Source organism: Hemitrygon akajei, unplaced genomic scaffold (assembly GCF_048418815.1).
Source record: "Hemitrygon akajei unplaced genomic scaffold, sHemAka1.3 Scf000147, whole genome shotgun sequence".
Taxonomy (NCBI): Eukaryota; Metazoa; Chordata; class Chondrichthyes; order Myliobatiformes; family Dasyatidae; genus Hemitrygon; species Hemitrygon akajei.
Genome location: NW_027332033.1, coordinates 1,072,948 through 1,217,126, shown reverse-complemented (window position 1 = coordinate 1,217,126; position 144,179 = coordinate 1,072,948). Strand labels below are relative to the sequence as shown.

The 144,179-nt window shown below is 45.0% G+C and overlaps 3 protein-coding genes across 4 annotated transcripts; 1 reads left to right on the top strand and 2 right to left on the bottom strand.

Annotated features, from left to right (window-relative positions):
• Positions 1–2,749: 2,749 nt before the first annotated feature.
• On the bottom strand, positions 2,750–33,850 carry LOC140723913 (uncharacterized). 2 transcript variants are annotated; one of them, XM_073038452.1, is made up of 3 exons: positions 29,376–33,850; positions 22,572–22,739; positions 2,750–3,093 (listed from the first exon to the last, which is right to left on the bottom strand). In XM_073038452.1, exon 1 carries the CDS (start codon positions 33,727–33,729, stop codon positions 32,170–32,172), a length of 1,560 nt encoding a protein of 519 aa, XP_072894553.1. In that variant the 5' UTR covers positions 33,730–33,850; the 3' UTR covers positions 2,750–3,093; positions 22,572–22,739; positions 29,376–32,169. The 2 variants fall into 2 exon arrangements, with proteins under 2 accessions (XP_072894553.1, XP_072894554.1); XM_073038453.1 differs by lacking the exon at positions 22,572–22,739.
• Positions 13,380–22,462, bottom strand: LOC140723917 (uncharacterized). Its single transcript, XM_073038460.1, has 2 exons — positions 22,420–22,462; positions 13,380–14,593 (listed from the first exon to the last, which is right to left on the bottom strand). The coding sequence occupies exon 2, from the start codon at positions 14,213–14,215 to the stop codon at positions 13,514–13,516; it is 702 nt and encodes a 233-aa protein (XP_072894561.1). The 5' UTR covers positions 14,216–14,593; positions 22,420–22,462; the 3' UTR covers positions 13,380–13,513.
• A 13,631-nt stretch (positions 33,851–47,481) lies between the features above and the next one.
• Positions 47,482–121,314, top strand: LOC140723912 (NACHT, LRR and PYD domains-containing protein 3-like). The gene is made up of 14 exons (XM_073038451.1): positions 47,482–47,614; positions 51,852–52,028; positions 66,333–66,483; positions 100,852–100,953; positions 106,256–106,422; positions 107,308–107,479; positions 107,579–107,629; positions 114,549–116,286; positions 117,307–117,393; positions 117,548–117,718; positions 117,873–118,043; positions 118,199–118,369; positions 118,525–118,692; positions 120,553–121,314. Exons 2-14 carry the CDS (start codon positions 51,915–51,917, stop codon positions 120,638–120,640), a joined length of 3,351 nt encoding a protein of 1,116 aa, XP_072894552.1. The 5' UTR covers positions 47,482–47,614; positions 51,852–51,914; the 3' UTR covers positions 120,641–121,314.
• The last annotated feature ends 22,865 nt before the right edge of the window (positions 121,315–144,179 follow it).

Sequence of the window (144,179 nt, the reverse complement as noted above, 5' to 3'; positions counted from 1 at the left end):
TCTGCATAGCACCATCCAGAGACAGAGAAGCAGTTTCAGCGACAGGTTGCTATCGATGCAATGCTCCTCAGACAGGATGAAGAGATCACTACTCCCCAATGCCATTCGGCTTTACAATTCAACCGCCAGGAGTAAGATATGTTAAAGTGCCGGGGTTAGGAATGAGCTTAAGTTATCATTCAATGTATTTAAATAGTTAAGTGTTGTATTTAATTAGCTTTGCTACAATAAGTGTATGGGACATTGGAAAAAATGTTGATTTTCCCTATGGGGATGAATAAAGTATCTATCTATCTATCTATCTAGTATCTCAATGGAATGAAAGTGAATTTCAGAGGCATGAGAGAGGTGATTCCCCAGGTGGATTGGAGGATGCTGGTGGAGATGACGCCAGAGCAGAAATGGCTGACGTTTCTGGGAATAGTTCATAATGTACAGGATAGATATGTCCCACAGACGTAGTTCTCAAACAGCGGGTCTAGGCTATCGTGGCTGACAAGGGAAGTTAAGGACTGTATAAAAGCATATAAGGTAGCAAAAGTGAGTAGTAGGTTGGATAATTGGTTAGCTTTTAACATCCAACCACAGGCAAATTTAAAATAAAAGCTATAAGGGGAAAGGTGAAATATGACAGCAAACTATACAATAATATAAACCAGTTATAAAATATACGAAAGGGAGGTGAGAGTTGATATTGGACCACTGGAAAACGATGCTCATGGGGTACAAATGGGGAAGAGCTGGTAGATGAATTTGATAGGTACTTTGCATCCATCTTGTCTGTGGAAGACACCACCAGTGTGCCAGAGATCAGTGAGTGTCAGGGAACAGGAGTGAGTGCCATTGCTATTACAAAGGAAAACGTGCTAGGCAAACTCAGGTTCTTACAGTGGATAAGTCACCTGGACCAGATGGACTACATCCCAGAGTCTTGAGAGAGGTTGCTGGAGAGATAACAGATGCATCGGTCATGACCTGTCAAGAATCACTTGATCCTGGCATAGTCCTGGGGGACAGGAAGATTGCAAATGTCAATCAACTCTTTGAGAAGGGAGGAAGGCAAAGTAAAGCAAATTCTAGTCCAGTAGGCCTAACCTCAGTGGCTGGGAAAGTGTGGAGTCATGATAACAGATGAGGTTTTGGGGTGCTAGGAGACTAATGATATAATAAGACAAAGCCAGCATAGGTTCTGTACAGGGAAATCTTGCCTGACAAGTCTGTTACAGATCTTCGAGGAAGTCATAAGCAGGATGGACAAACGAGAGGCGGTGGATATCATTTAATTGGATTTTCAGAAGGCATCTGATAAGGTGTCACACATGAAACTGCTTAACAGGATAAAAGTCAGAAGTAATACTGGCATGGATAGAGGAATGGCTGACAGCCAAGAGGCAGTGAGTGGGAATAAAAGGGGCCTTTTCTGGTTGGCCAGCAGTGACTTGTGGTCTTCAGGGGTCAGTATACGGTCCGCTACTTCTCACATGGTTTGTCAGTGATCTGGATAATGGAACTGATGGGGTTGTGTGGCTCAGACTGTGGGAAGGGATTCACCACATCATCTCACCTACTGACTCACCAGTCAGGTAACACTGCAGAGAAAGATTTCACCTGCTCAGTCTGTGGGAAGAGATTTGCTCAGTCATCTAACCTACAGAGACACCAGCGAGTTCACACTGGGGAGAGGCTGTTCACCTGCTCAGACTGTGGGAAAGGATTCATTCGATCATTCAACCTACAGAGTCACCAGTGAGTTCACACTGGGGAGGGGCCGTTCACCTACTCAGACTGTGGAAAAGGATTCACCAAATCATCTCACCTAGTGACTCACCAGTCAGTTCACACAGCAGAGAGGGATTTCACCCGCTCAGATTTGTGAGAAGGGATTCACTCAGTCATCTGATCTGCTGGCACACCAGTCAGTTCCACTGGGGTGAGGCCGTCGACCTGTGAATGTGGGAAGGCATTCACACGATCATCTCATCTACTAAAACACCAGCGAGTTCACACCTGTTAGAGGCTGATCGTCTGTTCAGACTTTGGGAAGAGATTCTCTCAACCGTCTCCACCAAGGCTGCATCATTGTGTTCCACTGGGGAGAGGCCATTCACCTGCTGTGAATATGGGAAGGGATTCACTCAGTAATTTAACCTTGTAACACACGACTGGGTTCACACTGGGGAGAAAGTTTCAATAAGCTGTAGGCTGGATATTTGTCCATCCCCGTTGCTGAATGCAATTTCGAGAGTGACTGGGGGAGTCTAGTACAAGAGGGCATGACTTAAGGTTTGCAGGGCGCCCATTCAGAACAGAGATGCGGAGAATTTTTTTTAGTCAGAGGGTGGTGAATCTGTGGCATTTGTTGCCATGGGTAGCAGTGGAGGCCAAGTCATTGGGTTTGTTTAAGGCAGAGATTGATAGGTATCTGAGTAGTCAGGGCATCAAAGGTTATGGTGAGAAGGCGGGGGAATGGGACTAAAGGGCAGATTGGATCAGCTCATGATGAAATGGTGGAGCAGACTCGATGGGCCAAATGGCCGATTCTGCTCCTGTGTCTTATGGTCTTATGTGATTTTTTTTTTCTCATTTGTGTTATTCCTCTTCCTCCTTCTGTCCAAAGTCGTGTTAATCTCAGTGGGTTTGAGTGTAAATATTCTTTTCTAAACTTGTCATTTGAGTTCTTACTTATCTTTGTAAATTTTACTGATTGAAATGGGACTAAGATATTTTCATTATAAAAAGTCAATGTCGGTATTGATGGAAGTGTTTATTGCCTTTGTTGTATTTGTTAACTATTGAGCTCTGTTCGGCAGTTTTTTAAAGCCTTGAAATAAATTTTGTCAAAGGTTTTCCCAATATTGCACTACTTTCTGTTGTCTTTGCTTGTTGATTTTTCAGATACGTGGTTATCACGAGTCCCGGTGAAGGGTCATGGCCGGAAATGTTGTTTCCCATCCATAGATGCTGCCTGACCTGCTGAGCTTCTCCAGCACTTTGTGTGAATTTCTCTTGATTTCTTGCATCTGCAGGTCCTCCTGTTTCCCAGATATTTATATGTTTAGTGAAATAACAAGCTGGTCGTGGGGTTGTGTGGCTCTGTTGGTGAAATATTAAATAAACTCATTAAATAAGAGGTGGCATAGGGTTGGGCAGTGTAGAATCTGTGGGTAGTATTAAGGAATAGGAAATGTACAAAAAGACCCTGATGGGAATTGTATAGTGACTTTCAATGAGAGATAGAAAATGAGTGCCAAAAGGGCAATGTTACAATAGTCATGGGGGATTGCCATGCAGGTGATTAGGAAAATCAGGATGGTGTTGGTCTCAAGAGGAGGACTTCCTAGAATGCCTACAAGATGCATTTTTAGAGCAGCTCGTGGCTGAGCCCACTTGGGGATCAGCTATTCTGGATTCGGTGTTGTAATGAACCGGAATTAATTAGGTCACTTGAGTTCAAGGAACCCTTCGGGCCAAGTGATCTTAATCTGATCAAATTCACCCCGACATTAGAGAAGGAGAAACTAAAGTCAGATGTGGAATAAAGAGAATTAGAGAGGCATGAGAGAAAACATTGTCAAAATTGATTTGAAAAGAACACGGGCAGGGATTAAAACAGAGCAACAATGGCTGGAATTTCTGGAAGCAATTCGGAAGTCACAGAGAGGAAGTGGTATTCTAAAGGTAAGGTGACAAAACCGTGGCTGATAAGAGAAACCAAAGACAACATATAAAACAAAGAGAGTGCACAGAACAAAAAATACTGGGAAGTTAGAGGATTGGGAAGCTTTTAAAAATGATCAGAATGCAACTAAAATCATTAAAAAGGAAAAGATGGAATACTTAGGTGAGCTAGCCGGTAATATTAAAGAGGATATCATTTTTTTTCTTCAGATACATACAGTGCAAAAGAGAGGCAGGATTGGATATCAAACCACTGGGGAATGATGCTGGAGAGGTAGTAATTGGGTGGGGGGTGAAAGGTGATGGCTGATGTACTGAATCAGTATCGTACTCTTTGGAAGACGCTGGCAGGAGTATCGAAGTCCCAGATGTCAGTGGTCAGAATGTGTAAAGTTACGTTACTCGGGGGAAAGTAGAAGGAAAGGCGATGAGCTGTGATTTTTTTACTGGAAGGAGAAATCGATATTCATGCCTTCAGGTTGGAGCTATGCAGTTGGAATATGATGTGTTTCATTTCAACCCTGAGGCTGTCACGTTGAACAACTCCAGCCATTGCTATTCTGCCATCATCCCTGCCAGTGTCCCCTTCCAATCAACTTCGGTAAACTCTTCTCCCGTGCCTCCGTAGTTCCCCTCACCCTACTAATAAAGATGCATCTTGTTGTACCTTTCCCCTCTCAAAGTGCAGGGTGAATTGCAACAAGTTATGATCACAGCGTCAATATGGTTCCTTTACCATAAGTTCCCTTATCAAATTTGGTTCTTTGGACAACACCCAATCCAGAATTAACATTTCTCAAGAGGGCACAATTACAAGCTATTCTAAAAGGCATTGCATTAGTATTTTCCAAATGCCCTCTCTTGAGATCAAGCACCAACCTAATTTTCACAATCTACCTTCACCCATCACACTCATGGACTATTTGTCTCACTCCCATCGGGGGTAGATACGCAGCGTCCTCACCAGGACTACCAGCCTTTGGGACAGATACTTTTCCCAAGCAGTAAAGCTAATAAATATCTCTACCCTCTAACCCACCCTTCCACAACACCAAACACCTCTAACATTTCCAGTCTGTCATCTTATATGCAGGCATCCTATGCCGAGCGTCACTTTATGAACATACAATCAATCCGTGCACAGTATATAAGCTGTGGATATATGTTGTTACTATTGTGTTGTGCTGTATTGGAGCCGGAGTAATAATTATTTCGACCTCATTTACACGTGTCTGCTGGAAATGGAATTAAACAACCCTGAATCTTGAAGAAACATTTCAGCAGCTGCAGCGTCACATTTCTGTCTCTCAGCGTTATTGCGGCAGAGCGCCACCTGGTGACAATGGAGTCCACAAATCAGGGGGTCCTGTTATTGTGGTAAATCACCACCAAGTGGCAGTGTTGTCCACAAAAGGGAGAGGTTTACAGCGATAAAGAGTGGTGTAGTGGACTGGAAGCCAACTGCAAGTGGATGAAGTGCCAGAGATGCCCCAAACCACTCTCCTCACCACTAGTCAGGGTCCCAAACAGTCCTTCCATATGAGGCAACTTTTGAACATCGTGCCTGTTGGGGTAATCTACTGTTTACTCTAATCTACATTAGAGAGACCCGATGTTGTCTCTGCATTCTGCACTCTGTCCCGGTGAGATTCTGCAGATGTTGGAGATGCAGAGTAACAGACACAACATGTTGGAGGAAGTCAGGAGGTCAGGTAGCTTCTATAGAGGGGATAAAGCAAAACAGAGATTTCCTGCCGAGACCCTTCATCAGGACTGGAAGTGGGGAGAAGCCGGTATAAGATGGTGTGGGGAGTGGAAAGAGTCCAAGCTGGTAGGTGATAGGTGAAGCCAGATAAGAGTGAAGGTGAGTGGGTGGGGGAGGTGGGAGATGAAGTGAGACGCTGTGAGGTGGTAGGTGGAAAATGCAAAGGGCTGAAAAGGAGGAAACTGATAGGAGAGGAGAGCGGACAATGGGAAAGTAAAGGGGAACCAGACGGAGACGATCCGCAGCGGAGGAGAGAGAAGTGAGGAGACAGAATGGAGGAGACTGGCGTGTGGGTTGATGAAATGAAAAGGTGGAGATAGAAGTTAAAGATATCGATGTTCATGCCATCCGGATGAAATACGAGGTGTTGCTCCTCCAACCTGAGAGTGCACTCACCGTGTTAGTTAAACAATGAACCGGAAGGGAGAGTGGATTAATAATTTTCCCCTGGGATCTCTATTAAGTCAATCCTCTCTCACCTTAAACCAGTCCTCTCTGGTTGTTGATTCCACAAAAATGGGGTAAAAGAAAAAAATAAACTTGGAAAACCTACAGCATAATACAGGCCCTTCGGCCCACAAAGTTGTGCTGAGCATGCCCCTAAATTAGAATTTACGAGGGTCACCCATAGCCCTCTATTTTTCTAAGTTCCATGTACCTATCCAGTAGTCTCTTAAAAGACCCTATCGTAGCCGCCTCCACCATTGTTGCCTGCAGCCCATTCCACACACCCACCACTCTGAGTATAAAACTTACCCCTGACATCTCCTCTGTACCTGCTCCCAAGCCCATTAAACCAGTGCCCTCTGTGGCAGCCATTTTAGCCCTGAGGAAAAGCCGCTGACTATCTACACGATCAATGCCTCTCATCATCTTGTACACCTCTATCAGGTCACCTCTCATCCTCAGTCGCTCCAAGGAGAAAAGGCCGAATTCTCTCAACTGCGCACATTTTCCGTTTCTGTACACTTATAGTTTGGAACACCTGCATAATGTCGGCCTCATTAGTAAGTCTTCAGAATCTGTTAAATTTATAACACTGCTAGTGTACTGTAGAGAGTCAACTCAGGCCTGCTACACCCTACCACTGATTCTGTTCCACGACAGTCCTTGTAAATCCTCCCCTGTTGTTCCCCTCTCGTTCTCCCTGTGGAATGGGTTGCAGTCACCACCCTGTGGGTAAAGAGGTTTCCCTTGATTTATCTGCAGACTGAAGAAGTCGAGCTGACTGCAGTTCTGTCCAACATACTCTTCGGCCCTCTCATCTCTGGACTGAGGAAGAATAGATAGATAGATAGATAGATAGATAGATAGATAGATAGATAGATAGATAGATAGATAGATAGATAGATAGATAGATAGATACTTTATTCATCCCCATGGGGAAATTCAACTTTTTTCCAATGTCCCATACACTTGTTGTAGCAAAACTAATTACATACAATACTTAACAGTAAAAAAAATATGATATGCATCTAAATCACCATCTCAAAAAGCATTAATAATAGCTTTAAAAAGTTCTTAAGTCCTGGCGGTAGAATTTTAAAGCCTAATGGCTTGGGGAGTATTGACCTCTTCATCCTGTCTGAGGAGCATAGCATCGATAGTAACCTGTCGCTGAAACTGCTTCTCTGTCTCTGGATGGTGCTATGTAGAGGATGTTCAGAGTTATCCATAATTGACCGTAGCCTACTCAGCGCCCTTCGCTCAGCTACCGATGTTAAACTCTCCAGTACTTTGCCCACGACAGAGCCCGCCTTCCTTACCAGCTTATTACGACGTGAGGCGTCCCTCTTCTTAATGCTTCCTCCCCAACACGCCACCACAAAGAAGAGGGCGCTCTCAACAACTGACCTATAGAACATCTTCAGCATCTCACTACAGACATTGAATGACGCCAACCTTCTTAGGAAGTACATTCGACTCTGTGCCTTCCTGCACAAGGCATCTGTGTTGGCAGTCCAGTCTAGCTTCTCGTCTAACTGTACTCCCAGATACTTGTAGGTCTTAACCTGCTCCACACATTCTCCATTAATGATCACTGGCTCCATATGAGGCCTAGATCTCCTAAAGTCCACCACCATCTCCTTGGTCTTGGTGATATTGAGACGCAGGTAGTTTGAGTTGCACCATATCACAAAGTCCTGTATCAGTTTCCTATACTCCTCCTCCTGTCCATTCCTGACACACCCCACTATGGCCGTGTCATCAGCGAACTTCTGCACATGGCAGGACTCTGAGTTATATTGGAAGTCTGTTGTAGTTAACCTCCTTATTCACGACTCATTTCCACATTATGGGTCATTTTACCTGCTTCTAAAAGTTGTTGAAAACACCCCTGTCCTTTAAAGACTGAAAGCGGAATGGGGAACCACCTGTCGGATGTTCAACGAAGCAGGGTCAGAAACCGGGGGGGGGGGGGGGGGTCTACACAGGGCAGAGTTTGGGGCTCTGGGCAATGGTCGGGTGATGAAGAGAAGGGAATCAGCAGCGGGGCGTGGCAACGAACGACAGAGTAGCAACATTTGGAAGCTGATTGACAGAGAAAATAATTTGGTTGTCTGACTGATGACACAATGACTGTGGTGAGGTGCTCCACTGCTTGAGGAACACGTGTGTGTTGGGAATGGTTTAATCTGCTGGGCAGTTGTTCTTGTCTGTTTATCCTGTAATATTATATCCGGATGGTTATTATGCATTGTCCTATCTGAAATAATGTATTGATTATCATATAATTTGTAAGATTTTGACACTAAAACTGTTTCGGGCTTGAATTTATGGTGCCTTTACGAAGTGATGGAGGGCATTCATGAGTTTGTATTTTAAAGCAAGATTTTGGTGAATGATATTTGCCATTTGTTTGTACCTTTGTAAGTAATCCGATTGAGTTAAACTGCTGCAGGATCCTGGAACATGTTGGATTGTGTCTGGTTTCTCTGGCATTTTCTGCACTAACTGCCTCGTTTGTTAATATTTCTTGTATTTCTGATGTTTCCCCCCTTTTGTCAAACATCTTGTCCTGTATTTCTGCAGGGAACCCCTTTGTTTTTTGGGGAGAGGTCTCCAACTCTCAGTCAGGTGCTCGAGGCTTCCTTGTCACCATCTAGTCTGCTCAGATCGTTGGGATGTCTCCCGTGGAGGGTCAGACTCATTCCACTGGTTAATGTTTTTTTCCAGAGTGATGATTTATTGTTCTGAGTTGGCCTCTCATTTAAGTTTTCTGGTCTGTATTTCTTATCACGATTGCAAATACACACGTGGAGTGCTGAATCCTGTTCATTTTTGATGAAAATATATACTTAAAAGTTGTATCTGACTGTTTTTTCTTGTTTTTTTATTGAAGTTCATCATCAAACATTTCCAGAAGATGTATTTCAGACATTGTAGATATATATCATATAATCATGTATGCCATAAATCTCCGCATAGAATTTATCTGAGGTATACACTTATAGAAAAGAGTGAAAGAAAAAACAAGCAAAAGGAAAAAAAAACTATGTACAAGTAGGGAGTGATCTTTTTTTACAATATATTCATTGATTTGTGAGAATAAAAGCAGGCCTATGAGGCATTATGTAGTTAAACCATTTTTTTCCAGTATGAATCAATTTGTTCCAGATTATGATTATCTTCCCCATTTTGTAAATGTCCATTGTAATTTCCATCCATGCATTTAAAGTTGGGCTCTCCTGTGATAACCATTTCCTAGTAACAGTCTTTATACCAGCCGCCAACAATATATTCATTAAATATTTATCTTTTTTCAACCATTTTTGAGGTATATATCCAAAATATATGGTCTTACTCCCCAAGGGTATTTCACATTTAAAGATGCCATGTCCGGCATTGTGTATCCCCCTCCAATAGTCTTTGATAACAGGGCAGTCACAAAAAATATAATGATGATTTGCATTTCGATTTCCACAGTTTCTCCAGCAAACAGCGAGGTTACTATCATAATGGGATTTCTAAGAGGGTGTAATAAAATATCTTATCAAGTTTTTCCATCCGAACTTCCTCCATTTCTGAGAACTGGTACACTTCCATTGATAACTCCATATTATTGTCCATTCTTCCTTAGATATAATTATCCCTCCTTCCTTCTCCCATTTTGTTTTAATGTATGAAGTCAAATATGTTTTAAGATTTGACAAACCCTTATGCATGCTTGAAATAATTCTACTACCGTTATCTGAATTATATGTTTTTCTAACTAGCTCTATCATGCATGTGCTTGCCTTGCTTAAAATTTTAAGCATCCTATTTACATACTGTCGCATCTATAAATATTGATAAAAATCTTGTTTTTCTAAATGTTTCTCTTTCAGCATTTCAAAGCTGAACAGTGTTCCTTCTTTCATTATGTTGCAAAGAACTATTATTCCTTTAGCTGTCCAGTCCTTAAATCTAGCATCCAATTTATTTGGTGTAAAATCCGAGTCATATGCACACCATTGAAAAATTGCAGTATCTCCCTCTAGATTATATTCTTTTATAGTAGTTTGCCATATTTTAAGAGTCAATTTCACCCATGGATTATCAATAGTATTTATGTACCTTTGCAAGTTATTATCAGCCAAAATTGCTTGTATGGGGAATGGAAGTACCCACTCCTCAATGTTTTTCCATTGAGCGTCATATGATGGGTTGCTGCAGCATATCACAGCTCTCAACTGTGCTGCAAAGTAATAACCTCGAAGAGAAGTTAGGCCGCATCCACCCTTTTCCTTTGCTAATTGCAAAGTTTTGAGATGAACTCTAGGCCTTTTACCTTGCCAAATATACCTTGATAACATCTTGTTCCATTCATGGAATTGATTTTGATTAATCTCTATTGGTAGGGGCTGAAAGAGCTATAACAGTCTGGGCAGTATATTCATTATAATAGACTCAATCCTTGAACTGAAACTAAAAGAAAGGAATCAGGTTCCATCTTGCTATATATTCCTTAATGTTTTTTTTTTATATAAAGGCTGATAATTACATTCTGATAATGTTGTCTAATCTTTTGGGATAATGATGCCCAAATATTTGAAAGACTCTGTTTGCTATGCCCAGGGGTATCAACTTTCAATTTCTCTTGGTGGGCTATAGTAATATGAAAGTAATTGGGTTTTATCTGTGTTGATCTTGTATCCTGATAATTGACCATATTGTTCAAAGGATTGCATCAATCAGGTAAAGAGTATGTTGGTTGCCCTAGATAGATCAAAATGTCATCCATGTAACAAGCCAATTTATGCTCTGTCCCTTTACTAGTAATTCCCCATTTCGTCTGATGTATTGAGCTAATGGTTCCAGATATAATGCGAAGAGTAGTGCTGACCATGCACAACCCTGTCTTGTGCCCCTTTCCAGGGTAAGACTATTTGATAAATATCCATTGATTTTAATCCTAGCGGTAGGGTTATCATATAGTGCCTGTATAGTTTTAATAATTGTTATGGAAACCAAATTTATGTAAAACTCTGTAAAGAAAATTCCAATTAACCGAATCAAATGCCTTTTCAGCGTACACGCTTATCACTATTGCTTTGAATTTTCTTTGTATATATGATCCATAATGTGAAGTATCCTTCGTATATTGTGCAAACACGAGGAAATCTGCAGATGCTGGAAATTCAAACAACACACACACAATGCTTGTGGAACACAGCAGGCCAGGCAGCATCTATAGGGAGAAGCACTGTCGACGTCTCAGGCCGAGACCCTTCATCAGAACTAATAGAAAGGAAAGATACTAAGAGATTTGAAAGTAGGAGGGGGAGGGGGAAATGCGAAATGATAGGAGAGGCCCGGAGGGGGCGGAGTGAAGCTGAAAGGGGGAAAGGTGATTGGCAAAAGTGATACAGAGCTGGAGAAGGGAAAGGATCATGGGTCAGGAGGCCTAGGGAGGAAGAAAGGGGGAGGGGAGCACCAGAGGGAGATGGAGAACAGGCAGAGTGATGGGCAACTAAGTATGTCAGGGATGGGGTAAGAAGGGGAGGAGGCGCATTAACGGAAGTTAGAGAAGTCAATGTTCGTGCCTTTCTTTCTCCCTTATCACCATTGCTTTGATTTTATATGAATTTGTATACGTTCCCTCTCTTCAGCAAGAGTCATTCCTTTGCCGCCCGGCTGGCAGTTTCCGCAGCCGCAACCCCCACATTTTGGCTCGCATGCTGCGCCGATACTATCCCACTTCCGATTTCCACGCTCGATTTCCATGGCGGTTTTCTAGAACACGAAAGATGTCATCTGCAGTTTTATAAGTATTGAGGCAAAGGTCTCTTCTGACTTTGTTGTCAAGACTGTCCAGCAGTTGAACCTTTTTCACCTCTCTTGAACCGGTCGGCTCTCCCTGCCTCTAGTGTTTCCCAGTCCTTTCTCCACCTGTGAAAATCACGCCTGCTGCCAGGAAACTTGGGAAGGGCCGTCGGTTTCAGTCTGATGGCTGGCGTGGGAAAATTGGAGGAAAAGCCCAATGCTGTCGGTGTTAGTCTTTCAGCATCCTCCTTTCTCCTTGCCTGTATGAAGTGGGCCTTCTTGGAAACCAACTTGGGGACGTTGAGTTCGAGCCCCTTTAGGCGACTCTGAAGGTGCTTCCGATCCCCTGGCGGGATCCATCGTTCCCAACACCTTTGCTGTCATTACCAGTCCTTGCAGGTGGTTAAGCATGAAGCCATACGACCCCTGGTGGCCATCGGGTTGTACAGCAGCGACGTCTTCACATTCATCCTCTGCTGCTTGTAGTACTGTGAGCAACTCAACATTTCCAAAGTTGGTCAAAAGAGTCTCCTGGATCAGCCTTCTGATTTCCTTTAGTTTCAACTCACACTCATTTGCCGTCTTTGCCAGGTCGGCTTTTTGCTGTTCAGTTGACACAGCTACTTTCTCTGTGTTCAGCTCCGCCTCCCGTTCTGCAGTGAGTCCGGCCTCCGCATCGTCATTGGCTTCCATGACTCTCTCGGCTTCTATTGTGAGTTTATTGAAACTCACTCTGAGCTCCTCTTCAGACATGTCTTCATAGGTCCTGGTAATGCTGTTGGCCAGACGAGAAAACAATCTTTTTGCTGTCATTCTCTCCAGCTTGAGTTGCTCAACTGATTTCCCAATAGCTTGATCAGACATGTTTGATTCCGTCTGCAGGCTGTTCACAGGTGAGAGTACAACTTTTTAGTGATGCTTTGATGTTGTTTTATCTGAACTTGATTTCCTTCCTTCTTCAGGACTCCAGGTTATTGCTCTTGCTGTTCCAGCTCAAAGCTCCCAGATTTCTGTTTCCTGGTCAAGCAGTATTTTCACTGTCAACCAGTTTTTCACTGTCAAGTCGGAGTTCTTGCTCCCATGTGCAGCTTCCCCACTTGAAAGGGACTGAATACGCCTACCCGAAGGTTTTAACGATTCCACTCAATGACCAAAAAACTTTCCTTCTTTTTCCTTTTTTATTTTTATTTTCGCAAGTGTGGCAGTTGGTAATTATTAGTCAGTAGTCATAAATAATCAGCGGTAAGTCAGTCATTAGTCTAGTCAAGGATAGTCATAAGTCAGAAGGCAGTGGCAGTAGCATTAGCATTAGCATTAGGATCAGGTGAAAAACTGGCTGCCTGTCAGACTTCGGAGACGATTTCGGACCTGCACCTCCGTTTCTCTACTGGACCGTTATGGTTCCAAACTGGGTGAACCCTCTCGAACGTTTGCGAGCTCTTCTTAAGCCTCGCGCCATTTTCAAGAAGTGCCTGTGTGCGATGATCCCGATGGCGGAGTTAACCCAAACGCAGTGACAGCAGTGCTCCTTTCCCTGAAACAGTCTCAACAATTATTTAAAGTTCGGCATCTTACCGTGGGTTGTGACGCTGCTCCTGGCTGGCGATGTGACGCTGCTCTCGGACTGCTACTGTGACGCTGCGGGTTCTGCCCAAATGTTCTGGGAGAAACCACCCTCAGGCAGCAGGTTCCGTCCTTTCTGCCAGTGAATTCTTGCTCTTTCTTAATACCTTCCTGAAACTCCAGTTTGACTTGACAATGATGCACATTTGGTGGAGGTGGCCGAGAGAATCTCTTCCCAAAGTCTGAGCAGGTGATCAGCCTCTACCCAGTGTGAACTCGCTGGTGTCTCAGTAGATTAGATGACAGCGTGAATCCCTTCCCACAGTCTGAGCAGGTGAACGGCCGCTCCCCAGTGTGAACTGACTGGTGTGCCAATAGTTTGGACGACTGTGTGAATCCCTTCCCACAGACTGAGCAGGTGAACGGCCTCTCCCCAGTATGAACTCGCTGGTGGTTTTGTAGATCAGATGATTGAGTGAATCCCTTCCCACATTCTGAGCAGGTGAATGGCTTCTCCCCAGTGTGAACTCGCTGGTGTCTGTGTAGGGTCGATGAATGACTGAATCCTTTCCCACATTCTGAGCAGGTGAATGGCCTCTCCCCAGTGTGAACTCGTTGGTGACTGTGTAGGGTGGATGAATGACTGAATCCCTTCCCACAGTCTGAGCAGATGAACGGCCTCTCCCCAGTGTGAACTCGCTGGTGTTTTTGTAGATCAGATGACTGACTGAATCCCTTCCCACATTCTGAGCAGGTGAACGGCCACACCCCAGTGTGAACTCGCTGGTGTGCCTTCAGTGTGGATGAGCAAGTGAATCCCTTCCCACAGTCTGAGCAGGTGAATGGCCTCTCCCCAGTGTGAACACGCTGATGTACCTTCAGTTTAGATGAGCAAGTGAATCCCTTCCCACATTCTGAGCAGGCGAACAGCCGCTGCCCGGTGTGAACTCGCTGGTGAGCCATTAGGCCAGATGACCGAGAGAATCCATCCCCACAAATTCAGCAGATGACCAGTGTGAACTGACTGGTGTGTCCACAGGTGGGAAAACCGACTGAACCGCTTCCCACACACAGAATAGATGAATGACCTTGCCCAACGTGAACCTTCAGTTGAGATTACCGAGTGAATCCATTCTCACAGTCTGAGCAGGTGAACGGCCTCTCCCCTGTGTAAAATGACGGACATGTCAGTTGGTCAGATGCCCGAGTGAATCCCTCCCCACAGTCTGAGCAGGAAGGATGGCTGGTTGAATCTCTTGCTCCTTAAATATCTAGACAGAGACAGCACAACTGGTGTGTTGTGTTTGAATTCCCATAGACAAATCCCTTGTCGATTTTAACCTGTAAAAAGATTTAAAAATCCATCAGTGGGTGAAGGACAACATTTGAGATGAGATCACTTGAGTTGCCAAGGTGTGATCTGACATCACACTGTTACAGTAAGGTCCAACACATTGGAGAGCGAATTCTCCTTCAAACTGGGCACAGTGCTGGTATCTGGAACGACCCTCAAACCCTCTGATGTTCTGTAAGAATGGGGCACTTATGCCATCTCCAATCTGTGACTTGGCTCTGTTTGACTCTGTCCATTTGAATTATTCCCTCTTCCCACTGAGCTGAAAGGGTGCCTGGCCCCACAGTAACAGAAACCCTCTCACACAAATAGCCTTTGTTGACGTGTAGCTGGGGTTTTCCTTTATGTAATGTTAATTTAAAGTGCCACAGTTTCAATGCCATGTCAATATCTCCTGACCTGGCTGGTGGCGTAGTGGCATCAAAGCCAGACTTCGGGACGAAAGGTCCTGAGTTCGAATCCAGCCGGTTCCCCTACACGCTTTCCATCCATGCTGGGTTACGAGCTGGTGATCTCTTTGGAAACTCACCTGGCAGAAGTTTCCCCTCATGTTCCCCTTAACATTTCACCTTTCACCCTTAACCCATGGCCTCTGGTTGTAGTCGCACCCCATCTCAGTGGTAAAAGCCAGCTTGCATTTACACTATCTATAAACCTCTAAATAGTCATATAACTCCATCAAATCTCCCCTCAATCTTCTACATTCCAAGGAAAGAAGTCCTGGCCTGTTCAATCTCTCCTTATAACCCAAGTCGTCCAGACCTGGCAACATCCTTGTGAATTTTCTCTGAACTCTTTCAAAGTCTTTACATCTTTCCTGTAGGTTGCTGACCAAAACTGCACTCAATACTCCAAATTAGGCCTCACCAATGTCTTGTACAAAGTCAACATAACATACCATTCAGTACTTTGGTTTATGAAGGACTATGTGACAAAATCTTTCTTTCCGTCCCTATCAAACTGTGACACCACTTTCAGTGAAATATAGACCTGTATTCCCAGATCCCTTTCCTCGACAACACTCCTCCATGTCCGACCAGTCACTGCGTAAGACCCACCCTGGTAGGTCCCACCAACATGCAACACCTCGCACTTGTCTGCATTGAATTCTGTTTTCCATTTCTCAAGCCATATTTCCACCTGGTCCAGTTCGCACTGCAAGCCATGATAGTCTTCTCGCAGTCCGCTGAATTTCCAGTCTCGGTTTCATCCACAAATTTGCTGATACCTAACCATCTTATCATCCAGACTACTGATATAGATGACAAACAACAACAGATCCAGCTCTGATCCCTGTGGCACACCACTAGACACAGGCCTCCAGTCAGAGAGGCAACCATCTGCTATCACACTCTGGCTTCTCCCAAAGACAGTGTCTCATCCAATTTACTATCTCGTCTTGAATGCTGAGTGACTGAACCTTCTTTACCAACCTCCCATACGAGACTTTGTCAAGTGCCTTGCTAACGTCCATGTAGATAACATCCACTGCCTTGCTTTCATCCACTTTCCTGATAACTTCCTCAAGAGACTGGTTAGACATGACCTACCATGCCCAAAGCCATGCTGTCTATCCTTAATCAGTCCACATCGATCCAAATACTTATATATCCGGCTCCTGCACATATGTTTTAATAACTTTCCCACTACTGATGTCAAGCTCACTAACATCACATTTTCTCGTTTCTCCTTAAGAGCCCTTCTCGAACAGTGGAACAACATTGTCTGTCCTCCAATCCTCCAGTACCTCAACTGTCACGAAGGATGATTTCAATATCTCTGCTTGGACCCCGACAATTCCTGCACTTGTCTTCCGCAGGGTCCCAGGGAACAACTTGTCAGGCCCTGGGGATTGATCCATGCTAATTTGCCTTAAGGCAGCAAACACCTCCACCTCTGTAATCTGTACAGGGTCCATGAAGTTGATGCTGCCCTGTCTCACCTCTATCGACTCTGTGTCCATCTCCTCAGCAAATACGGATGCAAAACTACTATTTAAAACCTCCGCCATCTATTTTGAGTCCCGTATAGATTACCATTCTGATCATCCAGAGTGGGCTTGTTTCTGTTCTGACCTTCTTCATGTTTCTGTGACAGAGAAGCTGGACTGGAAGGGGAATCCGGTAGGAGTGACGACGGAGCAGCAATGGCTGGAGTTTCTGGGAGCAACTCGGGAGCTGAGTGATAGACACATCCCAAAGAAGTGGAAGCATTGGAAAGGCAGGAGGACACAACTGTGAAATGAGAAGCCAAAGCCAACATAAAAGCCAAAGGGAGGGCAAATAATAGAGCAAAAAACATTGGGAAGCTTTTCGAAACCAACAGAAGACAACTGAAGAAAGTCAGATGAGCTCAGGGTGTGGAATTATGATATTGTAGCCATTAATGTGTCTTGGTAGCACCCAACAGCCTGAGTAATTTGGAGGAACAAAATATCCGGGGCCTTGCTACCTCTTGAAAACAAAGGTTCCCTGCACCAGTTACCTTTCAACTTTTATTTTGGCAGGCACATACAAACTCTACACCCTCAAAATTTCACTTCTGAAGAACCCCCACTTACCAAGTACTCCTTTGCCAGAAAACAGCCTGTCCCAGTCCACACTTGTCAAATCCTTGCAAATACCATAAAAATTGATCTTGCTCCAATTTAGAATCTCAAGAGAGGTCCAGACCTCTGTTTTTCGGTACTTACTTGGAATCTCATGGCATTATGATCACTGGACACAAAGTGTTCCCATACACTAATTTCTGTCACCAGCCCTGGATCGTTTCCCAACAGCTTATTGCACACTTCTACACCGGATGTTTTACGTACTGATTAAGGAGCATTTGACAAACTCTACCCCATCTAGTCCTTTTACAGTATGGGAGTCCCAGTCAATATATGGAAAGTTAAAATCACTTACTATATCAACTATTGTTTCTTGGTGTAGTCTGTGAACTCTCTACAAATTTGTTCCTCTACATCCCTCAGACTGTTGGGTGCAACCAATTCCCAGTAATGCCTACGATATCACAATTCCATGCCCTGGGCTCATCTGGCTTTCCTACGATGCTTCTTGCATTGTGATTCCATAGCTCAACACATTCATCGCACCATGCTCAAGCATTTGATTGCTGACTCTGTCTGAGGTCTAAACAACATCTTTCTGGTGTCGAGAAAACAACCTCTCCCTCAATGTCAGAAAAACCTCTGACGCTGAATTTTGTGGCGAGGACGCAGGAAAGGTTTTCTTCTGATGACTCTTCCATGAAGGTCATATTTCTGCAGGTGTCGCTGCACAGTAGAACAGTGCACCACCACTCCAGAGGCTGCTAAATCTTCCTGAATGTCTTTTACAGTCAAACAGGGGTTTTGATTTGCCTTTCTAGCAATCCTACGAGTAGTTCTCTCGGAAAGTTTTCTTGGTCTTCCAGACATCAACTTGACCTCCACCGTTTCTGTTAACTGCCATTTCTTAAATACATTACAAACTGAGGAAACGGCTACCTGAAAACACTTTGCTATCTTCTGATAGCCTTCTCCTGCTGCTTGGGCATCATTTATTTTAACTTTCAGAGTGCTAGGCAGCTGCTTAGAGGAGCCCATGGCTGCTGATTGTTCGGACAAGGTTTGTGGAGTCAGGGTATTTATAAAGCTTTGTGATTTGCATAACCTGTCCTGTCCTAACGATCACTGTGAACAAGCCATTGTCCTAACAAGCTAATTCAGGTCTGAGACCTTGGTAAAATTTAACTGAGAGCTCAAATCTCCTGGGCTGCCCAGACTTTTCGATGGTGCTCCTTTCCCTTTTTTTCACTAAAATTGTACAAAACAGAAATAATACACTAAACTCCTCATGAAGGGTTTCGGCCTGAAACCACGTTACGACCTCCTCCCATAGATGCTGTCTGGCCTGCTAAGTTCTGCCAGCATTTTGTGTTTTTAATAATACACTAATCTTGCTTAAAATGTAAAAAGAATGTTTTGTCTTTAATTTTATGACTTTTGGAGACCAGTTCACCTTCTACTCACTTAACTATTCACAGTAACAGGAAGTTTGACCAGTGGTGCCCAGCCGTTTGCATACCACTGTATGGGATGGGGTGGAGAGTGCGGGGTGTGATGGGAGAGAGGGGGAGGAGGAGGAGGAGGACTGACAGGAAGCGAAGAGGGAGAACGCGTGGGGTGAGTGGTAGATTTAGAGGGTGAGAAAGAGGGGAAGACAGTGTGGGATACAGGAGCCAGCAGGGAGAGTGTTTGAGAGAGGGGGGAGGGTGGGATGTAGGGAGAGAGATAGAGAGGGAGAGAGCTGGAAATGGAGGCAGTTACAGACTGGTAGAGGTGACTGAGTGAGAGAGGAGTTTGATTGAGGTGAGAGGGTGCGCGAGAGAGGAGGAGATGGAGATGGGAAGGCAGAGGGTGACTGAGATTGAGAGTGAGGTGGCGGATGATAGGGGTAGGGACAGGGATTGTGGGATGGGAGAGAGAATGGAAAAGGAAGAGAAACAGAGTGGATAGAAGGGGAGAAGGGGAGAGAGTGAGAGAAATGAAGAGAGGCATGAGAGAGTGAAGAGATGAAGAGAGACGAGAGAGGAGTACGATTTGTTAATAGAGGAGTAGAGAGAGTGGTGATAGAGAAGCAGAGCATGAGGAAAGTGGTGAAAGAGAGTGGGAGACTGGTCAAGTAGCAGTGTAACTGAGGCGGATTGAGAAGAGGGAAGGGGGAGGGGAGAGGTGGTGAGGAAGCAAGGATGATTGAGAGGGGCGATGATGAGGAAGGGGTGAGGGAAAATTGAGACAGTGAGGGAGAGAGGGAGCAAGAAGGGAGGGCTGGAGTAGAGGGCCCTATGAGGAAGAGGAACTGTGAGGAGGGTGTGGTGAGGGAAATGGGGTAAGTAGCTTGGGGTGAGGGAGAAAGGCAAGGAGATTGGTGTGTATGATTTGAGTTGTCAGACTATTTATTCAGTCCCCAGTTGCAGGGTCATTAATCACGTATGTTCACAAGTCACCGAACAAATCCACCGTGAGATTACAGTTCCATGCTGGGAATTATGAGTGTGAGGGCAGCTTGCTGTTCTCGGTGTCGGATGTGGGAGGTCCCGGAGTCTCCCAGCCTCCCGGACGTTCACATCTGCGCCAGGTGCGCCGAGCTGCAGCTCCTAAGGGACCGTGTCAGGGAACTGGAGCTGCAGCTCGATGACCTTCGTCTGGTCAGGGAGAGCGAGGAGGTGATAGAGAGGAGTTACAGGCAGGTGGTCACACCAGGGCCACGGGAGGCAGACAGGTGGGTCACGGTTAGGAAGGGGAAGGGGAAGAGTCAGGTACTAGAGAGTACCCCAGTGGCTGTACCCCTTGACAATAAGTACTCCTGTTTGAATACTGTTGGGGGGGGGGCAGCCTACCTGGGGGAAGCAACAGCGGCCGTGCCTCCGGCACAGAGTCCGGCCCTGTAGCTCAGAAGGGTAGGGAAAGGAAGAGGAAGGCAGTAGCAATAGGGGACTCAATAGTTAGGGAGTCAGATAGGCGATTCTGTGGACGGAGTCAGGAGACCTGGATGATAGTTTGCCTCCCAGGTGCCAGGGTCCGGGATGTTTCTGATCACGTCCACGATATCCTGAAGTGGGAGGGTGAGGAGCCAGAGGTCGTGGTACATATAGGTACCAATGACATAGGTAGGGAAAGGGAAGAGGTCCTGAAAGGAGAATATAGGGAGTTAGGAAGGGATTTGAGAAGAAGGTCCGCAAAGATAGTAATCTCGGGATTACTGCCTGTGCTACGCGGCAGTGACAGTAGTAATGGAATGAGGTGGAGGATAAATGCGTGGCTGAGGGATTGGAGCAGGGGGCAGGGATTCAAGTTTCTGGATCATTGGGACCTCTTTTGGGGCAGGTGTGATCTGTACAAAAAGGACGGGTTGCTCCTGAAACCGAGGTGGACCAATACCCTAGTGGGGAGATCTGCGAAGGCTACTGGGGAGACTTCAAACTAGAATGAATGGGGGGGGGGGCAATCAAATTGAAGAGACTAGGAGAGAGGAGGTTAGTTCAGAAATAGAGAAAGTTTGTAGACAGTGTGAGGAAATCTAGGAATAATGGTGCATATTTCCCTGAAGGTGGAATCTCATGTGGTGGTGAAGAAAGCTTTTGGTATGCTGGCCTTTATAAATCAGAGCATTGAGTACAGGAGTTGGGATGTAATGTTAAATTTGTACAAGGCATCGGTGAGGCCAGATTTGGAGTATTGTACACAGTTCTGGTCACCAAATTATACAAAAGATGTCAACAGAGTACAGAGATTTACTAGAATGTTACCTGGGTTTCAGCACCTAAGTTACAGAGAAAGATTGAACAAGTTAGGTCTTTATTCTTTGGAGCGTACAAGGTTGAGGGGGACTTGATAGAGGTCTTTAAAATTATGTGGGGATTGATAGAGTTGACGTGGATAGGCTTTTTCCATTGATTGTAGGGAAGATTCAAAAAAGAGGACATGAGTTGAGAGTTAAGGGGCAAAAGTTTAGGGGTAACACGAGGGGTAACTTCTTTACTCAGAGAGTGGTAACTGTGTGGAACGAGCTTCCAGTGGAAGCGGTAGAGACAGGTTCGATTTTGACATTTTTAAAAAATTGGATAGGTATACGGACAGGAAAGGAATGGAGGATTACGGGCTGACTACAGGTCGGTGTGACCAGGTGAGAGTAAGCGTTCGGCACAGACTAGAAGGGCCGAGATGGCCTGTTTCCGTGCTGTAATTGTTATGTGGTTTTACTGCATACGATTCTGGTCTCCATATCCGACAGCGGGGAGTTTTAACACATACGGGGACCAACTGCAGCTCAACCCCAGGTGATGCGGGTGTTTCTCCTGTTCAGGTGACGGTCAGGAAGGTGTTAATCTCCGGTTTGTGTAAATCGAGGACTGGTTGCATTGGGAAAGGGCCGGGACCGAGCCGGACAGCTGGAGGCTCCGGGCTCTCCAGTCTTGCATCCCTGGATTTAGTATTGCACTGAGTCAAGATTGTGGGATCAGTTTGCTCTGGTTCCCCAAGCTGGGAGGGTGGATGTGGGTGAAGGGGGCCTGTCCATGTGTCGGTGTGGGGTGAATGGTCAGAAGGGTGTGGGGCCACTGGCGGGACGGAGGGTGGTTGGGGTACTGTGGGTGATCGGAAGTAACATGACCTGGGTGGATGGGCAAGGGGTAAATTACGTTGTCAGCGAGGGTGGATCTGGTCCACTGGATCAGACAGTTCAGCTCGCGTGTCCTTTCAGGAGACCACAATTCTCTCTTCATCTTAATCACTGACTAATCTTCCTGTTAACATTGAGTTTGTTACAGAGCCCCAGGGTCTGGGAATGGCTGGGTGGTAGGAGCAGAGGGTGAAGGTGAGAGGCTGTTTCTTGGATTCGAGTCCCGTACTTAGTGACGTTCCCTGAGGTTACGCCCATTGCTACTTGTCATCTATGTCAATAATCTGGTTGAGAAAGTACAGGGTATGAGTAGAGAGTTTGCAGCAAGTTCAAACAAATACTGTTTTTGAAAGACACTCAGCATAAATACTCCCCTCTCTTTCCCTCTCCCCACTCAGAACTGACCAAAAGCAACATCAGAGGATGCAAGATCTTGAACTGAGTAACCACTGTGAGGGAATGGGAGTGGTTTCAAAGGGCTGGGCTGCTGGAAGCACATTACCAGACCTGGAGTGATTGCAACTGGGTCTGACAGAGGCATAACTGGTTCTTCTGGGCACATTTAGTCTCACTCCAACTATTTCCTACCTTCCTTTGTACAGGTATGTAATGTCTAAAAGACCAGTGTTTGAGTAAATGAGACTCACCAAACTTTCTCCTGACTGAATCAATGGAATCTCCGAGTCAGATGGGTCCTCTCCATTCTGGGCACATTTAGTCTCACTCCAACTATTTCCTACCTTCCTTTGTACAGGTATGTAATGTCTAAAGGACCAGTCTTTGAGTAAATGAGACTCACCAAACTTTCTCCTGACTGAATCAATGGAATCTCCGAGTCAGATGGGTCCTCTCCATTCGGTGCTCTCAGTCCTCGGGCTGGTTCACTTGTTGCTGTTCCCTGGTCTTCAGTCGTGGTTTGCCTCCAGTTGGGGTTTTTCTTCCAATAAATCTCTCACCACAGGTCTAACTTTAACCAGAGAGACAATGAAGCACATTAATAATGAAAAGGAGAACTAAACATTTCTGCTTAATGTTACTAAAAACAAAACTCACTGAAATTTAAACACTGAAGGCAGATTTAATGATCTCAGTGAACAATCTTTTATTGTCCCTCACAGGTCACAGAATGATATGGGATAAGAAGGAGCCATCATTCAGTCATGGTAAGACATAAGACACAGGAACAGAATTAGGTGATTCGATCCATCTGGTCTGCCCACCATTCAATCACGGCTGATTTTTATTCCAACACCATATTCCTGTCTTCCTCCCGTAACCCTGAAGCTACTTAGCAATCATGAATATATTAATCTCTGTCATAAATATACCCAAATCGCAGCCTCAACCAACCTCTGTGGCAACAAATTCCACAGATCAGACATATTTTGGCAAAAAAAAAATTCTCATCTGAGTTTTAAGGGGAAGCATCTTTATTCTGAGAACGTGCTGCCAGATCACAGACTCTCCGTCTAATGGAAACATCCTCTCCATGTCCACTGTATCCAGGTTTTTCAGCATTCGGTAGGTTTACTTAACCATACATCCTTCCCACCACCCCCACCATGCCTCTGAACTCCATTGAGCACAGGTCCAGACCCATCAAATGCTCCTCATACGTAACATCGATTATTCCTGAGATTATTCTTTAAAACCTTGTTAGCAGCAACTCTACTGAACACATTTCCAGGAATAACAGACAAATTGGTACCAGGATAATTTAAAGGGAAACGTTGTGCTTTCTTTACTGTTCTACTATCACATGTGTTGGCGCGTGGCAAAGTGGTTAAGGCGTTGGTCTAGTGATCTGAAGGTTGCTAGTTCGAGCCTGGGCTGAGTCTGCGTGTGTGTCCTTGAGTGACGACACCGGTGTCTCACCCCAGCCTGCGCCGCTCTGGAGAAAACAACACAAGTTTTTCCAGTCTCTCGTTATAGCTCATGCCCTCTAATCCAGGCAGTGTCCTGGTAAACCTCTTCTGCGCCCTCTCCAAAGCCCCGACATCCTTCCGAGAATGGGGGCGACCAGAACTGTATGAAACACTCCAGATGTGGTCTAACAAGTTTTACAAAGCTGCAACACAACTTCATGAGTTTTGAACTCAGTGCTTCAACTAATAAAGACAACCATGCCATTTGCCTTCTTAACCACCCGATCAATCTGTGCAGTCTCTTTCAGGGAGTGATGAACTTGGAGTCTAAGATCCCTCTGATCATTGACACTGTTCAGGGTTTTGCATTTAACACTGTACTGTCTCATACATTCAGGGCTGCAGTGCTACCAGAGCTCACCGGAGAGCCCCGCCGACACCTCTGTAAAAAAGTCAAAATAAGCAAGTACGGAATTTAACAACCCCGGATATTAAATAGAGGGAATTTTACGGAAGCGGGGGTGTTGGCTGGTGGGGAAAAATACCACTAATAACATTAGGATATTTGATGGTTTTTGGTGAAATCCTGGAGCTGTGACTGTTTTTAATTTAGGTATTTGTGAAATTCCTTCTCGCTTGACCCATTGTCCAAGGAAGCTGGGAAATACCTGTACACAAATGTGAGCATTCTTCCGCTCTTTCCAATGGGCACCATTGGATACCAGGAAGCAGCTATATTAAGCACGGAATGAGCATCGAAACCCAAGTTTAAAAGTCGAAAACAATGAAAGAAAAATTCACTGCTCGCTCATCTTCGGCCTGATATTGATGAAATATTCAAGGTAATCATCCAAAATCTTCTTCTACACCTGGATAAATTTAGTTTTGTTTTGGAAGCCAAATGGAAAAAAAAATTCTAGGCGACAAGCTAGTTTTACGTCATTTCATATCATTAGTAGCTGATTAACTCCTTGGCCTCGCTCCACCAACTGTAGTTGATTGAAAAGAGGCTCTTTTTCTCTTTGTGTTGATAAGAAAAGAGTAATTTAGTGAGGCAATGAACGAGATGAAATGCATTTCCAAACCTCCCAAATGGTTGCTCTCCTCCCGTTAACATTTGTCACTTCCAAAATACAATATTTTCTATTCGTATAGTTGCGATAATAATTTATGTAAAGATTCAAGCTTCTTTAACTTTTTATATATTTAAACACTAAACAGGATGTATAAAGGTCGAACCATGTAACACCTGACGTGTGAGGATATTTTGAGTATCGATACTCACAGGTACACTTCAATATATTGAGAAAGGGATGGAGCAGTGGACCCAGAGTGAAGTGATAAGCAGGTGAGAGGACGTACAAAGACAGAGAGGATGAGAGGGAGTGGGAGGGAGGGGTGTGAGGTAAATTTGTTCACCGGAAGGGGAAATCGATATTCATGCCTTCAGGTTGGGTGGGGGCACCCAGACGGAATATAAGTTGCTGATCCTGCACACTCAGGGTGGCCTCATCTTGGCAAGGGATGGGATGACACGTCGGAACGGGAATGGGAATCGGAATTGAAATGTTTGGACACCGGGAAGTCCCGCTCGGAGTGGAGAGTTCAAAGGTTAATTTATTATCAAAGCAGGTATTCATAAATAAAGCTGAGTTTTTTTCTTCTCCAGAGAACCACGAAACAATGAAAGCATGAAAGTCGTTCAGAGAGAGAAAAAAATGAAACTCCCTCCCCACCCCACGCATCAAAAAGGACGGCATCCCTATCATCAACCCCCAAAACCCACCCCTCTCGCACAAATGGGAAGAAAAATATCGACACCCGTTAAAAAACATTCCTACCCGGCACAACTGCGGAGCAGCCGGTGTCACCAGTGTCGAGGCGGCCGCATCGGGAGCAGCGGACACAACAGGCGACCCCGGAAGATTCACAGGTGAAGTGTCGCCTCACCTGGAAGGATGTTTGGACAATGGAGAGAGTTCAACAGTCCGGCCCTTTCACTGTGACACCCCGAACTCCACATCAAATCCGTCCAAACGAATCTGGGCGAACTTTAATGACCGATAAATATAATTCCTCTCAGCGATCAGCTGTCTGAGTGATTCCCTGACTCTGAGAGGAAGGGGTAGCTATGGTCCACACTGTCAGGGTGTTGAGTTTACCAGGAGACAAAGACTGCAGGGACGAGAGGTTTTCTGTTGACTAATACACTACCCGCTGGCAATTCTGGTGTTGTGACCCGAATCGAGACAAACACCACGCTGCCCATTCCACTAACACGGCACAGCCGGACACATAACAGGGGACGTTACATCTCACAACACTGGATTCAGTGATGAAACCCGTGATTAATGTTTTTGTCTCACCGAAAAGTCCATTAACCCTAACCCTGCAATATGGTGTAAAATCCGGCTCCCCATATTAACACGGGTTATACAGACCAAAGAACAAACTGCCGGAGGAACTCAGTGGGTCGGACAGCATCTGTGGAGGGAAATGGACCGTCAACATTTCGGGCCGAGACTCTCCCTCTGGACTGAGAGTGGACGGGAAATAATCAGAGAAAAGAGGTGAGGGGTGGGGATGGGGCAAGAGCTGGGGAGTGAGAGGTGGATCCAGGTGAGGGGGGAGGTGGAAGGTGAAAATAGTGACAAGGGGGGGAGGTGAGTGGTTGGGGCAACACGGGGCTGCAGAAGATGGAAATTAATTCCATAGAGGATGAACAAAGAGGTTAGAGAGTATTTGTTATAGAGAGTGCAATGAAGATTCACCTGACTGATCCCTGGAGCGGTGGGGTCATAACCTGAAGAAAGATCAAATGTGATAACTCTAAATGTCATTTAGAGAGTCGAGGACTGAGAGGTGAACACATTGAAATGCACAGCATCTTTAGCGATTGAATCAGGGATCCCAGTATTTGAAAAAGGGAATGGGAATCGAGCCCGTGACTCTGTGACCTGGGGGTGGAGGGAAAGGGATCGGGGTAGATATGGTGTGGAAAAGTAGACATGTATCTGGTGTAAATATGGAATAATGTGGGGAATGCGGCGGATGGGTCGGGCAGTGTGTGAGGTGAGAGGAGCAGAGTCATCGGTTCAGGTCGGAGTCCCTCCACCCGTCACCTGATCCCGTTTCCTGTTCACGTTTTTCTGCAGATCTGCAGCATCTGCGGGTCACTGCTCTACGTGTCCGTGTAGCTTCACCTTTGTCCCCTTCAGACAACGCAGTGAGATCCGGATCAAGTAGTTCCACACAATTAGAATAGTTTATTACATTTTTTTCCTATTTTTGTACTATATATATACTTATTTTAAATCACAATTGTTAAAATCTTTTGTTAAGAATTAGGTTCTACTGCTACCGCAGAGACAACGAATTTCATGGCATATTCCGGTGCTATTAAACTTGGTTCTGATATTAATATGGGAGACCCACCACCGGTCACCTGATCCCATTTACCGCAGATCGTAATGTGAGATTGAAGCATCTTCCATATATTTGCTTTCCACAGAAATGACAACAGGTCAGTTTCCTTCTGTGGTTCCAGAGCAGAAGCTCAGTCTGTCTAATATCTCCACACAATTAAAGTGTGGAATTTGTTTATTATCATCACGTACTGAGCTACAGTGAAAATCTTGCCTGATGTACCATCCACACAGATCGATCCATTACAACAGTACATTGAGCTCATATACAACAGAACAATCACTGTAACAAAGCATTATGGCTGCAGAGAAAGTGCAGTGCAGATAGACATATGGTGCAGGGTCACGTCGAGTTGCATTGTGAGGCCGAGTCCATTTTATCATTCATTTGGCTTATAACCACAGACAGGAAGCCATTCTTCAGCCTGGTGGTACATCAGGTACACCTTTAAGGCTTTTGTATCTCTCTGCCAATGTGGGAGCGGATTTGCAGCAAGAATGTCCAGGTTATGAGGTTCGTTGTGTACATGGCCTGCTTTTCCAAGGGAGGGGAAGTGTAGGGAGAGTCCATGGAGTGGAGGCTTGTTTCTTTGATGTTCTCTGCAGTTCCTTGCAGTCATGGGCAGAGCAGTAGCCATACAAAGGCATGAAGTATCGACAAGGAGCTCAGAGACCTCGGCCTTCACCCTGCCTTGTGCAGCTGGATCCTGGACTTCCTGTCAGATCGCCGGCAGGTGGTAACAGTGGGCTCCATCTCCTCTGTCTCGCTGACCCACAGGACACACAATCCACAGGGTTGTCTGTTTGGCCCTGTCATTTACTTTCTGTGCACCCATGACTCGTGTTGCCACCCACAGCTCCAATCTGCTAATTAAATTTGCTGAGAATACTACATTGATTGGCCTAATCTCAAATAATAACTTTCAATCGATCAAATGCCTCCTGACAAGGTTCAGTCCAAACAAACTTTTCACCCTTCTTCAGGAGATTAGTCAGAGGAAGAGCGACAGCAGCAAATTTCTTACAGAACTTACGGTAATATCCATTCATTCCCAGAAACCTTCTAAGAGCCTTCTTAGCAGTCAGAATAGGAACCTGAGAAATTGCCTGGACTTTTGCCTGAACAGGAGCCAACTTGCATTGACCTACAACATAGCCAAGACATGTCACAGAGGCATGGCCAAATTCACTCTTAGCCAAGTTAACTGTAAGGCTGGCATGGGAAAGCCTGTCAAACAGCTTTTCTGCTGCAGAGATATGCTCTTCCCAAGTGTCACGCCCTGTGACAAAGACATCAATATAGGCATCTGTGTGTTCTAACCCTCGAATTTCAAAATCAATCATTCTCTGGAATGTTCCTGGAGCATTTTTCTTTCCAAAAGTCAAAACATTGTATTCATACAACCCAGATGGTGTCACAAATGCAGAAATTTCTCTACCTCTGTCTGTCAATGGAACACACACAAATACCCCGTCAACAGATCAATCTTTGTAAGAAATTAGCTATTCCAACCTTATCGATGCAATCATCTGTCCTAGCGATCGAATAGGCATCTGTTTTTGTTACTGCATTTACCTTCCCATAATCCGCTCCTCTAAGACCTACTGAATCTGTTTCCACACTTACAACAGTTGCTCAGCCAATTTACATTTTCTACGTTCATGCAATATGGGTATTGTTTAATCGGTTTGGCTTGACCAATATCTGCGTCATGTACTGAGACCGTGGTTTGCTTGTGAACATCGGGAAATAAATCTTTAAACTTCAGAATTAATTCCTTCAGCTGTTGTTGTTGCTTTGGCTGCAGATCAATATTTTCTGGAACAACCGAGTTCATTAGCCTAACTGGGACCATACTTGGCTTGTGAAAAGTCTCAGACGAGTCAATTGTTTCATTCTCAGGGTTGCCAGATTCATATATTTTGACAACAACACTCACAGATGGTGCCTGATTGTCAAAATAAGGCTTTATCATATTCATGTGTACCAGCTGTGTTTGTTTACTTCGGTCGTGTGTTGTAATAACATAATTCACATCATTAAATTGAGAGACTATTTCATACGGTCTATTGAATTTCACCTGAAGTGGATTCGTCAACATAAGGCAAGCACCTTATCCCCCACCCGGTATTTTCTTTAGCAACCCTGCTTATCAAACCAACACTTCATTTTGTTTTGGAGAAATCTTTAAGTTTTGTCTTGCTGGGCTACAGAATTGGTGTAGTTTATTTTTGAACTTTAAAACATAGTCTAACAAGTTAACATGTACATCGCCATCAATCCACCGCTCCTTTTACAAGGTCAAAGCTCACCTCACTCTGCGACCAAATATGAGTTCAAATGGAGTAAAGCCCAATGAATCCTGAACCGACTCTCTTACTGCGAACAAAAGCAAATGTATTCCTTCATCCTAGTCGTTTCCATTTTCAACACAGTATGTCTTGATCATTGTTTTGGGGCTAGAGTGAAATCTTTCTAAAGCCCCTTGTGATTCCGGATGGTATGTAGACGATGTAATTTGTTTTGCTCCCAGTTCATAAACTACCTGCTGGAATAACCCAAATGAAAAATTACTTCCTTGATCAGACTGGATTTCTTGAGGCAAATCGAATAAAGTAAAAAAAAACTCAGTAAGAGCCTTCGACACATTTTTAGCTTTAATATTTCTAAGAGGCATTGCCTCTGGGAATCTGGATGCAGTACACATAATAGTTAGCAGATACTGATGGCCAGCTTTAGTCTTTGGCAATGGGCCAACACAATCCACTATAACTTTGGAAAAGGGTTCACCGAATGCAGGTATAGGCTGGAGTGGGGCCACTGGGATTACCTGATAAGGTTTAGTCAAAACTTGACAAGTGTGACAAATCCCAGCATTAATTTCTGGTTTACCCTGGTTATCCCTGCTACTCTTTTCGAAACTCTTATTCAGGGTAAACATAACCTTATGAGTTAAAGCAAACTGATCTGCTAATCTAGCAGACTCCTGCATAGTGGCAGCATCATTTCCATCTAAATACGTCTTTATGTAATCAGGGACGCACTTTTTGAATTCTTCAATTAAAACCAACACTTTTAAGCTGTTAAAATCATCATTTACATTTTTATATGTGCACCAGTGGGCAATACACACAAATTTCTCATAAGCAAATTCCATATAAGTCTGGTTCACAGATTTCTTCAAATTTCTAAACTTTTGCCTGTATGCTTCTGGGACCAACTCATAAGCTTTGAGCACAGCCTGCTTTTCTAGGTCATAATGTGTGGTGCGTGGCCAGCTGGTTAAAGTTTTGAACTAGCGATCTGAAGGTCATGATTTTGAGCCTCAGCCAAGGCAGCGTTTGTGTCCTTGAGCAAAGCACTGAACCACACACTGCTCCTGCACGTTTATAGCCCAGTGGCGATGATTGGTGCAGCATAGATAAATAAATAATCAGCTGCTGTCAAAGCAGAATAGGCATGCTAAGCCTTCCCCTTTATTACACTTTGAGACAATTTTCTGTCTGTTTTTCTGCCTCTCTAGCCTCAAACTGCCTCTGCCTTTCCGCAGACTCCAGCTTTAATTTTTCTCACTTGTACTGGAGCTCAAGCTCACCAGGTTTCCTTAAACAAGTTAAACAAAGATTAACAGTGTTATGTGTATATATGTGTGTAAATATAATTCCCAAACTATTGAGCTCGGGGAAAATAAGGCTTGGAGTCTTCAGATGGTAAAGAATGAAAGTTCAGTTCATCCACAAAATAGGTGATGAGAGAGATATTTGTAATTCAGGGTAAATGTCGAGAGAAGGCAGTTATGTCGAACAGCAAGGGAGATGAGGCTGAGTACAGAGCTATGGTGGAAATCTTGTCACATGGTACGAGCAGAATCATCTGCAGCTTAATGTGAAAAAGACTAAGGAGCTGGTGGTGGACCTGAGGAGGGCTAAGGCACCAGTGACCCCTGTTTCCATCCAAGGGGTCAGTGTGGACATGGTGGAAGATTACAAATACCTGGAGAGACGAATTGACAATAAACTGGACTGCTCAAAGAACACTCAGGCTGTTTACAAGAAGGGTTAGAGCCGTCTCTATTTCCTGAGGAGACTGAGGTCCTTTGACATCTACCAGACGATGGTGAGGATGTTCTACGAGGCTGTGGTGACCAGTGCTATCATGTTTTCTGTTGTGTGCTGGGGCAGCAGGCTGTGGGTAGCAGACACCAACAGAATCAACAAACTCATTCGTAAGGCCAGTGATGTTGTGGGGGTGGAACTGGACTCTCTGACGGTGGTGTCGGAAAAGATAATGCTGTCCAAGTTGCATGCCATCTTGGACAATGAATCCCATCCAATCCATAATGTACTAGTTAGGCACAGGAGTACATTCAGCCAAAGACTCATTCCACCGAGATCTAACACTGAGCACCACAGGAAGTCATTCCTGCCTGTGGCCATCAAACTTTTCTAATCTTCCCTCGGAGTGTCAGACACCCTGAGCCAATAGGCTGGTCCTGGACTTATTTCCACTTGCAAAGATTAACTTATTATTATTTAATTATTGATGGTTTTATATTGCTATATTTCTACACTATTCTTGGTTGTTACGACTGTAACGAAACTCAATTTCCCTCAGGATCAATAAAGTACATCTGTCTGTCTGTCTGTTCTCCAGGTTCCATAGTGTTAAAATGAGAGAACAATTGCTGTAGATTTTATCTGTGATCTTTACAAATCTACATACGAATTATCACCGAAAGTGACTTGTCATGAGGGGTATCATCTTCAAATGAATGACCACATCACACCCAGGCAAGGGTTAACACATAAGTGGTCTCGACAGGATATCCCAAATCAGACCCACTCCTATGGGTTAAATGAGGTGACAACCATACATTCGATGTACGGTGAATGGATAATTAACTCACCCTTGTGGGCATAGGAAAGTTCTAAACAGTGATCTTTGGCCACTAGTTCCCTGGTTTCAATCCTTCCATTTTTCATCCATCTCCGTCTGACTCTGAGTGTCTGTGTCCTCAGTTAAAACTAAACAAGCTGCGAGCAATGTAAACAAGCTGCAAGTCAGACTGATTCACCTTCTTAATCTCTCTTAAAATGACAGTCCATATCAAATGAAACCTAGGGATTCATAACAATGGCCTCGCTGATGTTTCTGTAGGTTGGATGACTGAGTGAATCCCTTTCCACAGTCTGAGCAGGTGAACAGCCTCTCCCCAGTGTGAACTGACTGGTGTGCCAGTAGGTGGGATGACCGAGTGAATCTCTTCCCACATTCTGAGCAGGTGAACGGCTTCTCCCCAGTGTGAACTCGCTGATGACTATGTAGATTGGATGAATGAGTGAATCTCCTCCCACATTCTGAGCAGGTGAACGGCTTCTCCCCAGTGTGAACTCGCTGGTGTACCAGTAAGGTGGATGACTCAGTGAATCCTTTCCCACATTCTGAGCAGGTGAACGGCTTCTCCCCAGTGTGAAGTGACCGGTGTTCCAGTAGGTGGGATGACTGACTGAATCCCTTCCCACATTCTGAGCCGGTGAACGGCTTCTCCCCAGTGTGAACTCGCTGATGTCTCCGTAGGTGGGATGACTGAGTGAATCTCTTCCCACATTCTGAGCAGGTGAACGGCTTCTCCCCAGTGTGAACTCGCTGATGTCTCCATAGGCTGGATGACTGAGTGAATCTCTTCCCACATTCTGAGCAAGTGAACGGCTTCTCCCCAGTGTGAACTCGCTGATGACTCTGTAAGGTGGAAGAGTCAGTGAATCCATTCCCACATTCTGAGCAGGTGAAAGGCCACTCCCCTGTGTGAACTTGCTGATGTGCCAGTAGTTGGGATGACCGAATGAATCCCTTCCCACACTCTGAGCAGGTGAATGGCCTCTCCCCAGTGTGAACTCGCTGATGAATATGCAGGTGGGATGACTGAATGAATCCTTTCCCACATTCTGAGCAGGTGAACGGCTTCTCCCCAGTGTGAACTCGCTGGTGTACCAGTAAGGTAGATGACTCAGTGAATCCTTTCCCACATTCTGAGCAGGTGAACGGCTTCTCCCCAGTGTGAACTCGCTGATGACTATGTAGATTGGATGAATGAGTGAATCTCTTCCCACATTCTGAGCAGGTGAATGGCTTCTCCCCAGTGTGAACTCGCTGATGAATATGCAGGTGGGATGACTGAGTGAATCCTTTCCCACATTCTGAGCAGGCGAACGGCTTCTCCCCAGTGTGAACTCGCTGATGTCTCCGTAGGCTGGATGACTGAGTGAATCCCTTCCCACATTCTGAGCAGGTGAATGGCTTCTCCCCAGTGTGAACTCGCTGGTGTACCAGTAAGGTAGATGACTCAGTGAATTTCTTCCCACATTCTGAGCCGGTGAACGACTTCTCCCCAGTGTGAACTCGCTGATGTCTCCGTAGGTGGGATGACTGAGTGAATCTCTTCCCACATTCTGAGCAGGTGAACGGCTTCTCCCCAGTGTGAACTCGCTGATGTCTCCATAGGCTGGATGACTGAGTGAATCTCTTCCCACATTCTGAGCAGGTGAACGGCTTCTCCCCAGTGTGAACTCGCTGATGTCTCCATAGGCTGGATGACTGAGTGAATCCTGTCCCCCATTCTGAGCAGGTGAACGGCCTCTCCCCAGTGTGAACCCACTGGTGTGCCATTAGGTCAGATGACTGAGTGAATCCTTTCCCAGATATTCAGCAGATCACCAGCCTTTGCCCAGAGTGAACTGACTGGTGTGTCCACAGGTGGGAAGACCGACAGAATCCTTTCTCACACACAGAACAGGTGAATGGCCTTGCCCAGTGTGAACTTGCTGATGTACCTTCAATTGTGATAACCGAGTGAATCCATTCCCACTGTTTGAGCAGGTGAACAGCCTTTCTCCTGTGTAAAATGACGGGTTGCCAGTTGGTCAAATGACCGAGTGAATCCCTCCCCACAGTCTGAGCAGGAAGGATGGTCGATTGAATCCCTTGCTCCACTTCTTAAATATCTGGACAGAGACAACAAAACTGGTGTGCCGTGTTTGAACTTCCTGGAGACAAATTCCTTCTTGTTTTGAACCTGTAAAAAGATTTACAAAATCCATCAATGGGTTTAGGAAAACATTTCAGATGAGATTACTTGAGTTGCCAAGGTTTGATCTGGTATCACACTGTTACAGTGAGGTTCTATCCAAGTTGCGCAGAGAAATCATCTCCTGACTGGGCAGATTGCTGGTATCTGGAATGACCATCAATTCCCCGATGCTCTTCCTGTCTCTATAAGAATGGGGCATTTCTGCCATCTGCAATTTGTACCTTGGCTGAGTTGGACTCTCTCCATTGTTATTATTCCCTGTTCCTGCTGAGCTGCATGGGTGCCTGGCCCCACAGTAACTGAAACAGTCTCACGCAATTAGCCTTTCTTGACGTGCATCTGGAATTTTCTTTTATGTATTATTAAAGTGCCACAGATTTAATGCCATATAAAAATTCCTGTTGAGGTGAATGGTTGGTCCGCACAGCTGTTAAAAAGACAGAGTGAATTTTTATAGTATAGTATTTCACATTCTTGTAGAAAATTACAACACAGAAACATGCCCTTTGGGCCATCTAGTCTGTGCTGAACTATTTAATCTACCCACTCCCATACCCCTACCATGCAGGTACCTACATGAACCTCTGAAATGTTGAAATCGAGCTTGCATGCACCACTTGTGCTGGCTGCTCATTCCACACCCGGATGACCGTTTGTGTGAAGAAGTTTCCCCTCATGTTCCCCTTAACATTTCACCTTTCACCCTTAACCCATGACCTCTGGTTGTACTCCCACCCCATCTCAGTGGTAAAAGCCAGCTTGCATTTACACTATCTATGCCCCTCTATCACAATCAAATCTCCCCTCAATCTCCTACAGTCCAAGGAATAAAGTCCTGACCTGTTCAATCTTTCCTTATAACCCAAGTACTCCAGACCTGGCAACATCCTTGTGAATTTTCTCTGAACTCTTTCTAAGTCCTTACATCTTTCCTGTAGGTTGGTGACCAAAACTGCACTCAGTACTCCAAATTAGGCCTCACCAATGTCTTCTACAAGTCAACATAACATCCATCTATTGTTGTCAGTACTCTTGTTCATGAAGGCCATTGGGCTAAAATCTTCCCTTCCGTCTCTATCTAACTGTGATACCACTTTCAGTGAATTAAGGACTTTCTTCTACAAGAGGTCCCTTTCTTCTACAACACTCTTGCGTGCCTGACCAGTCACTGTGAACGACCTCCCTTGGTAGGTCAGACCAAAGTGCAACAACTCACACTTGTCTGCATTAAATTCCTTTTTCATTTCTCAAACAATTTTGCCAGCTGGTCCAGATCGCACTGCAAGTTTAAATGCTTTTTTGGCATTGACTAGATGGGACAAATAGCCTGTTTCTTTACTGAACTTCTCCATGTTTCTATGGCAGAGAAGCTGACCAAACTTGTTTGGAAGGGAAAGGGTAGGAGTGACAATTGAGCAGCAGTGGCTGGAGTTTCTGGAGCAATTCGGGGCCTGAGTGATTCCACAGAAGTGGAAGCATTAGAAAGACAGGAGGACACAACTGTGGCTAAAATGAGAAGCCAAAGCCAACATAAATGTCAAAGAGAGGGCAAACAAAAGAACAAAAACTTTGAGAAACCAAAAGAAGACAACAAAAAAATTCAGATGAGCTCAGTGCGTGGAATCATGATTTGTAGCCATTAATGGGTCTCGGTAGCACCCAACAGTCTGAGGCATTTAGAGGAACAAAATATACGAGGCTTCAATTTCTCTTCAAAAGCAAGGTTCCCTGGACCAGTTACCTTTCAACTTTCATTTTGGCAGCCACATACAAACTCTGCATCCTCAAAAATTCACATCTGAAGGCCTCCCACTTACATGTACTCCTTTGCCAGGAGACAACCTGTCCCAAACCACACTTGTCAGATCCTTTCTGATACTATCAAAATTGACCTTTCTCCAATTTAAAATCTCAACCCGTGGTCCAGACCTCTCTTTTTCCATACTTACTTTGAATCTCATGGCATTATGATCACAAATTCTGTCACCACCCTGGATCATTTCCTAACAGCTTATTGCACACTTCTACATCAGGAATTCTACATCCTGATTAAGAAAACATTTGACAAACTTTACCCCATCTAATCCTTTTACAGTATGGGAGTCCCAGTCAATAAATGGAAAGTTAAAATCACTTACTGGAACATCCTTTGTTTCTTGGCATGGTCTGCAATCTCTCTACAAATATCTCTAAATCCCTCAGACTGTTGGGTGTAAACAAGCCCCTATAATGTCTACAATATCATAATTCCCTGTCCTGAGCTCATCGGGCTTTCCTACATTTCTTGCATTGTGATATACACAGCTCAGCACATTCATCGCACCATGCTCAACCATTTGATTGCTTACTCTATCTGAGGTCTGAACAAGATCTGACTTGTGTAAAGAAAACAAACTCCCCCTCATTGTCACAAAAACAAAGGAGCTGATTGTGGACTGCAGGAGGAATGGAGACAAGCTAACCCCTGTTGACATCAAAGGATCTGGGGCTGAGAGGGTGAACAGCTTTAAGATCCTCGGCATAAACATCACCAAGCATCTCACATGGTCTGTACATACGGATGTGTTGTGAAAAGAGCACAGCAGCACCTCTTTCACCTCAGATAATTGAAGAGGTTGGGAATGGGGCCCAAAATCCTGAGGACTTTCTACAGGGACACAATAGAGAGCATCCTGACTGGCTGCATCACTGCCTGGTATGGGAACTATACTTCCCTCAATTGCAGGACTCTGCAGAGAGTGGTGTGGACAGCCCAGCGCATCTGTAGATGTGAACTTCCCACTATTCAGGACATTTACAGAGACAGGTGTGGAAAAAGGGCCCAAAAGATATTGGGGACCCAATTCACCACAACCACAAACTGTTCCTGCTGCTACCATCCAGGAAACGGTACCACAGCAAAAGGACCAACAGGCTCCAGGACATCATCTTCTACCAGGCCCTCAGACTGATTAATTCATGCTAATACAATTGCATATGTATGTTATACTGACTGTTCTATGCACAAACTATTTATTATAAATTACACATTGCACATTTAGATGGAGATGTAACATAAAGACTTCTACTCCTCATGTATATGTATGTAAGAAAGTCAATTCAATTCAAATCACCCTCTCCACTATCTGTCCTGTCATTCTGGCTCCCATTACCCCTACAAATCATTTTAACCACATCAGCACCCCCCTCCACCACACTTGCTCTTGCAGCCTTACCACTAGGATATTAGTCCCCTTCCTGTTCTGTTCCCCTAACTAATGAATCCCCTATCACTCCTTTGACTTTCCTCTGCCAGGTAATCCACCCCAATACTTTCTAAAGTGTTCCACCTGTTGTTGTGTGGGATAGCAACAAGAGTACACTGTGATGGCTATTTAACCTCATTTCCCTTCCTGACTCTCACCCAGTTCCCTGTGTCCTGTACCTTGTGTGTAACTCACCTCTCTTCATATCATATCTATCACCCCCTCCAACTCCTGGATGATCCGGAATTCATCCATTTCAAGTTCCAACTCCTTAAAGTGCAAGGTTACAAGCTGCAGCTGGATGCACATCTTGCAGGTGAGGGCATCAGGGACACCGGAGGTCTCCCCACCTTCCCACCAATGTCCCCTCCAATTTGTAATGACAAGTGTGCACATAAACCATGTACTGTGTATTTTTTTACCCAGTGACAACATATGCACAGTGAATTTTATATAGAGAGGTATTCATTTTCACAGCTAGCAAATCACTGTCGATAAAAACTTTGATCTCCTCTGGCTTGTATCGAGTTCATCTGCACTCTCACACAACCTATGTAGCAGGCCTACAGTGGGTTATGAAGGATTTTCTCGCCAGAGCTTTTGCACACTGTCCATATGTGACTTGCTTGCTAAATGACGCTTTAAAAAGTCAGATTTCCAAATTTCACTCCACTTCTTCCCATTTGCAAATTCTCCAGCAACTTTTGCATCACCACAATACAGACAGGTAACAGCAGTTTCTGTGTTGTACATAAATATTTCCCCTGAACCCTCTCCAGGTGACTGACGGTGGTGAACTCAGTGAATGCAATGCCAATGAATATGAAGGGAAGGGCAGTAGTCTGTCTCACTGGAGTCTGGCACATTTGTGATGTGAAAGTTACTTGTTGCCAAGGGCAAAGGTTTTTGATATTATCATGTACCCAGAAAGAATGGGTCAAAACATGTTCTCACCTGTAGAAAAGTTGAGAACAGGAGGAGGTACAACAAACAACACACACACAAAATGCTGGAGGAACTCAGCAGGCCAGGCAGCATCTATGGAAAAGAGTACTAATGCTGAGTTCCGCCGGCATTGTGTGTGTGTTGCTTGGATTTCCAGCATCTGCAGATTTCCTCTTCTTTGTGATTGGAGGTAGAACAAAGGTAATTTTCTCTACTGCTGATGCAAAAGATTTTGTTCCCTTCCTCTGAGTTCCTAATCCTTGCATTTAGATAGCTGGAGCTCAGCTCTGTCTGAGAGATCCATCGGTTCCCATTCCCTCATCAGCCGGAAGCTCCCCGGGGCCCGTGTACAGATCGTGGGTCTGAGAGAGAGGAAAGAGGGCAGGACTGTTCCGGGATTGCTGGCCACCGTGACCGGATTTCACAGGAATCGTCCTGAAGTCGGTGTTTAATATAAAATCGGAGAGAATCGATCTTACCTGCGCCCGACATTTTCAAGGCCGTCTGTGTACTGCGCGCATGCGTGATCAGCCTGACGCCTGCGCATTTCATCGGTGCTTTAGGGCCGGCGAAATTTTTAACGCACCGCATTATGGGTAATTACAGTGCCATTAAACATTTCTGCAAGCACCGGTTCATTGTCCATACCTCATTTTATTTTCGTGTGTATAGAAAAATCAGCAGCTGTTTTAACGCAGATAGCGGCTTCCATAAACAATATACTCAATACCAACGTGTATCTAATGCCAAAGTAAAATGCAGTTAAAAAACACAGGAGATTCTGCAGTTGTTGGAAATACAGAGACGCACACACACACAAAATGCTGGAGGAACTCTGCAGTTCAGGCAGCAACTAAGCAGAGGAGTACACAGTCTAGGCATGCTGAAGGGGCTCGGCCTAAACGTTGTCTATTTATTCCTCTTCACATTTTCTGCCTCATCTGTTGATTTCCACTAGTATTTTTCAGAAATTAACCACCTTTTTTTCCGGTCAACCAGTTTCCAAATGTTTCTGATCTTTCTTTTGTAGCCACATCCAGCTGGTCTGATTCCTCCTCCTCCTGGTAAACTCTAGACCCCATCTCTCTCTGGAGCCCCAAAGCCCTGACTCAATCTGGCAACTCTTCGGTTTCTGACTCTGCTCCATCGAATATTCACTCGCTAGTCTGCTGTCAGAATTTAGAGGTGCATTATGTTACGAGACCGCAGGTTCGGTCACTGTGAGTGTCGCTTTAAGTGCCTGAGTGAGGCGGGGCAGTGACGTCAGACACAAGCTGCGGCAGCCTGAGGGAGCGGGAGCGGGAGAGGGAGACAAGCTGTTGGAACTTCAGCGTGTGACTGCTATAGGCTGCAACTCTTCCATGCCCAAAAGGTTGGGTTGATCTGATCATCGGCACGCAGTGCACAACGGATGTGTGACTGTTGCTTCGTATCATCCATATGTGTAGATTTGCTGGAGTGTCCTGTGGTATCACTTTGGTAGATAGATAGATACTTTATTCATCCCCATGGGGAAATTCAACATTTTTTCCAATGTCCCATACACTTATTGTAGCAAAACTAATTACATACAATACTTAACTTGTCGGCCCTTACGTGGAATCGGGGTGTTCTGTGGTAACCACTTGAAGACGATATTCCTGTGACTGTCACCTGGTGATATTTCTAAGTGGATTTCGGAACTAATCGACGGATCAGATCTTCGGCGACTGTTATTTCGTTTACCCAGCGTGGAATGTGTGTGGAATTCTTCGTAATTGCCTTCTCTCTACATGTTCGTGTGGATTTACAAATCTCTCCTCTCTCTCACTTATTCCGTGGATTACTGAACTTTTCCACTTTACCATCTGAAGACTTTAAGCATTGTTTCCCAAGCTTGATAGTTTGGGAGCTAAATATACGCATTACACTGTTAACTTATTTTTATTTCCTTTAATCTTTTACATTTGGAGTAGATACTGTTACGTACCCCGTGACGGGTCAAAGAACCAGCAGAAATAGAAAACACCTTGGGGTCTGGTATTGCTATAAACTAATGCTATTTATTAGTAACTACGCGATACATCAATATAAATGCAGATATATCAAACAGGTTAGCAATGATTATATATGTGTGTGTGTGTGTGTGTGTGTGTGTGTGTGTGTGTGTGTGTGTGTGTGTGTGTGTGTGTGTGTGTGTGTGTGTGTGTGTGTAAATAGGAAAGCCAAGCTTCTTCACGCCTCGGGGTGAATGGATACCATCTTACGGTGATGAGTGAAGTTCAGTTCAGTTCGAGGGATTGAGTCGAGTAGTGATGGAGAGATAGAGAGGGAGAGTTTTGAGTCTTCAGGTAAGCTGACGCCGTCGATAGTCCCCGTCGTCCTCCGAAATCCTTTGGAAGTCACCGACTGTGACACTACAAACGGGACCGTTCTTCTGTGGTGGAGTTATTAACCCAGGCGAGGGATGGGCACACGAATAACTCCCCACCAGTCACAGTCTTTTCACACTGCGAGAGCCACTGATCGATGCTCCTGATCGATCTTCCAAAGTCCACCTTTTTCTGTGGACACAACAAAGCTCATTCAGTGTCCAAAACCATGTGTCTGGAGGTCTATCAGCGGACCTCCTACTTATCTCACCGTGCTGAGCCCCAGCTGTCCATCAAACAGTTCCTCCCTTCTCTCTCTGTAAGAACACAGAAGCTGACAGTGTCCTTGTAAAAGTGTAAACAAGCTTGCAGAGAAACCATCTCTCTCTCTCTCTCTCTCTCTCTCTCTCTCTCTCTCTCTCTCTCCTCTCTCTCTCTCTCTCTCTCTCTCTCTCTCTCTCTCTCTCTCTCTCTCTCTCTCTCCCTCTCTCTCTCTCTCCCCCCCCCCACCTCTCCCTCTCTCCAACAAGGTGTTCGGTGTTGAACAACAACTCCCTCTCTCTTTTCAAAAACACAGTTCATAGGGGTAATTCAGGACCCCGTTACAATACTAATAAAGATAGTGGTTTTGACATCGAAACCAGACTCCGTTAGTGATCTATTGCTGCTGGTACGTAACAATTGCAACAACCCAGCTGTCTGAGGCACAATCCTTTAAAATTGGTGAAAATGACCCAAAACATTGAAAAGAGCGGGGAAGAAGGAGTTTAACCAACTTCGTCCGGAGCCCTGAAGAATGTCACAACCACAGTGAGCTCATCGTCTTATTCAGCCTGGAGAAAATCATGCAGGAAATTCATATAGGTGTATAAGATGATGAGAGGCATTGGTCGTGTGGATAGCCAGAGGCTTTTTCCCAGGGCTGAAACGGCTAACACGAGGGGGAATAGGTTTAAGCTGCTTGGAAGTAGGTACAGAAGAGATATCAAAGCTAAGTTTTTTAAGCCAAGCGTGGTGGGTGTGTGGGATGCACTGACAGCAACAGTGATAGAGCCGGATACAACAGGATCTTTTAAGAGACTCTCAGATAGGTACATGGAGCTTAGGAAAATAGAGGGCTAATCGGCAGGGTAATTCTAAGCAGTTTCTAGAGAAAGTTACATGATTGGCACAACATTTTGGCCAAAGCGTCTGTAATGTGTTGTAGATTTCTATGATTCTATGAAATTCAAGGGAAATCTCTTATGAGTGATGAACAGATCTGATGGACAATGGGGTGAAGAGTTAACCATCCTCCCCCCCCCCCGAGAAACACGAACTATTACTGTTGCTATGTTGACCATGAGAAAGAGATGAAAAACAGGCAAGAATATTTGCTACAGATAAGAGAGGGGAGAGAGACTGTTGATTTACTGTATTATGACTTCTGCAAGGGTTATTTATCTTCTACTATTTTGCTGATAAACATTCCTCAGTGGACTGAAGGAGTGGCCTGATTTGATGGACACTGTCACTCAGGATTGATGGATAGCTGAGTCCCCGTGAGTAGGGATAAAAGACAGGTCTGGAGAGACACCCTCCAGACACGCCAGTGGACACTGATTGAGTGTTGGAACCCACAAGAAAGGTGGGGGCTTCGAAGACCGAACCGGGAGGTCGGTCAGTAAGACAATCAGTGTAAAAGCAGGGCCGGTGGAGGCTTGTGTGCGTGTCCACTCATGCCAGAGTGACGAGTCCACCATAGAAGAACGGTCCAGCTGAAGGACAGTGGGGTCATAACTGAATGACCACAACGGTACGACGGATTAAGAAAGCAAAGGGTTTGGCTGCTGTAGCTGTTACATATCTCTCTCTCTCTCTCTCTCTCTCTCTCTCTCTCTCTCTCTCTCTCTCTCTCTCTCTCTCTCTCTCTCTCTCTCTCTCTCTATCTCTCTCCAATGATTACAATACAACAACCATAACTACATCAGCACTCATGAACTGAACTGAACTTTATATTTTTCTATGACAATTCATTTACCCCTAGGCATCGATAGAGCTTGTTTATTATTGCTTATTATTATTCCTACACTTTTAGGTTTATTACTGCTAACTTGTTTTATATGTATATTGGCATTTTTGAAATGGTTTTGCTTATTTTTATTAATAAACACCTTTAGTTTGGTACCACCAGACTCCAATGGATTCTTCTTTCTCTGCTGTTTAAACACCCAGTTACGGGGTACGTAACAAATCTCCTATCCCATAGAGTGGTGACTAGTTGCAACCTGTCATCTCAGGGAGAGCAAGAGGGGAACGGCAGGGATATATTTTCATATACTGATATGGAACAGAAACATGGGCAGAGACAAAATGGGCTGAGTGGCCTCTCCAGTGAGACACGGAATTTGATACAGAATTGATTTATCTTTCACAGATCCACAATATTAAACACCAGTCTAGTTTACGGCTAACATCAGCAGAACAGACTCCTCCAATGCTCAGTGACCAGGGTTCAGTCCTGGGTGCGATGAGCAGCCGCAAGAACTGCAGAATTTGACAGTAACAGTCCCTCATGAACCTGCAGCTGCCTTCAGTCACCGTGATGGTGAAACATTTAACACGGAGCTGATTCGAACTTCCTCCCTGATGTGAAGTTGCTGGTGTTGCCGCAGCTGGGATGATTGAGCAAAACTCTTTGCTCACTCCGGACAGAAATGTGGCCTCTATTTATTGTGAACTCACCGGAGCATCACAAGGTGAGTTAACTGAATGAGTCTCTTCACACACACTTCCCAGTCCGAAGCTGTTGGAGCATCTGCGATGAATGACGTCAAACTGCTATTAACGTCATGGCAATGTATTAAGTCAGATCACGGACATGGACACGTGTTCGTTCCCTCCTTGTAGCGGGTGGGGCGCTGTGTTCTCTAGCATCTACAGCTCAAAACAAGTTGGAGGAACAAGACTTCATCTTCTAACTGGCCACAGTTCCGGCATCAGGCACAATATCAAACTCTCTGCTTCCCTCTCTGTATCAAAATGGATCATTCCTCCCCTTCATCAGTCTGTGACTTGGCTCAGTTTGTCTGTCTCCTTCGCATTCTGAGCATGCGCCACACACCTACTGCGATCACATTTTATTTACACGGCTGTGACTGGAGACTTTCTGATTATTATGTCCCTCCCGGCATTTGACGGTGGTAAACTCAGAGTCAGCAATGGTATTGAACATCGGGAGTAGGTGATTAGGCTTTTTCGTTGGAGATCGATAAACGGCCGGGAGCGTGTGGCTGGATGAGTGGGTCGTTTTCAGACTGGAAGGAGGTAGCGTTTGGAGTACCCCAGAGATCAGTCCCTGACCACAGTTGTTCACAGTTTAATGTCCTGGCGGAGGCAGCGAGATGTGAGATGTCCCAGTCTGCTGGTGACGCAGAAAGAGTGGAGTTGGGGGACGGGAGGCTATTCACATGCAATTTCGTAGCTTTGCAATCAGTACATAGTGCACTGTGGGGCTGCAGTGGCGGGTTCCAATCTGCTAATTACATTTGCTGACGACACTACATTGATCCGCCGGATCCCAAATAATAACGAGGCAGCGTATAGAGAAGAAGTCATCACCCCGACATACGTTGAGTTTTTTTTTCGCCAAGAAACAAAGAAAGAGCATGAAAGTCGTTCAGAGAGAAAAATCAAACTCCTACCCCAACCCCAGCTTAAAAAAAGAACGGTATCCCGATCATCAATCCACAACTCGCCTCCCCCCCGCACAAAAGGGAACAATAACATCGAGACCCCCCCAAAGGAAACAACCCTATCCCGTACAACTGCGGAGGAGCCGGTGTCACCAGTATAGAGGCGACCGCATCGGGAGCAGCGGACACAACGGGCGACCCCGGAAGATTCACAGGTGAAGTGTCGCCTCACCTGGAAGGATGTTTGGACAACGGAGAGAGTTCGACCGTCCGGCCCTTTCACTGTGACACCCTGAACTCCACATCAAATCCGTCCAAACGAATCTGGGTGAACTTTAATGACCAATAAATATAATTCCTCTCAGCGATCAGCTGTCTGAATGATCCCCTGACTCTGAGAGGAAGGGGTATCTATGGTCCACACTGTCAGGGTGTTGAGTTTACCAGGAGACAAAGACTGCAGGGTCGAGAGGTTTTCTGTTGACTAATACACTGTGTGTGTACGCTGGCAATTCTGGTGTTGTGACCCGAATCGAGACAAACACCACGCTGCCCACTCCACCGACAACACGGCACAGCCGGACACATAACAGGGGACTTTACATCCCACAACACTGGATTCAGTGATGAAACCCGTGATTAATGTTGTTGTCCCACTGAAAAGTCCATTAAGGTGCTTTTAAATGCCAGCGCTCTCCCACAGGTGACTTCACACATCTTCTCCCTCCCCACGCGCCTGACGTCACACATGGGCTCCCCACACCGGGATCTGCCCTCACGTGCGCGGTGTCTTAGGTCACCCACGCGCTGCTGTGCTCGAGCTTTATCGGTTTAACGGCTGGGCTAATAATCACGTGACCAACCCTCCCCACCGCTGTCAACAGAGGATTCAGGAGCTGCGCTATTCCCATTGGTGCGAAGCGATGTCAATCACTGGTTACAACCAATCGCGGAGGCGGACAAGCCAAGTGGGCGTTACCCCCGCTGAGTTCGTCTCCCGCTCAAGCGCCGACCGCCTCCTCAGAGCGGAGAAAACCTCAAAGTAAATGTCCGCTTTCTGATTTATTTCCATTTCCCTCCGAGGGAAGTTGGGGCGTTTGTGAAGCGTCTCCTGCGGCCGGAGTCTGATGTATCGCCGAGAAGTAGGATGAGACCGCTCGGCCCGTCGGTTTGATGCCGGCTCCCCGGGGAGGGGCGATTTAACTGAAAGGATGAAGATGGTGAGAGAGGGGGCGGACAGGATGTTTGTCCCGGGGGGGACAGGAGGGGCTTATCTGTGGAAATGTCTGAGCCCACGGTGGTACCGAGCGGAGTGATTCACCACATTGGGGGCAAACACCGGCAGACTGTTGCCCTGCAAGCGGGGCCAATGGTCCGGGCAAAGTGACAATTATTTGTGCTTTGTTGAGATTGTACCTGGAATATAGTGTAAAATCCCGATCCCCACACTAACACGGGTTATACAGACCAAAGAACAAACTGCGGGAGGAACTCAGTGTGTCGGGCAGCATCTGTGGAGGGAAATGGACCGTCAACATTTCGGGCCGAGACCCTCCCTCTGGACTGAGAGTGGATGGGAAATAGTCAGAGAAAAGAGGTGAGGGGTGGGGATGGGGCAAGAGCTGGGGAGAGAGAGGTGGATCCAGGTGAGGGGGGAGGTGGGAAGGTGGAAATAGTGACAAGGGTGGGAGGTGAGTGGGTGGGGCAACACGGGGCTGCAGAAGATGGAAATTAATTCCATAGAGGATTAACAAAGAGGTTAGAGAGTATTTGTTATAGAGAATGCAATGAAGATTCACCAAGCTGATCCCTGGGGTGGTGGGATCATCATATGAAGAAAGATCAAATGTGATAACCCTTTCATTTAGAGAATCGAGGACTGAGAGGTGAACATTGAAATGCACAACATCATTACTGGTTGAACCAGGGATCCCAGTCTCTGAAAAAGGGGGTGGACTGTCCGGGACTGAGATGATAGATAGATAGATAGATAGATAGATAGATAGATACTTTATTCATCCCCATGGGGAAATTCAACATTTTTTTTCCAATGTCCCATACACTTGTTGTAGCAAAACTAATTACATACAATAATTAACACAGTAAAAAAGCATTAATAATAGCTTTTAAAAAGTTCTTAAGTCCTGGCGGTAGAATTGTAAAGCCTAATGGCATTGGGGAGTATTGACCTCTTCATCCTGTCTGAGGAGCATTGCATCGATAGTAACCTGTCGCTGAAACTGCTTCTCTGTCTCTGGATGGTGCTATGTAGAGGATGTTCAGGGTTTTCCATAATTGACCGTAGCCTACTCAGCGCCCTTCGCTCAGCTACCGATGTTAAACTCTCCAGTACTTTGCCCACGACAGAGCCCGCCTTCCTTACCAGCTTATTAAGACGTGAGGCGTCCCTCTTCTTAATTACCGGTTGAACCAGGGATCCCAGTCTCTGAAACAGGGTTGGACTGTCCGGGACTGTGATGAGGGGAAATGTCTTCACTCCGAGGGTGATGAATGTCTGTAAATCCCCACCACAGAGGGCGGTGAAGACTCAGTGATCGTCCTCACATAAAACAGAGGCCGGCAGATGTGTGGAGAGTGAAGGTATCGAGGAAATGAGGATCGACCAGAAACATGTGGCTGAGATGGGAGAGCAGCCGCCAACTTGCTGATGGTTAGAGGGGCTGAATGTCCTCCTCCAGCTGTTTCTCACTTAATGTTTCAGTGTTCCAGTCCAGTGAGGCCAGAGGAATGTGAATAGAAATTAGTGTTTGTAAACATAGATTTCTTTAAATGAAACCAGAACAATTCTGTTTTGGGTCTGAATTGTTTGTCGGACTGGGATGGGAATCGAACCCGTAACCGCGACCCGGGGAGGTGGAGGATCGGACGGGGACATACATAAGGAAAATGCAAAACATATCTGGTGTAAATATGAAATAATGTTTGAAATGCGGCGGTGGGGCGATGAGCGGAGTCACCGGGTCACGTGGGAAACACTCCACCGTCACGTGATACCCTTTCGCCGCGGATCTGCAGATTCAGCAGTTCGTAGCCGAGGCCCCGCCCACTGCTGTGATGACGTCCTGACGACATCGCGCATGCTCAGTGCTGGATGGGCGGTGTTGTTTTTCATTCTTTGTTGAAGCGGGTTGGCGGTCGGATCGGCAGCGGGTCCGGGTCCCTGCCCCGTCGGGCGGGGAGCCGGAGACGGATTATTTTCTGCGGAGCGACAACAATGACTTTCCATTGGTGAGTGTTGATGCCGGTCCCGAGGTTTAACTTTCCCGAACTCAAACAAGAGAAAATCTGCAGATGTTGGAAATGCGAGCAACGCGCTCAAAATGCTGGAGGAACTCAGCAGGCCGGGGAGAATCCAGGAAAAGAGTACAGTCGGCATTACCGGCCGAAACCCTTCGGCAGGACTGGAGAATAAAAGGTGGGGGTGGGGAGGGAGAGAGAAAGACAAGGTGATCGGTGAAACCTGAAGGGCGAGGGGATGAACTTTCCCGAACTGGCGGCCTCGCCTCGCTTCCTTCACAGAATCTGCCGGGGTCGGTCCGGGTTGTGAGACCTTCACACCGAACCGTCTGAGATAGATAGATAGATAGATAGATAGATAGATACTTTATTCATCCTCAAGGGGAAATTCAATGTTCCTCCAGTATGATATCACATAAACACAAGACAGACCAAGACTAACTGACCAAAAAACCACATAATTATAACATACAGTTACAACAGTGCAAAGCAATACCAGAATTTGATAAGAGCAGACTATGGGCACGGTAAAAAAAAAGTCTCAAAGTCCCAGATAGCCCATCATCTCACGCAGATGGCAGAAGGAAGAAACCTCCAACGTGGCAAAACTTCCCGATGCAGCCTCTGGAAGCACCCGAGCACAGCCAACTGTGAGTCCGTCCGAAAACTTCCGACAACTTCGTGCCTCCGACCAGCCCTCCGACACCGAGCACCGAGCACCATCTCTGCCGAGTGCTTCAACCCCGGCTCCGGCCACCAAGCAACAGGCAAAGCCGAGGATTCGGGGCCTTCCTCTCTGGAGATCTCTCCGATCGCTCAGTAGCAGCGTCAGCAGCACAGGCATGTCAGAAGTTTCGCCAGATGTTCCTCCGTGCTTCACACATCCGTCTCAATCAAATCAGGATTGTGCACGGCCCCTACTTACAGATAACGGATATTCCTTACTGGAGTGGCCGCTGCGCCCTGCGTCGTCGCGCCGCCATCTTGATGGTAATCTTGGCCGCCGCTCGGCCCCTGTTGTTCTGGTCTTATTAGCAGGATGAAGTAAAACATGTTTCTATCTTGTTACTGACAGAGAATCGTATAATTTGTGTTCCGTGTGTTATCTGAATGTACTTGCCTGTGATGCTGCCACAAGTCAGTGTTTCTCTGTACCTGTACCTTCCCGTACTTGTCCACTTGGCAATAAATTCAACAGGACCTGAGAAATCTCATTGAGATTTGATTAGTGATGATCATCTTGGCAGCTCGGTAGGTCGAATGTATGAGACAGTACACTGTTAAATGCAAAACCCTGAACAGTGTTGATGATCAGAGGGATCATAGACTCCAAGTTCATCGCTCCCTGAAAGAGACTGCACAGATTGATCGGGTCGATAAGAAGGCAAATGACATGGTTGTCTTTATTAGTTGAAGCATTGAGTTCAAAAGTCGGGAAGTTGTGTTGCAGCTTTGAAAAACTTGTTAGCCCACATCTGGAGTGTTTCATACAGTTCTGGTCGCCCCCATTCTCGGAGGGATGTCGGGGCTTTGGACGGGGCGCAGAAGAGGTTTACCAGAATATTGCAGAGATTAGAGGGCATGAGCTATAACGAGAGGCTGGACAAACTTGTGTTGTTTTCTCTGGAGCGGCATAGGCTGGGGTGAGACTGGATGGACGTTTATAAGATTATGAGAGACGTCGATATAGTGGATAGACAATATCTTTTTCCCGGGGTTGAAATGTTTGAGATAAGAGGCCGTGCATTTAAGGTGCGAGGGGATAGCTTAAAGGGGATGTGAGTGGGGAGTTTGTTTGTTTTTCCCCACGGAGTCTGGTGGGTCACTGGAATTTGCTCCCTAGGGAGACCCGTCACCCTGTTACGGAATGATCACTCTGCACAGCCCCCGGTGTTTATTTTTTTGCCCCGTTCGTTGTTGAAGTGGATCGTCTGCGGGATGGGTAGCCGGGGGAGAGATCGGTGAGGACTGAGACCAGTGTCGAGTCGGGAGGTCTGATGTTGAGTCCCGTTAACTTCCCCGAAATGCCGGCCTCACTGAGTTGTTTCTGAAATCGGTGTTTGTTACCTGGAACTACCGGAGGATTTACTGAATACAGCACCAGGTAGGGTAAAGCTAATCACTACAGTTTTAGTTTCAGTGTTACCAAATGGCCGTTGTGTTAATGTTTGTCAGACGGAGACTCTCAGAGTTTAAAGCTGAGTCTGTTATTTCCTGTTTTGGTCACGTTTGGAGAGTTAATTTCCCTGTTGCCAGGAACAGCCACAGGATCTGCAGGGAGTGGATCAAATTTTTCGCTCTCTGGTCACTTCCCCTCATTGAGAGTCAGTGGCCTCGGGAGCAGATGGAACAGACTGATAGTGGGGTGGGGAGGATGTTGTGAGCATTCACTGTATCGACTGTATTAACCCTGTGTTGGAATGAAGAGAAAACTAATGAATGTGGGACTTACATTTGTGCAACTTTGTTCAGGCCGTCACAAACAACTTGTAATCAGTCAATAGTTGTGCATCAGTGAAAGTAAAAAGAGAAAATGCTGGAACCGTTCAGCAGATCGGGCAGCATCAGTTCTGATACTGAGTCTCCCACAGTTTCTCTTTCCACAGATCCAGTCTGATGTACCGAGTTTCCAGCATTTAATTTCAATTTGAAATGAAAAGCCTGTTATTCCTGTTAGCCCACAGGAAATGTGACGGCCAGTTGTGCTGAGGAAGATCACATCTAACAATGAGATAATGATAAAATGTGTTCAGTTTAGCTGCTGGAGACGAAGCAAAATATATCACCAGTACCAGGTGACCCATGCCCAGGTTTTCCAGCCTGATTATTGGCCCAGTCAGAGGATCATCAGGTTATTGTTCTGCCATAGGTTGATGTAAGAGTGTTAGTTTTTGAACTCTGAATGTCCAAGACACTGCAGTGTGTTACTGGCAACAAAGAGTCCTGGGAATATTGGTGCCTGGGCTATTATCCTGGGATGTTGATTCTGGACATATGGAACTGTCGGTATTTGTGATTTGGCCCAGGTCAATACTTATACTGATGGGACTAGATTTCCTCCTTCCACGGTGAATCAGAAGTCTGGGGCAGCTGGACACTGTTGTGTGGAAATCTCAGATTACACCACTTGCTGTGAGACGTGTAGACGATGTGTGAGGTTTCCAGGGTTGGTAAGTGATAGTTCAGTTGTGTGACCCTGTGAGTTTGGGTACTGGGACATCACAGATTTTGACCCAGATAAAATGAATCTGGGGATCAAGCTGTTCAGGCTTATGAGGTATTGAACCAGTATTTCTGGTCTGGGATCAGAGGTCTGTTTCTGCAGTTCCTTTAGAAGCAATGACTGATATTCTGTGCTGTAATGTCCTATGGTTCTATCAGTGGGACAAGGCAAAAAAAAATGGTTCAGCACAGCCAAGAAGGGCCAAAAGGCCTGTTTCTGTGTTGTAATGTTGCATGGTTCTATGGAGAGAATGAGTTCCCATTCCATGCCTCACAGGGAGAGGTGGTCCTTAAATGTTTGCAGCAGTAGAATTGAAACCAGGGGATTCAGTGTTCAAACCATGTTTAGAATTTCCCCCTCACTATCACCTACGTGTTAGGCAATGGTTCTGGGCCTGTGCTCTAAGGAGTTCAGAGGGGCGATAGTGGTGGAGGGGGGCAGGGCTGGGAATCTATGGTTAAGTAAACTTCCCAGATGCTGAAAAGCCTGGATACAGTGGACATGGAGAGGATGCTTCCATTAGGTGGAGAGTCTGGGATCTGAGAGCACAGTCTGAAAATAAAGATACTTCTGTTTAAAACTTTTCAGACAAAGGGTGGTCAGTCTGTGGAATTTGTTGCCACAGAGGTTGGTTGAGGCTGCCACTTGGGTATATTTATGGCAGAGGTTAATATATTTTTGTTTGCTAAGTAGCTTCAGGGTTACAGGAGAAAGGCAGGAATATGGTGTTGGAATGAAAATCAGCCGTGGTTGAGTGGTGGAGCAGACTCGATGGACCAAATCACCTAATTCTGTTCTTGCAGTTGATATCCCACCATGACTGAATGATGGCTCCTTCTTATCCTATATCAGGTTTTGTGACGTATGAGGTACAATTACAGATGTGTTCATCATATTTGTCTCCAACATTTAAATTTCAGTGAGTTTTGTTTTTTGGTACATTAAGCAGAAATGTTTTGTTCTCCTTTGTATTGTTAACGTGCTTCATTATCTCTCTGGTTAAAGTTAGACCTGCGGACCTGCAGTGAGAAATTTATTGGAAGAAAAACCCACAATTGGAAGCAAACCATGACTGAAGACGAGGGAACAGCAACAAGTGAACCAGCCCGAGGACTGAGAGCACCAACTGGAGAGAACCCGTCTGACTCAGAGTTTCCTTTCATTCAGTCAGGAGAAAGCTTGGTGAGTCTCATTTACTCAAACACTGATCCTTTAGATATTACATCCCTGTACACAAGAAGGTACCATATAGTTGGAGTGAGACTGAATCTGCCCAGATGTACCAGTTGTGCCTCTGTCAGACCCAGATTTGTTATGTGCTGCCAGTTTCCCAGCTCTTTAAAGTCCCTGACAGTGTTTGCTCATTTCAAGCTTTTGCATTTCATGAAGTAGCTTTCGCTCAGTTCCCATGTTTCCGTGCTTGTCCGTGTTACATCATAATCATCTCACAATCGGTTCCCCTTATAAGATGCCCCAAGTGGTCGTGCTGTAGCAATGGCAGAAATACGGAATTACCATGAACCATAGCAACATGCCGTTCATTCCTCTAGCTGTTGCAAGCTGCAGTAATATAGAACAAAGAAAATATGCAGCACATTACAGGCCCTCAGTAATGCGCGGGCCACATAACCTACTCTAGAAGCTGGGTAGAATTTACCTACCACATAGCCCTCTCTTTGTCAAAGCTTCATGTACCTATCTAAGCGTTTCCTAAAAGACCCTATTGTATCTGCCTCTACCTCCTGTGCTGGCAGTGCATTCCATGCACCAAATGAAGACTTGCCTCTGACATCCCCCTTGTGCCCACTTCCAAGAACCTTAAAATTATGCCCCCTCATGTTAGCCATTTCAGTCCTGGGGGGGAAAAAAGCTTCTGACTATCCACACAATCAATGCCTCTCATTATCTTGTACACCTCAATCAGGTTACCTTTCATCCTCCGTTGCTCCAAGGAGAAAAGGCCGAGTTCACTCAACTTATTCACATAAGGCATGCTCTCCAATCCAGGCAACATCCTTGTGAATCACTTCTGCACTCTCTCTATAGCATCCACATCCTTCCTGTAATGACGTGACCAGAGCCGAACACAGTACTCCAAGTGCAGTCTAACAAAGTCTTACATATTTGTAACATTACTCTCTGCTTTTGAATTCAATTCCATAGTTGATGAATGCTACACACTATACACCTTCTTAACAACGCTGTCAATCTGCGCATTGGTTTCAAATATCCTCTGGACATGGGACCCAAGATCTCATTGATCCTCCAGACTACCAAAAAGTCTTACCATTAATCCTGTCTGCAAATTGGACCTACCGAAAAGAATCAGTTCACACTTACCTGGGTGGGACAATCTGCCACTTCTCAGCCCAGTTCTGCCCTTGCCGTTGAGTACATCATTGTGCAAGCCTCTGCTGAAAACAAACCCTCTTGAAGCAACATGTACCAGCACCACATTTCCTACAGTCCACACCAGCAAACGGCAAACAATAATTTATACTTGCATACGCCAGGCCTCATCAAGTTATTTTTTACCAATTAAACTGTCAGAGTACCTATAGACCTCTAATTAAGCAGAACTAGGAAGTTATGTTTCCTTTTTAACCTGGACAAAAGGGACGGGTTATACCCAAAATGTACCAATGTCCTTTTAGGCATATCCGCTGGAGCTGCTGAACAGGGTTGAACTCGGTTGTTTGGAGGGTGTGAGCCAGATTGTTAGGTCAGATGATGGAGCATTTGATATAAAGTGGATGAGCTTAGAGCATGGATCTGTACTTGGAGATATGATGTTGTGGCCATTACAGAGTTTTGGATGGCCCAGGGGCAGGAATAGTTACTTTGTGTGCCAGGCTTTAGATGTTTCAGAAAGGACAGGAAGGGAGTCAAAAGAGGTGCGGGCATGGCACTGCTGTTCAGAGATAGTGTCATGGCTGTGTAACTCTCACTTCGGCTAGCAGCTTAATATGGGGGATGATAGCCCCTGGCCCAGCCAAACTTCAGAGATTTCATTTGGGTGGATGCATATGTCCCCTCATACAAATCAGTACAATGAAATAATGAACAGCAGACAATATGCGATTAAACGACTGAGTTTTATAATTCTTAATTTGACTATATGGTTTGTAAAGAAAACAAAAAAAAAAGAAAAAAAGGCCCATTCTCATTGAACAGACTAATGTGCAAAAGCTGTAGCTCACCAATAAGGCCGTTTGTCCATCATCGATCTCCTCCGATCGTCGCTGATATAAGTGTGAGGTGGTTCATTTGGTAGGTCAAGTATGATGCCAGAATATAGTATTAATGATAAGAGTCTTTGCAGTATGGAGGGTCAGAGGGATCTTGTGGTCCAAATCCATAGGACACTCAAAACTGCTGCGCAGGTTGATGCTGTTGTTAAGAAGTGTCACATACCCCGTGACTGGGTTAAAGAACCAGCAGAAATGGAGAACGCACTGGAGTCTGGTATTGCTATAAACTAATAGTGTTTATTAGTAACTAAGCAATACAGTAATATAAATGCAAACATATCAAACAGGTTAGCAATGATATATATATATATATAAATAGGAATAAAACTAGGCTCTTTCAAACCCAGGGGTAAATGGGTACAGTCTTACGATGATGAAGAGAATTCAGTTCAGTTTGAGGTAATTAGTTGAGTAACGTTGGGGAGAGAGAGAGGTGGGAGGTGAGCTGATGCCGCCGATCTTCCTGTTGTCTTCCGAAATCCTGTTGTAGTCACCGACTATGACCATAACACGTATGACCGTTCTTCAGTGGTGGAATTATCAGCCAGGCAAGGATGGACACACAAATAATTCCCCATCGGTCGCACATTTTCACACTGTGAGCCACTGATTGATTTCCCCGAATCGATCCTCCAAAACCCCACCTTCCTGTGGGTGCAACAAAGCTCATTCAGTGTCTGAAACTCCGTGTCTCGTGGCGTGTCTCGGTGTAACAGCGGACCTGGTTTTTATCTCCACATGTTGGACACCAGCTGTCCATCAACCTGCTCCGCCCTCCCCTCTCTCTGCAGGAACTTTTACAAGCAGACAAGGGTCCTTGTGGAAAGATAAACATTTTGCAGAGAAACCATAACATCAATCTTTCGAGCAGTTTCTGTCTCTCTCATTGCATTGGACACCTCCCTCTCTCTCTTTGTAACAGCTCAAATGGTGTCCAAAAGCCAGTCTCATTCTCCTGACATTTTAAAGTGATTGTTGACAGAAAATATGAACCCTAGGGGTATGTAACACCAACTTCCTTTTAAGGAAATTTTTACGAACGAAAAATTTATAGTTTAACTGTACATTACAGAATATAAAGCAATGTGTGTCAAGTCAAGTCACTTTTATTGTCATTTCGACCATAACTACTGGAACAGTACATAGTAAAAATGAGACAATGTTTTTCAGGACCCTGGTGTTACATGACACAGTACAAACACTCGATGAACTACGTAACAGAAACAACACAAAGAAAGCTACACTAGACTACAGACCTACCCAGGACTGCATAAAGTGCACAAAAACAGTGCAGGCATTACAATAAATAATAAGCAGGACAATGGGGCAAGGTGTCAGTCCAGGCTCTGGGTATTGAGGAGTCTGATAGCTTGGGGAAGAAACTGTTACATAGTCTGGTAGTGAGAGCCCAAATGCTTTGGAGCCTTTTCCCAGACGGTAGGAGGGTGAAGAGTTTGTATGAGGGGTGTGGGGTCCTTCATAATGCTGTTTCCTTTGCAAATGCAGCGTGTAGTGTAAATGTCTGTGATGGCGGGAAGAGAGACCCTGATGAACTTCTCAGCTGACCTCGCTATCCGCTGCAGGGTCTTGCGATCCGAGGTGGTGCAATTCCCAAACCAGGCAGTGATGCAGCTGCTCAGGATGCTCTCAATACAACCCCTGCAGAATGTGATGACGATAGTGGGTGGGAGATGGACTTTCCTCAGCCTTTGCAGAAAGTAGAGACGCTGCTGAGCATTCTTTGCTATGGAGCTGGTGCTGAGGGACCAGGTGAGATTCTCCGCCAGGTGAACACCAAGAAATTTGGTGCTCTTTACGATCTCTACCGAGGAGCTGTCGATGTTCAGTGGGGATTGGTTGCTCCGTGCTTTCTTGAAGTCAAAAACCATCTACTGTTTTGTTCACATTAAGAGACAGGTTGTTGGCTCTACACCAGTCCGTTAGCCGCTGCACCTCCTCTCTGAAAGCTGACTCATCATTCTTGTTGATGAGACCCACCATGGTCATGTCATCGGTGAACTTGATGATGTGGTTCGAGCTGTGTGTTGCAGCGAAGTCGTGGGTCAGCAGAGTGAACAGAAGTGGACTGAGCACACAGCCCTGGGGAGCCCCCGTGATCAGTGTGATGGTGTTGGAGATGCTGCTCCCAATCCGGACTGACTGAGATCTCCCAGTCAGGAAGTCTAGGATCCAGTTGCAGAGGAATGTGTTCAGATGCAGTAGGCTTCAGCTTTCCAATCAGTTTCTGAGGGATGAAGTCTATGTTTCTGAAGTTCTGAACTGAAGTCTATGAACAGCATCCATACTTGTGTGTCTTTTTTGTCCAGGTGGGTTAGGGCCAGGTGAAGGGTGGTGGCAATGGCAGCATCTGTTGAGCGGTTGGGACAGTACGCAAACTGCAGGGGGTCCAGTGAGGGGGGCAGCAGGGTCTTGATATGCCTCATGACGAGCCTCTCGAAACACTTCATGATGATGGATATATGCGCAATGGGACGGTAGTCATTTAGGCAGGACACTGAAGACTTCTTCGGCACGGGGATGATGGTGGCAGCCTTGAAGCACGTTGGAACGGTGGCGTTGCTCAGGGAGATGTTGAAGATGTCAGTGAGAACATCTGCTAGCTGGTCTGCACATCCTCTGAGCACTCTACCAGGGATGTTGTCTGGTCCAGCAGCCTTCCAGGTGTTGACCCTGCACAGGGTTCTTCTCACATCGGCCACGGAGAGACACAGCACCTGGTCATTTGTAGGAGGGGTGGACTTCCTCGCCGCCATGTCATTTTCCACCTTAAACCGGGCGTAGAAGTCATTCAGCACATCTGGGAGGGAGACATCACCTGCACAGTCAGTTGATTTTGTCGTATAGTTGGTGATGTCCTGGATGCCCTTCCACATGCGCCGCGGGTCGCCGCTGTCCTGGAAGTGGCTGTGGATTTGCTGGGCGTGTGCACGCTTTGCCCCTCTGATGGCCCGGGACAGTTTGGCCCTTGCTGTTGTTAGAGCTGCCTTGTCATCTGCTCTGAAGGCGGAATCGCGGGACCTTAGCAGTGCACGCACCTCCGCAGTCATCCATGGATTCTGGTTAGTGTGAAAAGTGATGGTCTTGGACAGAGTAACACCATCAATGCACTTGCTGATGTAGCTGGTCACTGATGCTGTGTACTCCTCTAAGTTGATAGAGTCACCATCGGTTGCAGCCTCCCTGAACATGTGCCAGTTAGTGTGCTCAAAGCAGTCTTGAAGAGCAGAGATGGCTCCTGCTGGCCAGGTTTTCACCTGCTTCTAAACTGGTCCGGAGCGCCTGATGAGCGGTCTGTATGCTGGGATTAGCATAACAGAGATGTGGTCTGAGTATCCGAGGTGGGGGCGGGGCTCTGCCCAGTACGCGTCGGGGATGATTGTGTAAACCAAGTCCAACACGTTCTCCCCTCTCATAGCAAAGTCCACATACTGATGGAATTTGGGGAGCACTGACTTAAGGTTCGCGTGGTTAAAATCACCGGCGACAATTAACAGTCCATCAGGGTGTGCATTCTGCCGTTCGCTAATAGCCCTGTACAGTTGACAGAGCACCTCCTTAGCATTAGCGCTGAGGGGAATGTCGACACCAAATATAAGAACAGAGGTGAATTCCCGTGGCAAATAAAGTGGTCTGCATCTAACAGCCACAAACTCCACTAGCGATGAGCAGTGTCTGGAAACCAGCACAGACTTCTTACACCATTCCGTATTGATGTAGTTATCCATGTGATTATCATGTAGCACATCACAGAAGTGTATACAAATACTAATCACTATTTCACTTTTAAACTTAATATTCAAACAGTTAATCTACCATGATATTGTCTTTATCTTTCACATGCTTTGTTACAAAGAAAAGTCAAATTCCTGCAAAACCAGCTCCTGTTGTATTGAAAATGGAGTTTGATCACCCATTGTCGCTTGTCCACTTCACCACAGAACAAGTAACCATCACGTGATCAACGTGCCTACCGGCTCGGACAAGGCCGTCATGGACTCCCTGCACAGGTGCTAACTTCTCTCTCATCATTCCCAAACTGAGCACATTCATTAAATTTCCAAACAAGTCATTCATTTTATCTCCAAGATCTTTAATTCTGTTAGTTTCCATAATAACACCTGCTGTTGGTCTCTCCAAATCACAAACTTTAACAACATCACCAAGTTGCTTATCTTTAAATTCCAAAATATAGTTTAACAAATCAGCATGTACTGTCTCAGCATCTGAGAGAGTTGTTTCTCTCAGCAAAGTCAAAGGTCTTGAATCCAATACAGACTTCACATGTACTTTATTCAAAAGTCCAGGAGCAATACTTTTCCAAATATCTTCAATAATATTCACATCACCAGTTTTCAACTCATCACTAACACGAGAAGGCACAGTTTCAAGGTGTTTGGAAGCAGATACACTGGAGATTTCAGGGGTAGGTTTTTTATGCAGAGAGGCGTGAGTGTGTGGAATGGGCTGCCGGCGATGGTGGTGGAGACAGATACAATAGCGTCCTTTAAGTGACTCCTGGATAGGTGCATGGAGCTTAACAATAGAGGAGTATGGGTAACCCTAGGTAATTTCTAATCTAAGTACAGGTTCAACACAGCTTTGTGGGTTGAAGGGCAGTATTTTCTATGTTTTTAAAGGGAGATGCAATGTTCAGAGGATCTGTGGAAGGATAGGCTGTGGACAGGGCATTGTGTTGTCAGTTAGTTTGGTTGAACTAAGCTTACTTTCAGTTTTAAAATCAAGAATAACTTTAGAAAATGTTTCTGAACATAGAATTATGATGTTTTGACCATTACAGAGAATTGGCTGTTAGATGCTCCAAGGTTTATTGGTTTCAAAATACATTTGGATAGAACTGAAAGACAGACAAGTGAGATTACTAGTCAAGGATGGTATCACAACTACAGAATATGTGGATGTTGTAAAGGACGCTATAGTGGACATCATAGAGGGCCATTGACAGATTCGGTGTGGGTGATGGCCAGAAATAGGAAGGGGGCCATTACTCTCGGAGAATTCTATGGGCCTTCTCAGTGGCCACCGTGACAATGAGGAGCAGAAAGGTTTGCAGCTTTTGGAGAAGTGCAAATGTAACAGGGTTATTCTCAATTGTAATTTCAACTTTCCTAATACTGTTTCCCATTTACTCATTCCAAAATGCTGTATGTCCATGAGGAATTGCTGACATTGTATATGGGTGGGGAACTGGAGATGTCATACTGTACCTAGTAGTAGACAATGAAGGTGGTCAGTCAGATGGCAGATGTCTTGATGGTGACCACAACACCTCGGCTTTCATCATGTGTTTCCGCGTATCTGGGCTCCTAAAAAAAATTCTACACTTCACTTAATTCTCCCTGCAGAAGATCCAAACCAGCAACCCAGGCTGCCTAATAATTTCCACAGCATTAAAATGGGAAATCTTGTTTATTATTGTCATGTATAGAGGTTCAGTGTAAATTTTGTCTTGTGTACTAACACACCAATTCATTAAACTGTGCATTGAGGTGATACAAAGTAAAACAATAACAGTGTTACCAAGCATTATGGTTGCAGAGAAAGTGCAGTGCCGAAAGTGTCACATTACTTCAAGTAAAGTAGTGAGGTCAGGTGTCCATCTTATCAGTTTGCTCAGGACAGCAGAATGGAAACTATCCCTGAGCCTGGTGGTACATGGTTTCAGGTTTCTGTAGCTCCACCCTGATGGGGAACGGGTGAGAAGTAAGAATGTCCCAGGTTGTGGGGACCTTTGAGTACATGGCCTACTTTACTGAGGGAAGTGTAGACAGGGTCCATGGAGGGGAGGATGGTTTGTATGATGTGCTCAGCTCTGTCCACAGCTCCTTGCAGTCATGGGAAGGTGTGAAGTATCTGGATGGGATACTTTCCATTGTGTGCAGATAACATTTGGTGAAGGGAGAAAGGAAAACGACAAATTTCCTGTTGTATCTTGGTCATTTTAGAATCTTTTATACAGTGGTGCCTACGGTTAATTCGGTATCTGTGGTTTACTGGAGGACCCTCAGTGATTGTCCTTGATCCCTTCTCCCAGCTGGTTCCATCTGCTCATCCCCAGCCACTTCATTCAACCCTTGTCCAGTCTGATCCCCTTCACCCACATCCACCCTCCCCGCTACGGAACCACTACTAACTGATCCCGCAATCCCAGCTCAGGCGCAAAACTAAAACCGGGGCTGCAAGACTGGAGAGCCTGGAGACTCTGGCTGTCCAGCAGAGCTTGGACCCAGACATTCCCCACTGCAGCCGACCGTAGATTTACACAAACCCCAGATCAGTCCCTTTCTCACCGCCGCCCGAACATCTGGTCAGCACTGCGCCTGCGCTCTGCAGAAGGTTCACTGTGGCACCATCCGTGGCCGGAGGTCGCAAGGTCAGAGTGTTTGACTGTCTGGTTCTTTCACTGGGATGGCCCCGACCTCCACATCAACTCCATCCAAACCACCCTGGGGGAACCTTAATGACCAACAACTAGATAGATAGATAGATAGATACTTTATTCATCCCCATGGGGAAATTCAACCTATCAGTGATCAGCTGTCTGATCACAGTAAGAGGAAGGAGTACCTGTGAGGTAAACTGTAAGGTTAGCATCTGGAAAGACAATCGGCAATGATATTGTCCTTGGCTTTTATATGCGTTATCACAATATCATATTCTTGCAAAATCAGACACCAGTTTAACAATCTTCTGTTTTTGTCCTTTACCTGACTCAAACACTTAAGCGGATTATGATCAGTATAAACCACAAGTGGTTTCTGTGCAGGGCAAACACAGACATCAAAATGCTGCAAAGCCAAGATAAGTGACAACAACTCTTTTCTATGGTGGAATAACTACTTTGATGCTCAATGAATTTTCTCAAAAAGTAAGCTACAGGATGTTCAACATCATCATCATCTTTCTGTAATAACACTGCCCCGGCAGCTTCATCACTGGCATCCACAGCTATAGAAAATGGCTTTGTAAAGTCAGGTGCCCTGAGCACAGGTTAATGACATAAAAATGGCTTTCAATCGATCAAATACCTCCTGACAAGGCTCGGTCCAAACAAACTTTTCACCCTTCTTCAGGAGATTAGTCAGAGGGAGAGCGATAGCAGCAACGTTCTTGCTGAACTTACGATAATATCCATCCATTCCCAGAAACTTTCTAAGAGCCTTCTTAGCAGTCAGAATAGGAACTTGAGAAATTGCCTGGAATTTTGCCCGAACAACAGCCAACTTGCTTTGACCTACAACATAGCCAAGACAGGTCACAGTGGCATGGTCAAATTCACTCTTAGATAACTGTAAGGTTGTCCTGGGAAAGCCTGCCAAACAGCTTTTCTCCTGCAGAGATATGCTCTTCCCAAGTTTCATTCCCTGTAACTAAGTCATCAATATTGGCATCTGTGTGTTCTAACCCTGGAATTACAAAATCATTCTCTGGAATGTTCCTGGAGCATTTTTCCTTCCAAAAGGCAAAACATTGTATTCATACAACCCAGATGGTGTCACAAATGCAGAAATTTCTCTCCCTCTGTCCGTCAATGGAACACACCAATACCTTTTTAACAGATCTATCTTTGTAAGAAATTTAGCTTTTCCAACCTTATCGATGCAATCATCCACCCTAGGGATAGGATAGGCATCTGTTTTTGTTACTGCATTTGCCTTCCTATAATCAGTGCAAAATCTAACACTGCCATCAGGTTTGGGCACAATAACGCAGGGTGAGCTCCACTCTGATGCTGAAGGACTAATAATACCATGTTCCAGCATATATTCAATTCCTTGCTCAGCCAATTTACACTTTTCTACGTTCATGCGATATGGGTGTTGTTTAATCAGTTTGGCTTCACCAACATCTACATCATGTACTGCGACCGTGGTTTGCTTGGGAACATCGGGAAATAAATCTTTAAACTTCAGAATTAATTCCTTCAGCTGTTGTTGTTGCTTTGGCTGCTGATGAGCCAACTTGTTATCAATATTTTCTAGAACAACCGAGTTCATTAGCCTAACTGGGACCATGTTTGGCTTGTGACAAGTCTCAGATAAGTCAATTGTTTCATTATCAGGGTTGCCAGATTCATATGTTTTGACAACAACACTCACAGATGGTGCCCGTTTGTCAAAATAAGGCTTTATCATATTTATGTGTACCACCTGTGTTAGTTTACGTCAGTCGGGTGTTTTGATAACATAATTCACATCATTTGAGAGACAATTTCATACAGTCCATTGAATTTCACCTGAAGTGGATTTGTCAATATTGGAGATAAGGCAAGCACCTAATCCCCCACCTGGTATTTTCTTTTCCAAGCTCGCTTATCAAACCAACACTTCATTTTGTTTTGAGAAATCTTGAAGTTTTGTCTCGCTAGACTACGGGCTTGGTGTAGTTTATTTTTGAACTTCAAAACATAGTCTAACAAGTTAACATGTACATCCCCATCAATCCACTGTTCCTTTAACAAGGTCAAAGGTCCTCTCACTCTGCGACCAAATACAAGTTCAAATGGAGTAAAGCACAGGGAGTCCTGTACCAACTTTCTTACTGTGAACAAGTGCAAATATATTCCTTCATCCCATTCTTTCCATTTTCAACACAATATGTCTTATTCATTGTTTTGAGGGCAGAATGAAATCTTTCTAAAGACCCTTGTGATTCTGGATGGTACAAAGATGATGTAACTTGTTTAGCTCCCAGTTCATAAACTACCTGCTGGAATAACTAGATGTAAAGTTACTTCTGTGATCAGACTGGATTTCTTTAGGCAAACCAGATAAAGTAATAAACTTGGTGAAAACCTTCGCCACAGTTTTAGCTTTAATATTTCTGAGAGGTATTGCCTTTGGGAATCTTAATCTCATCATCTGAGAGAGCTCTTTCTTTTAAAGCTTCAATCTCAGGATCTCGGTTCTGTTCTGCTGTAAACTCCTTCCTAGACAGGGATAAGTCTATCTCATCAGACTTACTACCTGAATCCTGTTGAAACAATGAAGGCAGAAAAGTTCCTGACAAGTCATCATAACCTGAATCCCGATTTTGGCTATCATGGGTATCAGAATCATGCTGCACAGAACCGTCTGCGTCGGCAGACATTTTAGCCATACTTCGAGTTACTGCGCAGGAAGGATAAATGTTAACATCCATCTGTGGGTCATCAGTGGTTGGCTTAGTTGTCAACAGCACTGCAGGAACAACTTTACCATCTGCCAGGTCATTTCCTAACAGCAAAGTAACATCTTCCACCGGTAAACTGGAGCATAATCCAATCTTAACAGGTCCCGAAACCAACCCTGACTGTAAAGTTACCTTGTACAAAAGCACAGAAACCACACCGCCTCCCCCAATGCCTTTAATAAGATTTACCTTATCAGTGTTAGTCTCATCACCAAACTTTAGAACACTGTCTAATGTAAGTGACTGAGAAGCCCCAGTAACTCAAAGAATTTTCACTGGTACCAGGGTTGACTCTTCATTAACTGATACAAACCCATCTGACATAAAATGACTGAATCCCTTCTTAACTCGGTCAGACCTCCCAGTCCTTATCTGAACCTCAGCAGAATGTCCAGAACCCAGTGGGTTTACAGGTGCTTCAACAGACTGAACACAGGCATTCGGGACTGCCTCCTTTTCCTTTTTCTTCTTCAGGATGGAACAATTAACCATCACATAACCAGCTTTCTTACAATAGTAACAAGTGAGACAAGAATATTTCTCCTTCAACTGTTTCCCTTCATCCTTACTCTTGTCACTAGTTCCAGCTTTAATTTCTGGTTTACCCTGGTTATCCCAGCTACTCTTTTGGAAGTTCTTATTCTGGGTAAATGTACCCTTATGAGTTAAAACAAACTCATCTGCTAATCTAGCAGACTCCTGCAAAGTGGCAGCATGCTTTTCATCTAAATGCGTCTTTATCTCATCAGGAATACACCTTTTGAATTCTTCAATTAAAACCAACTCTTTCAAGCTGTTAAAAATCATCATTTACATTTTTATATGTGCACCAGCGGCCAAAACACACAAACTTCTCATAATCAAATTCCATATAAATCTGGTTCACAGATTTCCTCAAATTTCTAAACTTTTGCCTGTATGATTCTGGGAAAAAACTCGTAAGCTTTGAGCACAGCCTGTTTCACTATGTCATAATTAGCTGCTTCATCAACTGTCAAAGCAGAATAGGCTTGCTGAGCCTTCCCCTTAATTACACTTTGTAAGAGAATAGGCCAACCCTCTTTTGGCCACTTTAAACTCTGATCAACCTTCTCAAAATGCTGAAAGTATTTATCAACCTCTGCCTTGTCAAATGGAGGGACCAATTTAACTTCCCGACTGGCCTCAAACTTACCACCAGAGTGTAATGTTAGACCCTTTTGTTGCAATCTCTCTATCTTTTCCAGCTCGAACTTTTTCTGCATTTCTGCTTCCTCCCTTTGTTTTTCTGTCTCTTCTCTCTTATTTTCTGCTTCTCTAGCCTCAAACTGCCTCTGCCTTTCCGCAGCCCCGTCTTTAATTTTTCTCACTTCTACTGGAGCTCATGCTCACGAGGTTTACTTTCAGGAAACACCTCCAACTCCTCCACTTTAAACACACCCTCAGATACATCACATTCAGCTATTACACTCTGCATCTGTGCCCTCCTGATTGTGAATTTCACCTTAGCAAGTTTTAACCTTTTGGCAATACTCAACAACTCAATCCTGGCGTCCTCTAATGCCTCAGAGGTTGTTGCTTCCAGACATCTATCAGCATCCATTGCTGCTGATTTTCAACACACAAATAAATCAAAAGGGATTTCCCCAATGAAATCAATAATTAATGACTATGCCCCAAAATCTGTTCATATCCCGGACTCAGGCCCAATGTTGTTATGAATCGTAACACTTTAGAAACAAACCAGCAGCAATAGACTATACCTGGAGTCCGCTTTTGATGTTAAAACTATCTTTATTAGAATCTACTTATAATATAGTAACTTAAGCAAGATAAACAAAAGTTAACAGTGTTATGTATATATATATATATATATATATATATATATATATATATATATATATGTGTGTGTAATTATAACCCCCAAACTATTGAGCTCGGGGGAAACAAGACTTGGAGTCTTGAGATGGTAAAATATGAAATTTCAGTTCAACCACAGAATAGGTGATGAGAGGGAGATGTTTGTAATCCAGGGTAAATGTTGAGAGAAGGCAATTATGTCAAATTCCACAGGTTCCATGGTGGTAACACGAGAGAACAGTCACTGTAGATTTTGTCTGTTGTTCCAAATCCACATACGAATTATCACCCAAAGTGACTTGTCACAAGAGGTATCATCTTTAAGTGAATTACCACATCACAGCCAGGCAAGGGTTAACGCATAAGTGGTCTTCACTGGATCCCCCAAATCAGATCCACTCCTATGGATCAAACGAGGTGACAACCACACATTCAATGTGCGCTGAATCAGTAATTAACCCACCCTTGTGAGCATAGGAAAGTTCCAAACAGTGACCCTTGGCCACTAGTTCCCTGGTTTCGACCCTTCCATTTTTCCGCCTTCGTCTCCGTCTGACTCTGAGTGTCTGTCCTCGGTTAAAACTAAACCAGCAGGGGTCTCCTGGTGGCGCTCATGGAGTGAAGTTTTAACCTGGCTTGGTTCGTTCCCTTTACTTTTATTACCTGTAGCTACCCTCATTTACCCTTTTTTTATACCTATACCAAGGTTTATGTATAGATATATTTTTGGACTTTGACTTTAATTTGTTGGAACTGAATACCAGATCACAAGAAGCAAAGAACCTAAAAGTCTCAGATCCTAATGAAAAAAGAGATGCTGACCCTAAACAATCTCAGCAATTCCGATAACTTTGGAAGTGATGTGGAAACTTACAGGTGAAAAACTTACTGAAGGATTTGCTGTGATTGAAGGAGTTTTAAAGACAGTTGAGGATCACTTAAACGTAAAGTTGAACTGCAGAAAGCAACAATCTCAGAACCCGATGAAGGTGCTCGGTAAAGAGACCGAAAGGTTGCAACTTTGGAACAAAATTGAGCTTCGATGTCTCAACAGCTGGATCATTATAAATTGAAAGTTACCAACCTTGAAAACCATTCTCGAAGACAGAATCTACTGATAATCGGTCTGCCGGAAGATGTTGAGGAAAATTATCCTATCAAGTTCTTTTCTCAATTCCTATTCAAGGTGTTTGGCAAAGAAGTTTTAGACGAACCTCCGTTAATCGACTGCGTTCATCGCTTGTTACATCTGAAATTGTATCATCCACTGCCAGTAATTCTTCATCTCCATTATGTTCATATCAAGGAACGTTTGATTCGCTTCGATCGACAGAAAGGCAAGTTTACATTTAAAGGTTTTCAATTCCACTTCATTTAAGATTATAGCCCTGAGGTTTTACAGGAACGAATGGCATTTAAACCTCTGATGTCAGAATTTTTTCGAATGGGTCACTTTTCCTCGCCAAAGTGAGGCTCGTCCTCTCTGATAACTCCCGTAGTCTTTTTAAGACATTAAAAGAAACTCAAAAATTTCTCGATCAGCAAATTTCCTCTGTTAAGGTCTAATTTGGGTTCCGTTTTTTTTGGTGGGGGGGGGGTTTACTTAAATCGTTAAACAATCGGGTCAGTTAGAATGTAAGGGTTCCTTTTCGGTTGTACTGTAGGTATTTTTAGCATTTCGAGTTTAACCTTTCTGTTCCCTTTTGGGATTTTGCTTTTTTTATCTTTTGAAACATTTTAGTAGAGGATTTGGTGTTTGATTTCTTTTTTTTGAATAGAGATACATTCATTCTTTTTTACATTTCAAGATGTCATTCTGTTTCCTTCTTCCCATAAGACCTTATATTTTTGCTGCATCATTTTCAATTGTTTACGCATGGGTTCTCTTTTTTGGTTTGTAATGTTGGTATCTTTAGTTAATTTTTAAACCACATACCAAAAGTGAATTGTCACAAGGGGTGTCGTCACCACACTCAGGCAAGGGTTAACACATCAGTGGTCTTCACAGGATACACCAAATCAGATCCACTCCTATGGATCAAACAAGGTGACAACCACACTTTCGATGTACGGTGAATCGATAATTAAACCACTCTTGTGGGCATAGGAAAGATCCAAACAGTGACCCTTGGCCACAAGTTCCCTGGTTTTGATCCTTCCATTTTTCCTCCTTTATCTCCGTCTGACTCCAAGTGTCTGTGTCCTTGGTTAAAACTAAACAATCTGCAAGCGATGTAAACAAGCTGCTAGTCAGACTGATTTGCCTTCTTAATCTCTCTCTCTCTCTCTTAAAATGGCAGTCTACAGCAAACGAAACCTGGGGATTTATAACAATGGCCACTCCCCATTGTGAACTGACTGGTGTGCCAGTAGTTGGGATGACTGAGTGAATCCTTTCTCACATTCTGAGCAGGTGAACGGCTTCTCCCCAGTGTGAATTTGCTGGTGTCTCTGTAGGCTGGATGAATCAGTGAATCTCTTCCCACAGATTGAGCAGATAAACGGCTTCTCCCCAGTGTGAACTCGCTGGTGTCTCTGTAGGGTAGATGACTGAGTGAATCTCTTCTCACAGACTGAGCAGGTGAACGGCCGCTTCCTGATGTGAAGTCACTGGTGAGCCATTCGGTCAGATGACTGAGTGAATCCTTTCCCAGAAATTCAGCAGTTGACCAGCCTCTGCCCAGTGTGAACTGACTGGTGTGTCCACAGGTGGGAAGACTGACTGAATCCTTTCTCACACACAGAACAGGTGAATGGCCTTGCCCAGTGTGAACTTGCTGATGTACCTTCAATTGTGATAACCGAGTGAATCCATTCCCACTGCCTGAGCAGGTGAACTGCCTTTCTCCTGTGTAAAATAACGGGCTTGCCAGTTGGTCAGATGACAGAGTGAATCCCTCCCCACAGTCTGAGCAGGAAGGATGGTTGATTTGATCCCTTGCTCCACTTCTTAAATATCTGTACAGAGACAACAAAACTGGTGTGCCTTGTTTGAGCTTCCTGGAGACAAATTCCTTCTATTTTTAACCTGTAAAAAGATTTACAAAATCGATCAGTGGGTTTAGGACAACATTTCAGATGAGATTACATGAGTTGCCAAGGTTTGATCTGGTATCACACTGTTACAGTGAGGTTCAACCCAAGTTGGACAGAGAAATCATCTCCTGACTGGGCAGAGTGCTGGTATCTGGAATGACCATCAATTCCCTGATGCTCTTCCTGTCTCTATAAGACTGGGGCATCTCTGCCGTCTCCAATTTGAGCCTTGGCTCAGTTTGACTCTCTCCATTGGTATTATTCCCTGTTCCTGCTGAGCTGCATGGGTGCCTGGCCCCACAGTAACTGGAACACTCCCACACAAATAGTCTTTCTTGACGTGCAGCTGGGATCTTCTTTTATGTATTATTAACTGAAAGTGCCGCAATTTTAACGCCATATAAAAAATTCCTGCTGAGATGAATGGTTGGTTCGCACAGCTGTTAAAAGGGCTTTGAGTGAATTTTTGTAATATTTCAGGTCCTTGTAGAAAAGTACAACACCAAAACAGGCCCTTTGGGCCATCTAGTTTGTGCTGAACTATTTAAACTGCCCCTACCCATACCCCTACCATCCAGGTACCTATATGAACCTCTTAAATGTTGAAATCGAGCTCGCATGCACCACTTGTGCTGGCTGTTTATTCCAAACCCGGATGACCATCTGTGTGAAGAAGTTTCCCCTCATGTTCCCTTTAACATTTCACCTTTCACGCTTAACCCCTGGCCTCTGGTTGTCCCCCCCCCCCCCCCCCCCCAATCTTAGTGGAAAAAGCCAGCTTGCATTTACACTATCTATGCCTCTCTATCACAATCAAATCTCCCCTCAATCTTCTGCATTCCAAGGAATAAAGTCCTGATTTGTTCAATCTTTCCTTATAACCCAAGTCCTCCAGACATGGCAACATCCTTGTGAATTTTCTCTGAAATCTCTGAACTTCTTTTACATCTTTCCTGTAGGTAGGTGACCAAAACTGCACACAATACTCCAAATTAGGCCTCACCAATGTCTTCTACAAAGTCAACATAACATCCATCTCCTGTACTCAGTACTTTGGTTCATGAAGGCCAATATGCCAAAATCTTTCTTTCCGTCTCTATTGAACTGTGACACCACTTTCAGTGAATTAAGGACTTGCATCCCAGGTCCCTTTCTTCTACAACACTCCTCCGTGCCCGACCAGTCACTGTGAAAGACCTCCCTTGGTAGGTCATACCAAAGTGCAACACCTCACACTTGTCTGCATTAAATTCCATTTTCCATTTCTCAAACCATTTTCCCAGTGGGTCCAGATCGCACTGCAAGCCATGATAGTCCTGCCGATACTTAATAAGTCACATCGATCCAAATACTTATATATCGGGTTCCTGCATATACGTTCCAGTAACTTTCCCACTACTGATGTCAAGCTCACTAATGTACAATTTCTTAGTTTATTTTTAGAGCCATTCTTGAACAGTGGAACAAAATTGGCCGTCCTCCAATCTCACCTGTCACTATGAGTGATTTAAATATCTGTGCTTGTGCCCCCAAAATTTCTGCACTTGTCTTCTGCAGAGTCCCAGGGAACAACTTATCAGGCCTTGGGGATATATCTACACTAATCTGCCTTAAGATAGCAAACACCTCCACCTCTGTAATCTATACAGGGTCTATGAAGTTGATGTTGCTTTGCCTCACTTCTGTTGACTCTGTGTCCATCTCCCGTCTAAATACGGATGCAAAAAAAAAAATCTCCCACATCTATTTTGTCTGCTCATATGGATTATCATTCTGATCCTCCAGAGGATTAATTTTTTCCCATGCAATCTTTTTGCTCTTAACATATCTGCAGATTCCCTGAGGATTCTCCTTCACCTTGTCTGCTGGGGCAACCTCATGCCTTCTTTTATTTCTTTCATAAGTGTTCACTTGAATTTCCTGTATTTCATAAGTACCCCATTTGTTCCTATCTGCCTGTACCTGGTATGCACCTCCTTTTTATTGATCTGGGAGAGGAAAGCCAAAGGGGTGATAGATCTGCATGCTGGGAGGTGGGGGTAAGGAGGGTTAAACTAAAGTTGCAGGGGGAATGGGAGCCTGAATAACAGAACAGATAGTGGAGAGGTTGTGGTGACAGATGTTGTTCAGACCTCAGACAAAGTCAGGAATGAAAAAGTTGAGCATGATGCAGTGAATATGCTGAGCCCTGTATATTTCAATACAAGGAGCAGCGTAGGAAAGGTGGATGTGTTCAGGGCATGGATCAACACCTGGAATCAACACTGGGATCTGGCAACTGTGGACTGGGACAGGCTGCTTTATGGCAAAGGTGTGCTTGGTAAATGGGAGGCCTTCAAAGCAAAGTTTTGAAAGTACAAAGTGGGTATGTGCTTATCAGAATAAAAGGTAGAGATAGAAACTGTGGGGAACCGTGGATTTCAAGAGAAATTGAGACCTTGGTGAAGCACAAAATGGAGTTGCATAACAGGGATAGACAGGCAGTTTCTTATGGAGTATAAGAAATGCAAGAGAACACATAAGAAATAAATCAGGATGTCTAAAAGAATACATGAGGTTGCCGTCACAGAAAAGATGAAGGATAATCCTAAGGGGTTCTAGTGATAGATTAAGAGCAAAAGGATTACAAGGCACAAAGTTGGTCCTCTGGAAGACCGGAATGGCAATCCACACATGGAACGAAAGCAGATGGTGGAAATCTTAAATATTTTTTTATCTCTGTTTACTCAGGAGATGGACAAAGGGTCTGTGGGAATGTGGAAAAGCGGCATTAAAATCGTGTACCCTGTACAGATTAATGAAGAGAAGTTACTTCGCTGTTCAAAATAGAAGATAGAAATCTACAGCATATTCCAGGCCATTCAGCCTAAAATGTTGTGCCAACCATGTGACCTACTCTGTAAACTGCCTAGAATTTCCCTAGCACACAGCCCTCTGTTTTTCTAAGCTCCATGTACCTATCTAAGAGGCTGTTAAAAGACCCCATTGTATCTGCCTCAACAACACCAGCTGGGAGCGCATTCCACGCACGCACCACTCTCTGTGTAAAAATAAAAACTTACCCCTGACATCCCCTCGGTATCTATTTCCAAGCACCTTAAAACTATGCCCCCTCGTGTTAACCATTTCAATCCTGGGAAAAAACCTCTAGCCACCCACATGCTCAATACCCATCATCATTTTATACACCAAAAAATGTATCTAAATATAAACAAGGAAATTATACATTGCACAATCTACTTTCCACAATTCAGTACATTTACACAGACAGGTGTGTACAAAGTGCCCAAAGAATATCGGGGACAAACAGGCCCAATTCACCAGAACCACAAACTGTTTCTGCTGCTACCATCCAGGAAACGGTACCACAGCAAAAGGAGCAACAGGCTCTGGGACATCATCTTCCACCAGGCCATCAGACTGATTAATTCATGCTGATACAATTGCATTTCAATGTTATATTGACTGTCCTATGTGCAAACTATCTATATAAATTACACATTGCACATTTAGATGGAGATGTAATGTAAAGATTTCTACTCCTCATGTTTATGAAGGATGTATGTAATAAAGTCAATTGAATTCACCCTCTCCACTATCTATTCTGGCTCCCATTCCCCCTACAACTTATTTTAACCACATTACCCCTCACTCTCCACCCTACCACTAGCAAGCCTTACCACTAGGATATTCGTCCCCTCTTGTTCTGTTCCTCTAACTAACGAACCCCCTATCAGCCCTTTGACCTTCCTCTGCCAGTGAATCCCCCCCAACAGTTTCTAAAATGGTCCACCTGTTGTTGTGGGGGATGGCCACAAGAGCAGATAGATAGATAGATACTTTATTCATCCCCATGGGGAAATTCAACCTTTTTTCCAATGTCCCATACACTTGTTGTAGCAAAACTAATTACATACAATACTTAACTCAGTAAAAATATGATATGCATCTAAATCACTATCTCAAAAAGCATTAATAATAGCTTTTAAAAAGTTCTTAAGTCCTGGCGGTTGAATTGTAAAGCCTAATGGCCTTGGGGAGTATTGTCCTCTTCATCCTGTCTGAGGAGCATTGCATCGATAGTAACCTGTCGCTGAAACTGCTTCTCTGTCTCTGGATGGTGCTATGTAGAGGATGTTCAGGGTTTTCCATAATTGACCGTAGCCTACTCAGCGCCCTTCGCTCAGCTATCGATGTTAAACTCTCCAGCACTTTGCCCACGACAGAGCCCGCCTTCCTTACCAGCTTATTAAGACGTGAGGCGTCCTTCTTCTTAATGCTTCCTCCCCAACACGCCACCACAAAGAAGAGGGCGCTCTCCACAACTGACCTATAGAACATCTTCAGCATCTCACTACAGACATTGAATGACGCCAACCTTCTAAGGAAGTACAGTCGACTCTGTGCCTTCCTGCACAAGGCATCTGTGTTGGCAGTCCAGTCTAGCTTCTCGTCTAACTGTACTCCCACTCTGCGGTGGCTATTTAACCTCATTCCCCTTCCTGACTCTCACCCAGTTTCCTGTGTCCTGCACCTTGGGTGTAACTCACCTCTATTCATGTCATATCTTTCACCCCCTCCTACTGCTGGATGATCTGGAATTCACCCATTTCAAGTTGCAGCTCATTGAAGTGCAGGGTTACAAGCTGCAGCTGGATGCACATCTTGTTGGTGAGGGCATCAGGGACACTGGAGGTCTCCCCTCCTTTCCTCCAATACCCCCTCTAATTTTTTTAATAACCAATGTGCACACAAATCTTGTACTGTGCCTTTTTTACCCAGTGACAACATGTGCACAGTGAATTTTAAATAGAGAGGTATTCAATTTCACAACTAGCAAATCACTGTCAATAGGAACTTTGATCTCCTCTGGGTTTGATCGAGTTCATCTGCACTCTCTCACAACCTATGTAGCAGGCCTGTAACAGGAAATGAAGGATTTTCTCACCAAAGCTTTTGCACATTGTCCATATGTGGTTTGCTTGCTAAATTACACTTTAAAAAGTCAGATTTCCAAATATCACTCCACTTCTTCCCATTTGCAAATTCTCCAGCAACTTTTGCATCACCACAATACACACAGGTATCACCAGTTTCTGTATTCTACATAAATATTCCCCCTGAACCCTCCCCCAAATGACTGACGGTGGTGAACTCAGTGATGGCAATTCCAATGAATATGAAGGGAAGGGTAGTAGTCTGTCTCATTGGAGTCTGGCACATTTGTGATGTGAAGACTACTTGCTTCCCCGGGCAAAGGTGTTTCATATCATTAAGTACCCAGAGAGAATGGGACAAAACATGTTCTCATGGGTAGAAAGGTCCAGAACAAGAGGAGGTAGAACAAGCAACAGACACAAAATGCTGGAGGAACTCAGCAGGCCAGGCAGCATCTATGGAAAAGAGTACGAATGCTGAGTTCCTCCAGCAATTTGTGTGTGTGTGTTGCTTTGATTTCAAGCATCTGCAGAGTTCCTCTTGTTAGTGATTGGAGGTCGAACAAAGGTGATTTTCTCAACTAGTGATGTGAAAGATTGTGTTCCCTTTCTCCGAGTTCCCAATCCTTGCAATTAGATAACTGGAGTACAGCTCTGTCTGAGAGATCCATCGGTTCCCATTCCCTCATCAGCCGGAAGCTCCCCGGGGCCCATGTACGGATCGTGTGGCTGAGAGAGAGGGAAGAGAGCAGGACTGTCTGGGGTTGCGGGTCATTGTGTTCAGATTTCACAGGAATTTTCCCGAAGTTTTAACTCAGAAAATGGCTCCCATAAACAATGTACTCAATATCAATGTGTATCTCATGCCAAAGTAAAATGCAGATGTAAAACACAGGAGATTCTGCAGATACTGGAAATACAAAGATGCACACACAAAATGCTGGAGGAACTCTGCAGTTCAGGTAGCAACTAAGCAGCGGAGTACACAGGCTAGGCATGCTGAAGGGGCTCGGCCTAAACGCTGTCTATTTACTCCTCTCGACATTTGCTGCCTCATCTGTTGATTTCCTCCAGTATTTTGCAGAAATTAACCAGCCTTTTTTTTGGTCAACCAGTTTCCAAATGATTCAGTTCTTTTTTTTGTAGCCACATCCTGCTGGTCTGATTCCTCCTCCTCCTGGTAAACTCTAGACCCCATCTCTCTCTGGAGCCCCAAAGCCCTGACTCAGGCTGGCAACTCTTTGGTTTCTGACTCTGCACCATCGAAGATTCACTCGCTAGTCTGCTGTCAGACTTTAGAAGTGCATGGTGTTATGAGACCGAGGGTTCGTTTACTTGAGTCAACACGTACACTTGGCAAGTAATTACATGGCATAATTTGCTTATTATTATTTAATTATTTGTGGTTTTATATTGCTATATTTCTGCACTATTCTTGGTTGGTGCGACTGTAATGAAACCCAGTTTCTCTCGGGATCAATAAAGTATGTCTGTCTGTCTGTCTGAACAAAAGCTGGATGAACTCAGCTGGTCGGGCAGCATCCGTTGAAATGTGCAGTCAACGTTTCGGGCCGAGACCCTTCGTAAGGACTAGGGTCTTGGCCCGAAACGTTGACTGCACATTTCAACAGATGCTGCCCGTACTGCTGAGTTCATCCAGCTTTTGTACATGTTGATTTGACCACAGCATCTGCAGTGTACTTTGTGTTTAATATTCGTTTAGTTAAGTGTCGCTTTAAGTGTCTGTGTAAGGTGCCGCTGTTATGTCAGAGAGTGAGAAAGAGAGAGAGAGAGAAGCTGTTGGAACTGCAGCTTCTCACTGCTATGAGTTGGAACTCTTCCATGCCCAAAAGACTGGGTTGATCATCGGCACGCAGTGCACAACGGATGTGTGACTGTCACTTTGTATAATCCATATGTGTGGATTTGCTGGAGTATCCTGTGGTATCACTTTTGTTGGCCTTTACCTAGAATCAGAGTGTTATGTGGTAACCACTTAAAGACGATATTCCTGTCACTGTCACCTCGTGATATTTCAGAGTATATTTTGGAAATAATCGACGGATAAGATCTTCGGTGACTGTTATTTCATTTACCCAGCTTGGAATGTGTGTGGAATTCTTCGTAATTGCCTTTTCTCTACATGTTCGTGTGGATTTACAAATCTCTCCTCTCACTCACTTATTCCGTGGATTACTGAACTTTTATACATTGCCATCTTAAGACTTTAAGCATTGTTTCCCAAGCTTGATAGTTTGGGAGCTATATATACGCATAACACTGTTAACTTCTGTTTATTTCGTTTGCTCTTTTATATTTGGAGTCGATACTAATGAAGATAGTGGTTTTCACATCGAAAACAGACTCCATTAGTGATCTACCGCTGCTGTTATGTAACAATTGCAACAACCCAGCTGTCTGAGGCACAGTCCTTTAAAATTGGTGAAAATGACCCAAAACGTTGAAAAGAGCGGGGATGAAGGAGTTTAACCAACTTCATCCAAAGCCCTGAAGAAAGTCAAAACCACAGTGAGCTCATCGTCTTATTCAGCCTGGAGAAAATCATGTAGGTGTATAAGATGATGAGATGCATTGTTCATGTGGATAGCCAGAGGCTTTTTCCCAGGGCTGAAACGGCTAACACGAGGGGGAATAGGTTTAAGCTGCTTGGAAGTAGGTACAGAGGAGATGTCAGAGCTAAGTTTTTATAAGCAAAGAGTGGTGTGTGTGTGTGGAATGCACCGCCAGTGACGGTGGTGGAGGCGGATACAATAGGGTCTTTTAAGAGACTCTTAGATAGGTACATGGAGCTTAGGCAAATGGGTGGCTATGCGGTAGGGTAATTCTAGGAAGTTTCTAGAGTAAGTTACATGGTCGGCACAACATTCTGGGCCAAAGCATTGGTAATGTGTTGTAGATTTCTATGATTCTATGAAATTCAAGGGAAAACTCCTATCCCACAGAGTGGTGACTAGTTGTAACCTGTCATCTCAGGGAGAGAGAGAGGGGAACGGCAGGGAGAGATTTTGATATACTGATATGGAACAGAAACACGGGCAGAAACCAGATGGGCTGAATGGCCTCTCTAGTGTACATTGTGAGTGCGGTAGAGACAGTAAGTACCTGAGACACGGGACGATACAGAACTGATTTATCTTTCACAGATCCACAATATTAAACAACAGTCTAGTTTAAGGCTAACATCAGCAGAACAGACTCCTCCAATGCTCAGTGACCAGGGTTCAGTCCTGGGTGCGATGAGCAGCCGCAAGAACTGCAGAATCTGACAGTAACAGTCCCTCATGATCCTGCAGCTGCCTTCAGTCACCGTGATGGTTAAACATTTAACACGGAGCTGATTTGAACTTCCTCCCTGATGTGAAGTTGCTGGTGTTGCAGCAGCTGGGATGATTGAGTAAAACTCTTTGCTCACTCCGGACAGAAATGTGGTCTCTATTTATTGTGAACTCACCGGAGCATCACAAGGTGGGTTAACTGAATGAGTCTCTTCGCACACACGGAGCAGGTGAACGGCCGCTTCCCAGTGCGAAACTGTAGATGTATCTGTGATGGCCGACGGAATCCCTTCCAAAATGAGAGCCAGTGAATAATGTCACACTGCTATCAACGCCATGGCGATGTATCCAAACAGATTTCGGACATGGTCACGTGTTCGGGCTCTCCTTGTAGCGAGTGGGGCGCTGTCTTCTCCAACATCTCCGCTTCCACATTCAAGGATGGGTGGCATTCAAGTGCTGGTAATTTGACAGCTACAGCAAAACTAACGTGCTAGTTGTGTTTGAGACTTGCGTGCAGAAATCCTTTGCCTTTTCTACCCTGTTAAATGTTTACAAAGCATGTCAAATGGGTGAAGGACATTTCAGCGGTGATAATTTTAGTCTCCATGGTGATCTCTGATTTAAAAACTCTGTCACAGCTCAAAACAATTTGGAGCAACAGCACCTCATCTTCTAACTCTCCACAGTTCAGGCATTCGGGCATAATGTCAAAGCTCGGCAAATTAAAGAAAAAAAGACTATGAAACACCAAATGTTCACAGAGAAAAATATCCAGCAAATGATTAGAGTGCACGAGCGTTCACAGCCACGAGACAGTCGTCTCTGTTGTCTCAGTTAAGCGCCGTGGGGTTCAGGGGAGCGAGGGAGTGACGAACGCGCAAAGGCGTAGCAGGAGGGGAGGGGATGACAGAGAGTGGGAACTGTACAGGGGAGTGAGCGGTTATCGGAGAGGGTGTGGGCATAGAGCAGGATGGGGATGACGGAGACGGAGGTTGTTGTAGGGATGAGAGGATGCGGCAGATCCGCTAAAGTGTGCAGCGAGTGGAGGGCTGATGGAGGTAAATGGGTGTGAGGAGTTCACAGAGACGGGGTGATGGAGATGGGGACGGTTGTGGAAGTGGTAGAAGATATGAGAAATGGTGTTGGGATGGTAGAAGTGATGTTTGACAAATCTTATTGAATTTTTTGAAGAGGTTACGAGGAAAGTTGAGGGTAAAGCAGGGATGTTGTCTATATGGACTTCAGTAAGGCCTTTGACAAGGTTCTGCACGGAAGGTTAGTTAGTTAGGAATATTAAAGTAGTAAAATGGATTCAACAGTGGCTAGATAGGAGATGCCAGAGAGTAGTGGTGAATAACTGTTTGTCAGGTTGGAGGCCGTTGACTAGTGCTGTGCCTCAGGGATCTGTACTGGGTCCAATGCTGTTTGTCATCTACATTAATGATCTGGATGATGGGGTGGTAAATTGGATTAGAAAATATGCAAATGATATTAAGGTAGGTGGCGTTGTGGATAATGAAGTAGGTTTTCAAAGCTTGCAGAGAGATTTAGTCCAATTAGAAGAGTGGGCTGAACGATGGCAGATGGAGTTTAATGCTGATAAGTGTGAGGTGCTACATTTTGGTAGGAATAATCCAATTAGAACATACTTGGTAAATGGTAGGCATTGAAGAATGCTGTCGAACAGAGTGATCTAGGAATATTGGTGCATAATTCTCTGAAGGTGGAATCTCATGTGGATAGGGTGGTGAAGAAAGCTTTTGGTCTGCTGGCCTTTATAAATCGGAGCATTGAGTACAGGAGTTGAGATGTAATGTTAAAATTGTACAAGGCATTGGTAAGGCAGAATTTGGAGTATTGTGTACAGTTCTGGTCACCGAATTATAGGAAAGATATTAACAAAATAGAGAGAGTACAGAGAATATTTACTAGAATGTTACCTGGATTTCAGCACCTAAGTTATAGGGAAAGGTTGAACAGGTTAGGTCTTTATTCTTTGGAGCATAGAAGGTTGATGGGGGTCTTGATAGAGGTATTTAAAATTATGAGGGGGATAGATAGAGTTGACATGGATAGGCTTTTTCCATTGAGAGTAGGGGAGATTCAAACAAGCGGACATGATTTGAGAGTTAGGGGGCAAAAGTTTAAGGGTAACAAGAAGGGGAATTTCTTTACTCAGATAGTGGTAGCTGTGTGGAATGAACTTCCAGTAGAAGTGGTAGGGGCAGGTTTGGTATTGTCATTTAAAGTAAAATTGGATAGGTATATGGACAGGAAAGGAATGGAGGGTTATGGGCTGAGTGCAGGTCGGTGGGACTAGGTGAGAGTAAGCGTCGGCACGGTCTAGAAAGGCTGAGATGGCCTGTTTCCATGCAGTAATTGTTATATGGTTATATCACTCTCCTCAACTCTCTGCTCCAGAGGTTGATATCGATACACAGACAAGTTCTTCCAACTTGAATTGTTTGTTCTGCTTTGTGGAGACCCGCTGCTGATCGCATTGTCGGGAAATGACATGGGGAACGATTGTCTGGTTCCCACCATCTGGAGAGAGTGAGGAAGTTCTTCCAACTTGAATTGTTTGTTCTGCTTTGTGGAGACCCGCTGCTGATCGCATTGTCGGGAAACGACATGGGGAACGATTGTCTGGTTCCCACCATCTGGAGAGAGAGAGGACTCAATGCACTCCCACCAACACTTCCGCTTCGCTCTGCTTCCACCCACCCACTTCCCAACGAACCTTCGAAACACTTTTGAGCATTTGAACAGGTTTCCCAAATATTTGAAGGGGAATGTCCTTTTGCACTGTAGCGGAGTGCTTGTGTCTGGGAGAATTATTTTCCTCGCTCTGCCGCTTAGTCTGATGCTGTCTTTCGGTTTCTTTGCTTCTGTCTCTACGGGGGAATCTTATATTCTAACAAATCTGTGTCGAGTTGTGGCCACCGCTGACCGTGACAAAGTCTGCCATTTCTCCAACGTCCTGCCAGTGAGCACAGTAACACTATCTGCCTTTCACCCTGCAATCATAAATTCCCTGCTCTGCGGAAATCTGCCCGTGTTTAAAACGCACAAAGCCTTTGGTACTCCTGTATCCCTGCTCGTTAATGCAAATATCGAATCAGCCAGTCAAGCGGTTATGCAGACATGATGAAGAAGTTCAGTTCCTGTTCAAACCAAAGGTAAGACAAGGGAAGAAATGTGATCGAACTGACGCTGAGCGTCAGTTATAATTATTACTGCCAGACGGAATGGTTTGAGAATTTCTCAAGCGATAAATCTTCTGGGATTTTCACGCCCATCAGTGAATGAAATCAACACACGTTGCCACGTCGAACCTTGTAGTGGATGGGCTGCAGCAGCAAAAGGCCACATCGGCTTCCCCTCCTGTACCTGACAACCCGACCACTGAGTGGGTATTCACTGAAGTAGCCTCAACTACAGAGTGGCCAATAGGTTCACTACCTTATGGGAAATGGACTTCCTCCTCATCTCTGTCCTAATTCTAATTCCTGAATCTTGAGGCTATGTCCCCCAAGTGTAGTCTCACCTACCAGCGGTAATGATTTTGCTGCCTCTGATTTAACCATCTCTTTTGTGATACATTTCTGACCGATCCCCTCTCTTTCTTCTGTCTTACAGCCAGTTTACTCCCCGGAGATTCATAGGCTTAACCCTAGTCATCTACTCAACCAATTCTTCCGCACTACTTCCAGAGCCAATCTATTTTCCGTGACGTAATGTTGCAGGTCCACAAAACTCTGGTTAGAACACACTTAGAGTATTGTGCTCGGTCCTGATTGTAGAACATTGAACATAACACTGTACAGCACAGGAACCGGACACTCAACCCACAAAGTTATGCCGAGCAGCCTGAGAGGAGCGACTGGAAAATGGGCTGAAACCTTTGCAGATGTGATTCAATGCAGATGAGTGACAGGTGTTGTGCTTTGGGAGCTCCAACCCGGCTGGGAATTATGCAGCACATGGTAGTGAATTGTGGCGTGCGGGGGAGCAGAGAGATCTGGGGACACAGTTTCACAGTTCCAAGATAGGGTCATAAAGAAAACTTTCGACACCTTGACCTTTATGCATCAAGGTACTGAGTACAAGAATTGAGATGTTGTGTTGTTGTATCGGACTTCAGTGAGGGCAAACTTCTACTGTGTGCCGTTCTGCTCAACAATCAACAGGAAATTGATGGATCAGTTTGAAAGTTTACAGAGACAATTTTAATGATGTTCCCAGACTTGGTGACGTGCATTACAGGGTAATATTCAATAGGTTTGTTCTCACCCAAATGAGACTTTTCCACCTCAGGCTGGATGATTCCAGAGGAGGTCATAGGTAAAGGGTAAAAGATGAAATACTTAAGGGTCAGAGGAGAGGGAAGTACAATCAGAGGTCAGTGTGAGTGTGGAATGAGTTGGTGAATGCAGGTTCAATTGCAACATACAGTAGCCACTTGGATAGCAAAGTAGATGGATGGGGGGTGGATAGTATGAAAGACTCATTTCCACATGCAAGTCGATGCAACTAGAGCGGGAAACAGGTCAGAACAGTTTGGAAGAAACAAGGTGCATGTTTATGTGTGTGTTTTTCAATAACTCTACATCCTATCCCAAAGAATCCTCTCCAGTCATTTACATATCCTGACATGTGGTTGGTCCACATGTATTCCAGTATTATGCATCAAGCTTCCTAAATAATATAATAACATTTATCACTGGCATTCTTGCTCGTGGCTAGAGAGATGACTAATGTATTGCTGAAGTCCCCAGTAATGTCATCTTCTCCATCTCTCAATAAAATGCAGTGTAGCTCCCCAGGCTCTAGAAGATTATTCAACTTAATGCTCTTTAAGTCACCAGACACGATCTCCTTATTGGTGCGGTACTTACAGCAGGAAAACACCCTTCAGTCCATGTGCCAAAGCGAGCGAGATCTACATTCAAACTCATTCCACTTTCAGCGGGGATGGGTCAGACGCAGGCAGATAGAACTAGTTTAGGTGATCACCTGGTCGGCATGGAAGGGCTGGGTTGAAGGACCCAGGCCGATGTTGAGAGGGAGGGATCTCTTCTGAGTATTGACTCCGCATCTTTCAATAGGTGCTGCCTGACCAGCTAAGTTCCTTGAATTTTTGCATTCTGATCTGGTCAGCATTAAGTAGAAAAAGGTGTTTTGTGCTGGGAGAGTACAGAGGAGGTTCACCGGGACTATGGGGTACGTGTCATGGGGTGAGATTGAATTGTGTTGTAGTCTCGAGTTAATGTGCAGTGGGATCCCAGGATCCAGTTCATAGCTCCGGAAAAGGGGCTGCATTTGACAATGGGATGGTAAAGAAGGCTTATGGTCTGTTTGCTTTTAATAAGCGTGGCAGTGAGTTCCAGTGTCAGGTAGTTATGTTGCAGTTTTATAAACCTCTAGCTGAACCGCATCTGGTGTATTGCATTATATGAGAGGGAAAATGTGGATGCTTTGGACAGTGAGTGGAAGTGGCTGAACATAACACTGCCTGGATAAGGAGAGATTGGGAAACCTAAGGATATTTGCCCTGGAACAGTAGGGGCTGAGGAAGGCCACACAGGAGTATGTGAAGATGAGAGTCGCTGACAGAGTGGATAACCGGTTCCTTTTTCCCCTAAGGAAGAAATGTCTAATACCAGAGGACATGTATTTAAGGTGAAAGGGGGAAACAGAACCTCATTACAACCAAGAGAAAATCTCCCGTTGCTGGAAATCCAAGCCACACACACAAAATGCTGCAGAGAGTCAGCAGAGTAGGCAGCATCTATGAAAAATAAAAGTGCCGTCGACATTTCTGGTCAAGACCCTTTAACTCCTTTTTGGCACTATTTATGTCTGTATGCATGTATGTATGTATTTATTAAAAATCAGTGTAATTTTGTATCATTTCCGTCCACTCCTGCTACAGTACAACAACTTATTTAAGCCAGTACACACGAGGAAATCTGCAGATGCTGGAAATTCAAACAACACACACAAAATGCTGGTGGAGCACAGCAGGCCAGGCAGCATCTATAGGGAGAAGCTCTGTCGACTTTTCGGGCCGAGACCATTCGTCAGGACTGCTGTGTTCCACCAGCATTTTGTGTGTGTTATTTAAGCCAGCGATATTAAACATGACTCAGAATGTTTAAAGGTGATGGTCCGAACATCTAGAGTTCATCAGGGAAGCATCTCTAATGCCAATGCTTGGTTATAAAACTCTAAGGGCGGAGACTATGCGGATAAGAAAGTGTAGTCCTGTTTCTGTTTGCGTCCGTGTGTGTGTTTGAGCGAACGTAGGAGGAGATGAGTTATACAGCTCTCTTTACCTGCACCTTCATGTCAACTCTTTGAGTGATTATGCAGAATGTTTGAAGTTAAGTTTGTGGCCTAAGGTAGAAGGAGATGACTTATCAATCACCCCTGCTGTGGATCACTTTCTGGAGGTCCAAGACGCTGACTTCTACAAAGAAGGGATCCGTATGCTCCAGGACCGCAGGACTAAGTGTGTAAATGTGGGTGGTGGGACTATGTTGAAAAATAAATATGCTGGATTTTCTAAAATTGACTCCTTCTACCTTAGGCTACGAACTTATCAATCACCCTCCTATGCTCCACTGCGTGTCAAAAAAGCTTTAGAAGCCATGCCAAATCTTCACAAACTGCTACGAAAACACTAGAGGTGCTGTGCCTTTTTTATACTTCGACAGTAAGACCATAAGAAATTGATGATGCTGATGATGATGATGAGTATGACGGCATCCGTCTGTCTGGAAGGACAATGGAAATATAGTTTACGCTATGGGTCAGTCCATTGTAGAGTTGCCACACCTTCTACATCTGTACAGTCCGGTTCCGGTGGGGGCAGGTCTAACTGCAGTTTCTGCAGGTGAATGTTGTGCCAGGCTGTGGAGGCGACCCACTCTGATCTTAGCAGCTCCCTCCTATGTTGGTTCTGTCGCTGCAAACAGCGGCAGTAGCGTGAGCTCTGCAGGGCAGAGCTTGGGTGGAATGTACGGAGATCTTACGATACCCAGTCGTCAAAATCCACCCCCCACCCCGGTCTCACCAGTGTAGTCCAGAGGGAAGTGAAGCACTGTGTTTCTACGGACTTGGCTTCAGGAGCTGCCGGAAGGATGTCCTGTGACGTCCAGCACGTTAGGGGCTTCAGTCCGGATTTTCTATCTGGGTTTAAACCTGTAGCCTTCTCCTCCTCCGGGGTTTCCACAGTGCAGTGGGGTAGTTACCTATAGCTGGGGATTTTGTTCACGAGCACCAGGGCATGTCCACACGCCGGTGGGCCTGCGTGCTACGAGTGCATGGGCCGAACCCCTCCCCGTCTTCTGTAGTCGAGCCTGGGACTGAAAGGTGTTCGGTTTCCCTGTGTCACCTGTTAGAAGGCACCACATGAGGCTTGGTCTTGGAGAGGGAATGCACTTGCAGGAAAGGAATTACACATTCCGTTCTCCTTTACGTGAGACTGCTGGTCAGTGATGGAACAACTAGTTGACACATAAGACAATAAGCCGGAGGAGCAGAAACACAGAACCGAGTCTGTTACTCCATTTCATCATGGCTGATCCATCCTCCCTCTCAGCCCTACTCCCCGTATCCCATCACGCCTGAATAATCAGGTATCGGTCGACCTCTGCCTTACACATTGCCTTGGACTCCAAAGATTTGCCACTCTGACTAACTAAATTCCTGTTCACTTCCATTCGAAAAGGCTGGTCTGAGATACCCAGCATAGGAACCCGCCTCTCCATATTCACTCTGTCTTCCTTTTCTTCCATGACTTTCTGTCTTTTTCTATCAGATATCCCATTTCCAGCCTTTTATCTCTTTCACTAACCAACTGCCCAGTCATTTACTTTACACCCTGACCCTCTCCCGGATTCATCTATAAACTCCACCTTGTACTTAATCCTCCCCTTTCCCACTTTCTTGTCCTGACGTGCTCCCTTCCTTTCATGTTCAGAAGATTGGTTTCAGCCTAAACGGTCGCCTGTTTACACCTTTCCATTGTTGCTGCCCGGCCTGCTGAGTTCCTGCAGCATTTTGTATGTGTTGCGTTGGATTTCCAACATCTGCAGACTTCATCGTGTTGTTTAACTCATGCGTACTTGAGTTGCAGTCATCTTCCTGTCAGATAGAATCAATCTGGCCATTCTCGTTGATCTCGCTCATTAACGAGGCATTTTTACTCACAGAACGGCAGCTCACTTCAATTCTTTTGACTACTTTATTGTTTTTTTTTACTCATCATTCTCTGCAACCCGAGTCAATTGTGTGTGAAAATCCCGGATAGATGAGCAGTTTCTGAGATACTCAAAATACCCCGTCTGGCACCAACAACCATTCCACGGCGGAAGTCACTGAGAACACATGTTTTCCACGTTATGGCCTTTCAACTGAGCAACAACTGAACTTCTTGGCATACGGCATATTCTTTTATGAATTGTGTTGACGCTACGGGATTAGCTAGTCAGCATAAACAAGCTCGTGTACAGGTGTCCCTAATAGAATGGCCACTGTCTGTATTTCCCATTTAGACAACACCTCACCCATCTCGAATATGAGCACGGATGAGATCTCGGCCTAATTTTTGCAATCCCCCTGTTTTGCAACAACACTTTGTCGCTGACACGGCGATGCATCAAACACTGTCATGGTGGTGTGGTGTGGTGTTGGGCGTCATTGTCCCCTCTGAGCTCCATGGGTCGCGTGGCCACGCTGTGACGTCAGTTCCCACGTGTGTGGCCTCTGTTGCAGCGTGGATGGAATTGTGAACAACTAGAAAACATTTCCGAAACGTGAAAGCTTTCCTTTGCTGTACTGTATTATATAATACCTTCTATTGATAAATAAAATCAAAGGTATATGATATATTTAAATTTCATTCTAAATATTCATAGGTGCATATTGCCAAAAAAAAACAACGCATTGGAAGTGCCGCACAGTCTTCAGGCCGTGTAACGTTTCCTATTGTGAACAATGGTTGGTTCACACCCCTGTGAAAAAAAGATAGAGGGAACGTTGGAGCCTGCACAACGTTACAGCCTATGCACATTAAACACGATTAAAACATAGATTTGAATAAGTTTCAGCACTAGCTGGAGGGAATATGTTACTACAAAAGGAGTTCTAAAATGCTCCTCCTCTCCACTAGAGTGCAGTTCACCCTTGGGCAAGATGTAGAACCTGGTTAGCTGCAGCCTACACCCTCCACCCACTCCTCACGATCAGGTCCCTTGAAGACATGAGCAAAGATGGTGGATTGTCCTATGAGCTGCTGGTGAATATCACAAGCCCTGGTTATACTACCACAGACCCAGGCATACACTCTCTGAAGAGTATTGATAATGGCTGGGGTCACCCGTCTTGTAAACAAACTTCCCTGAAGAAGGTAGTGGCAAGCCAGTTCTTCAGAAAAAAAATGCCAAGAACTATCATGGTCCTGGAAAGACCATTTTCGCAATGTTGTACAACACGGCACCTGACGACGGTGACAACAACAGTACCGAGCTTCCTTTTGCCGATGGGATGCTGAGGCTAAATAAAGTGGTCAAAACTGTTTGACCTGTAGGATCTGTGGCATAAAGAATAACACAGAATAAATTCATTTCCCCCCGTTTGATGGAAAGGTGATCCTCAAGTATTGAAAATCACGGAATTAACGCGGAACAGCGACTAGTCAGAAAATCCAATTATAGTAATGACTGAAGATTTTCCTTTAACTTCGTAAAAAAATCATTGCGAATGCTTTCATAATTTCTTAAGATAGCTTCTGCAGAAACCTGGAATGCAATCCATCTAGTTCAAATGGGTTATATAACTTCGTACCCTTTCTAAGATTTCAGAAAATGCATACAATATACATCCTGAAATGCTTTTTCTTCCCAACCATCCATGAAAACAGAGGTGTGTCTCAAATAATAAATGACAGTTAAATGTTAGAATCCCAAAGCCTCCCCCACCAGCACCCCTCCCTCCCACGTGAAAGCGGCAGCAAGCACGACACCCTCCCCCTACCGGCAAAACAATAGCAGCGACACCCATCACCGAGCACTCAAGCGTGCAGCAAAAGCAAGAATAAAGACACAGACTTGCAGAACGGCAAAGACTATATTGTTCACCTGGCATTTGACACACCATAGGCTCTCTCTCCCTAATAAGGGAGAAAGAGGTGTCTTCATTTCACAGCGATCGGGGAAACACAACAAACAACTCGCTGCTTTACGATCTTTTCCTCTTTATATATGTTAAAGCAAAAGTATCCGCTTTTATATTACAGGGTATTTTAACTGCAAATTTTTTATATTCAACTCCCCTTATTACTCTTCAGTTACTTGTTACAGTTGGCTTTTAAATCTGCCGAATATTCTAGTTTACCACTATTTTTTGTATGGTAAGCTGTTACTTTTGCTTTATTTTTGTCTTTTACTTCCATTACTGGCCACGTTGCCTCATCTTCTTTTACACCGTGGATCCTAGCAACTTTTTGAACTCTGAAGTAAGACTGAGAAATAACAGGATTATTGACCAATGGAAATGTCGAAAATTCACTCTTGAAGGAATTAATGAGTTCCTTCACATTGGATCAACTTTCTGAGCATTTCCAGTGGAAACCCAATCCGGTTGAATATGTTATTGGAAGCGCTGTACTTTCCATGCAGTTTCAGACAAAGGGCAACGCTTCCCGCCGCCCCGAACCCTCCTCAGGACTGCGCTTCTTGGAAGAAACAGCCATCCCTTCCACACTCTGTGCTGCATCGTTCCCGAACCGAGGGATTGAGGATCGCTTTATTAATTGCTTCACTGGTGGGGCTGTCACTATCAGTCCAACTACCCTTCAGTAGGTACGTGCGTGGGTAATTCGGAAATTACCACATTGCCAATGAAAATTAAGGGGTGGAGAAGAGGTGATTATTCCATTATAGAGACTGTTGCTGAGATCTAATGTGGGTCAACGCAAATACGGTGCTGTTTTTCTTATGTCAAACGGATGTCGTAGTTCTAAGGATAATTAGTATATTGATAGCTGGTTTGTTTGTGTTTTCTTTTGAGGAAATGCCTTTGAACTTCAACATGTTTTCGCGAATTTAGTAGAAATAGAGTGCAACCTATTATTGCTTTTTGTGTTGTTACTGAATGAATGTCGGAATTTTTAGTGCATTCGCAGGTATTAGATAAAGGTTAGGAGGCGATGATACTCGCTGCTATTTAGATGAATGAGAGGAGAGTTTATCCGCTTGCTTACATAAATGAGTGAAGCAGTTGCTGGTAATATGTAACATGACGGGACATCTCGTAAGAGGATCTCAAACAGGTGAAGATAGACGAGATTATTTTTACGAGGTGGAACAGTGTGTCTTTTGAATTCTGTTCCTCAAAGGAAAGAAAAAAAGAAGCAGTGTTTTTTCGATGTGTTTACTTCCGCAGAACATAGTTTCTTGACAGACAAGGGAGTGTGGTGTTGCAGACGGTCGCAGGGATGTGTCACTGAGATCACAGTCCAGCTGTGATCATAGAGAATGGTGGGACAGGACTGAGAGGGCGAATGTCCTGTTACTAATTCAACATACCCGCAGCACACTCTGACAAATAAGAGACCAAGTGAATTTAATGTTTGGTGTTTTTCCATCGATCTCAGACAAGGAACAGTAGATGTATCTTTAAAATAAGTGCAATGCCTTATTTGGCCAGCGGGAAATGGTCATAATTTCATACGATTCTACTGAGACATGGTAAGTGAGTAATAAACTGAAGGGGAAGGGCGTTCTTACTCGCTGTTGACTGTGTCCGGTTGCTATCTCTGGGAGATGTTTATCTCGGCACAGTTGCTCTCCAATCGGCCCATTACTGTAATGGGCCAACTGCGGACAACTGTTAAAAATGGCTCTTTCTAAACAGGCTGACCTTCAAGTCATATCCAGGCAGCCGGGGCACACTACAGCAGCACAGGAGCGCCGCAGGGAACCGTACTCTCTCCGGTCCTGTTCACCCTGTACACATCAGACTTCCAATATAACTCGGAGTCCTGCCATGTGCAGAAGTTCGCTGACGACACGGCCATAGTGGGGTGTGTCAGGAATGGACAGGAGGAGGAGTATAGGAAACTGATACAGGACTTTGTGATATGGTAACTATCTGCGTCTCAATATCACCAAGACCAAGGAGATGGTGGTGGACTTTAGGAGATCTAGGCCTCATATGGAGCCAGTGATCATTAATGGAGAATGTGTGGAGCAGGTTAAGACCTACAAGTATCTGGGAGTACAGTTAGATGAGAAGCTAGACTGGACTGCCAACACAGATGCCTTGTGCAGGAAGGCACAGAGTCGACTGTACTTCCTTAGAAGGTTGGCGTCATTCAATGTCTGTAGTGAGATGCTGAAGATGTTCTATAGATCAGTTGTGGAGAGCGCCCTCTTCTTTGTGGTGGCGTGTTGGGGAGGAAGCATTAAGAAGAGGGATGCCTCACGTCTTAATAAGCTGGTAAGGAAGGCGGGCTCTGTCGTGGGCAAAGTACTGGAGAGTTTAACATCGGTAGCTGAGCGAAGGGCGCTGAGTAGGCTACGGTCAATTATGGAAAACCCTGAACATCCTCTACATAGCACCATCCAGAGACAGAGAAGCAGTTTCAGCGACAGGTTACTATCGATGCAATGCTCCTCAGACAGGATGAAGAGGTCAATACTCCCCAATGCCATTAGGCTTTACAATTCAACCGCCAGGACTTAAGAACTTTTTAAAAGCTATTATTAATGCTTTTTGAGATAGTGATTTAGATGCATATCATATTTTTACTGAGTTAAGTATTGTATGTAATTAGTTTTGCTACAACAAGTGTATGGGACATTGGAAAAAAGGTTGAATTTCCCCATGGGGATGAATAAAGTATCTATCTATCTATCTATCTATCTATCTATCTATCTATCTATCTATCTATCTATCTATCTATCGAATGCCCAGTGTTCAAAAGAAAACGAAAAATAAATTACCCCAAATGCATAACATTTTACAAGAGTTGACAACGCCCTTCCGTCTCCTCTCTGTCTGCAATAAACCCACAATGATCTTTGTCCTGAGCTGTCGCTGGAGTTTATAATCTGACAATAAATTGGTCCCAAGGTGAACAATAAATTAAAGTGACGACACCAACAGAATGGAACCAGGATGCAGGCTGTGCTCCCCCCCAAGCAGCAGATCAGATTTTCGAGAGAAAGGTAATATTTGCATCGTGCCCTGAGTCGTACTTTTGGCTCGAACCACATGTTAGAAAGGCTCATTCAAGCATAAAGAGTCTTTGCATTTTTCACTACAAACGTTGTGGAACAAGGTGTGGCATTAAATGTTGAATAGACTGAGGTTCAGGTTTATGAGCGTGTTATCAACTGAACATTGCTCAGGGTGTGTTCACTTACAGTTAGGGACATAAAATTCAGATACTCGGATTCGCTGAAACCAGACTCAGGAGTCCAGCACCAGGTAAGAACAGGGACTATGTTATGGTGTTTTAATGAGCCCACTTGTCTCGGCAGAATTTCTAGTATTGCTACCATATCAGAATTGTCTTTAGAATCGCCTGGCTTTACAGATCTGTGTGCTTTATTATTTTCATTACGCATTTTTTAAAGAAAAGACGAGTTAGATCTGGCAGTGATATTTATATTAACAAATATTATTGTAATTCTCACTGGCCGTAGCTAAAAATATCAAATTCTACCCTCATTGGACACTTTCCTATGTACCTCCTGTACCTAATAATATGGCCAATGAGTGCATGTCCGGGTGCTGTTACATGTCCGCTTCCATGCTGACCACTGTGCTACCGTCCACTGCAATGCTGATCACTGTGCTACCGTCCACTGCAATGCTGACCACTGTGCTACCGTCCACTGCAATGCTGATCACTGTGCTACCGTCCACTGCAATGCTGATCACTGCGCTACCGGCCCGCCACATTCATCAACCTCAGATTGTTGTCTCTGAGTTAGCAGAATTCGAGTTAACATGATTTTGTCCTCGGCTACTGGATGAATGGGGGCATTTGACTGTATTCGCTGGTATCAGATGAAGACGGGGAGAGGATGGTATTCTTGGTTGTTTAGATGAAGGAGAGGAGATTTTATCCGCTAGTGTTTAGAGTAATGAATTGAGCCCTTGCTGGGGACAGTGAACATTACCCAGAGTCTACAGAGGAGGAGCAGGTTAAGACCTACAAGTATCTGGGAGTACAGTTAGACGAGAAGCTAGACTGGACTGCCAACACAGATGCCTTGTGCAGGAAGGCACAGAGTCGACTGTACTTCCTTAGAAGGTTGGCGTCATTCAATGTCTGCGGTGAGATGCTGAAGATGTTCTATAGGTCAGTTGTTGAGAGCGCCCTCTTCTTTGTGGTGGCGTGTTGGGGAGGAAGCATTAAGAAGAAGGACGCCTCATGTCTTAATAAGCTGGTAAGGAAGGCGGGCTCTGTCGTGGGCAAAGTACTGGAGAGTTTAACAATGGTAGCTGAGCGAAGGGTGCTGAGTAGGCTACGGTCAATTATGGAAAACCCTGAACATCCTCTACATAGCACCATCCAGAGACAGAGAAGCAGTTTCAGCGACAGGTTACTATCGATGCAATGCTCTTCAGACAGGATGAAGAGGTCAATACTCCCCAATGCCATTAGGCTTTACAATTCAACTGCCAGGACTTAAGAACTTTTTTTAAAGCTATTATTAATGCTTTTTGAGTTAGTGATTTAGATGCATATCATATTATTACTGAGTTAAGTATGTATGTAATTAGTTTTTGCTACGACAAGTGTATGGGACATTGGAAAAAAAATGTTGAATTTCCCCATGGGGATGAATAAAGTATCTATCTATCTATCTATCTATCTATCTATCTATCTATCTATCTATCTATCTATCTATCTATCTATCTATCTATCTATCTATCTATCTATCTATCTATCTATCTATCTATCTATCTATCTATCTATCTATCTATCTATCTATCTATGTAACACTTACCCAACAGGCTGGTATATGTCTAGGGGAAAAGGAGTTCCAGCCACTCACCAACTCCACCTCCCGTACACGCAGCTGCTGTGAGAATCAAGTTTATGCTGCGCGCACACACACAGTATCAAACTCACACCAGATACCGTTATGAAATACACTTTAAAGATTTTACTAAAACTTTGCAATAAGTACTATGCAATACAATATATGTGAAGGAAAAGAAAATAAAGCAAAAGGCGCCAACTTATCAAAGTTCAGTCAGTTTAGTGCGCATCGTTGGAGCTCAACCATTGAACCATCCGACCCCTCGTCATTTTCCTCCGACCTCCACGTCCTCGCACCTGGGACCACCCCCGGTGGTCGACCGAGCAGTGCAGCGCACGTCCACCTTCCTCGGCGTCTTCTTCCCGACTCCCCTGAGAAGACTGCAAAACCCCCGCACCCAGACCCACAAGACAAAATAATATTCCCCATTGGTCAACAAATGAATACAATCCCGATATCAGCAAGTCTAAAGCTAAACAACTGTGAGAGAAAGCACTTAATACAAAGAAGCATTCCTACTCTTAACAAAACAAAGAAGTCATTTTGATTAACATAGATTGTACACAGGTTTGCTGCTCTAGAACATAGAACATAGAATATAGAATAGTACAGCACATTACAGGCCCTTTGAAAAACCCTGCCTCCCATATACCCCACCCCCTCTTTACATTCCTCCATATACCTGTCTAATAGTCTCTTAAATTTCACTAGTGTATCTGCCTCCACCACTGACTCAGGCAGTGCATTCCACGCACCAACCACTCTCCGAGTGAAAAACCTTCCTCTAATATCCCCTTTGCACTTCCCTCCCCTTACCTTAAAGCCAAGTCCTCTTGTACTGAGCAGTGGTGCCCTGGGGAAGAGGCACTGGCTATCCACTCTATCTATTCCGCTTAATATCTTGTACATGTAACCCCTGGGTCACCTCAGGCATCGCTCAAACTCGTTCTAGTCTAGGGGGAGCAGCCTTCGACCCCGCCAAACTGGGTAATCAGCTGGTGTGGATGCTGTGTGATGTCCCCGCCTCGCCCAAAAAACACACAGTACACCTTATGCGATTAAATGAGTACAATTTATAAAGATTACTATAACTAAGCGATTACTAACGATACAGTATATATGAATAAGAGAAAAAAAAGAAAAGGCGCCAAACTTATCAAAGTCCAAACCACTTCGTGCACAACCGTTGGAGCTCAATCACTGAAGTCCTCTGGTATTCGATCCTCTCCGATCTCCTCGACCCGCCTCCTGGGACCCCCACGGTGGTCGACCAGTCGCTCCACACTCCTCTGTCTCCGTCTCCTCTCCTCACCGAAAACCTTGGGCCGGGGACCCCCGCTTGGGGTCCGTACCGTCGCCCAGCTTCCAGCACCCCGTCCTCTCTCTCTCACTCCATCGCGCCGACTCCCAAAAAGTCCCCCACCAACAATCAGTTTACAGTCCCAAACAAGCTTCCAGCACTTATCATAACAAAGACAATAGCATTCCTACCATTAAGACAGGCGCCAGGATTCCTACTTGTAACAAACAAAGACGCCATTTTGATTACATACACAGTAACAAAGAAAAAGAAAAAAAAAACCCCGTTACACTCTCCCCCCACCAAATAAAAGTCATGTCCTCATGACTATTAGATAACTCGTCACCTTTCCTGCCAACACACCGTAACCCAAGCACAAGCAGTGACATCTCCTCCCCACACAGTAAACCTCACGCCCTGTTCCTTAGGCGCTATATAGGCCAACTATCTGGGCGTTCCCAAACCCTTCTGAGACCTCCGTACCCCCCTCACCTAAACCCTTAGGCTAGGACACAGCTGGGGATACCTTGGGTCCACTACCAACAACTCTTTCAATCTCTCACTCATACCCCACACTGCACACAGCTAACCCTCCCCACTACACCTGACTCAGTGGAAGAAGGGCCAAAGGTCTCTTCCTCAATCCAGGGAAGTCAGCAAAAGGCAGCATGTACCACACATCCAGCCATCAGCCTTTGAATCCGCATTCTTCCTCATTTCTTTGATCGGTAGCTGCTGTTTGATCTTCTCCAAACGGAAACACGTGACCTGCACTGCTCCTGCAGTCTCTTCAGCCTCCTGCAATTTAGATTATCCTCTTCTCTGGCCCCTGGCTCAGCAGTTCTGACTCCTGCATCCCGGCCATCTCAATCTGGAATGCAGTTACTCCAACAGCTTCTTCCACCCTGACCTGAAAAGCAGCAGTTAACGATTGGTCACCCTCCAGTTCAGTATTCACTGCACTTCTCTCCAGCTTCTTTTTTTTCTCCTCATGACTTCTTCCAAATCAACCTTCAGGTGTTGCACTTCATTTGAACTGTCGATGGTCATCTTCAGGTTCCCTTCAAGCTACCGCTTCTCCCTTCCAAGATTTGTCCGCAATTTCTTCACCTCCGCAAACTACCTTCTCCAGGCTCTCAGTTTGCTGTGGCTCTCAGTCAAACAACTTCCTTCGTTTTCTCCAACTTGTAAGTCTTTCAAATGGTTCCAGATCACTCTCTCCGGTCTCTCAGTCTTCATTTCAAACTTGATTCCGTAGAGACAGACACTCACGAGCTGCGACCTTCGCCAGCTCTGGCACGTGTCCAGAAAACACTTTAACTCTGTAGTTCTCAGCCGCTCCTGCAACGACCTCACTTCATATTCTCCTGAGGCAAATCCAAATACCAGGAGATCATCCACATACGTCAAAATTCCAAACGCCTCCACATCCCATGGTCTTCCACATGCCCTGCAGGAAGGTTGCAAGGGCTCCGGAGATACCCTGTGGTATCTTTTCGGACCGGAAAGACTCCTAGGAAACTTTTAACCGCCGTCTTCTCCTTGGCGGCCTCACTCATCGGGATCTGGCAACATCCACTCCTCAGATCCAGCACCTTAAACCTCTTCGCACTACTCAGATAGGCCATCGCCTCTACGGCCCAATATAATCCACACACACGCTGCCTACGTCTGCCACGCTGTAGGGGCCAGTTGCCGCAACCTCTGCCTCACCGAGGTGTCTTCAGCAGTCAACTCCCCTCCCTGGTGGTATTTCGCAGCGTCCACTAAGAGGGTCTCACCCTCAGATACTCCTCCAGGCCATACCACCACCGGCTCTGGTTTGAATTCGGTATCGGCCCACTGCTGCTACACACGTCCGCACAAGCAGCTCGAAACTCTGGGTGCATCGATAATGCCTCCAAACAGCTCTCACCCGCCTCCTCCGGGCAGGCCCCCAAGCGCACCAACAGGATATTGGTTCTCTCCATAACCGAAACGCTGCTCGTCTCAACAGTGTCTGGACACATCAGCATTAACGATTCACGAACCTCAGTCACCTCCACATTTGCCTCCAAGAACTCCATTTTCACTGACCAACAACCGTCGTCTTTATAATCACCGGCACTGGTACCCCAAATCTCCAGTGCCGTCAATGTCATCAAGGGTAAAGGCTTCCAAAAGCGGTTATAAAACAAACTGTACAGCAACTTAACCGGTGCCCCGGTGCCGAGGATGGCTTTAACTTGACTTCCATCCATCCGTAACAACACCTGAGTGCGTGGTCCCTCTAAGCCTTCAGGAATAGGGTCTGTTCCTTGCTGGAGTTCCTTGGTACATTGCTGGGAACGTGCTCCCCCAGAGACCCCAAGCCGTTCCCCCACTGGGCCTCCTCTAAGTTTCCCGACATCTCTCGGATCAACGGAACAACTGATCCCCTTGACAGATCCCCCTGTCTCCGCAAGCAATTTATCTGCCCTCCTAACCAAAAGGGATACCCTAAAAACTTCCCACCAATCTCCTGCCACGGATATGATAAGCCCCCCAGCTGCGGTATTTGACTTCCCGTCGAACAACACGCATTTTCCCACACTTTCCCAGAACTGGCAGCTGTCACTTCGAGATAATTGCGCCCGACAGTTCTAACAACGCTACCTGCCCGCCTACTCAAACTTTCAACCAATCCCTGTCGCTTTCCCTCAGCCAAGCACTGCCACTCACCCAACAACTGAGAGGTCTGCTCCGCCCACGTCTCCGCCCCTTTAGGGCTGGACATTATTCCAACAACCGGGCGGAGCCCACCATAGCTGAAACATCCCAACCTGTCACTCCTCACTCTCCAAACAGTACGGACAACCCATGGTACCACCACCATTTCGTCAGCGCTAGTCGGAACTCGAACAACGACCTCCGGGCTACCAATAGCAGCCACCCCACCCAACACACATGCAGAGATAACCGGCAATAGCACACCCACAAAGGCACACCAGCTCTTCGCCGCAGACACAATTTAAAGAGGGCGATCACACAGCTTCCACAGAAATCAATCCCGGACGATCGCACCCACAATGTAACCCCTGGGTCACCTCAGGCATCGCTCAAACTCGTTCTAGTCTAGGGGGAGCAGCCTTCGACCCCGCCAAACTGGGTAATCAGCTGGTGTGGATGCTGTGTGATGTCCCCGCCTCGCCCAAAAAACACACAGTACACCTTATGCGATTAAATGAGTACAATTTATAAAGATTACTATAACTAAGCGATTACTAACGATACAGTATATATGAATAAGAGAAAAAAAAGAAAAGGCGCCAAACTTATCAAAGTCCAAACCACTTCGTGCACAACCGTTGGAGCTCAATCACTGAAGTCCTCTGGTATTCGATCCTCTCCGATCTCCTCGACCCGCCTCCTGGGACCCCCACGGTGGTCGACCAGTCGCTCCACACTCCTCTGTCTCCGTCTCCTCTCCTCACCGAAAACCTTGGGCCGGGGACCCCCGCTCGGGGTCCGTACCGTCGCCCAGCTTCCAGCACCCCGTCCTCTCTCTCTCACTCCATCGCGCCGACTCCCAAAAAGTCCCCCACCAACAATCAGTTTACAGTCCCAAACAAGCTTCCAGCACTTATCATAACAAAGACAATAGCATTCCTACCATTAAGACAGGCGCCAGGATTCCTACTTGTAACAAACAAAGACGCCATTTTGATTACATACACAGTAACAAAGAAAAAGAAAAAAAACCCCCCGTTACATACACCTTTATCATGTCTCCTCTCATCCTCTTTCTCTCCAAAGAGTAAAGCCCTAGCTCCCTTAATCTCTGATCATAATCCGTACTCTTAACCAGGCAGCATGGTAAATCTCCTTTTAAATCTGCTCTGTACCCTTTCCAATGCTTCCACATCCTTTCTGTAGTGAGGCAACCAGAACTGGACACAATACTCCAACTGTGGCCTAATCAGAGTTTTATAGAGCTGCGTCATTACATCGCGACTCTTAAACTCCATCCCTCGATTAATGAAACCTAACACCCCATATGCTTTCTTATCTACACTATCTACCTGTGAGGCAACTTTCAGGGATCTGTCGACATGTGCCCCCAGATCCCTCTGCTCCTCCACACTACCAAGTATCCTGCCATTTACTTTTTACTCTGCCTTGGAGTTTGTCCTTCCAAAGTGTACCACCTCACACTTCTCCGGGTTGAACTCCATCTGCCACTTCTCTGCCCATTCTGCATCCTATCAATGTCTCTCTGCAAACTTCGACAATCCTCTACACTATCTACAACACCACCAACCTTTGTGTCGTCTGCAAACTTGACAACCCACCCTTCTACCCCTACATCCAGGTCGTTAATAAAAATCATGAAAATTAGAGGTCTCAGTACAGATCTTTGTGGGACACCATTAGCCCCAACCATCCAATCCGAATGTACTCCCTCACCACGACCCTCTGCCTTCTGCTGGCAAGCCAATTCTGAATCCACCTGGCCAAACTTCCCTGGATGCCATTCAATCTGACTTTCTGAATAGGCCTACCATGTGTAACCTTGTCAAATGCCTTACTAAAATCCATGTAGATTACATCCATTGCACTACCCTCATCTATATGCCTGGTCACCTCCTCAAAGAAGTCTATCAGGCTTATTAGACACGATCTGCCCTTCACAATGCCGTGCTGTCTGTCCCTGATCAGACCATGATTCTCTAAATGCCCATAGATTTTATCTCTCAGAATCTTTTCCAACAGCTTTCCCACCACAGACATAAGGCTCACAGGTCTATAATTACCCGGACTAGCCCTACTAACTTTTCTTTTTAACAAGGGAACAACATTCGCCACCTTCCAATCCTCCTGTACCATTCCTGTGGACAACGATGACATAAAGATCCTAGCCAGAGGTTCAGCAATCTCTTCCCTCGCCTCATGGAGCAGCCTGGGGAATATTCCGTCAGGCCCCGGGGACTTATCCTTCCTAATGTATTTTAACAGCTCCAACACCTCCTCTCCCTTAATATCAACATGCTCCAGAACATAAACCTCACTCATATTGTCCTCACTGTCATCAAGTTCCCTCTCATTGGTGAATACTGAAGAGAAGTATTCATTGAGGACCTCGCTCACTTCCACAGCCTCCAGGCACATCTTCTCATCTTTATCTCTAATCGGTCCTACCTTCACTCCTGTCACCCTTTTGTTCTTCACATAATTTGAAGAATACCTTGGAGTTTTCCTTTACCCTACTCGCCAGGACCTTCTTATGTCCCCCTTCTTGCTCTTCTCAGCCCCTTCTTAAGCTCCTTTCTTGCTACCCTATATTCCGCAATAGACCCATCTGATCCTTGCTTCCTAAACCTCATGTATGCTGCCGTCTTCCACCTGACTAGATTTTCCACCTCACTTGTCACCCATGGTTTCTTCACCCTACCATTCTTTATCTTCCTCAGCGGGACAAATTTATCCCTAACATCCTGCAAGAGATCCTTAAAATTCGACCACATGTCCTTAGTACATTTCCCTGCAAAAACATCATCCCAATTCACACCCGCAAGTTCTAGCCTTATAGCCTCATAATTTGCCCTTCCCCAATTAAAAATGTTCTTGTCCTCTCTGATTTATCCTTTTCCATGATAATGCAAAAGGCCAGGGAGCGGTGATCACTGCCCCCAGATGCTCACCCACTGACAGATCAGTGACCTGACCCGGTTCGTTACCTAATACAAGATCTAGTATGACATTTCCCCTATTCGGCCTGTCAACATACTGTGACAGGAATCCATCCTGGACACACTTAACAAACTCCGCCCAATCTAAACCCTTGGAACTAATCAGGTGCCAATCAATATTAGGGAAGTTAAAGTCACCCATAATAACAACCCTGTTATTTTTGCACCTTTTCCAAAATCTGCCTCCCATTCTGCTCTTCGGTATCTCTGCTCCTACAAGGGGGCCTGTAGAATACCCCCACGAGAGTAACTGCTCCCTTCCTGTTCTTGACTTCTGCCTTCCACCTTCCTGACTAGGGCAGCTGAAACAGTTGAAGATAGATGAGGTTATATTTATCAGGTGGAACTAGTGTGCCTTAGGAATTCTCTTTCTCAAAGGAAAAGAGAAGCAGAGCTTTTTATCAATGTGGTTGATTCCGCAGAACACATCCTCTCAGGGAAGGGAGTGAACTGTTGCAGGCAGTCGCAGGGTTGTGCCCTGAGATCTCAGCCCAGCTGTGATCATAAAGAATAACTGAGCAGGACTGAGGTAGCAATTTCCTTGCTACTAATTCCGCGTGCCAGCAACACACTCTGAAAACCAAAGATCCAGTGAATTTAATATTTGGTGATTTTTTTTCCATCTTTCTCTGACAAGAAAGGGTACATGTATTTATAAAATAAATGCGATGCCAGGAAAATTCAGCAGGAATTTCGCATCACGGGGCTTCATTACGGCCGATCATCTTGTTCTCCACAGTCAGTGTTACTGACAACGCCTGAGCTGGGTAATGTCAAAATGACGGTGGAGTAATATAGAGCGACCACATGTAAGGACATGAGTTGTAAAGCACGAGAATGTTATTATGCACACAGATTAATTGCGATTAACAAATATGGACAGTAGTATGATTGAACAAAATGAACAGAGCACCTTCACCGGGACGCTCTTTAGTATAAAAGGTAAAGGTAATGAACTGCACACAAAAATGAATTCGCTTCGCCAGGGGAATATGTTGAGGGGTGATACAGGTCACGAGCTTAGTATTACAGTATTCAGCAGCAATTACTTACAAGATCTAAATATTTTTGGTTGTTTTTTTTAATTGCAGAAACACAAGGTTAGCACGTTGATAGATCGTTAAAGCTTTTCCTAGGTTAAAGCGTGAAATATATCATTGGTGGAAACACAAATCATCATTTCATTCTCCCGTTGTTATGAAAGTTGAACATTACAAACATTATCTCCAGCACAAACTTATCCAGCATGGAAACTGAATAATTATCCCGAACCTCGTTTTCGGAAAGTGGGTCATATTTATGGAAATACTGCACAATATTTCTAAATTTGAAGAAATCAATCAAGAAACGGGGGTTGTATTTGACTTCTACCGATCCTGATGTCAAGATTAGCGTGGCTGCAATTTGAATGTGTAAATTCCTGGTTTGGTAAACTAACAAACCGAGTGCAAAAGGAAAGCTGAACTCAGATACTCAACGTTCACAATCCCATCTGCAACTTTTCATTTGTTCCTGGAGGCCAATTTCGTTACAGTTATCCCTGTCCCTGGCTCTTCAATGGATCATTAGAAAATAAACAAGTTATGCATTAAAATGTAATCAAACTGAGGCATGATATCACAACAGTTCACAGGACACATTGATTTTTTTTGTTATGAAGGGCAGATGGAAAGTCCGGTGAAGGAATAATCACTGTTACCATACACAGATTTAATAAAGGCGAGAAAACGAAGCAAATTGTTCCATCAAAGCAAACTGCACAGAAATTAATCCACTGGCAAGACTGTACAAACCTTCTAGCATCGCTCCTGAACGATCCAGTCCTATGCTTAGCATTGTGACAACCTGCCAATGGTCACGCAGTGTTGGAAAGAAAGGAAACTGTGAGAATCAGGTGTGATTGAGAAATCTGTAGAATTCAGAAATGAGAGGAATAGAAGTCTGATGGTGAGCACGAGTGTTTCAACTCTTGCTGCTGCAACAGATACCCATTGATCATCATAGCGCCACTAGTGGTAGGAGGATCAAAGCAGTGTGTCCTGTCTGCTCAGATTCTCCAACCTGCATTGACGTTCCATCGATCCACGATTCGGTATGACATCCCACTCCGGGTCTATACCATAGGACTGATTCGTGAAAAGCGATTGCCTGGAATAGCGTGAGCAGATCAACCGGTAATCCGACCACGGGGTATGATCCATGGATTGTATGATTGGGGGTGTGGATGTCTGGAGATGGAGCAGGCCATATCGTGATTTCTTTAGATAGGACCATGCTATTTGTCAGTGTGTGGCAAAGTGTGGCATAAGGTTCTATCTTATGTCGTAATTGATGTCTGACTCGTCTGTTAAATTTAGTTGTTACAGAGAACTGGAGGCTGCCCACACCTGTCTTCAAAATGGCTGAAGCAGCAGGAATGGGAGGAGTTCCAGAGGCATCAACATCAGGGAAGCACAAGGGTACGTAGTCATCCCGTTATTGACACAAATTGGACAATCTTATATTTGGTACCCGCACTTTATTTCTCAACTGCCCACACCTGTTCAAATCAATCCGCAAAATCTCTTCAACTATCACGGCTGCATCCTGATTTGTCTCCTAGACAAAGTTGGAAATGTCACATTTAAATCCGTCGTGAACATTGCTATTCTGAATAGCTCGGATACTGGCACTAATTCCAGTGGCACCCGCAGGTCATTCCCCGCCATTTATAGACAATAGGTGCAGAAGTAGACCATTCGGCCCTTTGAGCCTGCACCGCCATTCTGAGATCATGGCTGATCATCTACTATCAATACCCAGTTCCTGCCTTGTCCCCATATCCCTTGATTCCCCTATCCATAAGATACCTATCTAGCTCCTTCTCGAAAGCATCCAGAGAATTGGCCTCCACTGCCTTCTGAGGCAGTGCATTCCACACCCCCACAACTCTCTGGGAGAAGAAGTATTTCCTTAACTCTGTCCTAAATTACCTACCCCTTATTCTTAAAACATGCCCTCTGGTACTGGACTCTCCCAGCATCTGGAACATATTTCCTGCCTTTATCTTGTCCAATCCCTTAATAATCTTATATGTTGCAATCAGATCCCCTCTCAATCTCCTTAATTCCAGCGTGTACAAGCCCAGTCTCTCTAACCTCTCTGCGTAAGACAGTCTGGACGTCCCAGGAATTAACCTTGTGAATCTAAGCTGCACTTCCTCTACAGCCAGGATGTCCTTCCTTAACCTTGGAGACCAAAACTGTACACAATACTCCGGGTGTGGTCTCACCAGGGCCCTGTACAAATGCAAGAGGATTTCCTTGCTCTTGTACTCAATTCCCTTTGTAATAAAGGCCAACATTCCATTAGCCTTCTTCACTGCCTGCTGCACTTGCTCATTCACCTTCAGTGACTGATGAACAAGGACTCCTAGATCTCTTTGTATTTCTCCCTTACCTAATTCTACACCATTCGGATAATAATCTGCCTTCCTGTTCTTACTCCCAAAGTGGATAACCTCACACTTATTCACATTAAACGTCATCTGCCAAGTATCTTCCCACTCACCCAGCCTATCCAAGATAAAACAATTCCTTTATGCCTCATGTTAACCAATCAATTTCGTATCAGTAGAATTAATTTATCCGCACCCTCTGCTGCTTTCAGTTTGCTGACAAATCCAGTGTGGAATGTTACTGAAAATCAAAATGCTCTACCTTCTTTGGTCTCACCTTACCTATTCTGCTAGCTGCATCCTCAAGAACATTCCAATGGGTTAAGTCAGCTTAATTTATAACTATATAACCATAGAGCACTACAGCACAGAAAACAGTCTATTCAGCCCTTCTAGTCTGTGCCGAAGCTTTATTCCTCTAGTCCTATTGACCTGCATCCAGTCCTTAACCATCCAGACCTCTCCCATCCATGTATCTATCTAATTTATTCTTAAAACCTAAGAGTGAGCCCGCATTTACCATGTTTGATGGCAGCTCCTGCACACACCCACCACTCTCTGAGTGAAGAAGTTCTCCCTAATGTTCCCCATAAACCTTTCTGCTTTCACCCTAAAGCCATGTCCTCTCGTATTTATCTCTCCTAATCTAGGTGGAAAGAGCCTACTGGCAATTACTCTGTCTCTACCCCTCAGAGTTTTGTAAACCTCAATCTCTCTTTGGCATGCCTCATTGTCCTGTGGAATTTCTCTTCCCCAACCCCCTTCCTCCTGTGAGATTTCTCTTCCTAATCCCACATGCTCCTATGGGAACTCTCTTCCACATCCCTCCTCCTCCTGACCGATCTCTCAACCTCTTCCCCCTTCATCCTGTTTAATCTCTCTCTATATCCCCCTTCCTCCTGTGGGATCTCTCTTCCCCATGCCTCATCCTGCTGTGGGATCTCTCTTCCGCACTCCCATGCCACCTGTGGAATTTCCCTTCCCCATCCCCTTCTTCCCGTAGGATCCCTTCCTCCTGTGGGTTCTCTCTTCCCCATCCCCCTTTTGCCTGTGGGAACTCTCCTCCCCATAGAATCATAAAATCATAGAACACTACAGCACAGAAAACAAGCCATTCGGTCCTTCTAGTCTGTACCAAAACTTTATTCCGCTAGTCCCATTGACCTGCACCCAGTCCATAATCCTCCAGACCTCTCCCATCCATGTATCTATCCAATTTATTCTTAAAGCTTAAAAGTGAGTCCACATTTTCCACATCAGATGGCAACTCGTTCCACACTCTCACCACTCTCTGAGTGAAGAAGTTCCTCCTAATGCTCCCCCAAACCTTTCCCCTTTCACACTGAAGCCATGTCTTCACATATTTATCTCTCCTAATCTATGTGGAAAGAGCCTATTTGCATTTACCTTGTCTATATCCTCATAATTTTGTAAACCTCTATCAAATCTCCCCTCATTCTTCTACGCTCCAAGGAATAAAGTCCTAACCTGTTCAATCTTTCCCTGTAGCTCAACTCCTGAAGACCCGGCAACATCCTAGTAAATCTTCTCTGCACTCTTTCAATCTTATTGATATCCTTCCAATATTTAGGTGACCAGAATTGCACAGAATACTCCAAATTTGACCTCACCAATGTCTTATACAACCTCACCATAACATTCCAACTCCTATACACAGTACATTGATTTATGAATGCCAAGATGCCAAAAGACTTCTTTACAACCCTGTCTACCTGTGACGTCACTTTCAGGGAATTATGTTTCTGAACTCCCAGATCCCTTTCTTCCTCCGCACTCCTCAGTGCCCTACCATTTACTGTGTCTGTCATACTTTGATTCCAAAATGCAACACCTCACACTTGTCTGCATTAAATTCCATCTGCCATTTTCTGGCCCATTTTTCCAGTTGGTCCAGATCCCTCTGCAAGCTTTGAAAGCCTTCCTCGCTGCCCACAACGCCTCCAATCTTAGCGTCATCAGCAAACTTGCTGATCCAATTTACTACATTATCATCTAGATCATTGATATAGACAACAAATAACAATGGTCCCAGCACAGATCCCTGAGGCACACCACTAGTCACAGGCCTCCAGTCTGAGAAACAATCATCCACTACCACTCTCTGTCTTCTTCCACACAGCCAATTTCAAATCCAGTTTAAAAACTCTCCATGAATATGGACAACTCTCCGTGTCTGAACCTTCTGAACTAACCTCCCATGTGAGACCTTATCAAAGGCCTTACTAGTCCATGTTGTCCATGTAGACAACATCCACAGCCTTTCCTTCATCTAATTTCTTGGTAACCTCCTCGAAAATCTATACAAGATTCGTTAATCATGATATACACGCACAATGCCGTGCTGATTATCCTTAATCAGCCCTTGACTGTCCAAATACTTGTATATCCGATCTCCCAGAATACCTTCCAATAATTTACCTACTACTGATGTCAGGCCTGTAAGTACCTGAAAATTGACTCCTGATGAAGGGTTTTGGCCCGAAACGTCGTCACTACCTCCTCCCATAGATGCTGTCTGGCCTGCTGAGTTCTGCCAGCATTTTGTGTTTTTATTTATTTCCAGCATCTTGCAGATTCACTCGTGTTGTAATTACCTGGTTTACTTTTGGAGCCTTTTTTAGATAGCAGATCAATATGAGCTACCCTCCAATCCTCCGGCACTCTAGCTAATCCTACCCTTTTATCCTCTGGCTAAAGACATTTAAAATATTTCTGCCAGGGCCCCTGCAATTTCTACACTAGTCTCTATCAAGTTCCGAGAAAATATCATGTCAGGCCCGGGGGATTTATCTACCTTTATTCGCTGTAAGGCACCAAGCACCTCCTCCTCTTTAATCTCTATATGCTCCATGACACTATTGCTTATTTCACTTCCTTTCATTTACGCTATGCCAGTGTCCTGAGTAAATACTGATGCAAAAAAAACTGTTTAAGATCTCCCACATTCCGTGAGTCTCTACACATAGATGACAACTCTGATCTTCTAGGCGCCCAATTCTGTCCCTTACTATCCTTTTACTCTGAATATACTTATAGAAGACCTTCGGGTTTACCTTCACATTATCTGCCAAAGCAATTCTCTTCTACAATTTCTCTTCTAAATTTGATCGATCCTTTCAAAGTTCTCCTGTCACAAATTTTAAATAGTTGAGCATTACTGAAGTCAGACTAACCAGAATACTGTTCCTAATTTTCGCTCTTACTTTGACTTAGCTAATGTTAAGTATCTCAAACTATTCAAATTGTCTCAGTTTATCTCTGTTCTGTCAGGTTTCTGAGGCACCATTTGCCCGCTGAAGACAAATTTCTGAAGTAGGGAAGCGCAGGTGTAATTACTGAGCACTGAGTGCCTCCAAATTAGACCTCGCGAATGACTCAATCATAACATGCCAATTTCTCTACTGAACAGAGACGAAAAAAATCTACAGATTCCGGTATTCAAAGCAATGCACGCAAAATGCTGCAGCAATTCAGCAGGTCAGGCAGCGGCTATGGGAAAGAGTAAAGTATCGACATTTCGGGAAGAGTCCCGGCCTATAATATCGGCTGTATACACATTTCCTTAGTTGCTGACTGCCTGCTGAAAACTTCCAGTATTTTGAGTATCTTCTCAACATTTGGATTTATAGCATAAAGCTTTCTTTACAACCCTATCTTCACGTGACACTACTTTCAATTAATTAAATCCTTTGGGTTGTATCTACTTTCCTAAATGCACTCTTCAGTGTCCTGACTATCGCTGTGTAATTCCTTCCCTGACTTGTCTTTTCAAATTGTAACACATTAGTCAGATTCAGATTCAGATTCAATTTATTGTCATTTATAAACCACAAATACAATGCAGTTAAAAAATGAGACAACTTTCTCCGGATTGATATCACGAAAAAGCACAAAACAGACACAAGAAAAACCACATAACGTTTGGTAATCCCCAATCCAGAGTCCGGAGAGGCTGCTACGTATCGATATTGCGCTATCGGCTTAGCACGTTCCCCAACAGACAAACCTAAAGCTACAAGACATACACAAAACCACATAGTTACATATAGTTATAGTTAACATATAGCTTCAACAGCGCAAAGCAATACCGTAATCTGATAAAGAGCTGTCCATGCACGGTTTAAAAGAAAGTCTCAAAGTTCCGACAACCCATCATCTCACGCAGATGGTAGAAGGAAGAAAAACTCTTCGTGCCATGAAACTCCACCTGCCACACAGAAACTCCGGCTTTAGGCTCCAGAGAGAGAATTGCTGCCCAATAGGTGTTTGGTAATGTCTTTAATTTTTTCCATTTTCCGTTACAGGTCCAAGCTCAGTGATCACCGAGCTCCTGGCAAGCTGGAACGATTTCCAGCTGCTGCAGTTGACGGACTTCTACCGGGACAGGCTGGAGCAGGCGATGGAAGGAGGGGTGCACGGAGTGAGCCTGGCGTTAACGGCCAAGAATCAGATCAGCGGAGAGGAACATCGGGTGAGTGGGAGAGAGAATGGGTTTAAATTTTCACACATCACAGGATGTGTCAGGAGTCTCACTCATCGGATAATAAATCATAAAAATAAATCGGAAATAAATATATATAATTCTTAAAACTGTGAATCTGAAGGAATGATTGAAAGAGTTGTAAATGCCCCCAGTGGCAGCTGAATGTTCAGAGTGAGAGGTTCAGGTAACAGTTGAATGAGGTTGCAATAAATGTGTTTAAATGGAAATATGATAGGAACTTTTATTTTGGGAAGACTGTACAGCGTGAACCAGAGCATCATCTGTGGTTGCCACAGGATCTCGAGTGAGTTCTGTTCTGGATGGAGATGATTCCTTTACAATCTGTAACTATAAACAGTGTGGATCGGGGAATACTGCCATGTTGTAATGTGTAATCACTGAATAAATCTCCACTGGAAAAGGCAAAGGAAAGACATCAGGTTTCAGCCGGTAATCCGCTGTCATGTTGGACACTGGCGGACTGAGGAGATGAACCACATTATCTTTTCTGAAACTTCTCTGAAACTGCTCACTTTGTTATAAAAACACTCCTGACTTCTTTCCTAATCTGTGATCATTGTTTTCTGTTTTCTGTTTTGCTCCGTCAAATCCGGTGAGGAATTATTTATGGATTTGGAGCCACGTCAATGAAGCGGTCACAGACCAGCCAGGATCTCATTGACTGGTGGACCAGGTTCACGGTGAATGTCCCTCTGTGTGCTCTGCACTCAGAATGTATAGTCCATGTCCAGACAGGATCAGCACCCGTCCGGGTGATTGCTCAGTGTGATCCCGTTACAGAGCACATCATTTACTTCTCATTCTCTGTGTGAATCTGTCAGTCCCCAATATGTTCTCCGTTACTCTTCACAGAAAATCTCTGATCTCGCTGATAAGGGAGAGCGGGTGGACAGTTCTAAACTCCTCCTGAGCCTGGTGATGGAGAAAGGCTCCTGCGCCCGGAGGGTGATGTGGGAAACCTTTGTGAAAATGCGGATTGGCATCCCAAAGTTTGACAAAATACTGAAGGAAATACAGGAACGTGGTGAGATAATATCACAAATGAATTTAATTTTGGATTTAAGTACTAGCCACTTTATAATTTTACACATTTCAATTCCTCAAATTGTTTAAATCTGAACAGGTTGTGTTCCGGTTTATCAACCCATCCCGAAGATTCCCAGAGAACTGAAAGGTAAGTGAAGAAACGGCTGTTTCCAGTAAATGTTAGTAACATGTAGGGCCATATCGTTGTTGAGCTGCGGGGATTTGATCAAGTAAATGGTGGCACTGCAACACAATGCAGATTCAGACACATCAGAAGTGTTTGCTGGAGGGAGAGTTTTCACAGGACAGTATGAGGAACAACTCAGAGAGTTGGGGAGTTTTCTGAAAGTCTTCCTGCAATGACAGGTCCTTCCCCCGGGGTCAGAATGGAGTAGAGGGCGATCTGTTGTAGTGAAATTCTCGGAAATTTCTTCACTCCGAAAGATGAAATCCTTCCCATACAGCCACCCAACCCCTGGATCATTTTTCCAAATTTCCTCAGATAATAGAGGTAATTATTTTTAGAATTCGGAGTTCATTGAATTTCTCGTCATGGAATAACAATGACAGCATCCATTTAATGAGAAAATCAGGTAACATCCCAACTGGTCTGATCAACCCCAATGCATCTTATGAACCCCATTCTGTTCACATCTGCACTCCCTTAGGGCAAACACTGCTACAGTTATCGAGTTTAGTTTCCAACTCAATTATCCTGGGAAGTCCATCAGGAAACAGTGTCAGTCAGGCTGACATGGGGAAAAATACTCAGCTCAGTCCACAGAAGCTGAAATTCATGTGTGTCTGTGTAATGTTCTCGTATAGGTGTAAAAACTCTGAACTAAACTCCCAGGTAAATCATAGTCAATGAAGGAACGATCGCAGTAAGATTAACCATTTACTGTTCACCTTTCCACATCAACCTATGGTGAAAACTGTTGATAAAAGAAAACAAAATATCTGCAGTATTTGATTCCTTCTTGGCATCACATTTGCATCATAAATACTTGTAAAAGTAAAACTACAACAAACTATATTACATTGAAGTACAACATGCAGTCAGAATCTACCTACGCCATCAACTGCTTTAAATACACTTCAACACAAACTATCAAGCAACGCTTTCAATAGCACAGGAAAATAAACCGTCATTACTTTTAACAGAATCAGCGTTAGCATTTTTACTTCACATATCGATTATCTTATAAACTTACGGCGTTGCTACTATGATGTTTCTTAATGCATGTAAATGGAACTTTTTCGTGCTGATCCTGCACACACAAGCCCCCTCCTTCCCATTTCTCCAAACCGGTATTTTCCCACAAGACGCGCCGAAACCGGGTGTGACATCATCGCATGCCGCGATACATCACAGCAACGAATTTACTTTCAACAACCTTAACTCTAGAAAATAATTACAAACAAATTACTAAAGCGAAAATGTAATAAAGCTAAACAAATATCTTAAGGGCAACACAGTCTGTGTTGTGTGATGGACACTGCGGAAGGGTGAGAGATGGGAATTAGGACAGGGAAACCGAGCGTTGTGAGATTGCAGCAATTTGCCTGCAAACCTGTTCTTCACTGCTGTTCATGTTGTTTGTTGAGGGAACGGACACGGCAGTGAAATTCCCACTTCCATTTCTTAATACAAAACAGATTTTCTTCCTGATTTTTGAAGAACACAATTTCTACCGCTGTCACATTTTTAAAGTAATTATTTGAACAATCAATGTTTTCCTATGCTCTCTATCTCACCCAATACATTGAATGGAGAGCCCACATACTCCCAGCAGGGTCCTGAGCCTGTGAGACCCACGTACCCCTGACAGGGTCCCGACACACTGTGAGACCCCACACACCCCCAACAGGGTCCTGACACACTGTGAGACCCCACACACCCCTGACAGGGTCCCGACACACTGTGAGACCCCACACACCCCTGACAGGATCCCGACACACTGTGACACCCCACACACCCCTGACAGGGTCCCGACACACTGTGACACCCCACACACCCCTGACAGGGTCCTGACACACTGTGAGACACCACACACCCCTGACAGGGTCCTGACACACTGTGAGACCCCACACATCCCTGACAGGGTCATGACACACTGTGAGACACCACACACTCCTGACAGGGTCCTGACACACTGTGAGACACCACACACCACTGACAGGGTCCTGACACACTGTGAGACCCCACACACCCCTGACAGGGTCCTGACACACTGTGAGACCCCACACACCCCTGACAGGGTCCTGACACACTGTGAGACACCACACACCACTGACAGGTTCTTGACACACTGTGAGACTTTACACACCCCTGACAGGGTCCTGACACACTGTGAGACAGCACACATCCCTAGGAGGGTCCTGGCACACCGTGATACCCCGCACCACGCAACAGGGTCTTGACACACTGAGGCCCCATACATCCCTGGTAGAGTCCTGACATGCTGAGATCCTACGCACTCCTGACTGGCTCCGTCAAACTCTGTGAAATCCTAGACACACTTGGCAGACTTCCTAACATACTTTTACACGTCCTTTCAAAAGTTTGTATTCAGCTGTAGTGTAGCTGCAATTAACTGTTCTCACACTTCATCCTGACCCTATCTTGCATTGATATCTGTCTTCCCATAATTCAGGACCTCAATACTCAGGGCATCGCCATCCATTTCCATAACTGAGACAGATGGTCTTTAAATCCAGAATGCTCTCCACTGACACTCCAAACAGTCGCACAGCTACTGCCTAGTCGGGATGAAGGAACATACAGTCTAGGCTAATAAACATCATTGTAAGGCCGGCAGGGCCGGGTGAATGGACATGATGGGATGGTTGGGTCTGAAGTGGATAGTTCATTGGAAAGAGTGTTGTAGGCCAGGTCGTTGGACCTTGAGAGTGGATCAGCACATGCAAGTGTGATGCTGTTGCCTTTATGAAGACTTGATTGAGAGAGACAGAAATGGCAGCTCGATATTCCAGAGTTACGATTATCATATTAGAGAAGGGAGGTAATACATTTGGAGAGATTTATTAACTGATCTGGGGAATTTCACAGCTGCACTCAGAGAGGACATACTGTGGAGTTCAAGCACTGCAGCAATATGGGAGATCACAACAATAAAACAGATGCAATCACTGATGGGTTTTTATTAAACATCCCCCAGTGGACATCAGGAGATAGAGGAACTGATATGCCGGCAAATTCTGGAATGATTTAAAAGCAACAAATTAGTTGTAGAAGGTAATTTTAACTTCTCCTGTGTGCTGATGACCTTACATTCTCTGTCCCCTGTTTCCTTACTGCAAGAGTATTTGAGAGCTTTCCAATGTGGATTGTGTTCTGGGAACAATGTGTGTAATGTCCAAACTAGAGAAGAGGCCTTACTGCACCTGGCATTAGGATGTACACTTACAAGATACTCGGGTTTCAGTGGGAGAGCCTTTGGGAAAAGTGAACACAACTCCTGTTCTCAGATGGTTATGAATAAGGAGAGCTCTACAGTTTATGCGTCATTGGGTGTGTGAAATTGAACTTGGGGAAGGCAGATTAAGTGGCAAAGGATTAGACTAGCAGCAGCTATTATTGGGAAAATCCCCGTCTGGCATGTAGGGTCAATTAAATATAAGTGATCAGAATTGGGACTGGGATTAAAGTAGATTAAAGTCAACGATGGCAGCACCTGTGGATCTTGATGAGAGATGTTATAAATTTAGTCTGAAGGGGAAAGGTAAGGTTAATGACACTGAAATGAGGCACTGAATTGCGGAGAGTGAAGAGACATGTCAAAGAATCCATCAGGATATAGATCAGTTGTAGATGCGATTGGGGAAATATCAGACGGAGTTTAATCCAGAGAAGTGTGAGTTGTTGAAATTCAGGAGATCAAATGTGTGGGGGAATATAGAGTAACGGTCATGACCCTGACATCACTCATGTCTGGAGGGATTTGATGTCCATGTCCATAACTCCCTGAATGTGAATATTTATGTCACAACTGTATAAAACTTTGTTTTGGCTGCATTTGGGGTATTGGTACAATTCTGACCCGCATTAAAGGAAAGCTGTGAAGGCCTCAGGGGGTTCTGAAGCGACTTGCCACTCACATCACAGATTAGAGAGCATCAACTTAAGTAGACAAACTTAGATTATTTTATATGAAGTATAAAGGGTTGCAGGGAGATAATATATTGTGTTATAAAATTGAGAGGTGAAGATAGTGTTTCTGGTGTAGGTATGTCAGATAGAGGTTATTCATTTGGGATGAGATGGGGGAACAGAGTGGTGGGTGCCTGCAATATTCTTCCGAGGGTGGAGATGCAGAGCGATGTTAAAGATTTAGGCAAGTACCGGAGGCGGGTGAAATGAGTTTGATGTTGCATCATGCTGGCACCAACATTGTGGGCCGAAGGGCCTATTCCTGTGCTGTTCTGTGTTCTATTCTGGTCCTGTAACAGCTGAAATCCTGAACCACCTGCTACTGAAATTCCTCGGTCTCTGCTCTCTTCTTCACTACCCGACCTGTAATCGGCGTGGTTTTCAAACTTGTATTTAAAGTCATAGACCAGTAGCATCTCCCCTTCCTCCCCTTTCCACAGACGTTGTCTGACCTGTACTCACATCTACACTCCCGTCCTTCTACAGCTGTGCTGCAGAGGGCAGGCCAACATGCTGCATAACTGTGGCGGAATGGAGGGCTCTACAACAGGTAGCCAAAACTGCCCAATGCATCACCAGCCTAACTTCCATCAGGGACGTATCAAGTCAAGTCATCACATTTATTGTCATTTCGACCATAACTGCAAATACAGTACATAGTAAAAATGAGACAACATGTTTCAGGACCATGGTGTTACATGACGCAGTACAAAAACTAGACTGAACTACGTAAAAAAAAACAACACAGAGAAAGCTACAGTAGACTACACACCTACCCAGGACTTCATAAATTGCACAAAAACAGGGCAGGCATTACAATAAATAATAAACAGGACAATAGGGCAAGGTGTCAGTCCAGGCTTTGGGTATTGAGCAGTCTGATAGCTTGGGGAAGAAACTGCTACATAGTCTGGTCGTGAGAGCCCGAATGCTTTGGAGCCTTTTCCCAGACAGCAGGAGGGAGAAGAGATTATATGAGAGGTGCATGGGGTCCTTCATAATGCTGTTTCCTTTGCTGATGCAACGTGTAGTGTAAATGTTCGTGATGGTGGGAAGAGAGACCCCGATGATCTTCTCAGCTGACCTCACTATCCGCTGTAGGGTCTTGCGATCTGAGATGGTGCAATTTCTGAACCAGGCAGTGATGCAGCTGCTCAGGATGCTCTCAATACAACCCCTATAGAATGTGATGAGGATGGGGGGTGGGAGATGGACTTTCCTCAGCCTTCGCAGAAAGTAGAGACGCTGCTGGGCTTTCTTTGCTATGGAGCTGGTGTTGACGGACCAGGTGAGATTCTCCATCAGGTGAACACCAAGAAAGTTAGTGCTGTTTACGATCTCTACTGAGGAGCCGTCGATGTTCAGTAGGAATGGTTGCTCTGTGCCCTTCTAAAGTCAACAACCATCTCTTTTGTTTTGTTCACATTAAGAGACAGGTTGTTGGCTCTGCACCAGTCAGTTAGCCGCTGCACCTCCTCTCTGCCAGCTGACTTGTCGTTCTTGCTGATGGGACCCACTACGGTCGTGTCATCAGCGAACTTGATGATGTGGTTTGAGCTGTGTGTTGCAGCACAGTCATGGGTCAGCAGAGTGAACAGCAGTGGACTGAGCACGCAGCCCTGGGGAGCCCCCGTGCTCAGTGTGATGGTGTTGGTGATGCTGCTCCCGATCTGGACTGACTGAGGTCTCCCAGTCAGGCAGTATAGGATCCAGTTGCAGAGGGGGTGTTCAGGCCCAGTAGGCTCAGCTTTCCAATCAGTTTCTGAGGGATGATTGCTGAACTGAAGTCCATGAACAGCATGTGAACGTATGTGTCTTTTTTGTCCAGGTGGGTTAGGGCCAGGTGGAGGGTGGTGGCAGTGGTGTCATCTGTTGAGCGGTTGGGACGGTACAGAAAGGCTCTGGAAAAGGGACAGCAGCATCAGGAAGGATCCCATCTATCTTGCCTATGTGCTGTTTGTCCCTCTGCCATGAGGGAGGAAGCCACATAGCATCCACAGCAGGAACACCAACTCATAATCAGTTACTTTCCTCAAGCAGTAACACTGATCAACATCTGCAACGACTAGGCCACCCCTCCACAAATAACAACCCCCACCCCACCACCAGCACGGTATGAAAATTTTCTGTGAGACCCACCGGAGGTCAGAGTGGCTCCTATTTATATTTATTTATATATTTATATTTATTGTGTTTTCCATTGCGTTCGTTATCTGCGGTTTTTTTAGCTACATCAGATCCGGAATTTCCTTCTCCTTTCCTCTTGTCTATCTTGCATTATAAATCTGTTGAGTATTTACAGCACATACTCTTTAAGAGACAAGAGACTGCAGATCTGCCGTCTCAAACCATTTTCTGGAGGAACTACTGGAGTGAGCTAAACAGCATCTGTGATGATGGAAGAGGGGAGAGGGAACTGTCTGCGTTTTGTGTCAAAATGCTGACTGTCCTAACCACCTGTCTACAAACCTAATTCTTGGTATTTTGAATCGGTGATGGTGGGAGTGGGAGCTATGATACTCTGACATGTTCTTTTGACTGAATGCCCACTACCCTCTTCTCTGTCTCCATATGCTACGCAAACACTGAGCTTTCAAAGTTCTTCTGCAAGAACAATGATAGTTGTGGTAGGAGTGGGAGTTTGTCCAGTACGGGACAGTCAGGAGCCAGTAAACTGCCAGGTTAACACTCTCCTTCATGGCACAATTAATGTGGCAATTTGCTGATCTGGCGTTTATCTTAGACCGCACCTCCCTCGCTTTTACTTTACTCTACGTACATCCGTTGATGAATTCAATTAATGAAATAACTTTGATCTAAATCTTCTGTACCTAAATATTGATTTCTGAGATGAGACATTTAACAGTTTGTCCACTGTCTTTCCCATTGGAAGATGTTCAACAGAAACACAAGGAGACTCTGCGGGCACAAACTGAAACACTTAGAGTGAACACGATCCTGATGAGGGAGAAGATGAAGGTTTTCCAGCTGGTTGATCGATATGCTGAGCTCACGGTCATTTCTACTGTTCGAGATCGGAAACTGGTGGAACATGAGCTGCTGGCACGAGGTAGAGACCATGAAGAATGGACAGAAAAACATCTCTGCAGAGAGCTGGAGAAACTCCGAACCGATCAGTTGTTCCACAGCAGCTCTTTACCAAGTAACTCCACATCTGGGAGGTCAGCAGCAGTGGCCGGTGTCCCGGGGATCGGGAAAACAACAATGGTACAAAAGATTGTTTATGACTGGGCCACGGGGAAACTACACCAACAGTTCCAGTTTGTTTTCAGTTTCAAATTCCGTGACTTAAACTCCATTAACTGCAGAATAAACCTGAAGGAACTGATTCTGGATCAGTATCCCTACTTTGGGAATATCCTGAGAGAGGTCTGGAAGAACCCAGAGGGATTGCTGTTTATATTTGATGGTTTGGATGAATTCAATGACAAAATTGATTTTGCTGACAGTTGCAGAGAGACAGAACCTCAGTCCACATGCACAGATCCTGAATTCAAGTGCAAGGTGTCTGACATTGTGTACAGTTTAATCCAGCACAAGCTGCTCCCGGAGAGTTCAGTGCTGGTGACCACCCGCCCCACTGCGTTACATTTATTGGAAAAGGCAGAGATCAGTAACTGGGTTGAAATCCTGGGCTTTTCTGGTGAGGAACGGAAGGAATATTTCATCAGGCATTTTGAAGACCAGACAGTGGCGGCTGCTGTTTTCAAACACGTGAAGGAGAACGAGATCCTGTACACCATGAGCTACAACCCCTCCTACTGCTGGATCCTCGCTCTGGCACTGGGCCCCTTCTTCACACAAAGAGTCAGGGACCCACAGCGAGTTCCCAAGACCATCACCCAACTGTACTCCTACTATATTTACAACATCCTGAAAAACCACAGCTGTGAGATTGAGAACCCCCGTGATGTGTTTCTCAGGGTTGGTCTGATGGCCTTCAGAGGAGTGTCCATTCAGAAGATTGTGTTTGCAGATGGAGATTTGATCCAGTTCAATCTGCAGCCTTCCCAGTTCCTGTCCGGGTTCCTGATGGAGCTTTTGGAGAGAGAGGATTCTGCCCGGAGGGTGGTGTACACATTCCCACACCTCACCGTCCAAGAGTTTGTAGCTGCAGTCGCACAATTCCTAAATCCACATCCTGGGGATATCCTGAAATTCCTCACTGGAGCCCACAACACGACAGATGGGCGATTTGAGGTATTTCTCCGTTTTGTTGCTGGTCTCTCCTCCCCAATGACAGCTTGGGGCCTGGAGGAGTTTCTGGGTCCATTTCCTCATCAAACAACCTGCCGGGTGATTGACTGGATGAAGGAGGAGTTTAAACACCAGAGTGGAAACACATGGAGTAAAGCTGGTAAAAGGAGGCTCCTGAACACATTTCACTACCTGTTTGAGTCTCAGAATCGTGGACTGGCTCAGGCCGCACTGGAATCAGTGGAAACAATTTCATTCATTGGAATGACACTGACCCCGATTGACTGCGCAGTCCTGTCTCATGTCATCGGATTCTGCGATAAAATAAAACAACTCGACCTGCAGGGCTGCCACATTCAGTGTGAAGGAATCCAGCGGCTGGGACCCGGGCTGCACAAGTGCCAGGAGTTGAGGTAACTTGATTTATCTCTCAATCTGAACTGTGAAACTGTTCCATTGTGTTGTTTCAACATAAAGGGATTTGGGTGAAACTGTAATAAATCTGATTGTGAAGAATTGTGACAACTGAGCAGGGGATGAGTCAGTAATTCCCCAAGGAAGGAAGGGTTCTGTGGCTCTTTGTGAAGGGATGTTGGAGACTTCATCAGATCAGTGAACAACGGCCATTGGTTTAATGGTAGTAAATCACAGGAATGGCCGTGTTTCTCACTGCCTGTGACACGTCCATTGACAATGTTCCTTCTCACTGTTACTGACACCCAGACCGACACTGACTCCAGCAGGTGGATCAGAGATTCACACCCCCTTCCGGGTAGGGACAAGAGACTGTCAGCAGACTGTCCCAGTGAGAAGGAAAGAAATACCATTGTGAGATTGTCCTCCCCTGCCGTTCCCCGTGTGTGACTATCACCATCAGTCCACCTGTGTGACTGTATTCCCTACCAGATAACAAGGCCCCATGGGCACATCTCCTCTCCCGATTGTGGGCCTCAGGTCAGGCGCACCCCTCCAGTACAATTGATTTCCACATCACTCATCTTGTTGGATTACATTTTCCCATCGGTATCCTCCACTTCCTCCTGCAGATTATTTTTTCCTATCCCTTTGCCTGAGGTGGGGTCTCTTCTATTATCTCCCATCAACATTTCCCCATTCACAAATCTTCATCATTGTGGGACTTCCTCCCACCCTTTCATCCTACCCTTCCAACGTTCCCACGTCAGCAAGAGTTTTCTAACCATCGGAGAACTAGACAGAATATGTTGAGTTTACGGGATCACTCTGACAGACTAAATTACTGACATTCGGTGAATACCCTGGAGCTGGGCAGTGAGGGGCATTGACAGTGATGGGAACTCTGATCAGTGATTTACTGAAGGGTTTAATGTTTCTTGAAATATCCGAGTGGGAGAAAGTCCCTCAGACTCACATTTTCAATCATTTTGTTCATCAATTTGTCTGTTTGTGTTTAGACTTGGGGAGAATAAACTGGGAGATTCAGGAGTGAAACTGGTGTCTGCGGCTCTGAGGAAGCCAGAGTGTAAAATACAGAAACTGGGGTAAGTATCAACTGTGAGAGATTGTGTTTACAGTCACAGGGTGTCTGACACTGAACATTAATGTGATCAGTAATTGTGTTACTGATAAACACTGGGGATTTGTACCGTCTCCTGTCTCTCTGTGTCCTTCACCCTCACTCTCTTTCATCTCCAGGCTGGGGAAAGTCGGTCTCACGGATACTGGTGCCGAGGATCTCGCCTCCGCTCTCAGTACAAACCCATCACTGACGGAGCTGAACTTGAATGATAATAAACTGGGAGATTCAGGAGTGAACCTGTTGTCTGCGGCTCTGAGGAACCCGGAGTGTAAAATACAGAAACTGTGGTAAGTACCAGACTGTGGGAGATTGTGTTTACAGTCACTGAGTGTCTGACAATGAACATTAATGTGACCAGTAACTGTGTTACTGATAAACACCGGAAATTTGTACCGTCATCTTGTCTCTCTGTGTCCTTCAGCCTCTCTCTCTTATCTCCAGGCTGGGGAAAGTCGGTCTCACGGATACTGGTGCCGAGGATCTCGCCTCCGCTCTCAGTACAAACCCATCACTGATGGAGCTGAACCTGAGTTATAATGAACTGGGAGATTCAGGAGTGAAACTGGTGTCTGCGGCTCTGAGGAACCAGGAGTGTAAAATACAGAAACTGTGGTAAGTACCAGACTGTGGGAGATTGTGTTTACAGTTACTGGGTGTCTGACACTGAACATTAAGTTGATCAGTAGTTACGTTACTGATAAATATTGGGGAACTGTACCGTCTCCTGTGTGTCTGTGTCCTTCACCCTCACTCTCTCTCATCTGCAGGCTGGGGAAAGTCGGTCTCACAAATTCTGGTGCCGAGGATCTCGCCTCCGCTCTCAGTACAAACTCATCACTGACGGTGCTGAACCTGAGTGAAAATAAGCTGGGAGATTCAGCAGTGAAACTGGTGTCTGCGGCTCTGAGGAACCCGGAGTGTAAAATACAGATACTGCGGTAAGTACCAGACTGTGGGATACTGTGTTTACAGACACTGGGTGTCTGACACTGAACATTAATGTGATCAGTAATTGTGTTACTGATAAACACTGGGGATTTGTACCGTCTCCTGTCTCTCTGTGTCCTTCACCCTCACTCTGTCTCATCTCCAGGCTGGGGTGTGTCGGTCTCACAGATTCTGGTGCCGAGGGTCTCGCCTCCGCTCTCAGTACAAACCCATCACTGATGGAACTGGACCTGGGATCAAACTTGCTCACAGACCGATCTGTCCCCGCTCTCCGCCGCCTCATACTGACCCACCCGAGTCTGCAGCAGATCGGGTGAGTGATGTGTTAATGTTCAGTGTGATAAAATATCAGCGGATCAGCGGGTTTTCTGGTTTTTATTTTCTGTGTGTTGTCACGTACTGCGTGACGTGTTAAAGAACCAGCAGAAATGGAAAACACATTGGAGTCTGGTATTGCTATAAACGAATAGTGTTTATTAGTAAACTATGCAATACAGTACTATAAATGCAAATATCTTAAACAGATTAGCAATGACATATAAGTACATAAGTGTGGAAATAGGAACAAAACTAGGCTCTTCCAAACCTAGGGGTGAAGGGATATAGTCTTATGATGATGAAGAGAGTTCAGTTTAGTTTATGGTATTTTGTTGAGTAATGTTGGAGAGAGAGAGAGGTGAGAGGTGATGCTGTGAAATCCTCCCGTTGTCTTCCATGGTCTTTCGAAATCCTGTTGTGGTCACCGACTATGACCATAGCACATATGACCGTTCTACAGTGATGCAATTATCACCCAGTCGAGGGTGGACACACAGATAATTCCCCATCGGTCGCACATTTTCACACTGTGAGCCACTGATTGATTTCCCCGAATCGATCCTCCAAAACCCTACCTTCCTGTGGGTACAACAAAGCTCGTTCAGGATCTGAAACTCTGTGTGTGTGTGTGTGTGTGTGTGTGTGTGTGTGTGTGTGTGTGTGTGTGTGTGTGTGTGTGTGTGTGTGTGTGTGTGTGTGTGTGTGTGTGTGGTGTGTGTGTGGTGTGTGTGTGTGTGTGTGGTGTGTGTGTGTGTGTGTGTGTGTGTGTGTGTGTGGTGTGTGTGTGGTGTGTGTGTGTGTGTGGTGTGTGTGTGTGTGTGTCTGTGTGTGTGTCTGTGTCTGTGTGTGTGTGTGTGTGTCTGTGTGTGTGTGTCTGTGTGTGTGTGTGTGTCTGTGTGTGTGTCTGTGTGTCTGTGTGTGTGTGTGTGTCTGTGTCTGTGTGTCTGTGTGTGTGTGTGTGTCTGTGTGTGTGTGTGTGTGTGTGTGTCTGTGTGTGTGTGTCTGTGTGTCTGTGTGTGTGTGTGTCTGTGTGTGTGTGTCTGTGTGTGTGTCTGTGTGTCTGTGTGTGTGTGCCTGTGTCTGTGTGTGTGTGTGTGTGTGTGTGTGTGTGTGTGTCTGTGTGTGTGTGTCTGTGTGTGTGTGTGTCTGTGTGTGTGTGTGTGTGTGTGTGTGTGTGGTGTGTGTGTGGTGTGTGTGTGCGTGTGTGTGTGTGGTGTGTGTGTGTGGTGTGTGTGTGTGTGTGTGTGGTGTGTGTGTGTGTGTCTGTGTGTGTGTCTGTGTCTGTGTGTGTGTGTGTGTGTGTCTGTGTGTGTGTGTGTGTCTGTGTGTGTGTGTCTGTGTGTGTGTGTCTGTGTGTGTGTGTGTGTCTGTGTGTGTGTGTGTGTGTCTGTGTGTGTGTGTGTGTGTGTGTCTGTGTGTGTGTGTGTGTGTGTGTGTGTGTGTCTGTGTGTGTGTCTGTGTGTGTGTGTGTGTCTCCCCCCCCCCCACAGACCTGGCTTTTGGACATCAGCTGTCCATCAACCTGCTCCGCCCTCCTCTCTCTCTGCAGGAACTTTTACAAGCAGACAACTGTCCTTATGGAAGGGGAAACATCTTGTAGAGGAACCATAACATCAATCTTTCGAGCAGTCTCTCTCTCTCTTACTCTCTGCGTTGGACACCTCCCTCTCTCTCTTTGTAACAGCTCAATCATTGTCCAAAAGCCAGACTCATTCTCCCGACATTTTAAAGTGATTGTCAATATGAACGCTAGGGGTACATAACAGTGTGTTGTTGAAACATTAACCCCGGTCCCCTGTTACTGACACTGTTGTGTAATCTGTTTATTTCATCTTTATTCTTCCATCTGTTTCAGTCTCGACAGGAATTGGTTCAGTCAGACCGTGAGGAAGGGATTGAGATCCCTGCAGGAACACAGACCCGGACTGACAGTGATTGTGTGAACATCTGTATGTGTGATCATCCCCGCCCGTGGGATGGAGACATTTTGTCCGATTTCCCGCCCTCTCCTTTAACTCCCACCCTTACCTTTAATGGCCGCGCTCCAGGTTTAATTCCCATCCGTTTGAACGGTGCTGGCTCCAGTCTCGAGCTTGGTGACATTGGAAGTGGTTCCGCAGTGACGTTTTCCGCCTCCCGTCCAACGGTGCTGCTTCTGCCGGATGTAAGGTTTCGAGACTCCCACACGTGAGACCCCGGGGAATTACATAGACAGGAAGTACTCGGGGGCCGGGGCTCAGTCTGGGACACCGGTGTCCCGGGGTGGGATTATCCCGGGAGAGAATCCCTTTGCTTCCTTTGCTGAGAACGGTGCATTCGGCAGTCTGGCCGATATAATGATGTTAAATGGACAAATCCCTCGGCAGTGACCCTGGATCTGCAGCGATCCCGGTCACGGCCCTGAAGTGTGATTTTATAATCATCGGTTCCCCGATGCAGAGTGACGGTGAGAAACAGGACTGATTATTCAACCGGTCACTCGTTGTCGCCGATCAGTTAATTGTGTGTGACTGTGAGTGAGTCGGGAGCAACTTATTTATTCTCGCAAGTTAGCAGCTCACTCGTTGTTTAATTTACATTTGTCATGATGAAATCAATAAACCGCTGTAACTTCCTGTCTTCGTGTCGGACTTGAGTCTCATTAGTGGAGAAACACTCCCAGGGTTCAGACACAGAGTGAATCTCCCTCCGCACCATCCCATCACACTCCCAGGTTCAAACACACAGTGAAGCTCCCTCTGCACCATCCCATCACTCACTCACAGGTGCAGACAGAGACTGGAAACTCCTGCCGCACCGTCCCATCACACGCTCCCCCGGTCAGACACAGAGTGAAGCTTCCTCCACATCTTCCCATCACACGCAACCCGGATCACAAGTAGAGTGAAGCTCCCTCCACACCATCCAATCACACACCCACAGGGACAAACTTAGGGAATTCCCTCCACACCATTCCATGGTAAAATCCCTGGATCAGTCATTGAGAAAATCTCACGCCGGGTGTTATGTTACAAAATTGTTATGTAAGACACAGAGTGAGGCTCCCTCCACACCGTCACATCACACATTCACAGGGGCAGACATTGAGAGAATCTCCCACCGCACCATCCAACGTCACACTTCCTGGATCAGGTCCAGGGTGAAGCTTCCTCCACGCCTTCCCATTGAACACACCCCCGATCAGACACAGGGTGAAGCTTCTTCCTCGCCTTCCCATTAAGCACACTCCACGGATCAGACACAGAGTGAAGCTCCCTGCACAGCGCCCCATCAAACACTACATGGATTAGAAACAGTGAAGCTCCCTTTAAACAGTCCTCATATCGCACACTCCCCAAATCAGATGCAGAGTGAAGGTCTCTGAACATCGTCTCACATCAGACGCAACATTAAGCTCATTCCGCATCATCCCATCACTCACTCACAGGAGCAGTGGCAGAGTGAAGCTCCTTCGACAGTGTCCCAGCACACAGTCCCAGGATCTGACACAGATTGTAGCTCCCTCCACTAAATCCCATTAAACACTTCCCATATCAGAAATAGGGTGAAGCTCCCTCCACACCGTCCCACCACACACTCCCCAGATCAGACACACAGTGAAGCTCGCTACACAATGTCCCATCACGTACATCCCAGATTAGATACAGTGTGGGGCTACGTTCAAACTGTTAGGTCACACAATCACAGGGTGAGACACAGAGAATTCCCTCCACACCATCCCACGATAAACTCCCAGGGATAGACATTGAAAAAAATCTGACTTTGGGCCGTCCCATAACAAAATTCTTGTGTCAGACACAGAGTGAGGATCTCTCCACAGCATCACATCACACAGTCACAGGGTCAGTCAATGAGATAATCTCCCTCCACACCATCTCATCCTTTCTGGCCTGCTCCTTTTCCTGTTGTATGTGTGTTTTAAGAGAAGGCCCTTCTTGGGCCTTCAGGATGTTCCAGCGGTGTCATGGTCCGGTCCATGGATTCTTCATTCTAGTTATTTCCTTTTCTCCGTGTTCCGTTGGGTGCTTTCGTGTACCGGCGAAATAAAAGGCTCTGGGTTACAACGGTTATTGCTCTACTGTCACCGGAAGCCAGTCATCTCACTGTAGCCACTGCAGCTATGCTCATCCTTGGACCGCCGAGAATCGTGAACTCTAGTTGCTTCGGTGCCTGCGACTGCTTAGCGAATTCAGTTGTTTTCCTGTCCAGCTGAGTTGCCTGCCATTTTGCCGCTGCTCCGAGTAAGGTACGAATTCTGTTGTTTGGCTGGCTGAGACTGCTGGTCGCTTGCAGTCACTCCGAGCAAGGATACAAATGGACTGTCGTTGAGTGGTTTTGTCTCCTCGTTGTCCAAGTCCTTGCCGCTGAGTGGGTCCGGCCGTTTGCTGCTTCTTTGAGTTGGGTATTCTCTCTCTTCGTTGTCAAAGTCCTTTCTAGCCCAGTAGGTCCGGCCGTTTGTCGCTTCTTTGAGTTGGGGATTCTTTTTTTTCGTGGTCCAAGTCCATTCCTAATCCAAGCTCGTGGTCCGATTTCTGAGCGCAAGTCAAGATCTAAGTTTCGAGTCCAAGTCAAGATCCAAGCTCTGATGGCAAGCCAAGATCCAAGCTCCGATTCCAAGCCAAGTCCAAGCTCTGAGTCCAAACCAAGGTTCAACTTCCTGTCCAACCCAAGGTCCAAGTTCCGAGTCCAAGCCAAGGTCCAAATTCAGATTCAAGTTCCGAGTCCAAGTCAAGATCCAAGCTCTGAGTCCAAGCCAAGGTCCATATTCAGATTCAAGTTCCGAGTCCGAGTCAAGGTCCGAGTCCGAATCGATGTCCGGGTTCCGAGTCTGAGCCGACGTCCAGGGTACGAGTCCAAGTCGAATCGGAGTCCAGGTTCCTATTCCAATTCGAGTCCAAGGCAAGTTCAAGTCCAGGTTCCAAGCCCACGTCCTCGTCCAGGTTTTACCAGTTTGTTATCCAAAGTTTACGTCCATGTTGACATTTTGTCCTCGCTCCCTGTCCTTCCTATTAACTATCAATAAACACTTCTGTTTATACTATCTCTGTGTCTGTGTACTGAACTTGGGTCCTCTCCCAAAGTCCTCTTGTGACAAGTGGGTGTTGTAGGGACCACTCATTGGAGCTGTTACGTATTCGGGCAACAATAATATAGATGAGTTAGGCAAGGGGTTTTATAACGAATAACACATTTATTAAACACTGATAACAAACCCCCTTCAAAAGTAAACAAACCCAAACAATGACCCGAAACCAGCTGCTGGCAGCTGAATCAAACAGTTCTTAATAGCTTTGCAGTCTCAAACAGTCTTTAAAGTAGTATTGAAAAAAACCAGTTCTCCAAAGCGATATGCCGAATGAAAACAGTTCAAAGAACGATATGCCGACAGTTCAAAAGCTCACGGTACTTTTAAAAGGAGAGACTTTTTAAAGCGATTTAAATTCTCTTCCACGTCGATGTCCTTCGATTCCCAGCGTCGAACTCCCACGTCGAATTTTATTAAATATAACAACTTAAAGTGACTGACCTCTCTTCCACACTATTCTCAAACCCTTTCTGGTCATCCCAGGGGTCAACAGCGAGAATAGTCAACGAAATCCTTCCGAATGAGGATCAAACAAGGTCGAAGTCAATCCATCGAAAATCGATTTTTCTTGATCTCCAAACTTCACTCTCCATCAGCAAAGAAACCGTTGGCTCTGACCTTTTAAACTTTAGGCATTATATAGAACTTCATTTTTAACTAAACTGCGTCATCCCTTTAAATCACGCAGTGACATGAAGTCATCTTGGCAAATCCAGCCACGAACTGCCCCACCTGACAGGGTGGGTCTTCCTTTTATACCCTGTAGAAAAAAACCTGTCACATGACCTCTACTGGCGGGAAAATGACATCACTCCACCATTACCTCATGTCCAGTATAACTTCAACCCCAGTCACGTGACAAGGGTACCACTGTCACGTGTCACGGGTACGTAACACCTCCCTCCAAAAAAAACATTTTTGGTCTGACAAGAACAAAAATTTTAACAATTACTTACAAAAAAAAACCCAAAAAAAACAAAGGTATAAATTATATAACATACACAATATACAATACAGTAGGAGTGTTACAATAAAAAAAACCACTCCAAAAAAAAACATTGTACATTCAACATCGAGATAGACAATCAGCAACCACATTATCTTTACCTTTAATATGAGTTATCACAATATTGTACTCTTGTAACATCAAACTCCAATTCAACAATCTTCTGTTTTTGTTTTTCATCTTACTCAGAAAAACTAACGGATTATGATCAGTGTAAACAATAAGTGGTTTTTGAGTTGTACCAACATATACCTCAAAATATTCCAAAGCTAAAACAAGAGATAACAATTCTTTCTCTATTGTTGAATAGTTTCTTTGATGCTTATTAAATTTCTTAGAAAAGTAAGCTACTGGATGATCAACCTCATCACCCTCATTCTTTTGCATCAATACTGCTCCCGCAGCTTCATCACTAGCATCCACAGCTAATGAAAAAGGTTTTTCAAAGTCAGGTGCCTTAAGCACAGGTTGTTCACATATCATTGTTTTCAATTTTTCAAATGCTTCCTGACAAAACACTGTCCATACAAACTTAACATTCTTCTGCAGAAGATTAGTTAATGGAAGGGCAACATTAGCAAAATTCTTACAAAATTTTCGATAACATCCTACCATTCCCAAAAACCTTCTGAGAGTTTTTTTCCCCGTCGGAGTGGGGATTTCCAAAATTGCCTGACCTTTTGCCTGAACAGGAGCTACCTTACCTTGACCCACAACATAACCAAGGTAAGTCACAGTAGCATGTCCAAATTCACTCTTGGCTAAATTAATAGTCAAGTTAGCTTTTGAAAGCTTTTCAAACAATTTCTCCACCGCAATAATGTGTGCTTCCCAAGTATCATTTCCTGTCACTAAATCATCAATATAAGCATCAGTATCTTTCAAACCCTGAATCACAGAATTAATCATCCTCTGAAAAGTACCTGGGGCATTCTTCATCCCAAATGGAAGAACATTATACTCATATAACCCAGATGGAGTTACAAATGCAGAAATCTCTCTACCTCTGTCCGTTAATGGAACACACCAATACCCTTTCAATAAATCAATCTTTGTAAGGAACTTTGCTTTTCCAACTTTATCTACACAATCATCCACTCTAGGAATTGGATATGCATCTGTTTTCGTTACAGCATTCACCTTTCTATAGTCCGTACAAAACCTAATACTACCATCAGGTTTTGGCACCATAACACATGGCGAACTCCAATTCGAGTTAGAATGTCTAATAATATCATTCTCTAACATGTATTCAATTTCTTTCTCAGCAAGTTCACATTTTTCCATGTTCATCCTATATGGATGTTGTTTAATAGGTTTGGCATCTCCAACATCTACATCATGTGAAGCTATAGTAGTCCTTCTCGGAACATCTGGAAACAAATCCTTATACTTAAAAATCAATTCCTTCATCTGTTGTTTCTGCTCTAGCTGTAAATGTGCTAATTTCTCATCCATATTTTCCAAAATAGTCGAATTAGGTAACCTAACAGAAACAATGTTAGATTTAGAATGAAAGTCAGATGAATCATCTATCATGTTCCCAGTTAAATCCAACTCATTCTCACTAACCACAACAGTCACAGTATCAAATTGTTTCTCAAAATATGGTTTAATCATATTTATGTGGCAAAGTTGTGTTGACCTTCTACGATCTGGAGTTTTTATTACATAATCCACATCATTAACTCTAGACACAATTTCATAAGGTCCATGAAATCTAGCTTGTAAAGGATTTGTCTGCACTGGGAAAAAAACCAACACCTTATCTCCAGGCTTAAACATCCTCATCCTAGCTTCCTTATCATACCAAGTCTTCATTTTCTCCTGAGCCAACTTTAAATTTTCCTTGGCTAAGCTACAAGCTCTATGTAACCTGTCCTTAAATTTCAAAACATAGTCCAACAAATTAGTATGCACTTCCTTACTAATCCACTGTTCCTTCAATAAAGCTAAAGGTCCTCTAACTCTATGTCCAAACACAAGTTCAAATGGACTAAACCCTAAAGATTCCTGTACCGATTCCCTTACTGCAAATAAAACTAAGTTTATACTCTCATCCCAGTCACTTTCATTCTCCACACAATATGTCCTAATCATATTCTTGAGAGTAGAATGAAACCTCTCCAAAGCACCTTGCGATTCTGGATGGTATGCAGACGAAGTAATTTGCTTAGCTCCCAATTTATAAACTATCTGTTGAAACAATCCAGACATAAAATTACTACCTTGATCAGTTTGTATTTCCTTAGGCAATCCAAAATAAGTAAAGAATTTTATAAGAGCCTTCGTCACAGTTTTAGCTTTTATATTCCTAAGTGGTACTGCCTCTGGAAACCTAGACGAAGTACACATGATAGTCAACAAATACTGATAACCAGTTTTTGTCTTTGGTAATGGACCAACACAATCTACAATAACTTTAGAAAACGGTTCACCAAATGCTGGAATAGGTTGTAATGGAGCTACTGGTGTAACCTGATTTGGTTTACCCACAATTTGACAAGTATGGCACGTCTTACAAAACATCGCCACATCTTTTCTTAAACCAGGCCAGTAAAAATGTTTTAAAATCTTGTCCACAGTTTTCCTTACCCCTTGATGTCCACCTAAAGGCACACTATGAGCTAAAGTCAAAATCTCATTCCGATAAACTTTAGGAACAACTACCTGGTAAACAACATTCCATTCCTCACTTGCAGGAATTGTAGGCGACCTCCACTTTCTCATCAACACTCCTTTTTCCAAGTAATATCCTACTGACACCTTCTCAATTTCACTACCTAGTAAAGCTTGTTCCTTTAATTTTACAATCTCAGGATCTCTATTCTGCTCTGCTATCATCTCCTTCCGAGACAGAGATAAATCTTCATAGTCAGACTTACTCCCAGAATCTTGTTCAAACAACGAAGGTAAGAAAGTTTCTGACACATCCTCAAAACTCAAATCCTGAGTTGAACAGTCATGAGTAACAACCTCATTCTGCACATCAATTTTTTTAGCCATAGCTCTAGTCACAACACAGGAAAAATCTGTGTTAGAATTCACCTCAGGTACCTCTGACTCCATTGTCAAATGCACTTCAGGAAAAACTTGTCCACCTGCCAAGTCATTACCTAACAATAAAGAAATACCCTTCACAGGTAAGCTATGCTGTAATCCTACCTTAACAAATCCTGTAACTAACCCTGACTTTAAATTTACTTCATGTAAACGTACAGGCATAAAATCACTTCCAACACCTCTTATGTAATTTACCTCACCAGTATCACTCTTTTCATTAAACTTCAACACACTATCCAACATCAGTGATTGAGAAGCTCCAGTATCCCTAAGAATTTTTATTGGCACCAGAGTAGATCCTTCTTTCAAGGATACAAACCCTTCAGTTATAAAATGATCATATCCCTTTCTAACTTTGTCAGACTCTAACAAATCCTCATTTGTGTTTACCAAACCCTGTAACTTTACAGGTGCTTTAGTATGTTGCACACAAGCATCTGTAACTGCTTCCTTCTCTTTCTTTTTCAATTTGAAACAGTTAGCTATTACATGGCCAGGCTTCTTACAATAGTTACAAATAAGACCAAACTGTCTTTCCTTCACAGGTTTTCCTTCCTCCTTACCTCTCTCATTAACCTCTAATTTAATTTCTGATTTACCTGGAGTCTCCATATTATTTTTCCTCTTGAAAATTCTACCCTGAGGAAATTTATTCTTATGGATTAAAACATACTCATCAGCTAATCTAGCACAGTCCTGCAATTTATCAGTATCCCTCTCATTTAAGTAGGTCCTTACTTCAACAGGAATGCTTCTTTTAAATTCCTCCATCAAAATCAGCTCTCTCAATGTATCATAGTCCTCATTTACATTTTTAGAAGAAACCCATCTCTCAAAACACATAGCTTTATCATAGGCAAATTCCACATAAGTCTTTTCCACAGACTTTTTCAAACTCCTGAATTTTTCCCTGTATGCTTCTGGGACCAACTCATACGATTTGAGAATATTTTCCTTCACAATATCATAATCTAATGCTTGCGCAGCAGTTAAAGTTGTGTAAACGTCTCGTGCCTTTCCTTTGATTACACTCTGTAATAACACTGACCATTTATCTTTCGGCCACTCTGACATCCGAGCAATAGTTTCAAAATGTTGAAAATATCTCTCCACTTCTGTTTCACTAAATGGAGGGACCAATTTAATTTCTTGGCTAGCAACAAACGGTTTTTTAGAACCAGAAGACTGATTCTCAGACCTTAATTTCGCCATTGCATATTCAAAATCCCTTTGCTTTTGCTCAATTTCCAATTTACACCTTTCTAACATCATTTGTTCAATTTGCAACTGCATCTCCAGATTACTTATTGGAAACGATTCTAAAATCGATTCTTCAAAATGACCCGAAGCCACAAAATGTGATGCGATCTTTCTCTGTATTACAGCTTTTGATGTAGTTGGCAAGATCCCTTTAAGATGCAACCGATTAGCAAGTTCAGAGACTTCAGTTTTTTTCGCCTTCACTAACAAATCCGCGACTGGCGAATCCAGAAACTCATCAATATTCATCGTTGCCGAATACCACTCACAAGCCAAACAAACAAAAAAAAAAAATCGAGCAATCCCCGTTACCAAAACACCGACTCAAAATTCAAAAAACTTTTTAAACACAAATAATTCAATTCCGGACGAAGCCCCCATATTTATGTTACGTATTCGGGCAACAATAATATAGATGAGTTAGGCAAGGGGTTTTATAACGAATAACACGTTTATTAAACACTGATAACAAACCCCCTTCAAAAGTAAACAAACCCAAACAATGACCCGAAACCAGCTGCTGGCAGCTGAATCAAACAGTTCTTAATAGCTTTGCAGTCTCAAACAGTCTTTAAAGTAGTATTGAAAAAAACCAGTTCTCCAAAGCGATATGCCGAATGAAAACAGTTCAAAGAACGATATGCCGACAGTTCAAAAGCTCACGGTACTTTTAAAAGGAGAGACTTTTTAAAGCGATTTAAATTCTCTTCCACGTCGATGTCCTTCGATTCCCAGCGTCGAACTCCCACGTCGAATTTTATTAAATATAACAACTTAAAGTGACTGACCTCTCTTCCACACTATTCTCAAACCCTTTCTGGTCATCCCAGGGGTCAACAGCGAGAATAGTCAACGAAATCCTTCCGAATGAGGATCAAACAAGGTCGAAGTCAATCCATCGAAAATCGATTTTTCTTGATCTCCAAACTTCACTCTCCATCAGCAAAGAAACCGTTGGCTCTGACCTTTTAAACTTTAGGCATTATATAGAACTTCATTTTTAACTAAACTGCGTCATCCCTTTAAATCACGCAGTGACATGAAGTCATCTTGGCAAATCCAGCCACGAACTGCCCCACCTGACAGGGTGGGTCTTCCTTTTATACCCTGTAGAAAAAAACCTGTCACATGACCTCTACTGGCGGGAAAATGACATCACTCCACCATTACCTCATGTCCAGTATAACTTCAACCCCAGTCACGTGACAAGGGTACCACTGTCACGTGTCACGGGTACGTAACAGAGCCCAGTTGTTCACAAACTGTATCCACAATTTGGCTGAGGGACCAGATCAACATTTCCAAGTCTGTTATTGACACACGATGTATATTTGTATATTGATTATGACATAAATATATATGTCTATATTGTTAATAACATAAAGCGTATTTCAATGGGGGGCGCTAATGAGATAAGTGTAGTATAGACGTGTGTTTTTTAGCTCATCATGGCTCACCAAACTTTACGAGTTAAAACTGCCTTTTCGAACGCTTGACTCTCAGTTTTTGTTGCAAGATCTCCGTAATTTGTTTCCCTTTTACGCCAGAAAAAGTGTAGCAGGAACATGTCCAGTAAAACGGCATGAGGCGGGAAGGGACCAAGTGAGCAAGAACCCTCCAGAAACGTTGTCAGCCGAAGAGGAAGACATAATTCCTCTTATTTGACAGAAAATGTTAAAGAAGCTCTTACAGTCCTTCAATGAGCGGCTTGACAAGTTTGAGCACAGTTTCCAGAGTCTGTTGTCCGCCCAGGAAGCGCTCACTGAGAGACTGTCGAACACCGAAAATCAGACCGCCGACCACGAGCAGCGAATCCACGTCGTGGAAACTTCAGTCGCCGAGCTGCAGCAAGAAAATACAAGGCTGCTGGCAAAGCTTTCAGATCTGGAAGGGAGATCCAGACGCAATAACATAAAGATTGTTGGCGTCCCAGAAGGTGAGGAGAAAGGGAGGCCGACTGAATTTGTCGCTAACCTGATCCCCAAGCTGCTGGGGGATGATAACTTCAACAAGCCGGTCGTTATCGATAGAGCGCACCGCATACAACAGCCCGAACCACGGGAAGGCTCAAGGCCCCGTACGATAATTGCACGGGTGCATTACGCACAGGAGAAAGAAAAGATTCTGCGGCTCGGGGGGTAACACTCGATGGATTACAGAGGTCACCGAATCTTAATCTCCCCCGACTATACCGCGGAGGTGATGGAGCAACGGCGGAGTTTCCGTGAGGTGCTGCAACTGCTGAGAGAGAAGGAGGCTGCGTTTCCCGGCCAGGCTCCATGGTCATCACCAAGGGCAAGTAAAAGCATTCAGCAACCCGTTTGAAGACAAGACATTTGTAGACCAAAAACTTTGAAAGGCTATTTTCCAAATATCCAGTCCTGGAGGATCCTGCCCCTATCCATGATTGGACGGGTAAATGCGATCAAAATGGTGAGCATTCTATCATACAGGGGTATTGTATCGGGGCCCAAATGCAGGACACAGGCACTGAAGTCCCGGAACCAGGACGAGACGGAGCCAAAGGACGGGACGGGATGCAGTCTAGGCACGGGAAGCCGGGCCAGGACGAGGGACTGAGACCAAGGAGACTGGGATGGACTCCGAGCCCGAGAATGGACACGGACCCAGAACCTGGGTCTTGCCTCGGGCTCGAACCCCCAAACCCAGGCGAGGACCAAGTCTTGAGGATTGGCTAGAGGCTTGGGGTCTTGAGGCTGGAGGCTTGGGTCTAGGCTGGAGGCTGTAGGCTTGGGTCGAGGCTCGAGGCTGGAGGCTGCAGGCTTGGGTCGAGGCTGGAGGCTAGAGGCTGCAGGCTTGTAGCTTGGGGAATTCGGAGGCCGGAGCTAGGGGCAAACTAGGAACTGTACATCAGCATGGAGCCGGGACTTATCCTCCGACAAGGCGGGACTCATCTTTAACAGGACACTGACATGAGACGGGACAGCACACAGACACAGGGCCGGGACTCATCCACCGACAACCGGGACTCATCTATAACTCCACACCAAGGTGGGTAGGACAGGAAGAGACAAACACCAAAGAACAACAGACAGTTCCATCTCTGCATCGGGGTAGCTCCGAGTAGCTGTTACGGCCGGCAGCCTTGGCTGGCTACGGAAGCAACCGGATCCCTATCTAGCTCGGAGTGGCTGACGGCCATCCTGCTGGCCCGGGAAACAGCTGAATCCATACCGCAATGACAGGTCCGACTACTACCAGCAAGGCTCCTAGAAGCTATTTTTATCCAACGCAGCCCCAAGAATGGCAAGAGTCCGTTCCAGCCTTCCAGCAGCCATCTATGCCAAGAGAATCTTGACAAGGCGAACCCCCAAGCACACTCAATACCACAGCCACTTATATTTCCAGTTCCAATATGAGCCTCGGGTGCTTCTCGTTAAGTCCAACCGCAGCAAGGGACCGCCGGAAAACCCGGAGTCCGGAGTCCGCGGACCGGACCACGAATTTCGGACTGAACCACCACACACACCCAGGTTTCTATACGTTTTTTAAAACCTGCCTATATACTTAAATGAATCCTTTTTAAAGAAATTGACTCTATCATATTGCCCTTTGTGTGGGGCTATAAATCACACAGGATATCTAAGGCTCACCTACACAAACTTCTTAAGAAGGGGGTTCTTGGTCTGCCAATTTTCAAACATTATTATTGGGCAGCTAACTCCTGGGCTCTAACACACTGGAAATGTGGAGGTGCTGAGACCGAAGAAAAACCTTCATTGCTACAGCTGGAAGCCTCTGTCGTTAAACATTCTTCACTTCCTGCTCTTCTGCTTTCCACGTCCGCCTCAACAGATAAGCTAATCCAACAAAACTTTACCTTAAAGAATTCTTTACGGTTATTAAACCAGATTTAAGTGGCTCACCAAATGCCCAGTATTTCCATACACGCTCCCATTTATCAAAATCACTCATTTAAGAATGGACAAATAGATGGGGTGTTTGCAGTCTGGAGAGAGTGGGGTATCAAAACTTTCTTAGATCTGTACATCGATGGCCAATTTGCATCATTCACACATTTAAGCACGGTTTAATCTTCCAATTTATTTTTTTCTTTCGCTATCTCCAAGTTAGACACTACGTTAACGAAAAGTTCCCACACTTCGAGCCTATTTCCACCACCTATCCCTTTCTTGAAAACCTTTTGCTCCCTCCAGACTCCAAACAGTTAATATCAAAATTTGTGAATTGTTTTACTCCTTTGGTTTCTACAGATTTTATTAGGGAAGCCTGGGCTAGGGACTTGAACTCAGAGATATCAGCGGAACTTTGGGAGGAGGCAATGTCCCGGGTTCACGGTTGTTCTATTAACGCTGCAGCTTAATCCAGCACAAGGTGATGCATGGATTGCATTATTCAAAAACAAAACTGAATCGCATCTTCCCATCTGTGTCTCCTGATTGCGACAAGTGCCGCTCTGCCGAGGGCTCACGAGCACATCTTTTCTGGTTTTGCCCTACATTATACAACTTTTGCACTGCAATGTTTGAGTGGCTCTCAAAAGCCTCTTCTAGAGACATTCAGCCGAATCACGACCTCGCCATCTTTGGATGCTCTGCACTGACTCTTGAGTTGCCGTACGACATGCGGATTGCTCTGCATCTAGGAATGGTGGTGACTAAGAAACTTATTCTTCTGACCTGGAAGTCTACTACTCCACCCACCTTTGCACACTGGCTCAAGGAGATGTTGTCTAATATACAAATGGGAAGACTGCGCCTGCTAAAACCCAGTACATGGAATATATTTGAGAGAATAAGGGGACCTTTCTTGGCTCAGTGCCATATTACCTCACATACATTGTGACCTTGACCTGTCTAGTCTCATGAGTGAGTGTGGTGCCGAACCGGATTCCTTTACTCATTTTATTTTACATTGCTTCCGTGATACCACTATTGTGTCAACTTTTTTTTGAACGTCAATTTATGTAATTTTGTAAATTGTCTGGCAGCCTTTTTGTTTGTTGTTTTTGATTTGTTTTGTCTGTGCTCCGCCTGGAGCTACATCATCTTGGTATTGCTTAGTGTTTCTTCAATATGTTTTGTCTTTGTAAAACTGAAAATTCTAAATAAAGTGTTTTAAAAATAACAGCAGCATTGCTCGATATTCAATGTGTTCTATACTTATTTTGATTGTCTGGCGCAACCCTCGTTCGTTCCTAGCGCTAACATTTGGGATTATGTGTGTGGTTCTAGTCTACTCTATGTGATGCATTCGAGAGGTTACCTGGTGTTTCAGCCTCCTTAACGAAATGAACAAAGTTGCAGAGGACAATGGATGAGGTTGGTACAGATCCTCGGGGAAGAGTGAGGGACATGAAGATCTGAAAATAGAGAGTTGTGTCCATCCACCAAGGGAGAATTTGGAGCGCAACAGTTAATCAATGGACAACAGCTCGACCTCCTTCTTGACAGCAGAAGAGATGCTCGCTTGCCACGTGGACCCTCAGTGCCGAATAGTTTTCAACATGAGTGTCAGGGGAGAATCATGCACCTCCTCCAGCTTCTCCCTGAACTCAGTCTGACAGACGAGGTAAAGAGCTCAGATGTTGCAGCATGTAGCACAGTTCATGGAAAATGAAGGTACCCGCAAACAATGTGGGACGACCGCTGCATGAACCACCCTGTTTCAGAGAGCCATCGCCCCATACAGGGCCCATGACAGGATGAAATTTCCCGAGGCGACCAGCAGTAAAATGAAGGATTACCTGGGGCTCCGCATCTCCGGGTCTCTGGACTCTGATCATTGTGGGGATCTCGGATGTCGCCGCGGACTCTACTGGCCACTAAGTTATTCGTGATAGTAAAGGCATTAAGCAGGTTAAACAGCGAGAAATGGGATAACAGTTCAAAAGACGTAAAGAAAGGCATCGATTACTGTCCAGAATAGTGAACCCAGTAATTCCTACCTTTGCATGCAAGGCCACACTGTGTTATACATATATCTTGGACCATGAAGAACCGGAACACGTTATTTAAAGCACTCAGTGAAGCCACACAGTTCAGAACCACAGTCGCCGCTCTCCCAGTGCAATACTTCACGTTTGGATCCTGAAACCAAATGGTCACAAATCGATCAGAGGTGAAAGCGACGGTGAAGCAAACAGAATAACCTGTGGCGGCCTGCAGTAAAAGGACGTGTATTCTGCACAGAGAAGCCTTCGGAATTTCCAGCAATATAACGCTGAAGAAAATGACCGCTCGGCCTGTCACTGACATGGCCGACTGATGACGGGTGACAGTTTTAGAGATTGTAGTCTTACCCCGCGGTAGAAAGGGAATCGTCAGCAGTTCACCGTGAAAAGCACAATTACAGAAATTATACATAAAACTGAGAGCATGTATGTGCCAACGTTTGTTTAACCGTGCCCAATATATCAGCTTCTGTCATCATCTTCGGCAGCGCTTTCTCTCCACCTACCTCTCCTTGTATGGAAATACTATAACCACACACCCGCTATATTTTCCCCCTCGTATTAGTAATTTCATCAGGGGAACAAAACAAGCGGTTGAGTCTATCTATGCCTCGTACAATCGTGCATAACTCCATAATGTCACCTCTCATCCTGCAAAGAGATAAACCCAGGCTCTCTCCAGAGCTTTCCAAACCAGAACGAATCCATTTTTGCTTCGCAGCAGCAACGTATCTACCCAGATCAACAGCTCTTTTTTCCCACCATTGCATCATTGAATAATCAATCTCAAGAGTTTAAGCTCTTTTTTCCCACCATTGCATCATTGAATAATCAATCTCAAGAGTTTAAACTTATCCATACAGAGATATGAAAAATATTCGCCCCCTTGGAAGTTTCAATGTTTTATTGTTGTACAGCACCACATCGCAATGGATTTAATTTGGACTTTTTAACACTGATGAACAGGAAAAGTCTCGTCATGTCAAAGTGCAAACAGATCTCTACAACGTGATCTAAATTAATTACAAATATAAAACACAAAATAATTGTTTGCGTGAGTATTCGCTCCCGTTAAAACGGCACACCGTGGCGATCGCCTCTGTGCAAGAACGGGACTATTGAAGGAAGACCGCGAGGGACTTCTGACAACTCTGGACGACGTACAAGCTTCAATGGCTGAGATGGCAGAGGGTACCCATACAACAACTGTTGAGTGGGTGGTTCACCAGTCGCAGCTTTATGGGAGATTGGCAAAGAGAAAGACACTGTTGAAAAGAAAAATCACCTGAAATCTCGGCCATAGCTGCCACAAGACATGTAGGACACTAACGTCTGGGATCAGACAGACTCAGGTATGGAGAGAGGAGCTCAGGGGTAAGAGGGAGAAGAGGGAGACTCCAGTGCGCAAGTGATAAGAGAAGGGCTGGGAGAAGCGACATTGGGGCGGAAAGACACTGGGGAACGAGAGCGTGACTGGGGTAGGAGAAAGAGAGTGTGGTAGGGAGAGACTGGGGTGAAAGAGGGGTAGTGCGGTTCCCAAAGAGAGGGAGAGAGGGTAAGAGAGACTGGGAGAGAGGAAGACAGGAGCAGAGACGGGGAAAATAACAGGTTAGGGATCACAGGAGAGTTAGTGACACTGGAGGGAGAGGGAGACACGGGGAGATAGAAAGAGTGAGAGAGACTGGGGGAGAGACTGGAGAATGAAAGAGACAGGAGGTGAAACAGGCACTGAGGTAAGATAGGGACTGAGGCGTAAGAGGCAGATTGTGGAAAGAGAAACTGGGCTGGGAAAAACGGGGAGAGAGTATACCGCTGCTATACCGCTAGTAGTGTCTTCTACAGTGAAGACAGATGCAAAACACTTATTCAGTTCGCTCGCCTCTCTCCTGTCCTGCTATTGCTACTTCTCCAACATCGTTATCAAGCGGTCTGATGTCCAATATCGCGTCTCGTTTATCTTTCATATAGCTGAAGAAACTTCTGGTATCCCCTTCAAATTGTGGGCAAGCTTACTGTCGTATTCCATCATTTCGAAGTCATCGTACCTTAATTACTTCGTTAGTTTCCTTCTACTTTCAACGAGATTACCATTACTTTATCACTTTTCTTCTATAAGTTTCTTCTGAGTTTTATGTTGGCTTTGACTTTTCATAATAGCCATGGTTGTGTCATATTGCCTTTAGAATACTTCTTCCCTTTTTTGATGTACACATCATTCGCGTTCCCAAATGCTTCCAGAAAACCCAGCAATTGCTGCTGTGCAGTCATCCCTGCCAATGTTCTTTTCAAAGCAATTTTGACCAGCTCCTCTCTCAAGACTCTGTAATTCAAATTACTGCACTGATATATCTGCCTTCAGTTTCCCTTTGTTACATTCCAATTTGAATTGAATCACCTCATCTGGGGGACGCGAGGGAGAGATAGAAGTGGAGAAAGCCAGAGGAGAGAAACGTGGCGGAGAGAGACGAACAGAAAGTGAGATTAACGTGGGAGAGAGCAACGGGAAAGTAACAAACGAATAGACAGGGAGCAGCAGTGAGAGAGAACCGGCGAGAAAATAAGACGGGATTGTGGAGAGAGGCAGGGTGAAAGAGAAACGATTGATGAAGTGACGTGGTGGCGGGAGACAGGAGAAACAGATAGTGGGGGGGGGTAGACTAAGGAGATAGACTGAGGGTACAAATAAACTCGGGAGTAGAGACTGGTGGAAAGAGACTGGGGTATGGAGAGAGACGGGGAGAGAGCCTGGGATATGGAGAGGAAAACTGAGGGGAAGGAAAAAGACTGCTGTGCGGGTGATAAGAGTAAGGCTGGGAGACGCGACAGTGGGGCAAAGTGAGTAACTGGGGAATGTGAGCGTGACTGGGTAAGGAGAAAGAGAGTGTGGCAGAGCGATACTAGGGTGAAAGACGGGGTAGTGAGGATCCCAGCAGACAGAGAGAGAGAGAGACTGGGTGAGCGATGTTGGAGTGAAAGACGTTTAGTGAGGGTCCCAGTAGACAGACTCGGAGAGAGAAAGACAGGAGGAGAGAGAGAGAGACGTAGAGTAGGACTGGGTAGAGAGAGCTAGGGGATTTAGTGACACTGGAGGGAGAGGGAGGCACGCGGAGGGAGACATGGTCAGAGAGACTAAGGGAGAGAGTGGACGATTAGAGAGAGAGTGAAACGTATTGAGTTGAGAGAGGGACTGAAGGGTAAGAGACAGATTGTGGAAAGATAGACTGGACTAGGGATAATGACATTGGACGAAATAGACAGGGAAGGAGATGGGGGGGAGCGCGACGGGCGAGAAGGCGAGGGGAGAGGGCGAGGGCCAGAGAAGACGGATTCGAGACAAAGATTGGGGGAGAGGCATGCCATGGAGCCATACTGGGGGAGAAAGAGACCAAGGAGAGAGCGAGAGAGTGGCCGGGAAGGAAGGCCGGGGGAGAGGGAGAGAGAGAGACTAGGTAAAAGCGAGAGGAAGATTTTGGGACAGAAAGACAGGATAGAGGAAGAATCTGGGAGAGAGAGACGTGAGGGAAGAGTGGAGAAGAGAAACGGGAGAGAGGCCGGTGAGGTACGAGCGAGCAATGGGGAGAATGTGATCGGGAGAGAAGGAACTGGGATGGACAGAGAGGACGGGGTGAGGAGAGATTTCTGAAGTGTGGCGAGGTCGGGGAGGCTAAGAGAGTGCGGGGGAGAGACCGGTGGGTGGTGTAGAGAGACTGGAATGGTATAGAGAGGAAGAGAGAGAGATGGGAAAGAGACACAGTGAAGCCAGACAGGGCTCAATGTACGGCGGGATGGGGGAGAAAGAGCCTCGGGGAAGAGCGAGATGAGGCTGTATGGAGAGACTGGGATGAGAAAGAGCAGAAGGGGGACAAACCGCAAGACAATGAACTATCCAAGGAAAAATGAGTCCATTTTCATTGCCGCTTGTGCACTGGTGGAAGGAGCTGAAAAGAATAAAACGTGACTGCAATTTGCTTATTAAAACAGAAAACGGGGAGAAAGAAAAAAGAACTGAAGTCAGAAATAAATCCTGTTACACCATATCCAAATAAATGTGATTAGTATCATCGCGGTAGTCCGACCGTGGATCCTGGCCGAAGCTCGGGCTATGGGACAAATTTGTGAAATTTATAACCCCCTGGCTGGAAATGTTCACGTGTTATTGAAAGTGGTGTGCGGAACCCACGTGACCTGCAGTGCATGGAAAGTCCCCAGAGGAATAGAGGGAGATACGATAATGACGGAGATAACGTTATCAATGGAAAGTAGTTAAAGGGGACCCTGTAAGGTACCACGTTAGCATAATTATTTTCGAGAGGTTAACAGGTGAAGGCAAAAATCAGGAGGAAGCATAACTGACTGCATTTCCCGTTTCTGACTGCATTAATGATAAGACTTTTGCAGTGTGGAGGATCAGAGGGGCTTGGGGACGAGTCGATAGGACTCTCAAAGCTGCTGCGCAGGTTGATTATCTGGTTAAGAAGGCGTACGGTGCATTGTCCTTCAGCAACCCTGGGATTGAGTTTAGGAGCCGAGAGGTAATGTTGCAGCTGGTCAGACCCCGCTTGGAGTAATTTGCTAAATTCTGGTCGCCTCACTACAGGACGGATGTGGAAACCATAGAATGGGTGCAGAGCGGATATTCAAGGATGTTGCCTGGATTAGGGAGTATGCCTTATGAGAATAGGTTGAGTGAACTCGGCCTTTTCTCTTTGGAGCGACGGAGGATGAGATGTGACCTGATAGAGGAGTACATGATGATGAGAGGCACTGATCGTGTGGATAGTCAGAGGTTTTTCCCCACAGCTGAAATGGCTAGCACGAGAGGGCACAGTTTTAAGGTGCTCGGAAGTAGGTACAGAGGAGATGTCAGGATGTCAGGGATATGTTTTTTAGGCAGAAAGTGGTGAGTGCGTGGAATGGGCTGCCGCCAGCGGTGGTGAAGGCGGATGCGGGCCGAAGGGCCTGTAGTGTGTTGTAGATTTTCTATGTGTCTATGTATTCGCTGATAGATGGGAATTTTCTGCTGATATAGTCGTGCAGGACAACTCTGCGCTACCGTATTGATGGTACGGACACTCTTAAACTGCCCAGCGACGCGTATTTTACTAAGAGCCCACGACGGTTTATTCCGACCTCCCGACCTCTGATGCATTTCCATCGCACCGTCCGATACACTGAAACATCTCAGCCGAGCGATCACCAGAAGCTCCTTTCCGTGACTGACAGAGCAGAAACTCTTTCTCTAACCGGACACATCTATTATGGTTCAGTCGTGGCAAAAGTGTTTTTGAGTGAATAACAGAATCAACGAGTTAAACTGCCAAACTGAAGCCCTCATGTCACTCTGGTCATCAAACCCACTGCAACTTCTCAACTACTCGGACCCTTGCTTCAGACTTTACAGGAGCTAAACCGCACACAGTGTATAACTCTGCCTAATACTAACGCTACTCGACAACTTCATTCCACTCAGGCTGGGTGTGTAATGATTCCTTCTTCATCGTTAAAACACAGTTTGACCTGTTTGCTTCCCCTGCTTTGCTTGAGTATGTCGTAGTCTTGTTGCTTTCGCAGGCACCTCCCTCTTGGTGGGCAACAAACAATCATCACGAGGTACTTGTACATTCCGCCCCACCACACGAAGACCGATGCTATTCTACCCTCTATACGGCATTATGATTTTTCACTGGCGACAATGTAAAGAATGAATCCTGTCATAAAAACACTTTTCGATCAGCAAGGGCTTGTACCAACCTGCAGTCCCTGTAATTCCCTTATTTCACCAGTTCCGAAACCAGGTCGTGATAATGAGTGACTTTTGTTTGCAATACTTAAGGGTGATTAGCAAGACAGTATGTCAAGGGTTTACTGATGGCAATTTATCAGAACGACACGGGGCCGCAGACAACCCAGTGCATAGTGCTCTGCACAGTTACCAGCATTTGTAAAAGTCATGCCTGGGTGTCTTAAATCTGTCACCGACACTACAATTAAAAAACATAGAAAACAGAAAACTACAGCCCATTACAGGCCGTTCGGCCCACAATGTTGTGCCCACCATGTGACCCACTCTAGAAATTGCCTTGGATTTCCCTGGTGCATAGACCTCTACTTTTCAAAGTTCCATGTACCTGTCCGAGAGGCTCTTAAACACCCTATTGTATTCGCTTCAATCACCGCCGCCGGCAGTGTTTTCCACGCACCCAACACTCTCTGTGTGAAAACTGGACTCTGACATTCCCTCCGTAACTATTCCCAAGCACCTTAATAGTACACCCCGCGTTTTAGCCAGTTTGTCCCTGGGAAAGAAGCCTCTGGTTATTCACGCGATCAATGCCCCTCATCACCTTGTACATATAATTATGGTAGAAACGTCCGGTCCTATTAAATTGTATCTCCCTGATGAAGTGTGTCGGCCCGAAACATTGACTGCTTACTCTTCTGCACAGATTCTGCCCGGCTTGCTGAACTCCTTGGGATTGTGTGGGTATTACTTTGATTTCCAGCTCCTGCAGATATTCTCTTGTTTGCGATTAGACTTGGACAACAGTCAACAACATAAGAAGCTGCGCTGCAGACACGAGACAAAATTAACCTCAGTTCATTACCAAGTCCGGAATGCAATGGCCTTGTCATTTAATTTTGCCAGGCATTTATGTTGTAGTCTTTAAGCCACTCAATCTGATTGGGAGTTAAATTGGCCAAGACTAGAATGACATCGCTTGGAATTCACGCTGCTTTGGTGTTCACGGTGGCCGGAGATGGGACACAATCCTTATGTATCACTGGAAACATTATTTATGATAAAGCGTTGAGTTGGTAATAACTGACGCGAGGCGCATAAATCAATTGTGCGCTCGGAAAGATATCTGTCGTGTCGACTCTTACTTCCGTCAACTCCGGGCGAGGAGAATGTATAACGCTGGTGTTGTATAACGTTGATCGGTGGCAGGACAGACATCAGTGAGACGGAACTGGAAATGCAACAGAGTGAGTCATGTTCGGTCAGAAAGCGGTACAACATCATTGAAAGTAATTATAATTCGGATTTCCAGTATCATTCTTTTATTTTTCATACATCGATAAAACTTCCAGGTACAGCTTAGTTAGTTCGAGAGAGAAAAAATAAACAAATAACTTTTTCCCGTGGCTCTGGAAGTTGATGAAATTTCAGCGTACATTGATGATCAATACAAATATATGTTCCTGCAATGAGAATACTTTGCTCAGTACGCGACCGGACAGAAGTTGTGGTCAGAGAGAAACATAGAACAGAGGGAAACAGAGGGAAAGAAACAGACTGTGACGGGACCTCGGGATGTGGACAGAGATAAAGCCGGAGATATGCGGGGACAACGAGGGAGCAGGTCGGAGATGGAGATGGAGTTGAAAAAGAAGGAAAAGAACGCACACACGCTCTGTTCCAGCCCGATCATGTCTCCCTCACGGTGAAACTCACTCGTCTACAATGAGATTAAATTCTGTTCCGAACGGGACCGGACCGGGTGGACAGCGAGAAACAGGGAACAGAGGGACCTGACGATAGACCCTCCATCGGGGTGAATTACAGCTGAGGTGACCGCTACATATTACATATTTGATGAAGGACACATTTCACCCGTACGGGGAAAACAGAGAGTGAAATATATCATCACAAAACGCATGCGTATTTCACAGCGCTCAGTTGTTACCCGTGGTTCGACATATCGGCAAGTGCATAGATTATGAAGGAAACATGGTGTTTGATTGAAATCTCCGACAGAAAGCAACAAGTCGCTCTATGATTTACGGAATTTGTGTAACAGTTTCAGCGGGTATTTTACCGCGTTCTTCAGCTCCTCTCTAAACTTGCTCTGAGTCACGGCGTAAATACATGTGTTGGTGCAGGAGCTGAGGATCTGCAGCATCATCGCCGTGGATTCTGCGATATAAATCGGATCAGTGTCCAAGTAACGAGGGATGTTTGCAATCAGTACGTAGATATCAAAAACCAGCAGAGTTAACCACAGAAATATAAAACTACCGGTTATACTGAATAGTAAAACGACCGATTTCCTTCGGTTCTCCATCTCCGGGTCCTTGTCATTCTTTCCGTTGCTGCGGCCCCGGAGCCCCATCCGGACTTTATTGGCGGAAAAAATCCGTCTGACTGTCAGAGTATTGAACAATAAAATCAGAACGAACGGGAGACAGGGCATGAAAATGCGATGAATCATATGAAGTGCGGTCCACCAGGGGGACGTATAGAAATTCTCTTTGGTCACACAGCCATAGAAAACAACATCAATTATCATCGAAGGCTCCAATGTAAAGTAGAAAGGGACACTTTCTAAACAGCCCAGAACACTCACTGTCCCGATAACCACAGCCGCCGTTCGTTCGGTGCAATATTTTGTTTTCAGCTTCTCACAGCAAATGGCCACAAATCTGTCACAGGTGAACGCGACTGTCAGCCAGACTGAGACGCCGGTGCTTGCTAAAAGCAGGCAACGAACAACCCTGCAAACGGTAGTCCAATAGAGGAAGGAATACCAAAAGTACATGAGAACAGTCCACTTCAGCAGAGGGTCAGAGATAACGACCAGGAGATCGGCCGCTGCCATTCCCAGCAGGTAGCGAGTGATGCATTTGGAGACACCGCACTTTCCTCGGGACAGGATAACAATCGCCACCAGGTTAACTGCAAGAGGGAGGGAAAGGAGCAGAGAAATTACTGACCTGTCAGGGCAATAGAGCAAAATTATTATTATTAGACTTCATCTTGTGTTTTTTCTCTGCTACAAATGGTGGAAACTGGACCCAAAACATATGAACCCGCTGACAGTGTGCAATATCGGTGTGACAGAGAACTCTCCGCGAGTTTTGTAAATGGGTTCAATATGGGTGAATTCCCAAACCGACCAGATGACAGCTGGTTAAACGCTTCCTGGCCGCAGTAAGGAATGGGTATGATATATCAACGTCACTGGTCTGAGCCGAAATGAAATCCACATCGGCGGTTCTCTCTGCTCATATTTCTAACATAAATGAGACATTCGCGTTGTTCCATCACTCAGTCAGGCAATTCACAGTCGATTCATACGGACAGAACAGAAGGTCGGCTGGCTCCCACGGATGCAGTGTAGCCCGGTGTCC

What these genes read in the sequence shown, in the direction of transcription:
- LOC140723917 (XM_073038460.1), bottom strand. Translation starts at nt 14,215, where the DNA reads ATGGCTCACCAGCGAGTTCACACCGGGCAGCGGCTGTTCGCCTGCTCA.
- LOC140723913 (XM_073038452.1), bottom strand. Translation starts at nt 33,729, where the DNA reads ATGGCACACCAGTGGGTTCACACTGGGGAGAGGCCGTTCACCTGCTCA.
- LOC140723912 (XM_073038451.1), top strand. Translation starts at nt 51,915, where the DNA reads ATGACTGAAGACGAGGGAACAGCAACAAGTGAACCAGCCCGAGGACTG. An exon ending in TGTAAAATACAGAAACTGTG is followed by an intron (nt 117,719 to 117,872) that starts GTAAGTACCAGA and finishes TCTTATCTCCAG; the next exon opens with GCTGGGGAAAGTCGGTCTCA. An exon ending in TGTAAAATACAGAAACTGTG is followed by an intron (nt 118,044 to 118,198) that starts GTAAGTACCAGA and finishes TCTCATCTGCAG; the next exon opens with GCTGGGGAAAGTCGGTCTCA.